The sequence below is a fragment of the Neoarius graeffei genome, chromosome 5 (assembly GCF_027579695.1).
Source record: "Neoarius graeffei isolate fNeoGra1 chromosome 5, fNeoGra1.pri, whole genome shotgun sequence".
NCBI classification, from domain to species: domain Eukaryota; kingdom Metazoa; phylum Chordata; class Actinopteri; order Siluriformes; family Ariidae; genus Neoarius; species Neoarius graeffei.
In genome coordinates this window covers 20,411,520-20,555,698 of record NC_083573.1, presented here as the reverse complement: position 1 = coordinate 20,555,698, position 144,179 = coordinate 20,411,520, and the positions used below count along the sequence as shown (strand labels likewise).

Sequence of the window (144,179 nt, the reverse complement as noted above, 5' to 3'; positions counted from 1 at the left end):
TTCTGATGCATTTGAATTTAATACATTATAGACGTAATAAATCCTCATATGAAGTTGCTCACCACTTGAAATGGTCATTTTATGAGGTTTTTTTTTTTTTTTTTTTTTTAAACCTTGTGCCCAAGTCCTTATTTTGATGAGTACTTTAACTTGAATTGTTGTTGGTGTGTGTGTTGGGGGGGGTTCTTCTCTCTCTCTCTTTGGGTCTTGGAAGACAGTGGAGTATGTGCCAAGGATTAGTCAGCAGTTGGGTTGCAGCACCTGCTGTGGCTGTACAGCCCGATCCTGGAATGGCATCTGTTGCAGTTGCTGCAGATGTAGTCTGTGTCTGGCTCTGTATGTGCTAATGCTGCCGTCTGTGCACTCTCCTCTCTTCCCACTGCTCCTCTCTCTTCTGCTCACTCAACGGCAAGCCTACAGCTGCAGCATCCCAACCTGCTGGGTTGATGTTGCCTGCCTTCAGGTCACGTTTACAAACATCTTTGTAGCGAAGAACAGGCCTTCCTGCAGGTCTGGAGCCCGTGGCAAGCTTGCCATGCAGCATTTCCTTGGAGATTCTGCAGTCCTGCATGCGACTGACATGGCCAAGCCAGCGCAAGTGCCTCTGGGTGAACAAGGCAAACATGCTTTGTATTCCTGCCTGTGCCAGGACACTCTTGTTTGGGATGCGGTCTTGCCAGGTGATGCCCAAAATCCTTCGCAGGAAGTGCAGATGTAAGGCATGGAGTCTGTGCTCTTGATAGGAGTACAAGGTCCATGCTTCACTGTCATAGAGAAGAGTGCTCAGCATGCAGGCTTGGTACACCTTCATCTTTTGTGTTGATAGCATGGAGTTTTCTTCAACCCTCTTTGCAAGGTGAGCCATTGCTATTGCTGCTTTGCTGATGCGTGTGTTCAGTTTGGCATCCAGGGGGAGAGGTTGCTGTAAATGGTAGAGCCAAGGTGTAGCTGCCAATGGAGATGCTTGGAATGCTGCTGACGTCTTGGCCCAAGATGTTGGTCTTCTTGAGGCTAATGGTGAGCAGCTGATGAGACGCTGTAGAGCTTCCTCAGCATGTGCAGTCAGGGCAGTATCATCTGCAAACAGCATCTTCCTGAACTGAACAGTATTCACCTTGGTCTTTGCATGGAGGCAAGTGAGGTTGAAGAGGTTCCCATTGCTTCTGGTGTGGAGGTATGCACAGTCCTCTGACTGGCTGAAGGCAAAGGACAGCAGTAGTGAGAAGAATATGCCAAAGAGTGTCAGGGCAGCATGCACCTGTTTCACATCGCTCCTTATTGGAAATGGGTCTAAGGATGAGCCATCATACTGGACGTTACCTTGTGTGTCTTCATGAAAAGACATGATCATCCTCATGAGCTTTGGGGGGGGGGGAACATCTAATCCTTTGCAACAGGGCGAACAGGCCTTTCCTGCTGAGGAGGTTGCAGGCCTTTGTCAGGTCAATGAAGGCAATGTACAAGGGTCGTCTCTGCACTTCTCTTGCAGCTGTCTCAGTGAAGAAAAGATCATGTCAACTGTTGATCTTCCTGCTCCGAGTCTGCGTTGTGCCTCAGGGTATATGTGTTCTGTCAGTACCTGCAACCTGTTTAGTACTACACAGGCGAAGGCCTGTCCAACGATGCTGAGGAGGGATGGTAGTAGTTATGGTCACTGTGGTTGCCTTTGTTCTTGTACAGCATGATGTTGGTGTCATGCATATCCTGGAGCACTGTACCTTCCTCCTAGCTCTATAGCAGGAGCTCATGCAAATGGTGCAGAAGAACAGACTTCTTGCCAGCCTTGATGACCTCAAGGGGAATTCCATCATTTTTCTGGAGCTTTGCCACAGGCTAGGGAGTCGATGGCATTGCTGAGGTCCTGTACAAAAGGTGGAATATTGAGCTCCTCCATAACAGGCAGGGGATCGGTACACTCAACTGCTGTGTCTGTGACCTATGTTCTCCTCAGAGTACAGCTCCTCATAATGCTCTGCATTACCATCTCTCTATCTGCTTGCTTCGGTCTGTTATGATCTCGCCAGAAGCGGACTTCAGGGGTGTGCGATTTTGGTGGCACTTGGACTGAAGGCTTTCTTCATGCCATCATACAGTGATGCTTGAAAGTTTGTGAACCCTTTAGAATTTTCTATATTTCTGCATAAATATGACCTAAAATATCATCAGATTTTCACAGAAGTCCTAAAAGTAGATAGAGAACCCAGTTAAACAAATGAGACGAAAAATATTATACTTGGTCATTTATTTATTGAGGAAAATGATCCAATATTACATATCTGTGAGTGGCAAAAGTATGTGAACCTTTGCTTTCAGTATATGGTGTGTATTTTAGTAAGGGGTAAGATAGATGGGAATCCAATTACCCTATTGAACGTCTATACACCCCCAGGGAGTGATATCAGTTTCTTCCAAAAAATCACTAATATTATGGTAACGGAAACAGAAGACCTTTTGATCTGTGGAGGGGATTTAAATATACATCTACAGTATATGGTGTGACCCCCTTGTGCAGCAATAACTGCCACTACACATTTCCAGTAACTGTGGTTCAGTCCTGCATACCGGCTTGGAGGAATTTTAGCCCATTCCTCCATACAGAACAGCTTCAACTCTGCAATGTTGGTGGGTTTCCTCACAACTGCTCGCTTCAGGTCTTTCCACAACATTTCAATTGGATTAAGGTCAGGACTCTGACTTGGCCATTCCAAAACATTTATTCTTTTTTAACCATTCTTTGGTAGAACAACTTGTGTGCTTAGGGTCGTTGTCTTGCTGCATAACCCACCTTCTCTTGAGATTCTGTTCATGGACAGATGTTCTGACATTTTCCTTTAGAATTCGGTGGTATAATTCAGAATTCATTGTTCCATCAATGATGGCAAGGCATCCTGGCCCAGATGCAGCAAAACAGGCCCAAACCATGATACTACCACCACGTTTCACAGATGGGATAAGGTTCTTATGCTGGAATGCAGTGTTCATTTCTCCAAACATAACGCTTCTCATTTAAACCAAAAAGTTCTATTTTGGTCTCATCCGTCCACAAAACATTTTTCCAATAGCCTTCTGGCTTGTCCACATGATCTTTAGCAAACTGCAGATGAGCAGCAATGTTCTTTTTGGAGAGCAGTGCCTTTCTCCTTGCAACCCTGCCATGCACACCTTTGTTGTTCAGTATTCTCCTGATGGTGGACTCATGAACATTAACATTAGCCAATTTGAGAGAGGCCTTCAGTTGCTTAAAAGTTACCCTGGGGTCCTTTGTGACCTCACCAACTATTACACGCCTTGCTCTTGGAGTGATCTTTGTTGGTCGACCACTCCTGGGGAGGGTAACAATGGTCTTGAATTTCCTCCATTTGTACACTTTCTGTCTGACTGTGGATTGGTGGAGTCCAAACTCTTTCGAGATGGTTTTGTAACCTTTTCCAGCCTGATGAGCATCAACGACGCTTTTTCTGAGGTTCTCAGAAATCTCCTTTGTTTGTGCCATGATACACTTCCACAAACATGTGTTGTGAAGCTCAGACTTTGATGGATCCCTGTTCTTTCAATAAAACAGGGTGCCCACTCACACCTGATTGTCATCCCATTGATTGAAAACACCTGACTCTAATTTCACTTTCAAATTAACTGCTAATCCTAGAGGTTCACATACTTTTGCCACTCACAGATCTGTAATATTGGATCATTTTCCTCAATAAATAAATGACCAAGTATAATAGTTTTTTCATTTGTTTAACTGGGTTCTCTAACTACTTTTATGACTTGTGTGAAAATCTGATGTTTTAGGTCATATTTATGCAGAAATATAGAAAATTCCTAATGGGTTCACAAACTTTTTCAAGCACCACTGTACATGGCATGGATGTTATTGCAGTCAGCAGAGAGTTGGATGCTCTCGCAGAGGTTCAGCCAGTACTTGTTGGCACACTGTCGAGCAATTCGTTGGACATCATTCCTGGACTTCCTGAGTACAGCGAGTGGCTTCTCTGAAGGCTCTCTTATACAACCCCGATTCCAAAAAAGTTGGGACAAAGTACAAATTGTAAATAAAAACGGAATGCAATAATTTACAAATCTCAAACTGATATTGTATTCACAATAGAACATGGACAACATATCAAATGTCGAAAGTGAGACATTTTGAAATTTCATGCCAAATATTGGCTCATTTGAAATTTCAAGACAGCAACACATCTCAAAAAAGTTGGGACAGGGGCAATAAGAGGCTGGAAAAGTTAAAGGTACAAAAAAGGAACAGCTGGAGGACCAAATTGCAACTCATTAGGTCAATTGGCAATAGGTCATTAACATGACTGGGTATAAAAATAGCATCTTGGAGTGGCAGCGGCTCTCAGAAGTAAAGATGGGAAGAGGATCACCAATCCCCCTAATTCTGCGCAGACAAATAGTGGAGCAGTATCAGAAAGGAGTTCGACAGTGTAAAATTGCAAAGAGTTTGAACATGTCATCATCTACAGTGCACAATATCATCAAAAGATTCAGAGAATCTGAATCTCTGTGCGTAAGGGTCAAGGCCGGAAAACCATACTGGGTGCCCGTGATCTTCAGGCCCTTAGACGGCACTGCATCACATACAGGCATGCTTCTGTATTGGAAATCACAAAATGGGCTCAGGAATATTTCCAGAGAACATTATCTGTGAACACAATTCACCGTGCCATCCACCGTTGCCAGCTAAAACTCTAGTTCAAAGAAGAAGCCGTATCTAAACATGATCCAGAAGCGCAGATGTCTTCTCTGGGCCAAGGCTCATTTAAAATGGACTGTGGCAAAGTGGAAAACTGTTCTGTGGTCAGACGAATCAAAATTCGAAGTTCTTTATGGAAATCAGGGACACCGTGTCATTCGGACTAAAGAGGAGAAGGACGACCCAAGTTGTTATCAGCGCTCAGTTCAGAAGCCTGCATCTCTGATGGTATGGGGTTGCATTAGTGCGTGTGGCGTGGGCAGCTTACACATCTGGAAAGACACCAATGCTGAAAGGTATATCCAGGTTCTACAGCAACATATGCTCCCATCCAGATGACGTCTCTTTCAGGGAAGACCTTACATTTTCCAACATGACAATGCCAAACCACATACTGCATCAATTACAGCATCATGGCTGCATAGAAGAAGGGTCCGGGTACTGAACTGGCCAGCCTGCAGTCCAGATCTTTCACCCATAGAAAACATTTGGCACATCATAAAACGGAAGATACGACAAAAAAGACCTAAGACAGTTGAGCAACTGGAATCCTACATTAGACAAGAATGGGTTAACATTCCTGTCCCTAAACTTGAGCAACTTGTCTCCTCAGTCCCCAGACGTTTACAGACTGTTGTAAAGAGAAAAGGGGATGTCTCACAGTGGTAAACATGACCTTGTCCCAACTTTTTTGAGATGTGTTGTTGTCATGAAATTTAAAATCACCTAATTTTTCTCTTTAAATGATACATTTTCTCAGTTTAAACATTTGATATATCATCTATGTTCTATTCTGAATAAAATATGGAATTTTGAAACTTCCACATCATTGCATTCCGTTTTTATTTACAATTTGTACTTTGTCCCAACTTTTTTGGAATCGGGGTTGTAGTTGAGCAGTGCTGCATGCTTGGCTGCAATTATTGCTTCGAACCAGTCTGGGTTCTGCTGCTATATCTTGCTGAACGTGTCCATGGCAGAGTTGTAGATTGCATCAGGGGTGTGGTTCCATCTCTCTTCGACGTTGCTTGTGGGGCAGTCCTTCAGGGCTTCTTCGATTGAATGCTTCACCGAGTCACATAGGTCCAGGGTTGTTGTTGCGGCTGTGTTGATGTGGGCGTCCTTTCCGCTAGGAGGGGTAGATTCATTTGGACTGAAGATGCACCTTGCTGCTGACCAGGGAGTGGTTGGTGTCACAGTCAGTGCTGTGATAGCTGCGAGTAATAAGGATGCAGTTCAGTGAGGGTCTTCGAGTAATGATGAGATCCAGCTAGTGACAGGATCTGGGGTGCCGCCAGGACACTGTGGTTTGGCTTGTTGGAGAAGAATGTGTTGGTTATACAAAGGTCATGGTAGAAGCATAGCTCTAGAAGCCTCAGTCCATTCTTTTTGAGCTTACCGACACCAAAGTGGCTGATGCTGTGGGGCCAGGAGTCATGGTCAGCTCCCACTCAAGCATTGAAGTCCCCATGCAGGTACAGGTGTTCTGTGGGAGGAATCCCTCTGATGGTGGGATTGAGCTCCTCGTAAAACTCACCCCTGACCTTGGCTAATGAACAAGTGTATAGGAGCGTCAATGCTCAGGATGTTCACTGTGTCTGAGGAGGTTGAGAGACGGAGAAAGAGGATTCGGGCTGTGCCTTTGGATGGTGGTTCCACTAATGACAGGAGAGACTTTCTCACAGTGAATGCAATGCTGTGCAATCATGGTTCCTCTGGTTCTTTTCCCTGCCAAAAGAACATGTAGTCCTATTGTCTGAGGCTGCCATTTGAATGGAGTCTTCTGCAGTGTGGCAATATCAATGATGAGCCTTTTGAGCTCTGTTGATGATAGCAGTTTTCCTGTAGTCATCACCCTGGCGTAAGTCATCGGAGAGACCAGGACACATTGTCCTGACATTCCAGCTTGCTAGTTGCAAGAGTGATGGCTTTGTTTCTTCTTTCTTTGCCTGGTGCGAGGTTTAGTCGTCTTGTTGGTTGTTACCCTTAGTTCCAAGCATCCAATGAAGCAGGCAGATTGTGGCGGGTCAGCACCCTTACTGGCTGGGGTCTACCCAGCTTGAGGTGGGTGATAGCTGACCAGTGAGACTATGATCCTGCCCACCGTCGGAGACAGCCCGTAGTGCCCGAACCTACCCCAGTTGGTTTGGACTTGTAACTGCTGTCTCCCATGTTGTTTCTGACACTGGGAACAGCGGCACTGGCGTGACCTCTCCAGGGCGCATACCTGGGCAAAATGTATGGGGGTCCTGTGGTGCCTAATCAACAGAATCCTCCTCGTGGCCTCACCAATGTGGTCCAAAAGAGAGTGGAGCAATATGTTTGGCATCAGCTTGGCTGCAGGAGCTGCCGGAAGGAGGTTGGTGTTGATGATCCAACCGCTTTGGGGCCCCACTCTGGATTTTTTTCCTCGAGGTTTACTCCTGAAGCCTTTTTCATGACTGGATATGGCCTCAAGGCAGCAGAGCAAGATTTTTTATTGTTGTTGTTAACAATGCTTGATATAATGAGTTACTGTCATTCAGACACACAAGCCACATGAAAATATACAGAACCTTCAACAACAAAAAAAACACACCAGAGTGGAGTCAGTGACCTTTTATTTATGTTGTCAAATCTGATTATGAAATGTGTACACACACTCCATTAACAGTTAACTGATAGATCAATTCCATCATTGGAATATCTTTACTGTTTATTGTCTGGTCAGAGTGTATATAAAATTGATCATAACATTTCAACAACCTGAACAGTATTTGATTTAACATGAAATTTTATTTATTTATTTATTTATATATAAATAAAAAATATGAAAACTTCAAAAAGGAGAATACCCCCTGAGTCAGCGGGGGCGCAAGATGACTCATCGGTGGACCACCTGGTAACAGACCATGGAACGGAAATGACAATGAATCCAATGATCAGTTCAGCAGTTGATGGAACAACACTACAGGAGGGTCACTCACTACAAAGCTGTATTTATGAATGGAAAAAGATAACATCAGATCCATCAGATCCATCCATCCATTAAGATCCATCAAGGCAGGAAAAAGTGCCTGAGAGAGTTTAACAAGGGGCCTCGCATTGACAAGTATTTCCTTAGAGGTAAGAAAAATAAGTCGAGTGAAGCCCAGTGGCAGGACAAGCACCACAGTCAACAGGGTATCAGAACCCCAGAGGAAGCTCAATCTAGCACAAGTCCACCATTTGTCCCAAGCCCAGAGCCCACCCAGCCACAACTAGCTGTAGAATGGAGGATGGATGGGCATAAGCCTCAGATTCTGTGGCCTACATCCTGCCAGAGAAAAAAATGGATAACCATCGACACAGACCTTATCCAGCTCCTAGAAGGTCTGAAAGATGTGGAAAGGAGACTGGAGAAGTTGGGAGAGATCATCTCCAGCTATGGGGCATTGAGATTCGGGGTCAGGAGCAAGAACCCAAGAACAACAAAGGGACCATTAGCTCAGTGCAAGTCCAGGAGGCACCAGGAAATCGAGAGGCTTGTGAAGGAGACAAGGCAACTGAAGAAGCAGTGGAAGAAAGCCACAGACATGGAAAAGAATGGTCTTGAGGCACTCCAGAGTGACATCAAGCAGCGCCTAGCAACGCTACAGAGAGCTAGTCTGGCTAACACGACTTCAAAGCTCTGCGAGCATTTGGTCTGGCAAAGATATTAAGCCCAACCGTTTCCCAAAGTGCGTGGTTGACCCGCCTCCCTGAAATGCCTCAGTTTGCTACTGGTCGAAGCCAGAAAAGGCTGTGACGAAGCTTAAACCAATCACATCACTCTTTCCTCTGACGTATGTGACGCGACGGGGCTAACTGATAGATTAAAGGGGAACAGAGAGCAATATATAGAGTAAATATAACAATAAAACACACATTAACGAACCTTATTCAAGACTTACAAAAGTTTTTTGTTCTAAGGTTGGAAAGTTATAGTGTTTTGAAAGTAGCTCGAGCAAACTATTTCCGCAGTTTGAACAGCCCGCCATGATATTAATTTTATCCAATCAGAATGCACGTTCATTTTCTCTGCGTAACACTCATGACGTATGTATGTGCCCAGTTGTGTTGGCTCATTGAGGTTGGGAATAGCACGTGTGAAGTACCTGTTTCTGCCTCTTGCGACGATTTCGCAAGTCCATGGGTGACGCCTATCTCATTGCAGCAAATAAATTCTGCTGGACTTGTGAGCAACTCCACGTTACATTTTCCGCACGAGCACCACGCCGTGTCACCTGCACGCAGACGCTCTGCCCCACACTTGCCATGCCCATGGTCAGCATCAGTCTCATCCAGGCCCGGCGCCGTGGGGGGGCGAAAGGGGGCGTCGTCCCCTCGTGGCTACAGCCCTGCCCCCTCAACGGAGACTCAGATCACTTAATTGTTTTCTTAATTGTTATTGTGGGTGTATGTGTGAAATGCTGACACAGCCACGCACACACAGACCTGTGATGAGGACAAGGGGAGGGGTCATGCGGGTGGGGGTTTTACATGTAGTCTACACTTACAAGTGCACTGTCTCTGCAATATGCAGTCAGTTTACGGGAGTAGTCTTTCCCCCACCGAATTAAACGAATTCATTCACAATATTGTGAATCCATTTTCTTTCTTTGTAGGCTAAATTTATCTCCGTTTATGTCGGTGTATGTGTTCATATATGGTCCGCTTTGTGCGCAAATAGCGTAAGAATATGTGTCGTTGACGTCACCCCCCATGCAGCGGGGGTGAAAAATTCATCACTTCAGAGTGTTTTGTCCCCTACACGCCTAAACTGGGATCACGGATTAAGTGGTTAGCGTTGACTCGGTGTGAGTCAGGAAGGCTATTACTGGTGCAGCCGCGGGGTCTGTTGATTTTTTTAAATTATGATTTTGGCCGCCGAGCCAAGTACCTTAGACTTGCATTGACGTTTTGTTTTCATGCCGCGGAGCTATTTGTATGCATTTTAAATTTAAAGGACTTGCCTGTAGGTTTGTGTGTGTTGTTTTATGTTTGGCATCTTTCCAGTTGTAACGCGTGTCTGTGAGAAAATCGGAGGGGAGGGTTAACAGGTGGGCACGGGTGCTGATAAAGCACAACTGCCCTGGTAATATGTCACATGATTTTCCCGTACTAAAGCAACCTTCGGGGCCGTGGTTTTGTGGTTGGCGCAGTTAATTGTTTGAAACACGTCGTCAGACCGCCATCACTACTACACACTACATGAAAAATATTTGCCCCCTTGCGGTTTCTAATTGCCCCCTTAGTAAACTGTTCCTGGTGCCGGGCCTGGTCTCATCCTCGCCGTCATCCGAGCTTTCTTCTCTTATTTCATCACCGGAGTCGAGAGTACCTCTCCTAGGTTCAAACTGGTACCCTTCTAAGCCATAGCCTGCTTGCAGTGTGTCTTGCGGGATCTCTTCGTATGATTCGACAGAGCTGTCGCTTTCACTTGATGCGCCCGACGCCATGATTACACGCTTATCTCCTCTATTTTGGAGTTCCGCTAGTGCAGTGGGTAGCGCTGATGTCACGGTCTTTTAAAAATGGCGACTCTTGTGCGGTTTAGCGTATAAAGTATTATATTTACAACTACCAAGATATTTCGTTGTTTTCTAGTATATACAGTTGTGCTCAAAATAATAGCAGTGTCTTTAAAAAGGCGAGTAAATGTCAAAATTCTTCAAATAAATTGTACTTTAATGAACACAAATGCATTGGGCATACTGCACATTCTATTTCAAAGCAAGAAAATTGGAAAAAGTAATTACATTTCATAATATTTCACAGAAAGTCAAGAAATGTAATGTTCAAAAAAATAGCAGTGTTGACATCTTTCTTTGGAAACTCAAAAATGTACCATACAAACTAAGAAATTCTTGAAAATTCAACTTTGCTGAGTATCCTAAACTAATATTTTGTTGCATAACCATGGTTTCTGATAACTGCTTTGCATCTGTGGTGCATAGAATCGACCAACTTCTGGCAATGGTCAACAGGTATTGCAGCCCAGATCAATTGTACTACGTTCCACAATTTCTCTGCATTTCTTGCTTTTGCCTCATGAACAGCATTTTTTTTATGTCAGCCCACAAGTTTTCCATGGGATTGAGGTCCGGGGATTGTGCTGGCCACTCCATTAGTTGGATACTGTTTGTCTGGAACCATGATTTTGCTCGCTTGCTGGTGTGTTTGGGGTCATTGTCTTGTTGAAACACCCACTTCAAAGGGATTTCCTCTTCAGCATATGGCAACATGACTTCTTCCAGTATCCTGATGTACTCAAACTGATCCATGATCCCTGGTATGCGGTAAATAGGACCAACACCATAGTATGAAAAACATCCCCATATCATGATGCTTGCACCACCATGCTTAACAGTCTTCACTGTGTACTGTGGCTTGAATTCTGTGTTTGCAGGACGTCTGACAAACTGTCTGTGACCCTTAGACCCAAAAAGAACAATCTTTCTTTCATCTGTCCACAAAATATTACGCCATTTCTTTTCAGGCCAGTCAATGTGTTCTTTGGCAAATTGTAGCCACTTCAGCACATGTCTTTTCTTTAACAATGGGACTTTGCGGGGGCTTCTTGCTGGTAGATTGGCTTCACATAGACGTCGTCTGATTGTACCAGTACTCACAGGCAAGTTTAGATCTTCTTTGATCCTCCTGGAGCTGATCATTGGCTGAGCCTTTGCCAGTTTGGTTATTCTCCGATCCATTCGAGAAGTTGTTTTTCTTTTTCTTCCTCATCTTTCTGGTTTTGGCTGCCATTTTAAAGCGTTTGGTATCATTTTAGCTGAACAGCCTATAAGTTTCTGCACTTCTTTGTAGGTTTTCCCCTCTTTTATCCATTTCTTGATTAAAAGCCGCTCTTCATCAGAACAGTGTCTTGAACGACCCATTTTACTTGGTTTTTTAGGACCAATGCAGGACAGCCAGCATATGCAATGTCAGTTGCCTTGATCCTTAAATAAGGACCACCTGTTAACACCTTTTTTTTTTTTTTTCACAAAATCAATGCCCTCCCTAATTGAACTCACCAGTGCTATTTTTTTGAACACACCCCTTTCAGCTAATCATTCAATTTCACAGAATCCGTAGCATGCATGGCAGGCCTGTTGGGTCTGTTGGTTTTCTATACCTTTACTATACCCTCCAGAAACTTGCTTGCGGTGTAAAGGTTGAAATTTTAACAAAAACAGTGATTTACCTTGCTACTGTTGAGGGACTGCTATTATTTTGAACATAACTGTAAATTTGATAGAATACTTAAGAATATGTTACTTTGTCACATCAGCAACTGTATATATTATATTTGGTACCCCTTTAAACTCTTACCGAAGCCAGTCGGGAGCAAGGCGAAAACGTCCTTCCTTTCAATAAATACCTCCAGGGCTGCTCTTTGCTCCATTTTCAATGAGAACTTGCTCCATGTTCGTAATATTTCTAGTGAATGAAGCGCTTCCGGCATAGATTCTGTAAATAATCTATGGCTTCCGGTCGCAGTTCTACTACGTCAGTGCCTTGAACACGCCTCTACCCAGGGCCGTTGGAGATGCTCAAAGTTGATTGGCTCCCGATTTTTCAGGAGCTTGGAAGAGCTGTAGATAGCTTGCCTTGCCAGACTAAGCTCGCAACAGGCCCTCGTGTTGCGTCACACTTAGGATGGGCAGGCCCAGGCTAGCGGAGAGCAGAATGCTTAAGGAAGCAATGTAAGAAGAAAGAGCGATTGAGGGCTGCTTTCTACAAAGATCCATACAATTTTGCTAAAGGCCTCTTTTGCCCCTTTTCCACCAAAGCAGTTCCAGGGCTGGTTCGGGGCTAGTGCTTAGTTTGGAACCGGGTTTTCTGTTTCCACTGACAAAGATCTGGCTCTGGGGCCAGAAAAACTGGTTCCAGGCTAGCACCAGCTCTCTGCTGGGCCAGAGGAAGGAACCGCTTACGTCAGCGGGGGGCGGAGTTGTTAAGACCAACAACAATAACAAGACTGTGAAAGATCGCCATTTTTAAGCGACAAGAAGCAGCAGCTGTACAAACGCGAAGTCATCCATTATTGTTGCTGCTGCTGCTTCTTCCATGTTGTTTTTGCTTCGATATTCGTGCCAAGGTTTATGCAAACGTAGCGATGTAACCTGACGTATACAGCGACATAATGACGTGGCTTCCCTTAGCACCGCGAGCTATGGAAAAGCAAACTGGTTCTCAGCTGGCTCGCAAGTTGAACGAGTTGTGAACCAGCACCAGCACTGGCCCCGAACCAGCCCTGGAACTGATTTGGTGGAAAAGGGGTACATGTCAAGGAGAAAACGGGAACCCTAAAAGTACCCATCAGGGAGCTGGAGGAGCACCAGGAAAAGACCTATTCTGACAATCAGAGGCATGTGCCCGCCACTATCCCGGATGACATGCCAGCACATCAGATGGAAACAAGGCCCCCTACTTGGAGCGAAGTAGAGAACACCGTAAAGCGGGCGAGATCGGCATCAGCCCCTGGGCCTAACGGTATTCCCTATAAGGTCTACAAGAACACTCCTGGTATCCTGAAGTACCTCTCGCACCAGATGAAGGTGGCTTGGAGTAAAGGCATCATACCAAAGGCATGGTGAAGGGCAGGAAGGATCTTGATTCCCAAGGAAAAAAACTCCTCAACCATCAGCCAGTTCCGCCAGATCAGTCTCCTGAATGTGGAAAGGAAAACATTCTTCAGTGTGGTGGCCCAAAGGCTTTCAGCCTTCCTGGTGAAAAACAACCTTGTTGACATCTCAGTACAGAAGGCCGGCATCAGTGGCTTTTCAGGATGCCTGGAACATGCAAGCATCATCTGGCACCAGGTACAAATGAAGGAAAAGAAGGAAAAGAAAGATCTGCATGTGGTGTTCTTAGATCTTGCCAATGCCTTTGGGTCAGTGCCACACGAAATACTCTGGATGGCTTTCAAGTTCTTCCATATCCCTGAGAGCATAACAAAGCTGGTCAAGGCTTACTTCCAAGACCTCCAGTTCTGTGTCACAACACAGGACAGCACCACTTCCTGGCAACACTTGGAGATTGGAATAATGGCGGGCTGCTTGATTTCTCCCCTGGCTTTCACTATGGCAATGGAGATGATCATCCGAGCATCACGGTGGGTGGTTGGAGGCGAACGTTTGGAGAATAGGCTGCGTCTTTCTCCAATCAGGGCATATATGGACAACCTGACGACTTTAACAAAGCCATGCACCAAACGTCTGCTGAACAAACTCCAGGAAAATATCAACTGGGCTCGAATGAAGATTAAATCCAGTAAATGCTGCAGCATCTCCATCGTTAAAGGCCAACTCTCCAATGAGAGGTTCTGCATCAGTGGGGAGCCAATACCAACGATCCTGGAGAAACCCATCAAAAGCCTTGGATGTTGGTACAATGTAGCCCTCAAAGATGCTGAACAAGTGGAACAACTTAGGCAGGATACAATGCACAGCCTGAATCAAATCAACAGCACTGGTCTTCCAGGGAAGTTGAAGGTGTGGTGTTTCCAGTTTGGTCTCCTGCCCTGTCTCATGTGTTCCATCACCATCTATGAAGTTGGGTTATCCCATGCCAAGAGACTGGTGAATTCCCAGCTGAGGAAGTGGCTTGGGCTGCTAAGATGCCTGAGCATTGTGGGACTATATGGGAATGGAGCCCTCTCCCTGCCTATTTCAAGCCTGGTGGAGGAGTATAAATGTGCCAAAGCACGGCTGGAGTTGACCCTTATCGAGTCCCGGGATCCTTTGGTATGAGGTGCTGCTCCCACCCTGGCAAGAGGGAAGACGTGGAAGTCACACAATGCAGTGGCAGATGCACAGGCTGCTCTCAGACATCGGGATATTGTGGGATGCATCCAACACTGCAGAGGAGGCTTCGGATTAGGAACAAATGCACCCACATGGCAAAAAGCGACTCCAACTGAACGACGGCACATGGTGGTGGAGGAGGTGTGACACCAGGAGGAAGCAGCTAGGTGTGCCAGAGCAGTCTCCCAAGCACAGCAAGGCCAGTGGATGAGATGGGATGGCATAAAGAAAAGGAAGATCACCTGGAACGAGATGTGGAACATGGAGGCAAACGGGCTAAGTTTCATCATCAGAGCTACTTACGATGTTCTCCCCTCTCCAGCAAACCTACATCTCTCTGGCTTGGAGAGGATCCAGCGTGTCCCCTGTGTGCAGCCCCAGCAACCCTCAAAGGCATCTTAGTGGGTTGTAAGCTCTGCCTGACCCAAGGAAGATACACCTGGCGGCACAATGAAGTACTGAAATTCTTAGCCTCTGCTATTGAGCACGAGAGTTATGATCAATGCCATCCCACCAGCTGCCCAGGGTACTCTCCCACAGAAAACAGCCTTTGTCCAGGAAGGCCAGAAGCAGCTGACCAAGATCGAATCCTCAGACTCCAGCCAACTAAATGCAGCGAGAGACTGGGAAATGCGGGTTGACCTAAGCCAGAGGATTACTTTCTCATCGGAGATTGCTGTGACCAATCTGTGTCCAGATCTGGTGCTCTGGTCCAACTCCTGCCGCCGTGTCTTCATAGTTGAGCTGACGGTCCCCTGGGAAGATGACATTTGATGAGGCATATGAAAGAAAAAGGTTGCGCTATGCCAACCTGGCAGCTGAAGCAGAGGATCAGGGCTGGATTGTGAAGGTGTGCCCAGTGGAGGTGGGCTGCAGGGGCTTTGTAGCCAGCTCCACAGTAAGATTCTTGAAGTAAGTAGGAATCAGAGGGCAGACCCAGAGGAACTCGCTTCAGTCGCTGAGAAGTGCAGTCACTGACTGTGGCTGAGAAGAAAAGTGCCAGTGTGGGGAGCTAAATGAGCACTTAGTTCCATGCGGCACACACAAACTATCGTTTTGTAGATTAATATTGTTGAAGGTGTTAACTTCTGAGTATACATTTTGAAAGAAATTCTGAATGTATTATTAATTTCCTCCAGCGTTTGTAAGGTTTTTCTTGCAAAGTCCTTTATTGGGATTAATGTGGGTGGCGTTTGTTTTTGTTTGTTTGTTTGTAAAGTTTAAATGAGGTTAACTAGAAATTTTGACATGAAACTGAATAAGCACCCGAGTGGCTTCTGTGAATAAAAACTGTCGGATCCTGTTGATCTTGTAAATTAGAAACCTGTGTAACTGAATCAGTTTAGCAGTGTAAGGCAAAAAGGACAGTTGGTTGTCCAGGACTACACCAAAGTTGCATATAATGACAGATGGTGAGATCTTGTCCAAGGAAATCACACGATCTTTACATAGGAATGCTACTCTGGAGAGTAGCTTGGTTGTGCTGGGATTTAGTTTCAGCTAATGAGCTGCCATCCATGATGAGATGTCTGCCAGATATGCTGAGATCTGTGCAGAAACTTGAGTATCTGAGGAAGAAAATGACAGGATGAGTTTTATATGTAGGTGTAATTAATGATTTTGTGTATTCAAGATTGGATAAGTGATCAATCTTTAATAATTACATGAAATCAGTCTCATTAAATTTGAAGGTTAATAGTTAAAATGAATCAATCCTATTGAATTGTTTAATTTGACTCATTTGAATTGAATCATACCATAGAATCACTCATTGAATTGGTTGAAGTGAATCATTCAAATGAATCATCCAGTGAGTCATTCGGTGAATCACTCAGTGACTCATTCAGTGAATCAAGTGAATCATTTAGTGAATCAAGTGAATCATTTAGTGAATCGTTTAAAGAATCAATTGAAGAATCGTTCAAAATTTGATAATTCAAATTTATCAGTGGGTGGTAAAAGAGAGCAACTGGACTTGCTTGAAGATTCTTGAAGACGTTTCACCTCTCATCCGAAAGGCTTCTTCAGTTCTGTCTGACTGGTAGGGAGTATCAGGTATTTATCCTCTCATGGATGAAAAGCTCATCTAAGGTGTCGTTGAGTCATCCTGTTGGTGTGGGTCACTGGGGGCTGAATGTGAATGGCCTCGAGAGTCGTTAGGGTGATCAATGGATTGCCCGTTAAGGTGATCAATGGAATGCTGATTCTCTCTGTCCTCCTGTGAGCCACTGAAAACAGCTGGGTTTTGGTGTGCATTCAGTTGTCTGGGAAGTATGCCAAGGACTGCATTGTAGGTGGCTAATAAATTATGTCTTAGACCCCCACCTCTGTTCAGTGATGGCCGTTCCAGGTTGACAAAAATGGCTTCTTTAACTCCTCGCTCATACCAACAATCCTCTCTGGCTAAAATGCGTACGTTGCAATCCTGAAATGAGTGTCCTTTGTTGTTAAGATGAAGGTAGACAGCAGAGTCCTGGCCTGAGGAACTGGCTCTCCTGTGTTGAGCCATACGCCTGTGAAGCAGTTGTTTGGTTTCACCAATATACGAGTCCGTGCATTGCTCACTGCACTGAATTGCATACACCACGTTGTCCTGTTTGTGTCTGGGTATTCTGTCCTTAGGGTGGACCAGTCCTTGGCACACTTCCCAGACAACTGAATGCACACCAAAACCCAGCTGTTTTCAGTGGCTCACAGGAGGACAGAGAGAATCAGCATTCCATTGATCACCTTAACGGGCAATCCATTGATCACCCTAACGACTCTCGAGGCCATTCACATTCAGCCCCCAGTGACCCACACCAACAGGATGACTCAACGACACCTTAGATGAGCTTTTCATCCATGAGAGGATAAATACCTGATACTCCCTACCAGTCAGACAGAACTGAAGAAGCCTTTCGGATGAGAGGTGAAACGTCTTCAAGAATCTTCAAGCAAGTCCAGTTGCTCTCTTTTACCACCCACAGTTACTATGACCTGGATGACTGAGAATCTTCACAGACAAATTCAAATTTATCACTTACCAAACTGCATCTAATTATTCATACACCTTAAGAGTTCTTTTGCGATGTGGGCGAATTCAAAAGTATTTAGAACAGCAGATAGACACCACACAATTTCAATAATAATGGAGTTTATTATAAAAAGATAAAAAAAGGAAATTAATAAAAAAGGGGAAAATAAGAATTTAATAATTGAATGGCAACAGAATGAAATCTTTATAGCAGAGTAGGTGTATGTGGGTGTAGCCGAGTGATTTACACTAGACACCATGTGGTCGTGGCCTAAGGCCACGTGTTTAGCTTTGTGGCTAACAGACAAAGAGGCTAGGCCTAGTGGTGATTAGCTTTGTATGCTAACTAGACAAATAAAAGCTAGGCCTAGTGAACTATGTGTGTCAAAAACCAGAAATTAATGATTAAAATACATTCAAACAGTCATCTGTAGTTTATATGGCTTTAAATGTAAACAGGAGAATTACTATCAAGGTTGAATTAAACTTAGGACTTAGGATATTATCTAAAGCTGAAATACCGGCCTCCTGATGAGAACAAAGGAGAGGAGGAGGGGTCGACACATGTTTCCTTTTGTAGAACAAAGGAATTTAGCTCTCTTGCTAGCTAAAACGTGTGAAACCCGGATACGTGTGAGTAATGAATTAGAATGTTAAGGAAGAGGGAGAGAGAGAGCATGCAAGAGCTTATTGATTAACCAGTTTAAATCAATAGTACCAAATAATAGAGAATCAAAAATAATAGTGTGCACACTTATTCCTGAATATAACTTCACACTTAGTGAATTAATTACTGACTAGACTAATATTATTTTGCCCAGTGCCAGCCTTAATTCAAAAGTCTCGCCTTTCTGTAGAAAGCGGAGAATCTCTGATGAATCAGATGTTCACAGGAGCCTGGAGAGGTTCTTTGGAGAAGCTTCGCAGTTTGTGAGGAGAAAAACTCTGTGCACGAGTCTAAAGTGGAACCCGCCGTTCTTCTTTAAAACTCTAACTGCTTTCACTTGCAGTGGCGCACGCTTAAAAGAAAATGGAGGAAAAACCGGTTTTTAACTCGTTTGAGTTGAAGCTCGCGTGTTTCCGGTATCTGCCGTGATCAGGAGCAGACACAGAGAGGAAATCGCGTTGGAGCGTGTTTCGGATGGTCCGATGGTGAATCTCTTTATCTGGTCTGTCCCCTACGGAGTTCAGACGCAAAAGAGGAAGATGGCTGATTTCCAACTCTTTTTGGGAAGAAGATGGGTCATGCAGGAGGAGCTGTGAGTGAATGGTCCCGCCCAGCGTGACGTGATCACGCGGAAGTTGGCTGGGAGTTGTAGTTCTTAGACACAAAATGGCACATTATCCCTACATTCCCCCTTTTGGTCTCAGGGGTATGACGGAGTCGTAGCACTGAGAGCACCATACCGTATCATCGCCATGTCCATAGTCCTTGAGGTAGACCTGTTCTGCACAGTTCATGGTGTCCTGTGAAGACTGTATAAACTTGTGAGTTCCAGTGAGACAGTTGGAGGTAGATGCACTTGAGCATATAATCACCATAGGCACTTGGGCATATAATCACTATCTAACTAGACTAGGGTTACCTCAGAGTTCAAACAGTGAACGTTACATATTTTTCCAGTGAAGACTACATATATACTTCATTTCAGTGCAGGCTACATATATACTTCATTTCAATGCAGGCTACATATATATTTCATTTCCTAACCAAAGAAAATAATAAAACAAGAAAAGAGAGGAAGTGGAGTAAAGGAAAGAGGTGTTAGTGTTTAGGGTGTTAACCTAATCTTCTGGCACGGTAACGGCAACAGATGGTTTGGCCAGAAAGCGAGCGCTACTATGGCCGAAGCTGTCAGGAACGCAGACCCCTTTATCCAGCTTGGCGTATAGTGTCGCTATTCGTTTGTGTAGCATGCATGCGATGCCAGCAGAAAAGACCCAGCCACAGAGAAGTCCCAAAACAATCAGACTTATGGTAAATTCTAGGTCAGGTGACTCTCTGACCCGGTTTGGGGAGAGTATGGTCGAAACTCCATTCTGATCTACACTAAATTTCACCGTTTTGGTCCCTTTAACCAGCAATTGCTGTTGGAGGGTGTTACTGATCTCAAGATCATAACCTTCGAAGGTGTCTATCATCTCAATCTCCGAATCGTACCTGTCAGTACTAAGATGGTGTAGGGTGATGTCTCGTCGTCTTCCGCTTATCCGGGACTGGGTCGCGGAGGCAGCAGTCTAAGCATGGAAGCCCAAACTTCCCTTTCCCCAGACACCTCGGCCAGCTCCTCGGGAAGAACACCGAGGCGTTCCCAGGCCAGCCGAGAGACATAGTCCCTCCAGCGTGTCCTGGGTCTTCCCCGGGGCCTCCTCCCGGGGGGACATGCCTGGAACACCTCCCCAGGGAGGCGTCCAGGAGGCATCCGAAAAAGATGCCTGAGCCACCTCAGCTGGTTCCTCTCGATGTGGAGGAGCAGCGGCTCTACTCCGAGCTCCTCCCAAGTGACTGTGCTTCTCACCCTATCTCTAAGGGAGCGCCCAGCCACCCTGCGAAGGAAACTCATTTCAGCCGCTTGTATCCGCGATCTTGTTCTTTCTGTCATTACCCAAAGCTCATGACCATAGGTGAGAGTCGGAACGTAGATCGACCGGTAAATTGAGAGCTTCGCCTTTTGGCTCAGCTCCTTCTTCACCACGACGGACCGGTAAAGCGACCGCATCACTGCGGAGGCTGCACCGATCCGCCTGTCGATCTCATGCTCCATCCTTCCCTCACTCGTGAACAAGATCCCGAGATACTTAAACTCCTCCACTTGAGGCAGGACTTCTCCACCAACCTGGAGAGGGCAAGCCACCCTTTTCCGGTCGAGAACCATGGCCTCGGACTTGGAGGTGCTGATTCTCATCCCAGCCGCTTCACACTCGACTGCAAACCGCCCCAGTGCATGCTGAAGGTCCTGGTTTGAAGAAGCCAACAGGACAACAACATCCGCAAAAAGCAGAGATGAAATCCTGTGGTTCCCAAACAGGATTCCCTCCAGCCCCTGGCTGCGCCTAGAAATTCTGTCCATAAAAATTATGAACAGAACCGGTGACAAAGGGCAGCCCTGCCGGAGTCCAACATGCACTGGGAACAGGTCTGACTTACTGCCGGCAATGCGAACCAGACTCCTGCTCCGTTCGTACAGGGACCGGACAGCCCTTAGCAAAGAGCCCCGAACCCCATACTCCCGAAGCACCCCCCACAGAATACCATGGGGGACACGGTCGAATGCCTTCTCCAGATCCACAAAGCACATGTGGACTGGTTGGGCAAACTCCCATGAACCCTCGAGCACCCTATGAAGGGTATAGAGCTGGTCCAGTGTTCCGCGACCAGGACGAAAACCGCATTGTTCCTCCTGGATCCGAGGTTCGACTATTGGTCGAATTCTCCTCTCCAGTACCCTGGAGTAAACTTTCCCTGGGAGGCTGAGAAGTGTGATTCCCCTATAATTGGAGCACACTCTCCGGTCCCCTTTCTTAAAAAGAGGGACCACCACCCCAGTCTGCCACTCCAGAGGCACTGTCCCCGACCGCCACGCGATGTTGCAGAGGCGTGTCAACCAAGACAGCCCCACAACATCCAGACACTTGAGATACTCAGGGCGGATCTCATCCACCCCCGGTGCCTTGCCACCGAGGAGCTTGCAAACCACCTCAGTGACTTCGGCTTGGGTAATGGACGAGTCCACCTCTGAGTCATCAGCCTCAGTCTCCTCAATGGAAGACATGACGGTGGGATTGAGGAGATCCTCAAAGTATTCCTTCCACCACCCGACAATGTCCCCAGTCGAGGTCAACAGCTCCCCACCCCCACTGTAAACAGTGTTGGCAGAGTACTGCTTCCCCCTCCTGAGGCGCTGGACGGTTTGCCAGAATTTCTTCGAGGCCGACCGATAGTCCTTCTCCATGGCCTCCCCGAACTCCTCCCATTTCCGAGTTTTTGCCTCCGCAACTGCCCGAGCTGCAGCACGCCTGGCCTGCCGATACCCGTCGGCTGCCTCAGGAGTCCCGGAGGTCAACATGGCCCGATAGGACTCCTTCTTCGGCTTGACGGCATCCCTTACTTCCGGTGTCCACCACCGGGTTCGGGGATTGCCGCCACGACAGGCACCGGAGACCTTGCGGCCACAGCTCCGAACAGCTGCGTCCACAATGGAGGTAGAGAACATGGTCCACTCAGACTCAATGTCCCCCGCCTCCCTCGGAAGCTGGGAAAAGCTCTCCCGGAGGTGGGAGTTAAAGACCTCCCCAACAGAGTGCTCGGCCAGACGTTCCCAGCAGACCCTCACCATACGTTTGGGCCTGCCAGGTCTGTCCAGCTTCCTCCTCCGCCAGCAGATCCAACTCACCACCAGGTGGTGATCAGTTGATAGCTCAGCCCCTCTCTTCACCCGAGTGTCCAAGACATGGGGCCGGAGATCAGATGAAACGACTACAAAGTCGATCATCGACCTCCGACCTAAGGTGTCCTGGTGCCACGTGCACTTATGGACACCCCTATGCTCGAACATGGTGTTTGTTATGGACAAACCGTGACTAGCACAGAAGCCCAGTAACAAAACACCACTCGGGTTCAGATCGGGGAGGCCGTTCCTCCCAATCACGCCCCTCCAGGTGTCACTGTCGTCGCCCACGTGAGCATTGAAGTCCCCCAGTAGCACAATGGCGTCCCCAGTCTGATCACCCCTCAGTACCTCTCCCAGGGACTCCAAGAAGGCCGGATACTCTATACTGCTATTTGGCCCGTAGGCACAAACAACAGCAAGAGCCCTCTCCCCAATCCGAAGGTGCAGAGAGGCGACCCTCTCGTTCACTGGGGTAAACTCCAACACATGGCGGCTGAGCTGGGGAGCTATAAGCAAGCCCACACCAGCCCGCCGCCGCTCACCACGGGCGACTCCAGAGAAGTGGAAAGTCCAGCCCCTCTCGAGGAGCTGGGTTCCAGAGCCCAAGCTGTGCGTGGAGGTGTGACATTCCATGTCCCAACAGCGGCTGGTAGGGTGATGTCACCTATGTGAATGGTGGCTCCCTGTGGTACACTAAGGAACACTGTTTGGTTTGGGATTTTCATTCTTGTGGCTGTGTTGTGCTGGTTGTATGACATCAAGATTTCAGTTTTTGGAGTGTTAACAACCCACCGACTACCAGCTCTTTCTACTCTAGTTTCCATATCCTCGTCCTTTGCGGACATTTGACCTACAGTGGTGCTTGAAAGTTTGTGAACCCTTTAGAATTTTCTATATTTCTGCATAAATATGACCTAAAACATCATCAGATTTTCACACAAGTCCTAAAAGTAGATAAAGAGAACCCAGTTAAACAAATGAGACAAAAATATTATACTTGGTCATTTATTTATTGAGGAAAATGATCCAATATTACATATCTGTGAGTGGCAAAAGTATGTGAACCTCTAGGATTAGCAGTTAATTTGAAGGTGAAATTAGAGTCAGGTGTTTTCAATCAATGAGATGACAATCAGGTGTGAGTGGGCACCCTGTTTTATTTAAAGAACAGGGATCTATCAAAGTCTGATCTTCACAACACATGTTTGTGGAAGTGTATCATGGCACGAACAAAGGAGATTTCTGAGGACCTCAGAAAAAGCGTTGTTGATGCTCATCAGGCTGGAAAAGGTTACAAAACCATCTCTAAAGAGTTTGGACTCCACCAATCCACAGTCAGACAGAAAGTGTACAAATGGAGGAAATTCAAGACCATTGTTACCCTCCCCAGGAGTGGTCGACCAACAAAGATCACTCCAAGAGCAAGGCGTGTAATAGTTGGTGAGGTCACAAAGGACCCCAGGGTAACTTTTAAGCAACTGAAGGCCTCTCTCAAATTGGCTAATGTTAATGTTCATGAGTCCACCATCAGGAGAACACTGAACAACAATGGTGTGCGTGGCAGGGTTGCAAGGAGAAAGGCACTGCTCTCCAAAAAGAACATTGCTGCTTGTCTGCAGTTTGTTAAAGATCATGTGGACAAGCCAGAAGGCTATTGGAAAAATGTTTTGTGGATGGATGAGACCAAAATAGAACTTTTTGGTTTAAATGAGAAGCATTACTTTTGGAGAAATGAAAACACTTCATTCCAGCATAAGAACCTGATCCCATCTGTGAAACATGGTGGTAGTAGTATCATGGTTTGGGCTTGTTTTGCTGCATCTGGGCTAGGACGGCTTGCCATCATTGATGGAACAATGAATTCTGAATTATACCAGCGAATTCTAAAGGAAAATGTCAGGACATCTATCCATGAACTGAATCTCAAGAGAAGGTGGGTCATGCAGCAAGACAATGACCCTAAGCACACAAGTCGTTCTACCAAAAAATGGTTAAAAGAATTTGGAATGGCCAAGTCAAAGTCCTGACCTTAATCCAATGGAAATGATGTGGAAGGACCTGAAGCGAGCAGTTCATGTGAGGAAACCCACCAACATCCCAGAGCTGAATCTGTTCTGTATGGAGGAATGGGCTAAAATTCCTCCAAGCCGGGGTGCAGGACTGATCGACAGTTACTGGAAACGTTTAGCTGCAGTTATTGCTGCACAAGGGGGTCACACCAGATACTGAAAGCAAAGGTTCACATACTTTTGCCACTCACAGATATGTAATATTGGATTATTTTCCTCAATAAATAAATGACCAAGTACAATATTTTTGTCTCATTTGTTTAATTGGGTTCTCTTTATCTACTTTTAAGACATGTGTGAAAATCTGATGATGTTTTAGGTCATATTTATGCAGAAATATAGAAAATTCTAAAGGGTTCACAAACTTTCAAGCACCACTGTACACACTTTTGTTCTGGTGCTTTCGCCCTCAGACCGCAGAGGCGATCTGTAGTGTCTCTAATAAATGGGTTGCTTGGGCAGACCCAGTGGATGTCTTTAGTGGAAGTACACATCTCTAGGTTGGGAATAAAGTAGACAGAGGGGTTGTCGTCGTGGTATGCTACCATGGGTGGTGTTTGTATGTGTATATGGACATTGTCCTTCCAGAAACCTACGTTGAGGACAGACTTGAGTCTATACATGTTGTTTCTCTCAATGATGGGTAGATTTAGTATGAAACCTATCTCGAAATCTTGTGGACTCTCAAAAATGGGGATAGCACTACCGAGACTATATGCCAGGTGTATTTGCGAGGAATGCACGTCTCTAGTAGTAGTAGTGGATTGTAGTATATTCTTCACCAAGCTAAGGGGTGTGAGATACGATGGGACCTTGCCACTACTCAGGGAACTGATTGAGTCACCTACTTCTCTAAGCAGGTCTTGCATTAAATCCCTTACTACTCTGACATTTGATCTCGTTCTTGATTATTTCGGCCAATTTGTCTACAGTCTGCATAGTGTTATGGATTAGATCAGTATGCAGGTTAACGGTTAGTATAGTTCCCTGCAGGGATCTGCCTAAGCCCTGCAGCTCGTGTTGTTGGATAAGCAGTTTCTCTCGGATCTCTGGCATTTCCTTTTGCAGAATGCTAACTTCCTTTTTCAGCGTATTCAAACTGACTGTGTTGGCTGCAGAGAGACCAATAGAAAACAAGGATCCAATGGCAGATGCACCGATAATTAAACCCCTGAGGAACCTTTTCTGACGTGTTTTACCACTCAGTTCTTCCTCGGTGACTATGAATTTCTGTAACTGTTCTAGCATGTGGGTAGTGGTGCGTTTAGCGTGTACAACTACATTAGATATCTCGCCATTTGGTCCATTATCGTTGCTCGAAGGTATCAGTGACCTGAAGTGTTTGCGGTATACGGCCCATGGGTCTAGCCGGGCGCATACTCGTTGAGTGTGGATGCAACAGTTTGTAAGAAGGAGCCCAGGAGCCTCCTGCAGGATGATGCCAGCTGGGGGGCCAGGCTCCACCACCTCACTTGACTGACTCAGTTGTAGGGTGAGGAGGATGCACAGGATTCCGAGAGAGTCCATTCTGTAACGTACAGAAGGGTTTTTTTTTTTTTTTATTGGGCTGATAAATGTGATCGGGAGTGTTAGTGTACGCTTAAAGATAAGTGATGCATACAAGCTAAGTAGACAGGATGGGCCTAGCTATCGTCCACCCCCTTTTGGAGTGAGGACTGTTCAAAAAGTTTGCTTCGATTATTATGGACCCATCGATATGAGAGCGTTTGATTAGGTCGGGGTGTCCTAATGTGATACACGACGGGGAACGGTTTTCCCACGATTGAAAGGTCTCGACCAGGATGGTAGGAACTTCTCTGAGATTCGGGCATAGTAGGCTTTGTGTTCTACACTTGAATCGAGATTCTTTTGGGCACCTGTAAAGGTTGACTGTAGGTAGCGTCGTAGGTCGCTGACATATTGATGTGCGGTGTATGCAGTTGCGACGCTCATGTCCTCTGGTTTGTATAGGAGATGCGGGAGAACCATTTCTCGCCCAGTCATCATCTCAAAAGGTGTGACTCCAGTGGTGCGATGAGGGGTGGACCTGATGGCCCTTAGCACCAAGGGAAGTTTCACATCCCAATCTTTACCATGGGGGGTGACATACTTCTGCAGCGTGCTCACAATGGTTTGATTGGCTCGCTCAACCTGACCAGAGGATTGAGGGTGGTACGCGATATGGAATTTCGCCTCGACGCCTAACGTTCCACAGCGCAGCCATTACACCAGCAGTGAAATGGGTGTCTGTGTCTGAATCGATGAATAGAGGGAGGTTTTTCAAAGAATTGTGGCCACTAGGGGGAGTCGCGATGTCGGATGTTTCGACACCGGACTCAGTGTGCAAAGACATGAACTGAAGTTCATCAGAAATTTGATCTCGCGTGGCACTTGGTTGATCAGTGTTCGCACTAATCTCATTGCAACGAGTTTGTGCATGTTTTGTGGGATCCAACGACTGTGGGATTTTGATTTGTGTAAAGCTGACTAAGTTTATATTGCAGGGCTTGGTTGGGATTGGGTCGCCTTGTGAGAGCTGTGTGTCAGAGATGGTGGTGAAGACTGTAGTGCACGTGAGAGGTGAATTTTGTGTGTTTGCCTTCGCCACCAGGGAGGGCCCTACATCCTGACCCTCGCCTGCTGTTTCAGAGGGATCTCCTCCCCCTTTCATGAGATCTACTCGTGGTTCCTGGCCTAGTCATGCCAGTGGGTAGCTTTTGTCATTTTTTTCTTGGGCTCTTTGGTTTTACCGGTTGAGGAATTTGACTGTTCCTGTAACAGTTTCCTAAATTCAGCCAAGCAGGCCTTTAAAGAGTCCAGTTCTGAGTGGGACTCGTCAGGTTGGTCCGAGTCATTGTGTTGTTCATTTCTACCTCTATGTTTAGTGTTATGGTCGGAACGCTCCTGCCATCTCTAGCCAGAGCGGGGATGACGGTCTTGCTGCCAACCGCTTTGTTCCTTATGACCCTTTTTACATGATGGGTGGTTGCCATAGTCACTATGACCTTTCCATCGGTCTCTCCTGGCCGATTCTCCCACTCGCCTTGGTGATGGCTCGGCAAGGATCGGGCTGGACCAGGAGTTTTCCAGGTGGGTCCCCCTTTCGGTGCTTCACCTCCTAAGGTTAGCGGGGGCTTGTCCTCACCTTGGAGGCTAAGGACTCTGGGATTATCCTCATTCCCTTTTGTGGGTTTGATGATGGTCTCCCAGGTCATTTGGGCTAGTTGCCTAGTTTCCTTCATCGAGTAGCATTTTGCCGACACATCAGTGTGACTTGATTCCGCACGCTTGGGTGGAGGTTATGTAAGAAGAGGGATTTGAAACCCCTATCATCTTCTAAACCTGGTGCGTTGCTACCCTGGAAGTAGGTGCTACGTAGCCGTCTATAATACTCACAAGGTGCCTCAGTCCGTTTCTGCCTGATTTGTATTGCACACAACGTTGCAGAGGTTTCATCCGTGTACGGCGCATATTCTTCTCTCATGTAATTGCGATGTTTCGAATAACTATCGCGAACGTCTGGTGGTAGTGTCTCTAAAAAGGCACGGACGCTGCTACTGGAGGTCTTCCAGACCAGTTTCAGCTTCTCTCGCATTGTGGCTCTCGGTAGGTCCATCAGGCACCGGTCAATTTCCCGTAAATAATCATTTACGTGGGTTCTTTTATTATCAGGATCGAATCGCTCGATATCTTTGGCAAGTAGGTCAATTTGCCGTATGCGGAGGGCTTGGTGCGCGTCTTTACGCGACCCCCTTCGCTCTCCCGAGTGCTCACTATCTGAGCTACTCTGGAATTGCTCCCGTTCCACACGAGAGTCGTAGTCTGATTCACCCGAAGGCAGATCAGGGAAGCTGTAGCGCACTGACCCAGGTGTGCTACGGGCCTGGGCTCGGGATGAGCGCAGGGCGACTCCACCCTGGCTAGATGACGACGGAGTCGTGTAGCGAGTTGATGGAGGTTGGCGGGGCGCCTGGTGCTTGACCAGGTAATCCTCGGTGTCCAGTTCGGACGCCTCTTCCCGCTCTAAACTTTGACGCATAGTTGGGGGTCTCTCGCGCCCCTCGCACCCTTCTTTGGGGTTCTGTTCCTTGGCAGCCCTTCTGGCGCCTTTCTCGGCTTTCTCTAGCCTTTCGGCGCACTCATCGAGGGAGTCCTTCAAGAGGCTGCGCTCCCTAGATAAATCATTGACCTCAGCTGTCAGCTCAGCGTTGCTGATGGTCAGCCTGTCAACCTCTCCGTGCAGGGATCTGATCTGTTGATCAGTATTCTGGAAGTGTAACAGGAATAGTTTACCTAGTGCATCTTGGACACTGATTGTTGTTCTCTTTGGATCTCTCATTTGTGCTATTGAGTTGATTATGTTAGCTTGGCAATCATGCCTACTCATGCCCCTAATGGTTGCCCTATCGGAGTCAGAGCAGTGAATGAGGTCTGCGATGACCTCAAAAAGAGACACGTCTTGGCCGTTGTTTTCAGTCTCTGAGGCACGAGGGGATGCCATTTTATTTAGATTGGTTAATTACCCAATCAATGAGTTAATTATTAATCAATTAGGATTAATTAATATTAACTATGTAATTAATTAATTAACAAAGTTTATTTGTTTGGAGATGTTCTCTTATCCTAAATTATCAACAGGTTGTTAGAATTTGTGATATGGTTATCACACTCCTGTTAACCGTTTTAACACACCTGGGGATATACCGTAGCAGTGCTGAATCCACTGGTAGCTGGATCTGCTGTAACAATACTCAAGAAGTCGACAAACCAATCTCCTCACACGGGGCACCAATTATGTAGGTGTAATTAATGATTTTGTGTATTCAAGATTGGATAAGTGATCAATCTTTAATAATTACATGAAATCAGTCTCATTAAATTTGAAGGTTAATAGTTAAAATGAATCAATCCTATTGAATTGTTTAATTTGACTCATTTGAATTGAATCATACCATAGAATCAGTCTCATTGAATTGGTTGAAGTGAATCATTTAAATGAATCATCCAGTGAGTCATTCAGTGAATCAAGTGAATCATTTAGTGAATCAAGTGAATCATTTAGTGAATCGTTTAAAGAATCAATTGAAGAATCGTTCAAAATTTGATAATTCAAATTTATCACTTACCAAACTGCATCTAATTATTCATACACCTTAAGAGTTCTTTTGCGATGTGGGCTCCTTCAAAAGTATTTAGAACAGCAGATAGACACCACACAATTTCAATAATAATGGAGTTTATTATAAAATAAAAAGGAAATTAATAAAAAAAGGGAAAAATAAGAATTTAATAATTGAATGGCAACAGAATGAAATCTTTATAGCAGAGTAGGTCTCTGTGTGTGTGTGTGTGTGTGTGTGTGTGTGTGTGTGTGTGTGTGGGTGGTGTAGCCGAGTGATTAGCTATAGACCCTTTTCACTCACGTGACCTTCATAAACGCGACCGCCATTTTGGACATGAAGAAATAACGGTTTATGGCACAGACCCTTTCGGTTCTTGCTCATCTAGCTGCTACAATGACTGCTTAGACTGCAACAATAATACCTAACACACATTTAAGTATCCATCGTAAAGACGTGAAACTCGTCAAGTGACGAGTGTGTTCATTGATAAGCCAACACAACCTAAAAGTAGACAGACCATCACACTGCCCTGGCGCTGTGTACAGTTTACCTTCTATGTTTTGTGCACTCACTATTTGCCATTACTTTCTCCAACCCAGTGTTCGAACTATGCCAGTATTTTCGGGGGGTCCCTTTTTTTCCCTTGGGGGGTGGGGTGGGGTGCTTGCGCTTGTCTCAGAGCGCGGATCTCCAAACACATGAGAAGCCTATCTTACGCACATATCACGCGGACTCCACACCTCCACACACGCATCGCGTCTGAAGTCATAACTCATCAGGGAAAATCGTGTCCGTATTGGCATGTTCAAAAAACAACCTCGCGTCAACAATGATACCACATGCAAGAAAAAAAAAAAAACATTCAGGCTACTCAACACATCTGATCCACAGCAGCACCAAAGCATCACTGGAAATCATGTCAACAACCAATCTTCCATTTCAACACGCGTCAACAAACAAATGGCACCACAAACATGAACGAATCGGTCAGGCTACCGATTCCAAACCCACAGCAGACGAATAATTAAATGCATCTTACCTTAAAGCAGAATTGACCACAAAGGAAGTCTGTTGGCACACTTCCTTTCTACTAGTTTGTGTCCCCAACCTGGCAGCAGCAGTCATTGTCATATCGGTTTATTTTATCTTTGATGTAAACACAACACCGGATATGCAAATGCTTCCCGTTACACACGCTTGCTATGTCAATAAACATAATTTTGCCAATATTTTAGAGACCATCCATCTTCTCCGTCGGTCAGCATCTGTCGGGATCCGATAAAATGATAAATCTTGCCTTGTGTGTTGATGGCTACTACATCCAGGTGCACAACAATATAATGGCATGATGGAAGTCTTGCTGAAAGTAAAAACTTTCTTTGATGGCTATATTCCTTTCGATGCTTCGCCGTCGTTCCTCGTTGTTGGCTGTGGTAGACTACTGGTAGTTCATGTCCAAAATGGCGGCCGCGTTTGTCGTGACGTCACGTGAAAAGGGTCTATATGGCTACACTAGACACCATGTGGTCGTGGCCTAAGGCCACGTGTTTAGCTTTGTGGCTTACAGACAAAGAGGCTAGGCCTAGTGGTGATTAGCTTTGTATGCTAACTAGACAAAGAAAAGCTAGGCCTAGTGAACTGTGTGTGTCAAAAACCAGAAATTAATGATTAAAATACATTCAAACAGTCATCTGTAGTTTATATGGCTTTAAATGTAAACAGGAGAATTACTATCAAGGTTGAATTAAACTTAGGACTTAGGATATTATCTAAAGCTGAAATACCGGCCTCCTGATGAGAACAAATGAGAGGAGGAGGGGTCGACACGTGTTTCCTTTTGTAGAACAAAGGAATTTAGCTCTCTTGCTAGCTAAAACGTGTGAAACCCGGATACGTGTGAGTAATGAATTAGAATGTTAAGGAAGAGGGAGAGAGAGAGCATGCAAGAGCTTATTGATTAACCAATTTAAATCAATAGTACCAAATAATAGAGAATCAAAAATAATAGTGTGCACACTTATTCCTGAATATAACTTCACACTTAGTGAATTAATTACTGACTAGACTAATATTATTTTGCCCAGTGCCAGCCTTAATTCAAAAGTCTCGCCTTTCTGTAGAAAGCGGAGAATCTCTGACGAATCAGATGTTCACAGGAGCCTGGAGAGGTTCTTTGGAGAAGCTTCGCAGTTCGTGAGGAGAAAAACTCTGTGCACGAGTCTAAAGAAGTGGAACCCGCCATTCTTCTTTAAAACTCAGTAAACTGCTTTCACTTGCAGTGGCGCGCGCTTAAAAGAAAATGGAGGAAAAACCGGTTTTTAACTCGTTTGAGTTGAAGCTCGCGTGTTTCCGGTATCTGCTGTGATCAGGAGCAGACACAGAGAGGAAATCGCGTTGGAGCGTGTTTCGGACGGTCCGATGGTGAATCTCTTTATCTGGTCTGTCCCCTACGGAGTTCAGACGCAAAAGAGGAAGATGGCTGATTTCCAACTCTTTTTGGGAAGAAGATGGGTCGTGCAGGAGGAGCTGTGAGTGAATGGTCCCGCCCAGCGTGACGTGATCACGCGGAAGTTGGCTGGGAGTTGTAGTTCTTGGACACAAAATGGCGCATGATCCCTACATATAGTTATAGTATTTGACAGACACCTTTATCCAGAGCGACTTGTAGAAGTACTTTGAAGTCTGTCAATACAGACATCCTGACAGTGGTTCACTAGGTCAAAGACTAAGAAGACTATCAATCTAAAAACTGTTGGGGAGGTAATATAGTACGAAAAGCAGACAGACAACACGATTTTATGTTTAATTAAAGTAGTAATTTAAGTACTTAAGGAAGAAGTAAGTCTTTTAGATGTTTGAGAACAGCCAGTGACTCGGCTCTTTGAACATCTAGGGGAAGTTCATTCTACCAACTAGATGCCAGAACAGTGTCTATGAATGCCTTCCTTATACCCTGTGACATGGTGGGACCAGTCAAGCAGTGCTAGAGGATTGAGTGGTCCAGGGTGTAATAAGTACTTTCAGGTAGGTGGATGTTGGTCCATTTTTGCCTTTGTAGGCAAATATCAGTGTTTTAAAGCTGATGTGATCACCTACATGAAGTGGAGGGAGTATAGCAATGGGGTGGTGTAGGAAAACTTCGAAAGGTTTAAAACAAGTCATGCAGCTGCATTCTGGATCTGTTGCAGAGGTCGAATGATGCTCAGGGGCAGACCTGCCAAGAGTGAGTTGCAGTCATCTGGTTTCGAAATGGCAAGGGACTGAACAAGCACCCGAGTGGCCTGTGTAGATAGAAATTGATGGATCCTTTTAATGTTGTAAAGGAGAAATTGATATGAGCATGTAAGATGTGCAGTGCTAAAGAAAAAGGACAATTGATTGTCCACAATTACCCCAAAATTGCATGCAAATATTGCATGGACCAAAGGTGAGATCTGAATCACCTGGGATGAACAGCAGTTCAGTTTTGCTGAGAGGTGAGTGTTATCAGCATAGCAGTAGTATGAAAGCCCATGTGAAGATATGACCTCAAGGGAGTGGGTATAGAGGAAGAACAAAAGACAACCCAACACTTGAGTCTTGTAGGACACCAGTGGATAATTTTCATGTAGCAGATGTGGACGGCGGCACGGTGGTGTAGTGGTTAGCGCTGTCGCCTCACAGCAAGAAGGTCCTGGGTTCGAGCCCTGGGGCCGGCGAGGGCCTTTCTGTGTGGAGTTTGCATGTTCTCCCCGTGTCCGCGTGGGTTTCCTCCGGGTGCTCCGGTTTCCCCCACAGTCCAAAGACATGCAGGTTAGGTTAACTGGTGACTCTAAATTGACTGTAGGTGTGAATGTGAGTGTGAATGGTTGTCTGTGTCTATGTGTCAGCCCTGTGATGACCTGGCGACTTGTCCAGGGTGTACCCCGCCTTTCGCCCATAGTCAGCTGGGATAGGCTCCAGCTTGCCTGCGACCCTGTAGAAGGATAAAGCGGCTAGAGATAATGAGATGAGATGAGATGAGCAGATGTGGACACCCTCCATGTCATCTGGTATGATTTGTCCATCCAGGTAAGATGCAAACCATTGCCATGCTGTGTCTCAAATTCCAAGACTCATGAGGATGAACAGGAGAGTCTTGTGATTGACCATGTCAAAGGCTGTTGAAAAGTCAAGGAGGATGACAACTGATGACTGGTTGGGCTGATCTAGTAGCATGAAGCTTCTTGGTTATGGCCACAAGGTCACTTTGAAGCCAGATTGGTTAGGATCTTTGATACATTGTCCAAAAGTCCACGTTTGAACCAGGTGGTGGTAGGTTATCCTGAGATCATACAAAATATTTTTGGTAGTATAGTATTTTTATAATGGGCTTGAACAGATTCTTAATTTCATTGGCATGAAGCTTGACTTGCATGTTATGCCATCTTAATGTAAGCTATCTCAATTATAGATGCAGTAATGAACTTTTGAGAGGTCACATCTACACCCATGTGTAGATGTGCTACACACAATTCAATTTTTCTTTGTATAGTGCTTTTAGCAATAGACATTTTTGCAAAGCAGCTTTACATAAATTTTAAAGTACACTTGTCTGGGATGCTAGTATTTGCAACTGCAGCAGTAAATCTAAGAATGTTGCACTGTAGACCATTTCAGTGTTTGCTGAATGATCAGCACCTCTTAGCCATATCACAGAGCAATGTGTTCGTACAACCCTGATTCCAAAAAAGTTGGGACAAATTGTAAATAAAAACGGAATGCAATGATGTGGAAGTTTCAAAATTCCATATTTTATTCAGAATAGAACATAGATGACATATCAAATGTTTAAACTGAGAAAATGTATTAATTAAAGAGAAATATTAGGTGATTTTTAAATTTCATGACAACAACACATCTCAAAAAAGTTGGGACAAGGCCATGTTTACCACTTTTCTCTTTACAACAGTCTGTAAATGTCTGGCTGTGCTCACTCTAGGACCCAAATTGTTTTAGCGAAAAGTGCTAAAGACTCAAATTTTTCTTTAGCAATTTGCAATTTTGCTTAGCAAGAAATGCTAAAAGAACAATTTTCTTTTTAGCAAAGTAATTTTTTTAGCAAGATATGTTATACTTCTAAATGTTTCTTGCACTGACATAATATTGAAAAATGAATTGTTATTGTAGTTTGTTGGTGTTTCAATAGTGTTTGCAAGCTTGTTTCCTGCCTTTGTCTTTCCATGTTCTTGATTTATGTTCATAGCATGCTTATTTATTCTTGAATTCTGCTTTGTCAGTAGTTATACTGACAAAGCAGAATAATCACATAAACCTGTTGTATAAGAGTACTACAAGATGGCAGCACATTTCTTTGGGCCAGTGTTCAGAAAATCTGAGCTTTGAAAACTTGAACATGTTCACTGTTAATGTGTAATATGGTCCATAACCAGTATATTTAGGAATAATTGTCTTGTGGCCTATTATCATTAATACAGATTTTACCCGCATTTAATTAACCACAGCTCAGTGTTACACGAGATGTGAGCTTTTTTTTAATTTATACCATCTACTGTGATAGGTAGTACCTTTTATAGACAGGGACAGGCTGTTGAACAGGCAGTTCCCATCACCAAGTGTTTGGATCGCTCTCGGATTGCTGTTTTTGACATTTGGACAGGGCGAATCTGGGGGAATGAGGGCTGTGGAGAATTCATCAACTCGCATCTTGCAAGGACTACTCAGACTGGCCTGAAAGATGTGAAATGCATTAGCCAAACTAGAGCATATTTGAGAGCTGATATACGGCTTTATATTAGCTGATCACACAAACTTGAACTCTGTCTGCCATGGTTTAGGGAGTATACAATATTCAAGGTTGAGCAACCTTACAGTCATATAAACTATGTTCAATGGAAAGGTGATTATATCACTTTATATTAGTGGCCTATACAAATTTGAGCTCTATCTGCCATGGTTTGGGAATTATAGGCAATTCAAGTTGAGCGACCTCGAGTCTGACCTTTCAAGGTTCCCCGAGGTCATGTATGCTATGTTCAGGAAAATGCTGATTTCATATTAACTGCTCATACAAACTTAAGCTTCATCTGCCATGGTTTGGGAGTTAGAGGCCATTTAGAGGTCCATGATAACCCAAGGTCATGTATAAATTTGAACTGGCCAAGTTGGCCTGGCCAACATCAGTGTCGGACCTGGCCAACATCAGTGTCTGACTTGACCAAGGCTGGCCTTGCTAATATAATTATTTTATTTTTTATTTTATTTTTTTCAAAATTCTATTTTAACATCTCAACCACTGGTACTGCCGTGTGTGTGTGTGTGTGTTTTCATTATTGAGATGTGTGATTGTGTGTGTGTATAATTGGGATTGTGTGTGTGTGTGTGTGTGTGTGTGTGTGTGTGTGTGTGTGTGTGTGTATAATTGGGATCCGTGTGTGTGTGTTTAGGGGGAGGGGGGTGTCTTTATGGGTAGGATGAAGGGAGCTCAGGGAGTTAAAATCAATGGTTGTTTCTTATAAATTAATCTCATAACCCAAATATAATGATATTCACCATTAATTTCTCAAATGAAACGCAGTCAAAACTTTGAACCATGTGTGTCAAAACGCTCTGAAAACAACACTTGGTCGATATATCCTGGTTCATCTGTGAGTTTTTCCAAAGTTCTGTCAGGGTTGATATTATGTAGAAAATACATCTTTAGAATGGTTATATCGTGTTTTTATCCCTAACTGAGAAAGCTAACAGAATATTCTAATATGTTCTCTCACTTTTTAGATAAGTTTTTGTCATACGTAAAGTCGGATAATTTATTTTAAACAAACCTCGCTATAATCTTGTTCACTAATGAGCGAGAATTGCCAACATTATCAGTGCAACTCGGAAATTGATCATTTTATATGTAAGGTCCGATGCTATTGGAAGACATAATTTGCGACCGCCAATAAGAAGCTTCGAAACTCGGGGGCGTTGGTTATAAATCAAAACATCGAAGATGGACATGAAAGGTACTGTTTATCTTGAGAAATCGCAATTGTTTGATGGATTTTGCTTAAACTTTAAATGACTTTCGCATAAAATGTGAATATAGATGATTTTCTTTTCGCAAATTGGAATAAAACTTCGCAATTTGCAGACGTGCAAGCGGCTAGCGTGAGCTGGGGACTGAGGAGACAAGTTGCTCAAGTTTAGGGATAGGAATGTTAACCCATTCTTGTCTAATGTAGGATTCTAGTTGTTCAATTGTCTTGGGTCTTTTTTGTCGTATCTTCTGTTTTATGATGCGCCAAATGTTTTCTATGAGTGAAAGATCTGGACTGCAGGCTGGCCAGTGTACCCGGACCCTTCTTCTACGCAGCCATGATGCTGTAATTGATGCAGTATGTGGTTTGGCATTGTCATGTTGGAAAATGTAAGGTCTTCCCTGAAAGAGACGTCATCTGGATGGGAGCATATGTTGCTCTAGAACCTGGATATACCTTTCAGCATTGATGGTGTCTTTCCAGATGTGTAAGCTGCCCATGCCACACGCACTAATGCAACCCCATACCATCAGAGATGCAGGCTTCTGAACAGTTCAGAAGCCTGCATCTTCAGAACTGAGCGCTGATAACTTGGGTCGTCCTTCTCCTCTTTAGTCCGAATGACACGGCGTCCAATTCTAAGGTCCCTTCACTGGCTTCCAGTAAGCTACAGAATTGACTTTTTAAAGTATTGCTGCTGGTGTACAAATCTCTAAATGGTACAGGGCCCAATTACCTCTCTGATATGTTGCAGCGGCCTAACCCAATCAGATCTACCAGATCGCAACAGAAAAATTTACTATTAAAACCAGTTGTTAAAACAAAGTGTGGTGAAGCAGCTTTTAGCTACTATGCAGTACAGCTATGGAACCAACTGCCAGAGGACATTAAAAATGCTCCTGCTGTTGGCAGCTTCAAATCTAGGTTAAAGACCAAGCTGTTTTCAGATGCTTTCTGTTAAATAATTAATATTTTAACATTTTTTATAATCTTTACTTTCTCTGCATGTTTTAAATTTACTTTAACTTTATTCTATTTTATTCTGCTAGTTTCTTTTTTTCTCCTTTTTCTTTTTCTTTTTGGCATTTTAATATTTTATTTCTACTATTGTTTAATTCTTATTATTTTCTTTTAATTCTTTTAATTCTTTTAATTAATTATTTTAGAATAAAGATGTAATTTTATTTCTCTATTGTTTACTGTTTTTGTTTTTACTTCTGTAAAGCACATTGAACTGCCATTGTGTATGAAATGTGCTATATAAATAAACTTGCCTTGCCTTCCCTTGCCTTGCCTGATTTCCATAAAGAACTTCAAATTTTGATTCGTCTGACCACAGAACAGTTTTCCACTTTGCCACAGTCCATTTTAAATGAGCCTTGGCTCAGAGAAGACGTCTACGCTTCTGAATCATGTTTAGATACGGCTTCTTCTTTGAACTATAGAGTTTTAACTGGCAACGGCGGATGGCACGGTGAATTGTGTTCACAGATAATGTTTTCTAAAAATATTCCTGAGCCCATTTTGTGATTTTCCAATACAGAAGCATGCCTGTATGTGATGCAGTGCCATCTAAGGGCCCGAAGATCACGGGCACCCAGTATGGTTTTCCGGCCTTGACCCTTACACACAGAGATTCTTTCCAGATTCTCTGAATCTTTTGATGATATTATGCACTGTAGATGATATGTTCAAACTCTTTGCAATTTTACACTGTCGAACTCCTTTTTGATATTGCTCCACTATTTGTCGGCGCAGAATTAGGGGGATTGGTGATCCTCTTCCCATCTTTACTTCTGAGAGCCGCTGCCACTCCAAGATGCTCTTTTTATACCCAGTCATGTTAATGACCTATTGCCAATTGACCTAATGAGTTGCAATTTGGTCCTCCAGCTGTTCCTTTTTTGTACCTTTAACTTTTCCAGCCTCTTATTGCCCCGTCCCAACTTTTTTGAGATGTGTTGCTGTCATGGAATTTCAAACGAGCCAATATTTGGCATGAAATTTCAAAATGTCTCACTTTTGACATTTGATATGTTGTCTATGTTCTACTGTGAATACAATATCAGTTTTTGAGATTTGTAAATTATTGCATTCCGTTTTTATTTACAATTTGTACTTTGTCCCAACTTTTTTGGAATCGGGGTTGTAGTAGTGAAAAGGGGATGTGCGGGCACCTTACAGTATTCTCCCAGCACACACTTTCTTCTGGGGAAATTGCAACAACAGAAGTCTCTCATCAACTTCTGTGGTGTTCTCTGTCTCAATAGAGAACAGAATCAGCATTTAGAGTTCCCTTAGACTCCATAGAGAACGGTATGAGAGCTTCGAGTGATTCTCATTCTCAGTAAAGAATAATATTAGCACTTTCTAAGTGCTGTCCATTTATTCTCTTGGGAGTGAACTATCACGCATTATCCTCATGATGTGCAGTCTTTACAAGTTTTGAAAGAAACACCGTTGACAGTCTGGATCATAAGGAAATAGAATAGGTTACATGTGTAAAGGTCATTCCATACCTTAATCACCCAAGTAAAATGGCTAGATGTTAAGCGTGACATAACAGGGACCTTTTTAATATGCTACCCACATGTAATCATGGGAAAAGGTGATGGTTTACTCTTGATACTCAGCAAGGGAATGAACACACAGGAAATCTTGTTTGTTCCAAATGAAATTAATCACATAACAATGGTTACATATGTCGTCCTTCATTGTTCTAGGTCATTTTTGCATCTTCAACTATAGGACCAAACACACCTGGCTCTTTTTTTCCTTAATTAAAAATATTCCAGACTTCTTGAAGTTATGCTGTCCATAAGATTTAAATTAAGGTCATTGGTTCCATTCCTTTGCTTATGTGGACCAAAAATAAAAGGTGGCCTTTTATTCAAAGTATGGGTGGTGATATTCCAAGATGAAGCATTTGTTCAGAATACTTGTAAATAAAATACCCAGGAAAAATATTCATAGAGCACTGTAGTTGACTTCTGTTTCTCCATAGATGATGCAGCAGCTGTTTCAACAGTGTAACCTTGTTCATGCTGACCTGAGTGAATATAATATGCTCTGGCATAATGGACAGGTGGGGAAATTTCCAAAGTAATTTTACGTTCAAATTCTGTCAATTTAAAATGCTTTATTTAATTGTTGTAAATGATTAGTATTAGTATAATTCTTCTATAGGTGTGGTTAATTGATGTGAGCCAGTCCGTTGAGCCAGCTCACCCTCATGGTCTGGAGTTTCTATCCCAGGACTGCAGGAATGTAACCTCAGTAAGTGTCTCCCTACATTGTTATAGTGGCCAGTTAGTTTTTATATTTACAAGTAGAAGGTCAACAGAACTTTTACAGCATTCTTAATGGACTTAGCTTGGGCTTTCACAATGGTAAATTGCAGTAATTTTATCCACATGCATTTTTCCTCATAAGTTTTTCCAGAAAGCTGGCGTAACCGAAGCTATGAATGTGTATGATCTCTTTAACACCGTGTCTGGACTGAAAATCAGCAGTGACAGTGAGGCAGATTTCTTGGCCCAGGTAAGTGTGCAATGATTAAAATGGTTAAAACATGAGCTTTTAATATCTTTTTTTTTTTTTTTTAAGTCTACTTTAAAACAGTACTGAACTACTGTTTTTGGTGTAGACTAACATTTCTTAGATCAATCCATATGGAATTGAGAGATTTAGGGGAAAAAAGCTTCCATTTTATTCTAATGCTGAATTTTAGTCACTATCTGCATTGCCTTATGAACTGTGCAGTACCCATGCTAAATTTGGTCATTGTTCTTGCCCAGATATCATGCAAGTCAGAGTGGGACTCTGGCAAAAATCTTCTAGCAGATTTCAAACCCACCATCAGTGTTAAATAGTAGTTTCACAGCATAAAAATTTAGTTTGCATCCTAAATTTATGGAAGGAGTCTCACTTTGATTGCACATTACATAGGATTTAACATAATGGAGCTGTATGCACTGCCTACTCAGACGTTTGTGTGTTCACTAGAAATTACAGCATCATAATTCTTGATTGTTCAATGTTTGCTCCTGTCCATACAGATTCAGGAACTGGAGAAGATGAAGGAGGACCATGTCCAAAAGCGGAGCAAGAAAGCCTGTACCGATGAGGATACTTATGAGGATGGCCCACCCTTGTTAAATGAGGATGATTAACAATAAGATAACATCCAGAAAAGTCAGGTCAAATCACAAGTTGAGAGGGGTAAAATGGGAGGATGTTTGAGTGCATTACGCAGCAATTTTTGCTGACTAGGATCTAAGACACCAATCTTTACCCACCACCTTTTGGTGGATTGCTTAAAATAGCAAATAAATGATGTATTAATAGGCTATATCAGCAGTATTTAGTACAAGGCATCATCAAATCTGCCATTTGAGCACAACCTGTTCTTGATCAGTGTTGCAATATGAGCTAATACTGGCACAGAATAACATACATACAAATTAGTAAATATGGCATGGTGTCATTTCTCTCTCTACATAAAATACCAGTTAGCATGGATTGAATGCTTATTTAAAGCATTTGGTCTGTGCTGAAGAGGCTTGATGTGTTGATGGATCTGATTTTTGTGGCTTTATTTTAAATGCTGGGTTCAATGTGTGAGCTCTATGCTGGGTTCATGTGATCTTTTAAAACTCATGGAGAAAAATAAAAGCTGAAATTGGTTGATAAAATGTGATTTACTCAAATATTTAAATGTGCTACTATAAGGTTACTATCTTATCTATGCTGTATGCAGCTATAATTAGTGATGGCACGATGAAGATTCATGAAGCATTTCATCCAACTGTTAAAAATTGGTAATTTCTTGAATCTTTAAGTATCTGCTTGGAAGTTTATTTTTAAATAAATAAATAACTTCCTGACCGTTCAACACAAAGAGCCTTTTAGTGTAATAAGGGCATCATGTATCAATTATTGAGACACTTAATTTGATTTCAATTCTTCAAACACACCTCAGACCATGATTAGTAATATTAAGAGGTGTGATCAAAAAGCTCCAGGACTATTCCTGTTGTGAACATTAAACTTATTTCCAGGTGAAAAACTCCAGTAGTGCTGCATTGGTCCAACAGAATTCTCAGTTGTTTACTCAATATATTAGAAAAATAACTTTCAGTGAGACACTTAATTTGATTTCAATTCTTCAAACACACCTCAGACCATGATTAGTAATATTAAGAGGTGTGATCAAAAAGCTCCAGGACTATTCCTGTTGTGAACATTAAACTTATTTCCAGGTGAAAAACTCCAGTAGTGCTGCATTGGTCCAACAGAATTCTCAGTTGTTTACTCAATATATTAGAAAAATAACTTTCAGTGATGAATAAAAGTAGTCAAATATTGTATACCTTTTTAAATACTGATGTACAAGTATTGTGAAACTTGACTCTTAATGTTAATATTAGCAAACCTGATCTTCCATGTCAATCATTCTCCATAATAGGACCATATCACTGACTTTTTGACTACTTGTTTTAAGCTACTAAAATATTATTAACTATATCTTTTTGTATGGTTAAGTGACGAGTTTAACTTAAGTTTACTTAGACTAATACATACAAGCAAGTGGTAGCTGGCAGTGGATAAAGGTCAACTTTTGAATAAAGGGAAAATATGCTGTCGTATTAGATTAGCAACACTGATGGGTGGTTTTAAACGCAATAATTTTTTTTTCTGTACTGTGGAACTAAGAGTGGGGGTATTCCACAAAGGAGTCAAATATAATCCAGGCTTTGTTCATGTACTTACACATTCACCAAATGTTTTTATTATGAAACAAAATAAATTGCTGTTTTTAGGAGGGATTTTAAGACTTATCCTTAAAAGTGAATCAAAGAAGACCACTCCAGAAGAATTCCAAGTAATAATAAGGGCAAACTACAACAACCCCAAATCCAAAAAAGTTGTGATGCTGTGTAAAACACAAATAAAAACAGAATGTGATGACTTGAAAATCATGGAAAACATTTGAAAATGGTACAAAGACAACATGTCTCATCTCATCATCTCTAGCCGCTTTATCCTGTTCTACAGGGTCGCAGGCAAGCTGGGCGAAAGGCGGGGTACACCCTGGACAAGTCACCAGGTCATCACAGGGCTGACACAGACACAGACAACCATTCACGGTCAATTTAGAGTCACCAGTTAACCTAACCTGCATGTCTTTGGACTGTGGGGGAAACCGGAGCACCCGGAGGAAACCCACGTGGACACGGGGAGAACATGCAAACTCCGCACAGAAAGGCCCTCGCCGGCCACGGGGCTCGAACCTGGATCTTCTTGCGGTGAGGCGATAGCACTAACCACTACACCACTGTGCCACCAAAGACAACATATCAGATGTTGAAACTGAGACATTTTATTTTTTGAAAAACATATGCTCATTTTGAATTTGATGCCAGTAGCAAGTTAAAAAAAAAAAAACGTTGGGACAGGGGCATGTATACCACTGTGTTGCATCACCTCTTCTCAAGTCAAGTTTATTTGTATAGCACTTTTAACAATAAACATTGTTGCAAAGCAGCTTTACAGAATTTGAACGATTTAAAACATGAGCTAATTTTATCCCTAATCTGTCCCCAATGAGCACGCCTGTGGCAATGTTGGCAAGGAAAAACTCCCTCAGACGACATGAGGAAGAAACCTCGAGAGGAACTAGACTCAAAAGGGAACCCATCCCCATCCGGGCAACAACAGACAACATGACATTAACAGTCCTAACATAAAGTTAGTTCGTTGATGCTATAAACCCCCCACCGACAGAAATCCGAGCACAAAACCATTCACGACAACCATAGTCCCAAAGTCAGCAAGTCAACTGCAGTCCCCAGCCATAAAAGCACCACTGCAAGAGTCCAAAGTGTCCTCCAGGCGCGACCCCCAACTGTCCACATGGGGCCGCCCTCCACAGGAGCAATGCGATGAGACTCCAACCAGACACAGGGCACCAGGATGGATCAAGCAGGTCCGAGGAGCAGAAGAGGTCAGCATCTCAATCCCAGGACCGACATGCAACTCAGAGGGACAGATTTGGGGGGGGAAGAGAGAGAAAACATAGGTTGTTAGGTGTGCCCAATGTCACCTGAATAAGTAGGAACAGTATACATATTGCACTGAGTACAAGCAGGGACTCTGGCAACTACAGTGGTGCTTGAAAGTTTGTGAACCATTTAGAATTTTCTATATTTCTGCATAAATATGACCTAAAACATCATCAGATTTTCACACAAGTCCTAAAAGTAGATAAAGAGAACCCAGTTAAACAAATGAGACAAAAATATTATACTTGGTCATTTATTTATTGAGGAAAATGATCCAATATTGCATATCTGTGAGTGCCAAAAGTATGTGAACCTTTGATTTCAGTATCTGGTGTGACCCCATTGTGCAGCAATAACTGCAACTAAACGTTTCCGGTAACTGTTGATCAGTCCTGCACACCGGCCTGGAGGAATTTTAGCCCATTCCTCTGTACAGAACAGCTTCAACTCTGGGATGTTGGTGGGTTTCCTCACATGAACTTCTCGCTTCAGGTCCTTCCACAACATTTCGATTGGATTAAGGTCAGGATTTTGACTTGGCCATTCCAAAACATTAACTTTATCCTTCTTTAACCATTCTTTGTTAGAACGACTTGTGTGGTTAGGGTCGTTGTCTTGCTGCATGACCCATCTTCTCTTGAGATTCAGTTCATGAACAGATGGCCTGACATTTTCCTTTAGAATTCGCTGGTATAATTCAGAATTCATTGTTCCATCAATGATGGCAAGCTGTCCTGGTCCAGATGCAGCAAAACAGGCCCAAACCATGATACTACCACCACCATGTTTCACAGAGGGGATAAGGTTCTTATGCTGGAATGCACTGTTTTCCTTTCTCCAAACATAACGCTTCTCATTTAAACCAAAAAGGTCTATTTTGGTCTCATCCATCCCAAAACATTTTTCCAATAGCCTTCTGGCTTGTCCACATGATCTTTAGCAAACTGCAGACGAGCAGCAATGTTCTTTTTGGAGAGCAGTGGCTTACTCCTTGCAACCCTGCCATGCACACCATTGTTGTTCAGTGTTCTCCTGATGGTGGACTCAGGAACATTAACATAGCCAATGTGAGAGAGGCCTTCAGTTGCTTAGAAGTTACCCTGGGGTCCTTTGTGACCTCGCCAACTATTACACGCCTTGCTCTTGGGATGATCTTTGTTGGTCAACCAATCCTGAGGACGGTAACAATGGTCTTGAATTTCCTCCATTTGTATACAATCTGTCTGACTGTGGATTGGTGGAGTCCAAACTCTCTAGAAATGGTTTTGTAACCTTTTCCAGCCTGATGAGCATCAACAACACTTTTTCTGAGGTCCTCAGAAATCTCCTTTGTTCGTGCCATGATACACTTCTACAAACATGTGTTGTGAAGATCAGACTTTGATAGATCCCTGTTCTTTCAATAAAACAGGGTGCCCACTCACACCTGATTGTCATCCCACTGATTGAAAACACCTGACTCTAATTTCACCTTCAAATTAACTGCTAATCCTAGAGGTTCACATACTTTTGCCACTCACAGATATGTAATATTGGATCATTTTCCTCAATGAATAAATGACCAAGTATAATATTTTTGTCTCATTTGTTTAACTGGGTTCTCTTTATCTACTTTTAGGATTTGTGTGAAAATCTGATGATGTTTTAGGTCATATTTATGCGGAAATATAGAAAATTCTAAAGGGTTCACAAACTTTCAAGCACCACTGTAACTATGACAGCATAACTAAAAGGGGAGAGCCAGAAGGTAACACAGGCATGAGGGAGCCCCGGGACATAAAGCAGCCAGCCACTACACCATCAACAAACTCGAGTGAGCAAGCGAGTGGGGACTGACAGCATCCATACATCCCAGTGTACCAAAACACTCTCTGTCTGAGGACCCTCCAGATCTACACCTTTACCTCATAAACACCGTTAACAAAAGGCTTGACTAAACAGGTATGCTTTCAGCCTAGACTTAAACACTGAGCCTGTGTCTGATTCCTGAACACTACTTGGAAGGCTGTTCCATAACTGTGGGCCTTTGTAAGAAAAGGCTCTGCCCCCTGAATGTAGCCTTCACTATACGAGGTACCAGCAGATAGCCTGCACCTTTTGATCTAAGTAGGCGTGGTGTGTCATAGAGGACCAGAAGTTCACTCCGGTACTGTGGTGCGAGACCATTCAGTGATCAAGGTCAATCGTATTTTATAATCAATACAAAATTTGATTGAGAGCCAATGCAGTGTGGATAAGACAGGGGTCATATTTTCTAGTTCTAGTAAGGACTCTTGCTACTGCATTTTGAACTAACTGGAGCTTGTTTGTGCACTTATTGGAACATCCAGACAGTAAGGCATTACAATAATCCTATGTTATCAGTGTGAGTTTCGAATGAAAGACTGGGATCAATAATCACTCCAAGGTCTTTTACTGCTGCACGTGAAGAAACAGAAAGGCCATCCAGAGTTACTATGTAATCAGAAAACTTACTTCTAGCTGCATGTGGTCCTTCAGTCTTGTCAGAGTTAAGCAGAAGGAAATTAATAAGGATCCAGTGTCTAATGTGTACTGTAGGTATCATGCCGCCATCTTGTGTCAGAACTACAATTCCCAGGCAACTTCTGTGTGACCTACGTCACACGTGGGTGGGATCATCTACGTCAGTCCACCATGCGCGTATAAGTCCAGGCGGAAGCTCCGCCATTTTGTCTCTCGCGTTCGGTTTTCAAGGAAGCTAGACGCACAAAAGAGATGCTCTCAAACCCGAACACTTCTTTCTTGCAAGATTCACCATCCAGCGCGTTCTTTGCCTAACCACTGGCCAAGGTAAAAGTCCAGAATAGCGCGATCTTTAAACTCAACCTGAGTTACAACCAGTTTACTTGTATTAGAAGTGACGTCACGACTGCAGCCCAGGCAGTTAAAAGTTAAGAAGCGATTGAATCCTTTTTAACTCAAAAGCGCTGTGCATCTTATTCTGATCAGAGACTTTTCCTCATGAACGCTGAGGTTTGGACCAAGAATCTTCTGCTTTCCACAGGAACCACCCAAGTGCTCCGTTGGACCCGAAAGTTTTCTACGCCTCCATCACGAGCGGCTCACGTGCTCCCACGGCGAGGCCCGAAACTACACCGGCGAATAGTTCTTCATATCTTGCTAAAGGCAGGATTAAGTAAGATTTGGGCATAATTAAGATAGTCTTAGGAATTTGCTTTTATTGAAATAGTGTGAATTTAAACCCAGGTTTATCTGTTACACTGTTAGACACGCAGCGTGTTGATTTATTTTGGTTCTATGTTCTCTCAATTGTTTAATAGATAGGCTGTGCATGCTCCTTCTCTCTCTCTTATTCTGACTAACACTAATTTCCTTATCATACATTTTGACCTTATCAAGGTTTCAGTGAGTTTGGTAATGTTATGAGTGTGGAATCTTTTTGTTACTGAGAAAACACATGCTCAACAGGCCTGACCAGGCCTGATACACTTTAGATAGCTTCCCTTTGTCTTTAGCTACCTTGTGCTCAGTAGGCCTCACCAGGCCTAACAAACACACTTTAGCTAGGCCATAGGGCCTTTCACAAACACACTAGCAACACAAGGCTAATCTAGGCCTCCACCACGTGTAGTTAGCTACACGAGGCTAAACACATGGTCAAGTCCTTCACACACACACAAGCACACGTTAGCAACAGAGCTAATCCTTTGTTCTATTTAGATAACATTCCTTTGTTTTAGCTAGCAACAAGCTAGGCCATACACACACACACACACACACACACACACCTCACTGCTTGTATATATTATTTTTATCTTTGTATAATAAATTCATTTATTAAACAAACTGTGTTTATTTGTGTGAACAATATCTGAAGTCCCCAATCTTCTCAAAGAATTCAAAAAGGTGCATATAAGTTATGTAATATGGTAAGTGATCGTAATAATTTGGAAATATACCATAATCTAGCTGTTTGGTAATTCATCCAGGATTAATGGTATGATTCACTAAATGATTCATTGAACGATTCACTAAATGATTCATTGAACGATTCACTAAACGATTCATTGAACGATTCACTAAACGATTCATTGAACGATTCACTAAATGATTCACTGAATGATTCACTTCAAATGAGACTGATTCTATGGTATGATTCAATTCAAATGAGTCAAAGTAAACGATTCAATGGGATTGATTCATTTTAATTATTGACCTTCAAAATTTAATGAGACTGATTTAATGAGATTGATCACTTAATTTCAATAATTAACTGATTGCACCCACAAATGTCCTTTACACATTCCTCAATTCTATTAAGCTGGTGTCTTTCATCAGGTTTTGCAGAAACATACAACTGTGTGTCATCAGCATAACAGTGGAAACTAATACAATGTTTACAAATAATATCACCCAGAGGTAACATATATAAATAAAAAAGCAGTGGACCCAAGACAGAACCTTGTGGAACACCAAACTTTACCTCAGTACGTCTAGAAATGTCACCATTTATATCAACATACTGATAGCGATCAGTTAAATAAGAGCTGAGCCAGGAGAGGGCCGTTCCCTTAACTCCCACAACATTTTCTAGTCTATCCAGAAGAATGGAATGATCAATGGTATCAAATGCTGCACTAAGGTCAAGCAACACAAGCAGCGAGACACAGGCCTGATCAGACGCCAACAGTAGGTCATTTACTACTTTAACCAGTGCTATCTCTGTGCTATGATGAGGTCTAAATCCTGACTGATACATTTCATGGATGTTATTCCTTTGTAAATATAAGCATAACTGCTGTGCCACAGCTTTTTCAAGGATCTTGGAGATAAAGGGGAGGTTTGATATTGGCCAGTAATTGGACAGCTGACAGGGATCAAGGTCAGGTTTTTTAATCAGGGGTTTGATAACTGCTAGTTTAAAGGATTTGGGTACATAGCCAATGCTAAGAGAATAATTTATTATTTTTAGAAGCGGTTCAATTACTTCAGGTATTATCTGTTTGAATACCTGTAAATGTTTGGGAACTGAGGAGACCAATGGCTGTAGTTTTGAAAGTGAAATATTGTCCTGTATACAATGTCTGATCTGTTTCAGTTGCTCAACAGGTCAGGGTTGTCTTTGTCATATTTTGTGTTTCATAATGCACCAAATATTTTCATTGTGAGACAGGTCTGGACTGCAGGCAGGCCAGTTTAGCACCTGGACTCTTACTACAGAGTCATGCATTTGTAAAAAGTGCAGAATGTGGTTTGGCATTGTCTTGCTGAAATAATCAAGGCCTTCCCTGACAAAGACATTGTCTGGATGGCAGCATGTTGCTCCAAATCCTGTATACATCATTCAGCATTAATGGTGCCATCGTCAATGTGTAAGCTACTCATATTATGTGCACTAATCCCCCCCCCGTTTATGGACAGCTTTCAACTTCTTCAGGGTCCCAGAGGGTATCACAAAACTGGTTAAAGCTTAAAGTACCAGTTAAAAGTTTGAACATACCTAATTCAATGTTTGTTTTTATTTAATTTTTATTCAGACACTTTATCAAAGTAATGATGGACTGTCCTTTCTCTTTACTTAGTTGAGTGGTTCTTGGCAAAATATGGATTACTACAGTTGTATTTTATTTACTATTTACTGTATGATCTCAAATGCATTAAGAAGGCAAGAAATTCCACTAATTATCTTTTGATGAGGCACATCTGCTAATTGAAAAGCATTCCAGGTGACTACCTCATGAAGCTGGTTAAGATAATGCCAATGGTGTGCAAAGTGTGAAGGTAAACAGTGGCTTTGGGGGGGGGATTCATATTTTAGATTCTTCACTTTTTTGATTACCACAAAATTCCATACACGTTCCATACATAATTTCATAGTTTTGACGTCTTCAGTATCCCTCTACAATGTAGAAAATGGTCAAAATATAGAAAGACTTATGACTGACTAGGTGTTTCCAAACATTTGCCAGTACTGTACTTCCATGACCTCCAGTTCTGCATCACAACACAGGACAGCACTGTCACCTGGGAGGGAGCACCTTGAAATAGACATAATGGCAGGCTGTACCATTTCTCCCTTTGCATTCACCATGGCAATGGAGTTAAACTCATTACAGTGGGTGGTTGAAGGGAAAAGCTTAAAGAATGGGCTACGTCTTCCTCCAATCAGGGCATACAATGATGACATGACCATGATGACATGACCACAATTCCCCCCCCCCCCCTTTTTATTTTTTATAAAAATTAAAAAAAAAAGCATGCACCAAATACCTGCTGGAAAATCTCCAGGGAAACATCAAATGGGCATGAATGGAGATGAAACCCAGTAAATCCTACAGTATTTCAATTGTCAAAGACTGGTTCACTGATGAAAGGTTCTGTATCAATGATGAGCCAATACCAACCATCCTAGAGAAGTCCATCAAAAGCCTCAGAAAATGGTCCAAAGCAGATCTCAAAGACACTGAGCAGGTGGAACAACTCAGGATTCATACAATCAGAGGTCTCAAGGAAATCACTGCTTTTCCAGTGAAGCTAAAGCTCTGGTGCTTTTCAGTTCAGACTGCTGCCCCAACTCATGTGGCAAATTACCATCTCCAAGGTCATTCTATCTCATGCAAAATAGCTGGAAAGACTGGTGAACTCACAAGTGAGAAAGTGGATTAGGCTTCTGAGGTGCCCTTAGCAGTGTAGAGCTTTATGGGAATGGACCTTCTCACTGCCAATCTCTAGCCTTGTGGATAAATATAAATGTGCCAAAGCAAGGCTGGAGATGATACTTAGAAAATCTCGGGATTCAATTATAAGAGATGCTGCTCCAACCATGGAGCAGGACCCCAGCCACAGCAGTACTGAACATAAACTCTGCCCTCTGATACTGGGACGTAGTAGGCCATGTCCAACAAGGCAGAGGGAACTTTGGATTGGGAGCAATGAAACCTACCTGGCAAAAGGCTACTCCAACTAAATTCTGGTACCTGGTCATTGACCCACCAAGAAACCATGGACTAGGGATAAAATTAGCTCATGTTTAAAATCACTAAAATTCTGTAAAGCTGCTTTGTGACAATGTCTATTGTTAAAAGTGCTATACAAATAAACTTGACTTGACCATGTGTGTCTAAGCAATATCTCAAGCCAAGCAAAGTTTCTGGATGAGGTGGGTTGGTGTAGAGTCTCCACTCTACACCAACCCACCTCATCCAGAAACTTTGCTTGGAAAATCTCATGGAGTAAGCTGTGAGCATAGAGTCAACAGGTTGTTTCATTATCAGAGCCACATATGTTCTGCCCTCTCCCACAAATCTGAATGTTTAGCTAGGAGAGGATCCAGCCTGTCTCTTATGTGTGGTTCCAGTAATCCTCAAGTGTCTCTTGGTCAGTTGCAAGACCAGCCAAATATAAAGCAGATTCACCTGTTGACACAATCGGGTACTGAGGTGTTTGGCAGTTGAACTTGAACACAAAGTACCCACCAAGGTACCCACCAAAGCCATGCCTCTCAATGCCCAGACAGCGGTCCTGAAACCAAGCTTGTAATACTTGAGGCCAGGACTCGGACTCGAGTCCGACTCATGCCCTAATTTTAAGGACTCATGCATTAACTGCATGTGGACTCATAAATTGGAGATGATGACTGATTTTTTCTTTATTTTTTTAAAATGGCATAATAATTTGGCATAAGATATTTATATCTATATTAATTTTTATACTAATTTCGTGCAAGAGAATGCACATTCACCTGTTCATATGTCATCTTTAGGAGCAGACTAACATTAATGACACCAAAAGGCCTGGAGAGAATGCCCCTAGGATTGTCTGCTTTGCACAGACTTCTTGTGCAGTGGGGAAAAAATGCACTGCTATGTGTTCCATATGTAGAAGAACTATCAGAGATGCTGGAGATAACCTCAAACTTCAGTCATCACTTGGCAAGACTACACCCAGAAAAGTAAGCATAGTATGTGTTCATTGCTCTGTTGATAGTGGGGCTTGCTTGCTGACCAATGAACTAGCTAGTGTTAACCCTCTCTCATGTTATTTGCCCTGTTGATAGCAGGGCTTGCTGACTGATGAACAAGGTTTTTATCTGCAGCCTATTAACTAAAATGGGGCAGTCAAGCAGTAACATTAGTCCAACATACAGTTAGGTCCATATATATTTGGACACTGACACAAATTTTATTTTTTTTACCTGTTTACTGAAACATATTCAGGTTATAGTTATATAAAATTACATGAAGTCCAGACTTTCAGCTTTCATTTGAGGGTATCCACATTAAAATTGGATGAAGGGTTTAGGAGTTTCAGCTCCTTAACATGTGCCACCCTGTTTTTAAAGGGACCAAAAGTAATTGGACAATTGACTCAAAGGCTATTTCATGGGCAGGTGTGGGAAATTCCTTCGTTATGTCATTCTCAATTAAGCAGATAAAAGGCCTGGAGTTGATTTGAGGTGCGGTGCTTGCATTTGGAAGATTTTGCTGTGAAGAAAACATGCGGTCAAAGGAGCTCTCCATGCAGGTGAAACAAGTCATCCTTAAGCTGCGAAAACAGAAAAAAAAACATCCAAGAAATTGCTACAATATTAGGAGTGGCAAAATCTACAGTTTGGTAAATCCTGAGAAAGAAAGAAAGAAAGAAAGAAAGAAAGAAAGAAAGAAAGAAAGAAAGTACTGGTGAACTCATCAATGCAAAAAGACCTGGACGCCCACAGACGACAACAGTGGTGGATGATTGCAGAATAATTTCCACTGTGAAGAGAAACCCCTTCACAACAGCCAACCAAGTCAACAACACTCTCCAGGAGGTAGGCGTATCAATATCCAAATCTACCATAAAGAGAAGACTGTATGAAAGTAAATACAGAGGGTTCACTGCACGGTGCAAGCCACTTATAAGCCTCAAGAATAAAAAGGCTAGATTGGACTTTGCTAAAAAACATCTAAAAAAGCCAGCACAGTTCTGGAAGAACATTCTTTGGACAGATGAAACCAAGATCAACCTCTACCAGAATGATGGAAAGAAAAAAGTATGGCAAAGGCATGGTACAGCTCATGGTCCAAAGCATACCACATCATCTGTAAAACATGGCGGAGGCAGTGTGATTGCTTGGGCATGCATGGCTGCCAGTGGCACTGGGTCACTAGTGTTTATTGATGATGTGACACAGGACAGAAGCAGCTGGATGACGTATTCAGAGACATACTGTGTGCTCAAATGCAGCCAGACTGATTGGTTGGCGTTTCATAATACAGATAGACAATGACCCAAAACATAAAGCCAAAGCAACCCAGGAGTTTATTAAAGCAAAGAAGTGGAATATTCTTGAATGGCCAAGTCAGTCACCTGATCTCAACCCAATTGAGCATTCATTTCACTTATTAAAGACTAAACTTCAGACAGAAAGGCCCACAAACAAACAGCAACAGTTACCGCTGCAGTAAAGGCCTAGCAGAGCATTAAAAAGGAGGAAACGCAGCGTCTGGTGATGTCCATGAGTTCAAGACTTCAGGTAGTCATTGCCAACAATGGGTTTTCAACCAAGTATTAGAATTGAACATTTTATTTACAATTTAATTTGTCCAATTACTTTTGAGCCCCTGAAATGAAGGGATTGTGTTTAAAAAATGCTTTAGTTCCTCACATTTTTATGCAATCATTTTGTTCAACCCACTGAATTAAAGCTGAAAGTCTGAACTTCAACTGCATCTGAATTGTTTTGTTCAAAATTCATTGTGGTAATGTACAGAACCAAAATTAGAAAAATTTTGTCTCTGTCCAAATATTTATGGACCTAACTGTAGTAGCAGAGATGGTTTCACATAAAGGCAGCAACAGCCACCATCAAATGGTGCGATTGGAGTCTTGTTTTTGGACTTGACTCGGATCAATAGTGGATGTGGACGTGACTCAATTTTCTTGAACACTGGGGACTCAAGATTGGACTTGGACTCGAGGTTTAGTGACTCAACTACAACACTGTCCAAAACCACAACTTCAAATCAGAAAAAGTTGGGATAGTATGTTGAAATTGAAATTAAAACTGAAAACTATGATTTGTAAATAATCTTTGACCTGTATTGCACTCAAGACAATACAACAGCACATTATTTGATGCTTTACCTCATGAATTTTATTGGTTTTTCAAAATAAACATTTAAATTTTGATTCTTGCAATGCATTTCAAAAAAAAGTTGGGAAAGTAAAACATTTACCATGTTATTATGTTGCCATTCCTTCTCACAACACTTAAAAGATGTTTAGATGTCTTCAGTCCCGAGTGATGAAGTGTTTTTAGGTGTTATTTTGTCCTATTCTTCCTGCAAACAGGTCTTAAGGTGTGCAACAGTACAGTGTTGTTGATGTCATATTTTTCATTTCAAAATTCTCCACACATTCTCTATTGGGGACAGAGGGGACAGGCACCCTCTTCTTCCATAGCTATGTCTTTGTAATAGGTGCAGAATGTGGTTTTGCATTGTCTTGATAAAATATCCTTGGAAACGATGTCAAGCAGCATATGTTGCACCAAAATCTCAATGTACTTTTCTGCGTTAATGCTGTCATCATAAAAGTGTAAGTTGTCTTTGCCAAGGGCATTGAGACAACCCCATCCCATAACAGACCCTGGCTTTTGGACTTGTTGCTGGTAACAGTCTGGATGGAACCTTTCGTTTTTGGTCTAGTATACACAGTGTCCATTTCTTCAAAGTCCTGGAATACTGATTCATCTGACCACGATACACATGTCCACTGTGTGAAGGTTCATCCCCTATGCCTCCAAGCCCAGAGAAGTCAACAGAGCTTCTGGATACAGTTAATATCAGGCTTTCTTTTTGCACAGTAAATCAAATCAAATCAAGTTTATTTGTACAGCGCTTTTAACAATAAACATTGTCGCAAAGCAGCTTTACAGAATTTGAACGACACAGTAAAGTTTCAACGGGCATTTCTGGATGTAATTCCATATTGTAGCTTGACAAAGGTTTGCCAAAGTCATCCTGAGCCCATGTGGTTATATCAGCTATAGATGAATGATAGTTCTTGATGCAATGTCGTCTGAGGAATCGGAGATCACAGGTGTTCAGCTTGGGCTTGCACTCTTGCTCTTTCTGCACTGAAATTCCTCCAGATTCCTTGAATCGTTTTATTATGTACCATGTAGGGAAAAATATCCAAATGCCTTCCTGTGTTTCTTTAAATAACATTGTTTTTAAATATTTCAATAATTTTCTCATGTATTTGTTGGCAAACTGGAGACACTTGGCCCATCTTTGCTCCTCAGTGACTAGGCCTTTCCTGGATACTGATTTTGTCATGATCACAACCACCTGTTGACATCATCCATTTTAAAAGAATCACTATTTAATTGTTTTACCTCATTACTAGCCCTGTCCCAACTTTAAAAAAAAGTGTTACAGGTCTGAAAGGCAGGACTGGATGCATGTTAACAAATGAAACGAAGCTGATTAGACAAAACAGGAAATATCTTGGGTTCATACAGTCTGCAATGAAATACAAGTCAAAGTAAATTTAGAAATCACTGCTTTATTTTTATAAATTTGCGTTTTCCATACTGTTGCAATATTTTCTGATTTGGGGTTGTACTATCCATCTGGGAAGGAGAAGAAATCAGGGTTAACAGCTCGCCTCCCAACTCACGCCCCAGTGCCAGGGACTGGGAAATGTGTGTTGACCTAGGCTAGAGAATCACTTTCCCATCTGAAATTGCAACGACCAAGGGGGAATGCTGCAGAAGAGGCATTCGAATGGAAAATAATGCTATTGCCATCCTTGCAGCTGAAGCAGAAAAATGAGGCTGAAATGTAAAAGTGCATCCAGTTGAGGTGGGTGCAGGGGCTTTGTAGCCAGTTCCACAATAAAGCTCCTGAGGGAAGGAAAGTGGTGCTTGAAAGTTAGTAAACCCTATAAAATTTTCTGTATTTCTGCATAAATGACCTCAAGCATCAGCAGATTTTCACACAAGTCCTAAAAGTAGATAAAGAGAACCCAATTAAACAAATGATAGAAAAATATTACACTTGGTTATTTATTTCTTGAGGAAAATGATCCAATAATATTTATTGGTGAGTTACAAAACTAACCTTTGCTTTCTGGTGTGACCTCCTTGTGCAGCCATAACTGCAACTAAATGTTTGCAGTTACTGTTTATCAGTCCTGCACATGGGCTTGGAGGAATTTTACCCCATTCCTCCATATAGAACTGTTTAAAATCTGGGATGTTGCTGGGTTTCCTCACATGAACTTCTCGCACAACATTTCTTTTGGATTAAGGTCAGGACTTTGACTCAGCCATTCCAAAACAATACAGTGCCTTGAAAAAGTATTCATACCCCTTGAACTTTTTCACATTTTTCCACCTTACAACCACGAACTTAAAAGTTTTTTACTGAGATTTTATGTGATAGACCAACACAGAGTAGCACATAATTGTGAAGTGAAACGAAAATGATGAATGGTCTTCAAAATTTTAAACAAATAAAAATCTGAAAAATGTGGTGTGCATTAGTATTCAGCCCCCGTACTCTGATACCTCTAAATACAATCCAGTGCAATCAATTGCCTTCAGAAGTCATCTAATTAGTTAATAGAGTCCTACTGTATGTAATTTACTCTCAGCATAAATACACTTGTTCTGTGAAGGCCTCAGTGATTTGTTAGAGAACACTGAAGAACAAACAGCATCATGAAGACCAAAGAACTCACCAGACAGGTCAGGGATAAAGTTCTGGAGAAGTTTAAAGCAGGGTTAGGTTATAAAAAAATATCCCAAGCTCTGAACATCTCAAGAAGCACTGTTCAATCCATCATTCAAAAATGGAAAAAGTATGGCACAACTGCAAACCTACCAAGACATGGCCGTCCACCTAAACTGACAGAGCGAGCAAGGAGAGCACTGGTCAGAGAAGCAGCCAAGAGGCCCATGATCACTCTGGAGGAGCTGCAGAAATCCACAGCTCAGGTGGGAGAATCTGTGCACAGGACAACTATAAGTCATACACTCCACAAATCTGGCCTTTTTGGAAGAGTGGCAAGAAGAAAGCCATTGTTGAAAGACAGGCATAAGAAGTCCCATTTGCAGTTTGCCAGAAGCCATGTAGGGGACACAGCAAACGTGGAAGAAGGTGATTTGGTCAGATGAGACCAAAGTCGAACTTTTTGGCCTAAATGCAAAGTGCTATGTGTGGCGGAAAACTAACACTGCTCATCATCCTGCACACACCATCCCCACTGTGAAACATGGTGGTGGCAGCATCATGCTATGGGGATGCTTTTCTTCAGCAGGGACAGGGAAGCTGGTCAGAGTTGATGGGAAGATGGATGGAGCTAAATACAGGGCAATCCTGGAAGAAAACCTGTTGGAGGCTGCAAAAGACGTGAGACTGGGAAGGAGATTCACCTTCCAGCAAGACAATGACCCTAAACATACAGCCAATGGAATGGTTTAGATCAAAGAATATTCATGTGTTAGAATGGCCCAGCCAAAGTCCAGACCTAAATCCCATTGAGCATCTGTGGCAAGACTTGAAAATTGCTGTTCACAGACGCTCTCCATCCAATCTGGCTGAGCTTGAGCTATTTTGCAAAGAAGAATGCGCAAAAATTTCAGTGTCTAGATGTGCAAAGCTGGTAGAGACATACCACAAAAGACTTGCAGCTGTAATTGCAGCAAAAGGTGGCTCTACAAAGTATTGACACAGGGGGGCTGAATACTAATGCACACCACATTTTTCAGATTTTTATTCGTTTAAAATTTTGAAGACCATTTATCATTTTCATTTCACTTCACAATTATGTGTTACTCTGTGTTGGTCTATCACATAAAATCTCAATAAAAAACTTTTAAGTTCGTGGTTGTAAGGTGGAAAAATGTGAAAAAGTTCAAGGGGTATGAATACTTTTTCAAGGCACTGTAACTTTATTTTTCTTTAACCATTCTTTAGTAGTACTTGTATGTTTAGAGTCATTGTCTTGCTGCATGGCCCACTTTCTTTTGAACTTCAGTTCATGGACATTTTCCTTTAGGATTTACTGGTATAATTCAAAATTCATTGTTCCAGCAATGATGGCAAGCCATCCTGGTCCAGATACAGCAAAACAGGCCCAAACTATGATACTACCATCTCCATGTTTCACAGATTGGATAAGGTTCTTATACTGGAATGGAGTGTTTTCCTTTCTTCAAACATATTTCTATTTTGGTCTCACCTGTCCAGAAAATTTTCCACTAGCCTTCTGGTTTGTCCATGTGATCTTTAGCAAACTGTACATGGGTAGTAGTGTTCTTTTTGAAGAGTAGTGGCTTTCCCCTTGGATAAAGTGACCATACGTCCCTGTTTGACCAGGACAGTCTCGATTTTGAGTCGCGTGTCCCCAGTCCCAACAAAGGTCCGTCGGGACGCTGAAATGTCCCGGTTTACACCAAACACTAACAAACTGTCCCGGTTACAGCGATTATATATAGCCAATGAGATGTCAATAAAGCTTCTAGGAATTCAGCATCAATGTGCGTGTGTGCACAGTCAACTTTACAATGTATCTATTTGTACCATCTTGCAATATAGAGACCGTGTTATAACGGTTTTTTTCGCTAGCGGCAATGCCGAACGGATGAGCGCTGGGCGGAGATGTTCGCGCACTTCAAAAGTAGGGAGATTCCTTACAGCAATGTCAGCCAGCTTTGCCAGTTTGCCATGTGCCTACCTGGCACCAATGCTCCAGTTGAGCGAGTAACACCTGACTGACGAGAGGAATCGCATGATCGTGCCTCCTCTCAAAGCCTTGCTCATTACTCAGGCCAGTTTCGCCGATACTTACTCGCAGTTTCACAGCAGGCTCTCGGGCAATAAAGTGCTACTGGAGCAAATTCACTCATCATGTAAATATATGCAATAAAATGGCATCTTCTTTAGGGTGGGTGGCTGTGTTTCTGAAACATTTTTTGTTGTCTTTCATCTGTTTCATCTGTCTTTAATCTGTATCACAGATTGTCTTGACTTGTTTGATGCTGTTGTCAACTCAGGGTTCACATTTTCAAAATAGTTAATAGCCTACACTGGTTAAGATTAAACAGAGGCAATTTGGGTAAAGGTTCGGAGGTGACAACGATTAGGCTCATGCGCTCGTTCCTGTTACAATGCATAGCCTATTGTTTTAAAAAAAAAAGTTCGTCGCATAAAATGTTGATGTTAATATGCAAGCAATGCATTTTCTTGGCGTTTTCACAAAGGTGAAATAAATCAGTTGAAATTTAGGCTATTGGCCTATTCCCTATCATCACATCTGTTGTCTGATTTTCTTGCTTTAACTGAATTGTGATAGAAGTACATGTAGATAACAAGAAAATACTTGATTATTCTCTGAAATGTTGATAAAAGTGAGCTTCTACAAAATGATAAAAGCACCTGTCTGAGCCATGGTTTGAGCCGGCGCATGTTTACATCAAAACGCGTGTGCGTGCACGAGTATCATGGTCACGCGCAATGTGTCCCGGTTTTAGACTCGAGAAATCTGGTCACCCTACCCTTGGAACCCTGCCATACACACCATTGTTGTTCAGTGTTCTCCTTATGGTGGGCTCATGAACATGTAGGTATCATGCCGCCATCTTGTGTCAGAACTACAATTCCCAGGCAACTTCTGTGTGACCTACGTCACACATGGGCGGGATCATCTACGTCAGTCCGCCATGCGTGCATAAGTCCAAGCGGAAGCTCCGCCATTTTGTCTCTCGCGTCTGGCTTCCGATGAATCTAGACGCATAAAGGGATGCTCTCCACCCAAAAAGACGTCTTCTTTTTTGCAAGATCCATCACTCAGCGCGATTTTCTTTCTTACCCTTGGCAAAGGTAAACTCTAGAGTCGCGCGATCTTTAAACTCAACCTGAGTTACAACTGGTTTACTTGTATTAGAAGTGACGTCACGACTGCAGCCCAGGCAGTTAAAAGTTAAGAAGCGATTGAATCCTTTTTAACTCAAAAGCGCTGTGCATCTTATTCTGATCAGAGACTTTTCCTCACGAACGCTGAGGTTCGGACCAAGAATCCTCTGCTTTCCACGGGAACCACCCAAGTGCTCCGCTGGACCCGAAAGTTTTCTACGCCTCCATCACGAGCGGCTCACGTGCTCCCACGGCGAGGCCCGAAACTACACCGGCGAATAGTTCTTCATATCTTGCTAAAGGCAGGATTAAGTAAGATTTTGGCATTTGGGCATAATTAAGATAGTCTTAGGAATTTGCTTTAATTGAATAGTGTGAATTTAAACCCAGGTTTATCTGTTACACTGCTAGACACGCAGCATGTTGATTTATTTTGGTTCTATGTTCTCTCAATTGTTTAATAGATAGGCTGCGCATGCTTTTCCTCTCTGACTAACACTTTAATTTCCTTATCATACATTTTGACCTTATCAAGGTTTCAGTGAGTTTGGTAATGTTATGAGTGTGGAATCTTTTTGTTACTGAGAAAACACGTGCTCAACAGGCCTGACTAGGCCTGATACACTTTAGACAGCTTCCCTTTGTCTTTAGCAACACGTGCTCAGTAGGCCTCACCAGGCCTAACAAACACACTTTAGCTAGGCCATAGGGCCTTTCACAAAAACACACTAGCAACACAAGGCTAATCTAGGCCTCCACCACGTGTAGTTAGCTACACGAGGCTAAACACATGGTCAAGTCCTTCACACACACACACACACACACACACACACACACACACACACACACACACACACACACAAGCACACATTAGCAACAGAGCTAATCCTTTGTTCCATTTAGATAACATTCCTTTGTTTAGCTAGCAACAAGCTAGGCCTAACACACACACCACACATAAACACACACATGTATACACACCTCATATTTGTATATATTGATTATCCATTTTTGTCTTTATAATAAATCCATTTATTATCAAAGCTGTGTGTATTCATCTTGTTGGTGAGCAATATATGAAGTACCCAATCTCCTCAAAGAATTCAAAAAGGGTGCATATGTTATGGTAAGTGATCTTAATAATTTGGAAATATACCATAATTTAGCTGTTTGGTAATTTATTATTAAGCACCAGGATTAATGGTATGATTCACTAAATGATTCATTGAACGATTCACTAAATGATTCACTAAACGATTCATTGAACAATTCACTAAATGATTCACTTCGAATGAGACTGATTCTATGGTATGATTCAATTCAAACGAGTCAAAGTAAACAATTCAATGGGATTGGTTCATTTTAATTATCTCATCTCATCTCATTATCTCTAGCCGCTTTATCCTTCTACAGGGTCGCAGGCAAGCTGGAGCCTATCCCAGCTGACTACGGGCGAAAGGCGGGGTACACCCTGGACAAGTCGCCAGGTCATCACAGGGCTGACACATAGACACAGACAACCATTCACACTCACATTCACACCTACGGTCAATTTAGAGTCACCAGTTAACCTAACCTGCATGTCTTTGGACTGTGGGGGAAACCGGAGCACCCGGAGGAAACCCACGCGGACACGGGGAGAACATGCAAACTCCACACAGAAAGGCCCTCGCCGGCCCCGGGGCTCGAACCCAGGACCTTCTTGCTGTGAGGCGACAGCGCTAACCACTACACCACCGTGCCGCCCATTTTAATTATTGACCTTCAAAATTTAATGAGGCTGATTTAACGAGATTGATCACTTAATTTCAATAATTAACTGATTGCACCCACAGTTAAATTGGTGCCCCGTGTGAGGAAGATTGGTTTGTTGACTTCTGGAATATTGTTCACCAACAAATAAACTATCAGTTTGATTCAGCAACTGCTAAAGTATATCCCCAGGTGTGTTAAAACGGTTAACAGTAGTGTGATAACCATATCACAAATACTCATAACCTATTTAACTTAGGATAAGAGAGCATTTCCAAATAAACCTGATTAATTAATTACATAGTTAATTAATAATGATTAAATTAATAATTAACTTGATTAATTATCTAGTATCCAGCCTAAGTAAAATGGCATCCCCTCATGTCTCAAAAATGGAAGACAACGCTCAAGACGTGTCTTTCCTTGAGGTCATCACAGACCTCATTCACTGCTCTGCCTCCGAAAAGGCAAACATTAAGTACACGAGTGAGAGTGAATGCCAAAACAACTTAGATAACTTAAACAAACATATGAGAGATCCAAAAAGAACAACTTTTAGTGTCCAAGCGGCACTAGGTAAGCTATTCCTATCATACTTCCAAGATGCTGATTCAGAAATCAGACACCTTCGTGGAGAGGTTGAAAGGCTGACCACCAGCAACGCTGAGCTGACAGCCGATAATAATGATTTACATAGGGAGTGTGAGCTCTTGAAGACCTCCCTTGATGATTGCACCGAACGGCTAGAGAAAGCCGAAATGGTTGCTAAGAGGGCTGCCCAGGAGCAGACCCCCCAAGAGCAGCGCGAGGGGCGTGAAAGACCCCCAACAATGCGCCAAAGCTCAGAGCGGGAAGAGGCGTCCGAACCGGACACCGTAAATGATCTGGTCGAGGACCAGACACCCTGCCAAACTCCATCAACTCGCTACCCGACTCCGTCGTCCTCCTACCGTTTTTGTTTGATTTGTAATGCACACAATGTCGCGGATGAGGCGCCTCGTGAATATTACAGACGGCTACGTACTGCCTATTTCCAAGGTAGTAGCGTACCAGGGTTGGAAGAAGATAGATGTTTCATATCTCTCTTCTTACATAACCTCCACCCAAGCATGCGGACCCATGTCACACTGACGTGTCAACGAGGTCGCTATTCGATGAGGGAAATTAGGCAACTAGCCCAAATGACCTGGGAGACCATCGTCAAAACCGCAAACGGAAATGATGAGGACCCCAGAGTCCTTAGGCTCCAGGATGCAAATGGGCCCCCGCTAACCTTAGAATGAGGCGAAGCTCCAAAAGGGAGACCCACCTGGAAAAATTCCGGTCCAGCCCGATCCTTGCCGAGCCATCACAAGGGTGAGTGGAAAAATCGACAAGGTAAGGCCAGGAGGGACCGAGGGCGAGTCCACAGTGACTATGGCAATCGCCCATCACATGAAAAGGGTCGTAGGGAACAAAACGGTTGGCAGCAAAACCGTCATCCCCGCTCTGACCAGAAACGGCAGAAGCGTTCCGACCGTAGCTCTAAACGCAAGGGTAGAGACGACCAACACAGTGACTCAGACCAACCTGGTGAGTTCCACTCAGAGCTGGACTCTTTAAAAGCCCAGTTGGTTGAGATTAAAGAACTGTTGCAGGAGACGTCAGACCCCTCAACAGATAAAACAAAAGAGCCCAAGAAAAATGACAAAAAAGCTATTTGCTGGCATGACTAGGCCAGGAACCATGGGTATATCTTGTGAAAGGGGGAGGAGATCCCTCTGAAACAGCAGGCGAGGGTCAGGATGTAGGGCCCCCCTGGTGGCGAAGGCAAACACACAAAACGCACTTCTCATGTGCGCTAAAGTCTTCACCACCATCTCTCAGACACACGGCTCTCACAAGGCGACCCAATCCCAACCAAGCCCTGCGACATAAACTTGGTCAACTTCACACAAAACAAAACCCCACAGTCGTTGGATCCCACAAAATATGCACAAAACTGTTGCGACGCCACGTGAGATCAAATTTCTGATGAACTTCAGTTCATGTCTTTGAACACCAAGTCCGATGTCGAGACACCTGACATCGCGACTCCCCCTAGTGGCAAAATCTCCCTCTATCCATCGACACAGACACCCATTTCACCGCTGGTGTAATGGCTGCGCTGTGGAACATGGTAGGCGTCGAGGCGAAATTCCATATCGCATACCACCCTCAATTCTCTGGTCAGGCTGAATGAGCCATTCAAACCATTGTGAGCATGCTGCGAAAGTATATCACAAACCATGGTAAAATTTGGGACGTGAAACTTCCCTTGGTGCTAAGGGCCATTTGGTCCACCCCTCATTGCGCCACTGAAGTCACACCCCTTGGGATGATGACTGGGCGAGAGTCGGTTCTTCCCCCGCATCTCCTATACAAACCAGAGGCCATGAGCGTCGCGATTGCATACACCACACATCAACATGTCGCCGACCTACGACGCCACCTACAGTCAACCTTTACAGGTGCCCAAAAGAATCTCGATTCGAGAGTAGAAGGACACAAAGCCTACTATGCCCGAATCTCGGAGAAGTTCCTACCACCCTGGTCGAGACCTTTCGATCGTGGGAAAACCGTTCCCCGTCGCATATCACATTAGGACATCTAGGCCTAATCAAACGCTTTCATATCGATTTCCATGATAATCGAATCAAACCTTTTGAACAGTCCTCACTCCAAAAGGGGGTGGATGACAGCTAGGCCCATCATGTCCACCTAGCTTGTACGCATCACTCAACCATAAGCGTACACTAACATTCCCGGTAGACTTCACCAACCCAATGAAGTAATAACCCTTCGGTATAACATGGTAGTTAAATACTCATTCTCATCTCATTATCTCTAGCCGCTTTATCCTTCTACAGGGTCGCAGGCAAGCTGGAGCCTATCCCAGCTGACTACGGGCGAAAGGCGGGGTACACCCTGGACAAGTCGCCAGGTCATCACAGGGCTGACACATAGACACAGACAACCATTCACACTCACATTCACACCTACGGTCAATTTAGAGTCACCGGTTAACCTAACCTGCATGTCTTTGGACTGTGGGGGAAACCGGAGCACCCGGAGGAAACCCACGCGGACACGGGGAGAACATGCAAACTCCGCACAGAAAGGCCCTCGCCGGCCCTGGGGCTCGAACCCAGGACCTTCTTGCTGTGAGGCGACAGCGCTAACCACTACACCACCGTGCCGCCCTAGTTAAATACTAAAATCCGCTATTATTACTAGTGCGTATTCATCGCAAATACACCGGGCATATAGTCTTGGCAGTGCTATCCTCATTTTTGTGAATCCACAAGACTTAGAGATACGCACCCCCACTAAAGACATCCACTGGGTCTGCCCAGGCAACCCATACATAACACTACATGTCAAGCTAGATAAGATGATCTGTGTCCCTGACAGCTTTAGCCACAGTAGCGCACGCTCTCTGGCCAGACCACCCACTGCGATTACCAAACACAGAAGATTTCGAGAAGATTAGGTTTGCCAACCCAAACACTAATACTTCTTTCCTTCCTTCATTTCTTCTCTCTTTTCTTGGTTTTTTTATGCATAAGAAATTGAACACTACATGTTTCATGTTCAATGTTTAATTTTTTTTTTTGATGTGGTTTTGATCTAGTTAGTTAGATAGTGATTATATGCCCTAAATGCCCATAGTGATTATATGCCCAAAATGCCTCTGTCTCCAACTGTCTTACTGGAACTCACAAGTTTACACAGTCTTCACAGGATACCATGGACTGTGCAGAGCAAGGCTACCTCAAGGACTATGGACACGGCGATGATACGATACGGTGCTCTCAGTGCTACGACTCCGTCATACCCCTGAGACCAAAAGGGGGACTGTAGGTATCATGCCGCCATCTTGTGTCAGAACTACAATTCCCAGGCAACTTCTGTGTGACCTACGTCACACGTGGGCGGGATCATCTACGTCAGTCCGCCATGCGCGCATAAGTCCAAGCGGAAGCTCCGCCATTTTGTCTCTCGCGTCTGGCTTCCGATGAATCTAGACGCATAAAGGGATGCTCTCCACCCAAAAAGACGTCTTCTTTTTTGCAAGATCCATCACTCAGCGCGATTTTCTTTCTTACCCTTGGCAAAGGTAAACTCTAGAGTCGCGCGATCTTTAAACTCAACCTGAGTTACAACCGGTTTACTTGTATTAGAAGTGACGTCACGACTGCAGCCCAGGCAGTTAAAAGTTAAGAAGCGATTGAATCCTTTTTAACTCAAAAGCGCTGTGCATCTTATTCTGATCAGAGACTTTTCCTCACGAATGCTGAGGTTCGGACCAAGAATCCTCTGCTTTCCACGGGAACCACCCAAGTGCTCCGCTGGACCCGAAAGTTTTCTACGCCTCCATCACGAGCGGCTCACGTGCTCCCACGGCGAGGCCCGAAACTACACCGGCGAATAGTTCTTCATATCTTGCTAAAGGCAGGATTAAGTAAGATTTTGGCATTTGGGCATAATTAAGATAGTCTTAGGAATTTGCTTTAATTGAATAGTGTGAATTTAAACCCAGGTTTATCTGTTACACTGTTAGACACGCAGCGTGTTGATTTATTTTGGTTCTATGTTCTCTCAATTGTTCAATAGATAGGCTGCGCATGCTTTTCCTCTCTGACTAACACTTTAATTTCCTTATCATACATTTTGACCTTATCAAGGTTTCAGTGAGTTTGGTAATATTATGAGTGTGGAATCTTTTTGTTACTGAGAAAACACGTGCTCAACAGGCCTGATACACTTTAGACAGCTTCCCTTTGTCTTTAGCAACACGTGCTCAGTAGGCCTCACCAGGCCTAACAAACACACTTTAGCTAGGCCATAGGGCCTTTCACAAAAACACACTAGCAACACAAGGCTAATCTAGGCCTCCACCACGTGTAGTTAGCTACACGAGGCTAAACACATGGTCAAGTCCTTCACACACACACACACACACACACACACAAGCACACATTAGCAACAGAGCTAATCCTTTGTTCCATTTAGATAACATTCCTTTGTTTAGCTAGCAACAAGCTAGGCCTAACACACACACACACACACCACACATAAACACACACATGTATACACACCTCATGTTTGTATATATTGATTATCCATTTTTGTCTTTATAATAAATCCATTTATTATCAAAGCTGTGTGTATTCATCTTGTTGGTGAGCAATATATGAAGTACCCAATCTCCTCAAAGAATTCAAAAAGGGTGCATATGTTATGGTAAGTGATCTTAATAATTTGGAAATATACCATAATTTAGCTGTTTGGTAATTTATTATTAAGCACCAGGATTAATGGTATGATTCACTAAATGATTCACTGAACGATTCACTAAATGATTCACTAAACGATTCATTGAACGATTCACTAAATGATTCACTTCGAATGAGACTGATTCTATGGTATGATTCAATTCAAACGAGTCAAAGTAAACGATTCAATGGGATTGGTTCATTTTAATTATTGACCTTCAAAATTTAATGAGACTGATTTAACGAGATTGATCACTTAATTTCAATAATTAACTGATTGCACCCACAAACACTAACAATAATCAATATGACAGGGGCTTTAAAGTTGTTTAGAGGAACCCTGGGTTCCTTTGTGACCTTGCAGACTATAGAGATCTTGCAGTCACGTGACCGGAAAGTACACAGCCGCCATCTTGTCGGTAAAAAACACAGCTGAATACTGCTGCACTTGTGTACAGAATGGATCAATTTCAACCGATGAACTACACGGCTCATTTTTCTAATGAACAGATAACTAGATATATGTTTAAAATAAACGATCTACAGATTAGTGACCCTTATGGCTTAGGGTCAGTGGATGTTGAACTGCCAGCAGAATACCCGGACGTGTATAATTACCTCATTAACTTTCCCTCGCTGTTCAGTGGTGAAGCACTGCGTGCTTATAAATCTCTGGACAGTTATCTTTACAGAAATTCAGGATTTGTCAGCGACTCAGATGTGGCATGTTGTAAACAAGAAAATAACAATCCTCATTGGATGGGTAAGTCACTTAAGTATTGAATACTAATACTATTTATATCAGTATCTAGTATAGCACTGACCAGCCGATTATAGAATAGAATAAGGTAATTCCAAATCGTCCATCTTGTTTACCATGGATCTGGTGTTGGAGAGGTAGAGGCTTAGCAGTGGAGATTTGAGTGGCTGTTTTCTGAGCTTAGTCAACAGGCCGGCTCTGCAGCCTCGCTTTTGCTTCCGCTCCCGACGCCGCCTCCTTCGCTTTGCTTCCGATAACAATCCACGGAGACCCCGCTGGTCTCGCTATCTCGTCCGGAATGTTGTGCATGCGATTGAAATCGCTACAAACCGTCATTTTCTGCTGGAAACCAATGTCCAGTAAGTCCATACGGTTGTAGTGGATATTGAAGTCCGGTACAGACGAACAACACGCAAAAATAAACACAAAAAACATAAAAAACGTGCACAGGTAGGGAGAGCTTGTAGCCGCAGCCGTTGTAGTAGAATTGTATATAGTAGGGTTTTCCAGAAGAAAAGGTAGAAGTAAAAGCAGAAGTAGAACTAGAAGTAGAAGGCGGAAATATGGCGTTTGACCGACAAGATGGCGTCTGTCACAATCTGGATCGGCTGTGACGTCACATGCAAGTGCTCCATTACATGCCTTGCTGTTGGAGTGATCTTTGTTGATCGACCATTCCTGGAGAGGGTAACAATGGTCTTGGATTTCCTCCATCTGTATGACTCTGGATTAGTGCAGTCCAATCTCTTTTCCAGCCAAATGAGCATCACAAGTCAGGTCCTCAGGAATCTCCTTTGTTTGTACTATAATACACTTCCACATAAATGTTTTGTGAAGATCAGACTGATAGATCCCTGTTCTTTAAACAAAATAGGGCACCCACTCACAGTTGATTGCCATCCCTTTGATTGAAAACACCCAGCTCTAATTTCACCTTCAATTTAACTGCTAATGTTAGAGTTGTACATACTTATATACTCAAAAAAATGTACTATTGGATCATTTTCCTCAATACATAAAAAAAACCCAAGTATAATATTTTTGTCTTGTTTGTTTAATTGGGTTGTCTTTATCTACCTTTAGGTCAGCATGTCTATCTGTGAAATATACAATGGTTGCAGAGATTTAATTCCCCATTAAATCCCCTAAGTTTCCATTTTATAATTTATAATGCACAGACAAAAAGTAAAATTCATACTGGTGTTGTAGTCAAGACCACCTAAACCGAGACCAAGTCATGACCAAGACCCAGATAAGACCAAGACTTTGAGGGGTTGAGACCAAGTCAAGACCAGGGCCAGTCTAGTATGTGTGAAAGGGTGGGGGAAGGGTGACAGCTGTTAATAGGAAGAAAATTTTCAAATTGGCAATGAGTCATGTTATTGGTTGCATTTGAAGCAGGAAATTTTACATCCAATTACAGTGTTACATCCAATTACAATTACAATGTTAACAAATAAAACAATGCACAGGCAATTTAGTGAAATTCCAACAGTTGTGGTCTTGACTGGTCTTGAAATAAAATCCTGAGTCTCTATGTCCAAGATCAAGACAAGACCAAGTAAAAATGCGGTTGATTCTGAGATGAAACCGAGGCCTTCAAAAAGTGGTCTTCAGGCTGCTCTCAAGTACTACAACACAAATATTTGGTATTGATATAAATTTAATTATACAAAACTAACCACAGGTTCTAAAAAAAAATGTAGATGTTGAAGACCAGTGACCAGTCTGTGCCATATTCCCTGACTTGAGTCACCTGAAGACATCAGTTAACCTCTGAATACATGTGAAGTAGAGAAAAAAAGGAAAATTTAGCTTAAGTACTCCTTTAAGTGTTAAAGTCAAATTAACAGTTTTAAAATAAATTAGCATTACCAGATTAAAGTTACATGTGAAGCCACAATGTTTAAATACATACCGGTACTTCAGCCCAGAAGAATGTATAATGATAAAATTGCCAAGATGAGCAGAAGTGTAAGCCTGTCATAAAATTAATATTATTACTATTAACACTATTAACAGCAACAGTGATAGTAGTAGTATAAATAACAGCAAAATAAACAAAAGTGTAACACAGTTACAGTGGTATGCAAAAGTTTGGGCACCCCTGGTCAAAATTACTGTTACTGTGAACAGTTAAGCAAGTTGAAGATGAAATGAGCTCCAAATGCCATAAATTCAAAGATGAAACACACTTTTCAACATTTTAAGCAATATCGGTGTATTATTTTGGTTTTGTACAATTTTAGAGTGAAAAAAAGGAAAGAAGTAACTTGCAAAAGTATGGGAACCCTAGGAGATTTGAGCACTCAGATCACTTTGACCAAGGTCTCAGACCTTAATTAGTTTGTTAGGGTTATGGCTTGTTCACACTCATCGTTAGGAAAGGCCAGGTGATGCAAATTTCAAAGCTTTATAAATACCCAGGCTCCTCTAAACTAGTCCCAAAAATCAGCAGCCATGGGTTCTTATAAGCAGCTTCCTACCACTCTAAAAATGAAAATGGTTGAGGCCTACAAAGCAGGCTATCAGAAGATAGAAAAACATTTTCAGGTTGCCATTTCCTCAGTTCAAAATGTAATTAAGAAATGGCAGTTATCAGGAACAGTGGAGGTCAGGATACGGTAAGGTCTGGAAGACCAGGAAAAATTTCAGAGAGAACTGCTTGTAGGATTGCTAGAAAGGCAAATCAGAACCCCTGCTTGACTGCAAAAGACCTTCAGGAAGATTTAGCAGACTCTGGAGTTGTGGTACATTGTTCTACTGTTCAGCAACACCTGCACAAATATGGCCTTCATGGAAGAGTCATTAGAAGAAAACCTCACCTGCATCCTCACCACAAAATTCAGTGTCAGAAGTTTGCAAAAGAACATCTAAACAAGCCTGATGCATTTTGGAAACAAGTCCTGTAGCCCAATGAGGTTAAAATGGAACTCTTTGGCAGCAACAAGCAAAAGTATGTTTGGAGAAAAAAGGGCACAAAATTTCATGAAAAGAACACCTCTCCAACCGCTAAGCATGGGGGTGGATCAATCATGCTTTGGGGCTGTGTTGCAGCCAATGGCACGGGGAACATTTCACAGGTAGAGGGAAGAATGGATTCAATGAAATTCTAGCAAATTCTGGAAGCAAACATAACCCCATCTGTAAAAAAGCTGAAGTTGAAAAGAGGATGGCTTCTACAAATGGATAATGATCCTAAACACACCTCAAAATCCACAACAGACTACCTCAAGAGGCGCAAGCTGAAGGTTTTACCGTGGCCCTCACAGTCCCCTGATCTGAACATCATTGAAAATCTGTGGATAGACCTCAAAAGAGCAGTGCATGCAAGATGGCCCAGGAATCTCTCAGAACTGGAAGACTTTTGCAAGAAAGAATGGATGAAAATTCCTCAAACAAGAATTGAAAGACTCTTGGCTGGCTACAAAAAGCATTTACAAGCTGTTATACTTGCCAAAGGGTACTACTAGGTACTAACCATGCAGGATGCCCAAACTTTTGCTTCAGGCCCTTTTCCTTTTTGTCATTTTGAAAATGTAAAACATGAAAATTAAAAATTGTTTTTGCTTAAAATATAAAAGGAATGAGTCATCTTTAACTTTATGCCTTTTGGAGATCATTTCATCTTCAACTTGCTTAGCTGTTCACAGTAACAGTAATTTTGACCTGGGGTGCCCAAACTTTTGCATACCACTGGAGGAACTAACATTGGTGGTATGACTCATTACTCAAAATCACACAAAAAGCAGATTATCATGCTTTTGAAAAAGTACTCCATTTTTAAAAAAAAAAAATGGAAACAATATATAGCTAAAACTGCTGGATTTTTTCCCTCTATACGAGTCTTTCAAGCTCTTATCTTGGATGGTAGCCTTATTAGCTATAGGGCTAGAGTCAAAATTGAGGCTTGATAAAGTAAAAACAAACAAAGCAAGCCTCTCTATCTTCATATATTTTTGGATTATTTACAGTAGTGAAGCATGTTACTTTAGATAATATTAGCTAGCTAGCCAGTAACCCCCAAAATTTTTTGCAATTCTACTTCAAATATAACAATATAAAATTACTCTAACATCACCCATATAACCCAAGTTATACCTACATCATCTTAAACATTGGTCTACACTGCCTGGACCAAAAAAAAAAAAGTCACACTCAAATATTTCATTAGTCCACCTTTAAGCTTTGATTCGCTGTGGCATTGTTTTTGGGGAAACCTTATGCAACATCTATTTCCATCAAAAGTTGCATTAATTTTTCTTGAAATTTCCTGAAATCTCGTATTGACAACAGGAGAGTCAAACCACTCTGTAAAGTCTTCTCCAGTATCCTAAAGACTTTCAGTGGACTGTGGTGGCCAATTCATGTGTGAATATGATTCCTCATGCTCCCTGAGCCACTCTCACAATTTGAGCCCAATTGTCATCCTGTAATATGCCCGTACCGTCAGGGAAGAAAAAAAAATCCATTGATATAACCTGGTCATTCAGGTCATCAGCTGACATTATTTTATTGCCCCATAATGTTGCGGAGCCTCGACCTGACCAACTGAATCCACCCCAGATCATAACACTGCCTCCAGAGGCTGTAGAGTAGCCACTATGCATGAAAGGTGCATAGCTTCATATGCTTCCCTTCTTACCCCAACACGCCTGTCACTCAGGAATAGGGTAAATCTGGACTTAAAACCACATGACCTTTTTTTCTATTGTTCCAGAGTCCAATTTTTATGCTACCTAGCAAACTGAAGCCTTTCCTTCAAGTTAGTGGTTTTCTTATAGCAACGCAGCTGTTTAGTCCCAATCCTGTGAGTTCTCGTCACACTCTCGCTCTCGGTGTGTGTAAATGCTCTTACTTTCACGGAGTCTAAAATCAAGTCCAAGTTGAGTCTCAAATAAAGGCTCAAGTCACAAATTCGAGTCCACATTTCTGCTTGATATAAGCCAATAATTTGACCCTTCTGAAACACTAACATCTTTTCCACAAGCACAGGATATATCTTCCGACATGTTTAAGAAATGAGAAGCTACTCACTACATCAGTTAGGATTAAAATAATTGTTGCCAGCTGAAACAGTCACTGCAGTAATTATCCAATCAAAGACTATCTGCTTATTTAAATCCAACAATGACATTTTTGGCCAGGCAGTGTCATCTCATCATCTCCAGCTGCTTTATCCTGTTCTACAGGGTCGTAGGCAAGCTGGAGCCTATCCCAGCTGACTACGGGTGAAAGGAGGGGTACACCCTGGACAAGTCGCCAGATCATCATAGGGCTGACACATAGACACAGACAACCATTCACACTCACATTCACACCTACGGTCAATTTAGAGTCACCAGGTAACCTAACCTGCATGTCTTTGGACTGTGGGGGAAACCGGAGCACCCGGAGGAAACCCACGTGGACACAGGGAGAACATGCAAACTCCGCACAGAAAGGCCCTCGCCGGCCACGGGGCTCGAACCCGCCAGGCAGTGTATTAGAACAAATTTTATTTCAGTGCTTCTAGATTTGCTACACACATCAATGCATTAACTAACAATATAACAAGGGAAACTTAAACGCTTCTATCCAAAAGACAATTTTCACTTTTTTTCTGTTTTACATAAGCCAAGTATATTTCAGCAAAACTGAAATGTATTCGGCTCAAAATGTTCAATCAGGGCAGACCAAAGTAACCTGACAAAACTGTTCCAGAGAAACAGAGCACGCGACAGATTTAATACAATTCTTACTGGCCCCTTTTACAGTACATGTATTTACGATGTACGTACTAAACAACCTGGCAAAAAATAATTAGGCTTAAAGAAATAGTGATTACAAATATTTATTTAGCAAAGAGACAAAATATCACATACATATCTGCTGCTGACTATCAATACACAATTTTTTTCTTTGGTGAAATGCAGCTAATCATGTGTGTTTTTTTTTACACGTCTCGTCATGTTCTTTTATAAATTTCAAGAGGAAGCCAAGCCCACAGGGGAAAAAAAAACCCTTATTGAATGTTTCTTTTTTAATAAAACATTTGGCATTTTTGCAGTTGAAAAGCTTCATGCACACGACCATACAAAAGTATCTCAAATAAAATGTTTCTGCATGTTCAAATACACATTTAAAAAGTTTTCACTGTAAACATGGCTTCAACAGAAAACTCAGAACAAGTTAATTCATGCTTTGACAATGAAATTTATCAGAAGGCATGCATCTGAATGTTATCATGACATTTACAATGCAGTTTATAATGCAAAGTTCTTTAATATGAAAAATCTTTTTACTATGTTTAACAAAAAGAAAGATGAAGACAGACAGACAGGCAAAAAAAAAAAAAATACATCAATCTGAAGCCCAAATCTCCAGTCCCTTAAAACTTCAGTGAGGTGGTGTATGGTGCCACTGGTGGAAGACCAGTAGAAAGAGAGCAATTTGATGCTTGGCACTAGTGTTTCTGGTTGTGTTCTGCTATACAATGTTGAAGACCATCGAGAGATACTGCTCATAGGAAACCTGGATCCAGCCATCCTGGTCTGTGTCATATCGTCTGAAGACATCAGTTAACCTCTGAATATAACAGGGAAAAGGGATAAATTATAATTTTTTTTTAAACATACATGCTGTGTCCTTCTAGCGATAATGCTAAATGGGCAATTTCTTTTGGCTGTTGTGTGAATTTTACCTGTAGTACAATGCAGCACTGTATGAAGTCATCGAAAGCTACTTGTCCTTTCCTCTGCCGGTCAAACTTCTCTATCAGCGTGTTATAGAACTGATCTGACAGACGATACCCTGGACAAGGAGAGGGATATGAAACTCAAACAGTAGCAGCAGCTATTGAGTCAGTCAATCACAAACCCTTTGAGGACTGTATATTAATAAACTTTGAGAAAATAAAATACAAGATATTGTATTTCATAAGAAATTTGTGACAAACTTTAAAAAAAAATTAGGAATAAACAGAATTCATTGTAGACTTTCTGCACAAGACTGTGTTTAAATTTAGTCCTAGAGCAGGTTTCTAACATGTTTCAAGTTGTGTGTAGGATTTAACATTCAGCTAGCATAGTTCAAAATGCATAATGGAAGCTGGAATGCTTTTAATAAATATCCATAATTAACTGGAACACTACAATCAAATCTACAACCATGCTATGCTTTACATTGATTTCTAAATTTATTGTTCTTTCAGCAGCACTTTCAAGGTGTGCTAAATAAACTAAGCGACATCCCACAGCAGGGTAATTCATCTATTCCTCTGGCTCGCTACCCTTTGTGGGAAATAAATCAGCATTATTTTGCTTACCAAAGCCAGTGAGAGCCTGTTTCAACTCATTCTTGTCAATGAACCCTGAGTTGTCACGGTCGTAAGTGCGGAAGATGTTCTGCCAGTCTGTGATGTATTTCCATACACCAGCAAACTCATTAAAGTTCACTCCACCTTTGTTCTCTCTGTCAAACATTGCTGAGAAAACAGAAAAGAAAGAGAGGAGAGAGGACTTATGAAATGTGCAGATTCATTTTTCTCCACGACCATAAGTGATATGGGTGAGTGAATGAGCGCGCGTGCGTGCGTGCGTGCGAGAGAGAGAGAGAGAGAGAGAGAGAGAGTGTGTGTGTGTGTAAAATGGGCAGGCAGATGTATGAGTAGGTGTGAGAGTATAACAGCATAATAACAGTAGAAAAATGTACAAGTAGAAACTGTGAATGTGTATGAGTCAGTAAGGTAAGTGAATGATTGGGAAAAATAAATAAGTGGGTGGGTTTGATTGTGGATGAGTGAGTGAGGAAGTGGGTAAGAACTGTGTGTGTGTGTGTGTGTGAGAGAGAGAGAGAATGGAAGAGTGAGCAGGTGGGTGAATAAGTGATTAGGTTGTGAGTAAGGAAGTGATTGGGTGGTTGAGTGATTGTATGTAGGTCTGTGAATGAATGGGTGAACGAGTGATGGAGTGGGTTACAATGTGTCCCATCCGAAATAGTGATAAGAAAAGAACAGATCACACCAGCAACCTTTTTAGGGCATCTGGGATGGTCATTATTGCACAGATTTGAAACCAGAACGGGCCTGAGTTTCCCAAAAGCATCGCAGCACAAAGATAATCATTAAATGATAGAGCGAGCAGCACAAAACTCTCTCCTAATTAAGATGCTCTTAGCCTTAAGAGGCTTTTGGGAAACCCACCCTGATTGACACACAAATATACTTTACCACTGATATGATTGTTGCAAAGGGACAGTTTAGTCCAATAACAGTAGTAATAATAATAATAATAATAATAATAATAATAATTCACAGACCCAAACACAATCACTCAACCACCCAATCACTTCCTTACTCATAACCTAATCACTTATTAACCCACCTGCTCACTCTTCCATATATATATATATGCTGTGTGTGTGTATATATATATATATATATATATATATATATATATATATATATATATATACACACATACACACACACACACATATATATATACACATACACACACGTGTGTGTGTGTATATGTGTATATATATATATATATACATACACATACATACATACACACAGCGTCTATATATACACACACATATACGTGTGTGTGTGTGTGTGTGTGTGTGTGTGTATATATATATATATATATATATGTATAAAATATACACACACGTATATATATGTATAAAATACACACACACGTATATTATATATATATATATATATATATATATATATATATATATATATATATATACACACAACAAACAACAGGGATGTGTGTATTTTATCAAGTCCAAAGTCAACACTTCATGCACTTCATGCTTCCATCTGTTGACGAGCTTTTTGGAGATGTTGATTTCCTTTTTCAGCAGGACTTAGCACCTACCCACAGTGCCAAAACTACTACCAAATGGTTTGCTGACCATGATATTACTGTGTTTGATTGGCCAGCCAACTTGCCTGACCTGAACCCCATAAAGAATTTATGGGGTATTGTCAAGAGGAAGATGAGAAACACCCGACCCAAAAATACAGATACGCTGAAGGCCACTATCAAAGCAACCTGGGCTTCAATAACACCTCAGCAGTGCCACAGACTGATCACCTCCATGCCACACCGCATTGATGCAGTAATTCATGGTAAAGGAGCCCCAACCAAGTATTGAGTGTATAAATGAATATACTTTTCAGAAGTTGGACATTTCTGTATTGTAAATCCTTTTTTTTGATTGATCTTAGGGAATATTCTGATAATTTGAGATACTGGATTTCTGATTTTCATGAGCTATAAGCCATAATCATCAAAATTAAAACAAAAAAGGCTTTAAATATTTCACTTTACATGTAATAAATATAGAATATATGAAAGTTTACCTTTTTGAATTAAATTATGAAAAAAAGGAACTTTTTCATAGTATTCTAATTTTTTGAGATGCACTATATATATATATATATATATATATATATATATATATATATATATATATATATATATTAGTGCGTGCGTGTGTGTACATACATGGGGTCAACTGTGCAGGAAAATGGGGGCTGTGATAATGAGGTGAGAAAGAGATTGCAAGCAGGGTGGAGCAGTTGGAGAATGATTTCAGGAGTCATTTGTGATAGGAAAGTCCCAGCAAAAGCGAAAGGTAAGATGTATAAGACAGTTGTGAGACCAGCTGTGATGTATGGATTGGAGACCTTACCCTTAATGAAGAGACAGGAGGAAAAGCTGGAGGTGGCAGAGTTGAGGATGTTAAGGTTTGCGATGGGAGTGACAAGGTTGGACAGGAATGAGCACATCAGAGGGACAGCACATGTGGAGAGCTTGGGAATTAAGCTAAGAGAGATGAGACTGAGATGGTATGGGCACATCCTGAGAAGAGATGCAGAGCATGTGGGAAGGAGAATGTTGAGGATGGAGCTGCCAGGCAAACGAAAATGAGGACAGCCAAAGAGGAGATACATGGATGTGGTAAGATAGGACATGAAAGTGGCAGGTGTGGTAGAGAAGGATGCATAAGACAGGGAGCAATGGAGATGAAAGATTTGCTGTGGCGACCCCTAATCGGGAGCAGCCAAAAGAAGGGAAAACAAACAAACAAACAAACAAATAATATTTTATATATATATATATATATATATACACACACACACCAAATAAAAGAGGTCATTGTTGAAGAATGGAAAAAGACTGATGTTGCAAAATGTCACCAACTTGTTCATTCCTTGCCTAGAAGACTTGATGCGGTCACTAAAAATCATGGAGGCCATACAAAGTACTAGATGTCATAGTTTTTGTTGTGGGGTGTACTCATTTTTGCACCACTCTAATTTGAGTAAAACTGAAAAAATGCATAATTAAGAAATATATATATATATATATATATATATATATATATATATATATATATATATATATACAGTGGGGCAAAAAAGTATTTAGTCAGCCACCAATTGTGCAAGTTCTCCCACTTAAAAAGATGAGAGAGGCCTGTAATTTTCATCATAGGTACACTTCAACTATGAGAGACAGAATGGGGGGAAAGAATCCAGGAAATCACATTGTAGGATTTTTAATGAATTAATTGGTAAATTCCTCGGTAAAATAAGTATTTGGTCACCTACAAACAAGCAAGATTTCTGGCTCTCACAGACCTGTAACTTCTTTAAGAGGCTCCTCTGTCCTCCACTCGTTACCTGTATTAATGGGACCTGTTTGAACTCGTTATCAGTATAAAAGACACCTGTCCACAACCTTAAACAGTCACACTCCAAACTCCACTATGGCCAAGACCAAAGAGCTGTCAAAGGACAACAGAAACAAAATTGTAGACCTGCACCAGGCTGGGAAGACTGAATCTGCAATAGGTAAGCAGCTTGGTGTGGAGAAATCAACTGTGGGAGCAATTATTAGAAAATGGAAGACACACAAGACCACTGATAATCTCCCTCGATCTGGGGCTCCACACAAGATCTCACCCCGTGGGGTCAAAATGATCACAAGAACGGTGAGCAGAAATCCCAGAACCACACAGGGGGACCTAGTGAATGACCTGCAGAGAGCTGGGACCAAAGTAACAAAGGCTACCATCAGTAACACACTACGCCGCCAGGGACCCAAATCCTGCAGTGCCAGACGTGTCCCCCTGCTTAAGCCAGTACATGTCCAGGCCCATCTGAAGTTTGCTAGAGAGCATTTGGATGATCCAGAAGAGGATTGGGAGAATGTCATATGGTCAGATGAAACCAAAATAGAACTTTTTGGTAAAAACTCAACTTGTCGTGTTTGGAGGAGAAAGAATGCTGAGTTGCATCCAAAGAACACCATACCTACTGTGAAGGATGGGGGTGGAAACATCATACTTTGGGGCTGTTTTTCTGCAAAGGGACCAGGACGACTGATCCGTGTAAAGGAAAGAATGAATGGGGCCATGTATCGTAAGATTTTGAGTGAAAACCTCCTTCCATCAGCAAGGGCATTGAAGATGAAACATGGCTGGGTCTTTCAGCATGACAATGATCCCAAACACACCGCCCGGGCAACGAAGGAGTGGCTTCGTAAGAAGCATTTCAAGGTCCTGGAGTGGCCTAGCCAGTCTCCAGATCTCAACCCCATAGAAAATCTTTGGAGGGAGTTGAAAGTCCGTGTTGCCCAGCGACAGCCCCAAAACATCACTGCTCTAGAGGAGATCTGCATGGAGGAATGGGCCAAAATACCAGCAACAGTGTGTGAAAACCTTGTGAAGACTTACAGAAAACGTTTGAGCTCTGTCACTGCCAACAAAGGGTATATAACAAAGTATTGAGATGAACTTTTGTTATTGACCAAATACTTATTTTCCACCATAATTTGCAAATAAATTCTTTAAAAATCAGACAATGTGATTTTCTGGATTTTTTTTCCTCATTCTGTCTCTCATAGTTGAAGTGTACCTATGATGAAAATTACAGGCCTCTCTCATCTTTTTAAGTGGGAGAACTTGCACAATTGGTGACTGACTAAATACTTTTTTGCCCCACTGTGTGTGTGTGTATATATATATATATATATATATATATATATATATATATATATATATATACCGTAAAATACCAAATAATAGCCCGGGCGATTATTTGTCTCAATCACGTAAGAGACCCGGCGCGTATTAGAGACTAGGCGGCTATTTGGAACAGGCGATTAATTCCTTCTTCACAAACACCTTCCCCAAAATCTACCTCAAAACGGGGGAAAAAATCATTCTCAGATAGGCCTACTTTTAACCAGTATAACTTACAGTTTGTTTAGAGTTAGATTACAGATAGCACGGTGCCGACTTCAGGGAATTTTGAAGACGCAGAATGCATCTTCGCATGGCACAGTCGGGGTGGATAAAGGATAAATCACACACCTTTTCCTGTTAATGACTAGTTAAGCGCATGCTTTACAAAATAATCAAGAAACCACACCATTGTCTGTGCGCAGCACTGTGATTTAATTACTCTGCAAAGTTATGGTCACTTGCTATCACCCTCACCCATGCAGCCTCCACCCTTTGCGCTTCGCGATGTCTGTCAATCTGAAATTGCATGGAGGGCGCGACGTTGAAGCAACATAATTAGGGTGCGAAGTGTCAAACCAAAGGGTTTTTTCTTATGCTGAAAAATAAGTGACCTGCAGTGGCTACATACTGTCATCTTGCATCACGTTTCTCTCCAAGACGTCTCCCTATTTGGCCGATATGAGCCTATTCCCCGAGTGAGTTGGTACGGTGGCTCGACCCGGTAGAAAACTTAAAGTTCGGATGAAAGTTAGTTGAATAGGTTACTGACTTGTAGGCCTACATGTTGCCTGCCTGACGCGTGCTTCTGCCCAACTTGCACGACAGATTACTTGTTGAAAAGGCCCCTTGGATTAGATTGGCCGCGAGCAGACTGAAATGCATGTTAGAACGCTCTCACCTTTTTTGTAAAGCGTCTTCCAGATCCGAATGGGTAAGGGCAAGTGAAATGGTATAAGGTCTTTAATAAAACTCAGTGTGTGCTTTGACGCATGCATTCGGCAATTTAGGTCGTTTAACAGAAGCAGCAGTCCAACCTTGGAAACCCGCAGTCCTCAATGTCACCACACACGCTGGCTTTCGTTGGGTATACCCAAAGGGGTGGCTAAGACATCTGTCAAAAGTTACGGAGTTGCATTCCTCAAGAAATATTACGGTAGACCAAGATTATAACATTGAAATGGCATGTTTATTATCACGTAACAAAATGTTGTAAACAGTATTATAGAAATAATTTCATTCATTCATTCATTCATTCATTCATTCATATTGTTTCGGTAGAAAACTATGCAATGCAAAATCGTTTAAACACCAGAAAACCAGAAAAGTGCTGGGCCTCAAGATTCTAAATAGAACGTTCGGACGCTTTTTTTTTTAGACCCCGGCGAGTATTCGGAACCGGCCTTTATTTGTCACAACACACGCGTACACCCGGCCGTTAAAGGGAACTCGGCGGTTAATTGGAACTCGGCTATTATTTGGTATTTTACGGTACACATACACACACACATACATACACACACACACATTATATATATGTCAAGTTTATTTGTATAGCGCTTTTAACAAACATTGTCGCAAAGCAGCTTTACAGAATTTGAACAACTTAAAACATGAGCTAATTTTATCCCGAATCTATCCCCAATGAGCAAGCCTGTGGCGACAGTGGCAAGAGAAAAACTCCCTCAGATGACATGAGGAAGAAACCTCAAGAGGAACCAGACTCAAAAGGGAACCAATCCTCATTTGGGCAACAACAGACAACATGACTATAACATTAATAGTTTTAACATGAAGTCAGTTTCGTTGAAGTTATAAACTCTTCATTAATGGAAACTTGAGTGCAAAACTGTTCATGACAACTGCAGTCCTAAAGTTAGCAAGTCAACTGTAGTCCTCAGCCATAAAAGCATTAGTGTCAGTGTCCAGAGCATCCTCCAGGTGTGACTTTCAACTGTCCACATGGGGCCGTCCTCCACAGGAGCGATGCGATGAGACGAGACTCCAACCAGAGATGGCACCAGGATAGATCAGGCAGGTTCGAGGAGCAGAAGAGGTCAGCATCTCGAGCTCAGGATTGACATGCAACTCAGAGGGACAGGACAGATTTTTTTTTTGGGGGGGGGGGGGGGGGGGGGACACAGGTATGCCCAATGTCACCTGAATAAGTAGGAACAGTATACATATTGCACCGAGTACAAGCAGTGACTCCGGCAACTAACTATGACAGCACAACTAAAAGGGGAGAGCCAGAAGGCAACACAGGCATGAGGGAGCCCCGGGACATAAAGCAGCCAGCCACTACACCATCAACAAACCCGAGTGAGCAAGCGAGTGGGGACTGAGCATCCATACATCCCAGTTTACCAAAAACACTATGTCTGAGGACCCTCCAGATCTACACCTTTACCTCAAACACCATTAACACAAGGCTTGACTAAACAGATGTTTTCAGCCTAGACTTAAATGCTGAGACTGTGTCTGATTCCCGAACATTACTTGGAAGGCTGTTCCATAACTGTGGGCCTTTGTAAGAAAAGGCTCTGCCCCCTGATGTAGCCTTCACTATACGAGGTACCAGCAGATAGCCTGCACCTTTTGATCTAAGTAGGCATGGCGGGTCATAGAGGACCAGGAGTTCACTCCGGGACTGTGGTGCGAGACCATTCAGTGCTTTGAAGGTCAATCGTAGTATTTTATAATCAATACAAAATTTGATTGGGAGCCTATGCAGTGTGGATAAGACAGGGGTGATGTGGTCATATCTTCTAGTTCTAGTAAGGACTCTTGCATTTTGAACTAACTGGAGCTTGTTTATGCACTTATTGGAACATCCAGACAGTAAGGCATTACAATAATCCAACCTGGAGGTAACGAAAGCATGAACTAGTCGTTCCGCGTTGTGTAGCGACATTAAATTTCTTATCTTAGCAATATTTCTGAGATGGAAAAAAAAAAGCTATCTGGGTAACGTTATCAATGTGAGTTTCGAATGAAAGACTGGGGTCAATAATCACTCCGAGATCTTTTACTGCTGCACATGAAGAAACAAAGGCCATCCAGAGTTAATGTGTAATCAGAAAACTTACTTCTAACTGCATGTGGTCCTAGTACGAGTACTTCAGGCTTGTCAGAGTTAAGCAGAAGGAAGTTAATAAGCATCCAGTGTCTAATGTCCTTCACACATTCCTCAATTCTATTAAGCTGGTGTGTCTCATCAGGTTTTGCAGAAACATACAACTGTGCATCATGAGCATAACAGTGGAAACTAATACAATGTTTACAAATAACATCACCCAGAGGTAACATATGTAAAGAAAAAAAAAAGCAATGGACCCAAGATAGAACCTTGTGGAACACCAAACTTTACTTCAGTATGTCTAGAAAAATCACCATTTCCATCAACATACTGATAGCAATCACTTAAATAAGACCTGAGCCAGGAGAGGGCCATTCCCTTAACTCCCACAACATTTTCTAGTCTATCCAGAAGAATGGAATGATCAATGGTCTCAAATGCTGCACTTAGGGCAAGCAACACAAGCCCTGATCAGACGCCAACAGTAGGTCATTTACTACTTTAACCAATGCTGTCTCTGTGCTATGATGAGGTCTAAATCCTGACTGATACATTTCATGGATGTTATTCCTATGTAAAGTTGTGCCACAGCTTTTTCAAGGATCTTGGAGATAAAGGGGAAGTTTGATATTGGCCGATAATTGGACAGCTGATAGGGATCAAGGTCAGGTTTTTTTTAATCAGGGGTTTGATAACTGCAAGTTCAAAGGATTTGGGTACATAGCCAATCCTAAGAGAAGAATTTATTATTTTTAGAAGCGGTTCAATTACTTCAGGTATTATCTGTTTGAATAGATGTGTAGGTAAGGGATCTATATACAAGTTGAGGCTTTTGATGCGAAGTTTAATGAAAGTAATTCAGTTTCTCTAAGGGGAGTAAAACATTCTCATTGATCTGATACATGAAAAAATTCATCAAGTTGTTGCTACTACATACTGCAGGTGTGCATGTGTCTATAGTGGAATTATTCCTGGTTAATTTTGCTACAGTATTAAATAGGAATCTAGGATTATTTTTGTCATCTTCTATTATGGAGGAGAGATGTGTTGATTTAGCAGCACTAAGAGCTTTTCTATACTGCAAATTCAGAAAGAAACTCAGAATATGGCCCCGGGGGCCTGTAAATAATAAGTCTACCCAGTTAATTCTGTTACTTATTTTTCGAGGCTACATACATTATATTAGTATGAAGAACTTCAAATATATTAAATTTATAATCTAGGTGTGTTTTACACTTAGATAATCATTATAAATCACCGCGACGTCTCCTCCTCTGCCAGTTAGATGAGGGTGGTGCATATAACTGTATCCAGGAAGATTAGCTTCATTTAATGCTATATATTCATTTGGCTTGATCCATGTTTCAATTAAACAAAGTATGTTAAATTCCTGATCAGTAACAAGTTCATTCATCATTAAGAAGAAGAAACCTTTGTCACACGCACACTTCAAGCACAGTGAAATTCATCCTCTGCATTTAACCCATCTGAAGCAGTGAACACAAGCACGCACACACCCAGAGCAGTGGGCAGCCACACTAGAGTGCCCGGGGAGCAGTCAGCGGTTAGGTACCTTGCTCAAGGGCACTTCAGCCCAAGGCTGCCCCATGTTAACCTAACTGCATGTTTTTGGACTGTAGGGGAAACTGGAGCAAATCCACACAGACACGGGGAGAACATGCAAACTCCACAGAATTTTTCCTATATAGAGCACACTTTAATTGGGGCCCAGGTGTATTGTGTGACACCCACACCATAATTTTGTGATCTCCACCATAATTTGATTTATTAATTTTTTTTATTATTGTATTTAGTTTTTGGTGAAAGTTTAAATCAACAAACAAGTAGCAGTTTATATAAATTATTATACTGAGCATGCTTGATTTCTGTGCATATTTTGACCACTGAATAACCTGCATTTACAGCCTTACATTCAGCCTTCAATAAATGCTTTCCCCCACAAACAGCAAATGAATCAAATGTTTCTCTCCGATTCAGACTCTGGAATCGGACCAACATGTGTGAAAGCACTCAAACACGCTTCAATATCTCCAAATAAACTCTCACTCGATTTCCATATCATCTCATACACAACAGCTACATCCCAATTGTCCATCATAACATATAGACAATCCTGGTCAGTGCCTGTGATGTTTTTGGAGTGGGAACAGGGGCGATTTCTCAGAGACAACAAGGGAAGTCGAACTTCCCCTAAAATTCTCTCCCCAAACTGCGGCGTCTATGACGTTGAATTCTCATTAAAACAATAACTTGCATAACATAATATATGCCCAAGATTGTATTTACGTTCATAACTATCCCCATGTCATCCTGTAACTTATTTGAGTGATGTCTGACGAACTTGCAGTTCGCTACGAGAATCACCTTTGCTGCCAGGCTGTAACCTTTCTTATTTCAATGGGCTCTATGGACTGGCAGCCGGGTATCCATTGCAGTCTACGAGACGGCTCTGAACAGCCAATTTCGGCTAGTTGTTATTGGTTAAAATCGACAAAATAGTCACTTCCGGGGAAGCTGGGTATCTCTGGGGGTAAACGGGACATGGGTGGGCCAAGAAGCCGGGCTGATAAAGGATTATTGGAGGTGGTGTTTGAAAGACATGAGGAGGGCGGTCGCTGTACTTCGGCGTCGGCGAGGAACATGGTAAGCATGATCAGTCAGTCCCTAGCGGATGTCGAGAAAGTGTAGTCGTGTGCCAAAGTGCTGTCCGAATTTCTTTTCATATAAACGTTTCTTCTCATTACTCTGTAAATAAGTGTAAATATTACTCGTTGTGCTCCGTTAACTTCCATCCATTCTATCAGTATGATCATTCGTGAATTCACTTGTTTATTTCATTTGTAGTTCAATCAACGTGGTTGTAGGCTAGCTTGAGCCTTATTGGGATCTGCAGTGCTAGCTGCTAACAGCTGGTATCTATCTGCTATAATGGCAAAGTACGGCCAGTCATTTTGCCCCGCCCCTGCCTCGCGCTCCGTCTGGTGCGGTAGTGATGTCCCGTTGCTCGCGCGCCATAGCAGAGACCCGCGCGACCTTCAGCCGGTACAGTCGCTGTTCTTTTACCACCGCCGTTATTCTCATCTTTCCGGTGCGTTCTTGATTTTTCCATTGTGTCCTATTTTGCCATATCAAATACCCAAAATGGTGTTGTATTATTCATATTTAAGTGAATAATCAATTCAGTCATTATAACTTGGCATTTTTAACCCAAGCAGTCAAAAAGAGGAAATTTATTCAATATTTTCAAAAAAATTTTTACAAAAACATTTGAATTGTAATAAAAAAAAAAATCCACAGCAGAAGCCAGATAAAGCAAGACGCTATCTTTATTCTTATTAAACATGATAAAAGAAACATTGGAGTGTTAGGTAAATGCAAAAAAAAAAGCAAAATTAGAAAATTTATTTTTTGACCATAATGTCCCAAATGAGAGACCAGTTTCTGAGACAGACCCACATAACAAATTGACTCATGACAAATAACAAATTGAAAAATTGTATTACGTAGACCTAAAACTGAGCTTCCCCTATTTCAAAGCCCACCAGCTGCCACTGAGTGGGAATGAGTACAGACAAACTCCAAATCATCATATAAAAGTTGCTTTGGAATGGGGGGGGAGGGGGGGGGGGGGAGTGTGGGAAGCTGCACGACCAAAACTGTATGAATGACCCAACCATCTGCTAGTGTAGGTTGATGAACACAGCTTTTTTTGGAATGGGTGGGAGATGTGTGTTATAGAGAGCATTTGGTTGCATAGCAATTGGAGGAGTACAGAATGAGTCATCAAATTTATTTCCCGCTTTCCAAAAAACTGTAGAATTTAGACAACACCCTGTACAAAACATGTTTTTGTCATATCTTTCATTAGCCTGGTTGTACAAGTGTGCACACCCCTTTATAATTGGGCATGTGTCTGTGCTCAGAATTAACCAGCCACATTCAAACTTGTGTTCAAAAGTAATTATCATCAGTAATCAGTGAAAAGTTCTGGAGGATCTTCTTGACATCTTTTTCATTTCATCCAACCACTGAAGCCATGAGAGCTTAGAAAGCATATACCGGATCTCACTGTTGAAAAGTATCAATCAGGAGAGGTGCATAAGATTTTCCAAAACATCAGAGGTACCATGAAACACTATGAAGGCAATCATCAGTCAACAAGTGGAGAAAAGGAGAAAATGGGGCACCACAGTCACCAGCGCTTTAAGGGGGGGGCTTCGGGGGGCTCAAGCCCCTGGGCCACAGCCAATCAGGGGCCTCGTAAAGGGGCCTTGTAATATTAATAAAATAACAAACTGTCGGAATCGTGGGCCTACATTAATGTACGGATAGAAATAAGGTTAGAAACAAATGAGCGCGAACAGGATAAAGCGAGTAGAGATAATGAGATGAGATAAATGAGCGCACAGTAGCCTGCTGTAAGAGACATGGTGGATGTGGTTCGCGAAACGAACACCCACAACTGTACCAGAATAAAATGTAACAAAATGTAATGTCACGCACGAAAGCACGCCAAAGACTGCAGACTACTGAGACACAAATTTAGAGGCTTTGAAAGATGAAGCGTTCACATGTTAGCGGGGTGCATAAAAGGAAAAAAAAAAAAAGAAGAGATGCAGGTAATGATAGAATCATTGCCTAAAGTCACAGACTTTTTTAAGGTAAGGATCACCAATCTGTTCAGAATATCAGCTACTTATCAGTTATCAGCCTACCAGCAGCTAGGCTATGTGTAGCTAGGCTAGATATGCTATGAGGTAATGGATAGCATATTATTACATTAAGGTACTGTTTTTTACGTTTGTGAAGGTGGAGGAGAACCAAGTCAGCGAGGCAGATGAGACAAACTGGAACTGTGCTGAGGAAGAGGAGGGTGTCAACTGCTCAAATGAAACCGTGAGGAGGAGGGATGACAGGCAGGACGAGGGGCATATTTCCATGGGGATAATAAAATGTCTAAAACGGCATCTACTGAAGAAATTGATGAAAAGATTGTAGCCTATAATTTTCACAGTTCGGGCAGCAGACAGAGTAAGCATACTGTAGGTATCATGCCGCCATTTTGTCTCTAAGAACTACAACTCCCAGTCCTCTTCCGCGTGACCTACGTCACACGTGGGCGGGATCATCTACGTCAGTCCGCCATGCGCACATAAGTCCAGGCGGAAGCTCCGCTCTTTGTCTCTCGCGTCCGGATTCCAAGGAATATAGACGCATAAAGAGATGCTCTCAAACCCGAAAACACTTCCTTCTTGCAAGATTCACCATCCAGCGCGTTCTGTGTTTAACCACTGGCCAAAGTAAAAGTCCAGAATAGCGCGATCTTTAAACTCAACCTGAGTTACAACCGGTTTATTCGTATTAGAAGTGACGTCACGACTGCAGCTCAAACGCAGTTTTAATTTGTAATTAGGAGTGACCAGAATTCCTCCTGATTGAAGTTCTGTGCACATTAATCAGAGACTTTCCTTTCATCACGAACGACGCGTCGGATCAAGAGAAGTTCACTGTCCACGGAATCGACTCACATGCTTCATGAACAGCGAAGCTCTGCAACAGCGAACATCTTCTCAGAACTTTGCTAGAGGCAAGATATTGAGTAAAATATATTTGGGCATAATAATTAAGCTAGTTTTAGGAAGTTGCTTTATTGAAAGTGTGAATTTAAACCCAGGTTTATTCATTACACTATTAGACACACAGCGTGTTGAATTGAATGGTTCTGTTTGTTTAATCTCATTTGTTTTCAGTTGATAGGCTGTGCATGTTTCTTTTATCTCTTACTAACAATTCTCTTAACACACATTTTGATCTTATTAAGAGTTCAGTGAGTTTGGTAATGTTATGAGTGTGGAATCCTTTTGTTACTTAGAAACACGTGCTCAACAGGCCTGACCAGGCCTGATACACTTTAGATAGCTTCCCTTTTGTCTTAGCTTAGCAACACGAAGCTAATCTGGGCCTACCTCGTGCTCAAACACATTTTGGTTAGCTATACAGAACTAGCCTTTTGTCTAAACACATGGTCAAGCCCCTCCTCCACACTCAACATACCAAAACATCAGATAAGAACATTCCAAATTTTATAGCTCCCTCATACACACACACCTTGGCTCAGGCCTAGGGGCCTAACACACACACATACATACACACATACACATATATATATATATATATATATATATATATATATATATATATATATATATATATATATATATACACATATATATACATATATATATATATATATATATATATATCTCACACACACACACACACACACACACCTATATTGATTATTTTTATCTTTGTATAATAAATTCATTTATTATCAAAGCTGTGTATTCATCTTGATGGTGTGAACAATATCTGAAGTCCCCAATCGCAAAGAATTCAAAAAGGTGCAGATTTATGTAATATAGTAAGTGATCAATAATAATTTGGAAATATACCATAATCTAGCTGTTTGGTAATTTATCCAGGATTAATGGTATGATTCACTAAATGATTCACTGAACGATTCACTAAATGATTCACTTCAAATGAGACTGATTCTATGGTATGATTCAATTCAAATGAGTCAAAGTAAACGATTCAATGGGATTGATTCATTTTAATTATTAACCTTCAAATTTAATGAGACTGATTTAATGAGATTGATCACTTAATTTCAATAATTAACTGATTGCACCTACAATACTGAGGGGAATAGCAATACAAAGCTAGCGCATATCCACATTTCTCGCTAGCTGTGTTGGGTGTATTGTTAACCTGTGTGGATTTAAGTGAAATACTTCAGAAGTTCTGTGGTCAAGACAGCATTTTAAGGTAAGGACACTTGATTATTAATGTTTGCCCGCCGTGGCTTGTTGTTGACGAAAGGCCCACATGATTTTGTCTTATGCAGCTATTGCTAGCGTCATGCTTTGAACTAGGTTAAGCTCATTTACGCTAAAGGATGGGTTTTTTGAAGGACTTTGATGTAGCTAGTTTCTTTTTAAAAAATCGTATGCTCAAAACAGTATGCCCGTGTTCATCATGTTTAACTTTTTTCTTGATGGAGTGCGTGAAATATTGTTGCAAGTGGTATTTCAATGCAGTCATGTCAAAAAGGCAGTTGAATGCACGGTCTTATTCAAGGAGAAGGAAGACTTGCATGATGCTTGAACATAGATCGGTAAAATAGACCCTAGTAGGACTTGGTTTCGTGTATTTCGGTCTGTAGAATTATGAGTTTGGCCGCTGTCCATGGTGTTTACGTTTCATGTGGCCGCCGAGCCAAGTACCTTGACTTGCAGTGAATGTTTGTTTTCATGCCGCCGAACTATTTTTATGTATTTTATTTTTTAAAAGGACTTGTCTGTAAGTGTGTGTTTTTTATGTTTACAACACATAGGTCTACATTATAGCTCACGCGCGCTTGTGTGGTTATCTCTGGCCATGCCCCTGCGTGAAAGTTACGCAGTATCACTCTCCTGTCCGTGGTAATAATCAGAACCGGCTCTGTAATGATAATGCGCGCATTCTTCTCTCCCTCTGTGGTCGGATGTGTTGAGCGATGTGAGCGTGGGCCTTGCGCAGCTACGCTGAGCCAAACGTAACCTATCGTAGGCTTCTAGGCTAATTACACGCTTACACTGTAAATGCTTGACATGTATTGCAAATAAAATAAGAGTGTTTTCCTGGCCAACGGTAAGGGTAGGGTTGACAGGTAGCCTATGAGGGGCCTCAAAAAACCCAGTAGCCCCTGGGCCACGGGTGTTGATAAAGCGCCCCTGACCACAGTGACATTCCCAAGAATTGGATGCTCCTCCAAATTTAACAAAATGACAGGATGAAAACTTAGGGAGGTTACCAAGAGATATATTACAAATTTTTTCCTGTCTGAACTTTTTAAAAACTTGTTACTGGAATCAAATTCAAAATGAGCATGTAATTTTTCAAAAACAAAATTTCTGCTTCAATATTTGATATGTTGTCTTTGTACCTAGTGTTGTAAGACTCGAGAATAGTCTCAAGACCACTTTTGTAAGGTCTCATCTCAGATTCGACCACATTTTATTTGGTCTTGTCTTGGTCTCCGACATGGAGGACTCCGGATTTTATTTCAAGACTTTTCAAGACCACCACTGTGGGATTTCATTAACTTGCCTATGCACTGTCTGATTTATTTCTTAACATCGTTACTGTGATGGGCTGTAATATTTCCCGCTTCAAATACAATCAGTAACGTGACTCACTGCTACCGTATTTTCCGGACTATACGTCGCTCCGGAGTTTAAGTCGCATCAGCCAAAAAATGCATTATGAAGACGAAAAAAACATATATACGTCGCACCGGACTATAAGTCGCACTTTTTTGAAGGGTTATTCTATCCATAGAACCTGTGATTGTATCTGATAAGCGGCGCGTGGTTACTGCGCAACTGCATTGTTTATTTAATAAACGAACAGCTGAGCAGTGATAACGCGCCCTTTGCCCTGTAAGTAGCCTAGTCTGATTATTTTAAATATCTACTACTATCTTTAATACTATCACTATCGTTATTACTAATAGCCTATATTATTATTATAACTAATATTAGTAGCCTATTACTGATGCATTAATCAGTTTGCTTTTAGAATATTTTCACCGGTAGGGCTTATTATCGCCCCATGACTCTTTCATCTGTGTTATTAAAGCTGTAGTCATCATCGAGGAGTGTCATTCTTCATTTTTGTCTTATTTTATTTCATCAAATCAGAGGTCAAGTAGGCTATATCATCTCCAAAGACAGGTACGGTAGGAAAAACAACCGTCTAGTGAAAAAAAAAAACAACAACCGCTTTTAAATCCCCTACTTAAATCCTTGAAATGAGTCATTTAACTCATGTCTTGTGTGATCTGATCTCCAATGGTGAAATAAACCGGTTGTGATGAGTACAGTCTGTTATTTTAGAAGATAAATGTAATATATAATTTAATATATAGACTAATAAAAATTAATATTTTATAATATAATATCACGACATATTACTGTCTGTAACTGTTTGTCACTAAAGCGTTTTCTAAGATCATAATGTCTGATATTATTATTATTATTATTTTACACACACAATAAGCGCATGTGCGTAAAGTTATAGTAAACCATCCCCCGCCTTTTTTTTTTTTTTGAGTCGCCGGACCCACCCACCTCCTGCGTTCTGGGACCTCCCACTTCACAAATTAAGCACTGCCTAAAATCATTACATAACTTATTTAAATAACTATAGGCCTATCATTAATAATAAAACACAGGTCAATCAAGTTTATCAAGCTGACGATTTCACTCCAAATCAGCAAATCCATTGAATTCCTCATCCTCGGTGTCGCTTCTGAACAACTCTGCCTCCAGCGGCAGATGAAGCGCCGTTTCCTCCTCTTCTGCGTGGCTGTCGTCAGACTCAGCATCAGCTCCAGTTATTCCGCGGTGAAAAAACAAACAAACATATATACGTCGCACCGGAGTATAAGTCGCATGGACAGCCGAACCATGAAAAAAAGTGCGACTTATAGTCCGAAAAATACGGTAATTCTAAATTTTTCTTTCTGTTAATGGCAGTCACCCCTCCCTGCCTCCCTTCTCTCTCTCTCACACACACACACACACACACACACACGGTCCTGCCCTGCTTTGGTCTTGACTTGATCTCATCCCCTCAAAGTCTTGGTCTCGATACACTTTGGTCTTGGTGATGACTTGATCTCTGTTTAGGTGATCTTGACAACACTACTTTGTATCATTTTCAATACAGTGTTTCCATCATTTGCAACTCATCATGTTCTGTTTTTATTTACATTTTACACTCAGTCACAGCTTTTTTGGAAACACTGTTGTATTACAAGCAAAAGGTTCCTTAATCAAAATCAATTAGTGAAGGTATGTGCACATTTATACAACAAAAAAAAAAAAGTTATTGCATGTTTTTTTTTTTAAATTATCCTAAAACTTTCATTTGCTTCTTTTTTCCTTGCTATATCACAGAGGTGGACAAAATATGACGTGATTTATCTTGGTTTTAACATTACAAAATCTGCAATTTTAATGGGGTGTGCAGACTTCATATCCACTCTGCATACTGACTGACATACCCACAATGCCAAGAAACTTGTACAAAAAGGTCTAAAAAGGCCCATTTTAATTTCACAGGATCTATAATTAAAATACCTTAGGGAGACAAATTAAGGGACTTACACCAAGGGAAAACACTGAAACACAAATCTGGGGATAAGACAGCCTTGTTTAAAAAAAAAAAAAGGGACAAGATTCTCACCTATAATTGATCTGACAGTCACAGGATTGAATGGTGTCCATGTGCCTGTGAAAGAACAGGAAAGCATTTTAATATTATAATAAAAAGGAAAAGGGCATTACAGCTGCACAATAATATCAGTGTTTGTATTATAAGAAGCAGCCTTTATTTATCAAATATAAATACCATGAAATTCTTTTCTTCATATATCCCAGCTCGTTAGGAAGCTCGGGTCAGAGCCCAGTTTTTAAATATACAGTATGCCATACAATTCCTGGCCATATGATTAATCCAGATTACGTCAAGGACTTGATTACTCAAGAAGTCACTCAATTAGACAGACACTCTGCATTTTTATCAAGGATTATATTTAGCAAGGCAAATCAAGGTCAAAGACAGCAACTCAGAGTCTGAGCTACCTTCCTATGTAAGCTAAACTCAAACTACACAAGCCAACAATGATGCCATCAAAGTTAAATTCTAAGCATACCCTTTACTAGATATTATGTATTAAAACATTGCTCTTATTCAAGAGAAAAAAAAATGGCAAAATGTATCATCAGTAAAAATTTTCTAATTCAATGTTTTTAGTTCCTGGGCTGCATATCATCCACTTGCTTTTCAACGGTCTCGCTTACCATCCTTGGCCAAAGGGTAGAGAAACAGCCATTAGAAGGTTGCCAGTTCGATTCCCTGGACTCGCATGAAAAGTGTCAGGGATTCTTGAGACAAGGGATAAAATGGGTTTTTAATTTCTAAAAATAAAATGTTGATTTTTCCAAAATATATTTATATATTATAGTTGCCCCAGATGTTGGCCTTTTAATGCTGTCAAAATACAATCTCCCAGGTTTAACATTTTTAACATTTTTGTCATGATTGCTGGACAAGCATGGAATTTTGTCAACACCATAAGACACACAGAAACCTAGAAAATATGTATTTTGAATAAAATTATTGCAGTTCTTTTGAATATTGGAGATAATTTTAATCTGTGCTGATCTATCCACATTTTCAAACTACTACGATTACTTAAAATAAATAAATTATGGAGCTATCGCTTATTATTAGTGGGGAAATATACATTTTCACATTTAGTTTTTAATCTAAAAAACAGACAATGGTATTCAGCTATATAAAAATTACAAATTCATTTAGGAAATGCAGTGTTTTTATTGAGATAATCTGAGACAATATAATAAAATCTTTTAAAAACAAAAATGAAAAGAAAACTCATCTTATGGAGTTGACGAGCTGTTGACGGAGTTGACACACATCTTACGGTGTTGACGGATTAGAAGAGAACAGGGTATAACTTCATTTACCATGACCATTGAACTTCAAAAACTCATTTTTTTTTTGCACTCACACCCACTTTAAAAACAGTAACTGGGCAGTAGACTTTTCTAATCTCTTGAACAGTCCATCTCATCAAATATGTGGCTCATGGACAAAGAACATTCAGAACATTCAGTAATTCAGCCTTTGAATGTAAACATCTCTGAAAATCTTGAACTCATCCAATGTCATTCTAGCCTGAAGTGGACAAATGTACAATGTTGTATTTAGTGAAGAACACACACACACATATATGGAAAGTAAGTCAAGTACACACATGTATACATGTTTTGAGACTCTCTCTCTCTATACTATATATATATATATATATATATATATATATATATATATATATAGAGAGAGAGAGAGAGAGAGAGAGACTCAAAACATGTACATGTATACATGTGTGTACTTGACTTACTTTCCTTATAATAAGCAGATTGAAATCAGCATAATAATAATTATACCATATTCAACAAATCTGATTGTTCAAATAATACAAAAGCTCTTCGTTATTTAAGCACCTTAAATGGAAAACAATGTGTATTGTATTGTAACTTACTTATTTCTCACATAATGAACACACACGCACGCACGCGCGCGCACACAGTACATACAGACTGAATTCAGTATTACAAAAGAAATAATTATCTTCTGTGTATTTCATATTGAATGAATGTATGTTATTAAAATATAAAATAATAAAACTACAATGTCAATGTATAAAATTTAATTAAATGGGTAAATAATACATTCAAGTCCCATTTGTCAACACCATAAGTTAAGTGGTCAACTCCATAAGACAAATTTTCTTATGGAGTTGATGTCTGATGGAGTCTTACGGAGTTGACGAAATCTTCAACTTTTCATCATAACGTGTTTTCTTTGCAGGAGCCATCTTGTTTTTCACCAGCTGCTTATGGCCTCCAAAATAAAGTTAGATTAAACTTTTATTTCTGAATAAAATCACATAAACCTTGAATTTTATCGACCATGGTGTTGACACTCTATGGTTGTGACATAGGTGGTTTTGTAAAAGAAGATAATTTAAGACAAATATGTGAAATATTAACTTACCAGAGCAAAGCCCTCATAGCATGTCCACCACACAGGGAGCAGAAAAGGGGTCCTTAGAATGTGAGTTGGCCACTATAATGCCTGATTTTTTGCGTTTTTAGAAAAATCTTATGGTGTTGACAGAAAGTCCGGACACGATTTCAATCCCGTAAAAAGTACATAAATATATTTTTTAAATGGTTGGTTCCTACGCAGGTTGAATATTCATTTAAAATACATGATCACAGTAGCAATTTTGTTTGTTTTAATGTACTTTACACAATTATTTAAGTATTGTGAAGTCATGAAACGTGCTTTCGGACATGGGTATTTTTAGGTTCAGGCAGCACACTAGGCTATTTAAAATACAATATATGTGTAAAAAAACATTAATTAACATTTTGTAGTATATATATATGTTGTTGTTTTATTGTTTAATCAAGTTATTTGACATTTTCTAAACACATTTTAATCATTACAATGAGTTTTATCTCCCGGACAGGTTTTGTCCCTCATCTCAAGAATCCCTGGTGTGCATGTGGGGGGCAGATGAATGAACAGCACTCCCCCCCCGTATAATGGCTGAAGTGCCCTTTAGCAAGTCACCTCACCCCAACTGTTCCCTGGGTGCTGTAGCATAGCTGCCCACTGCTCTGGGTATGCGTGCACTTTTGCTCACTTGTGTGCACATACACGTGTTAATTTGCAACACTTTGTTCACTGCTTCGGTTGGGCTAAAAGGCAGAATTTCGCTGTGCTCAGGGGACACCTGGTGTGTTTTATATATATATATATATATATATATATATATGGGGCGGCACGGTGGTGTAGTGGTTAGCGCTGTCGCCTCACAGCAAGAAGGTCCTGGGTTCGAGCCCCGGGGCCGGCGAGGGCCCTTCTGTGTGGAGTTTGCATGTTCTCCCCGTGTTCGCGTGGGTTTCCTCCGGGTGCTCCGGTTTCCCCCACAGTCCAAAGACATGCAGGTTAGCTTAACTGGTGACTCTAAATTGACCGTAGGTGTGAATGTGAGTGTGAATGGTTGTCTGTGTGTCAGCCCTGTGATGACCTGGCGACTTGTCTAGGGTGTACCCCGCCTTTCGCCCGTAGTCAGCTGGGATAGGCTCCAGCTTGCCTGCGACCCTGTAGAAGGATAAAGCGGCTAGAGATAATGAGATGATTGATATATATATATATATATATATATATATATATATATATAAATAAAAACACACACACAAAAGTGGTAGATCAGGTTGCATGATGTGCTATAGTTGAAGAAAATTGATCAGAAAATCAGATCAACGTACTTCACAAAATGCATGCTTTAGGTTTAGATTACATTAAATTTAAATTAATTTCGTTCCACTGGCTCTCAGCTTCACTTAAATCTGAAATCAGTTGTCAGACTCTCACGACATGCATAAGAAAAGCATCTGAGTGGCCTCCATTAAATGAAAGGGAGGAACCTTTTGAAGAAACTTCATGACCAAATTAAGTTATGAATATAAGAAGAGACAGATAATTGGTAGTCCAGAATTTTCCTAAACATTGTGTACATTGCCAGATGGCATGATCTTCAGGGTGATCACAAGATGTTGACATGGGATTTAGTTTCAGATGATGAGCTGCTGGGCAGCACTGTGGTGTAGTAGTTATGTGGTAAACAAAAACAAAATACATTTCATATTTTAGATTCTTCAGCGTAGCCATGATGCTTTGCACACTATTCCGATTATCTTAACCAGCTTCATGAGGTGTTGGAATGCTTTTCATTAACAGGTGTGTCTCATCAAAAATTAATTCGTGAAATTTCTTGCCTTCTTTATGCATTCAAACAGTAAATAAAAATACAGTAAATAGCCCTATTCCACAACTGTAGCAATCCATATCATGTCAAGAACCGCTCAACTAAGTAAAGAGAAACATCTATCATTACTTGAAGACATGAAGTGTCTTTTAATTAATAAAAATAAAGAAAAACCATCGAATTAGAAGGTGTGTCCAAACTTTTGACTGGTAGTGTGCAATGTTTTTTTTTTTAAATATTTGTGCAGGGCGGCATGGTGGTGTAGTGGTTAGCGCTGTCGCCTCACAGCAAAAAGGTCCGGGTTCGAGCCCCGAGGGCCTTTCTGTGCGGAGTTTGCATGTTCTCCCCGTGTCCGTGTGGGTTTCCTCCGGGTGCTCCGGTTTCCCCCACAGTCCAAAGACATGCAGGTTAGGTTAACTGGTGACTCTAAATTGACCATAGGTGTGAATGTGAGTGTGAATGGTTGTCTGTGTCTATGTGTCAGCCCTGTGATGACCTGGCGACTTGTCCAGGGTGTACCCCGCCTTTCGCCCGTGGTCAGCTGGGATGGGCTCCAGCTTGCCTGCGACCCTGTAGAAGGATAAAGCGGCTAGAGATAATGAGATGAGATGAGAAATATTTGTGCAGAAAGGATCTTGTCATTGGTTGGGAAGATTTCAAACGAAAGTGGCAAACATAATGAAAGAGCTTCCTAAAGTTATCAGGGACAATATCATCTGAAAAACACTTGAACAGAAAAACCTACAGCGCAATAACAAATACCTTAAACATCCCCGTCAGTACAATGGGTTTGATAACATGCAGGTGGAGAGTTTATACAAATCACAACTCCTCACAGATGAGCCATACAATATTTTACAAGCTCTCACTCAGACAAATGCTAAGGAAGGTTTAAAAAAAGAAGCCACAAGCCACTCAAAATGAGTTGCAGGAGTAAGCATGGTTACAGAGAACAATAAGCAATGAACTGCATCAGTTATCGCCACTCCTACACACCATGCAAAACTACTCTCCAAAAAAGAAGTCAATCCAATTTCCTGAGTGAATTTATGGAGAACTTTGAAAGGATTTTGAGTCCATCAGTGTGACTCTCATAACCTTTGGGAACTGAAGATAATTTGGCAACAGGAACAAGCCAAAATTTTGCCAGAACTATGAAGGGGAAAAAACAACAAAAAAGCCACCCACCCAAGTACTTCTTACTCAAAGCTGTAACAGCTTTGCCACAAAAGTATTAATGTTGGTCATTTGTGGTCTACAAATACCCCCCCCCCCCCAAAAAAAAAAAAAAAACCAACAAAAAAAAAACAAAACAGTTTTTTTATATAAATAAAAAAGTTCCTTTTTTCATAATTTAATTCAAAAAGGTAAACTTTCATATATTCTATATTCATTACATGTAAAGTGAAATATTTAAAGCCTTTTTTGCTTTAATTTTGATGATTATGGCTTATAGCTCATGAAAATCAGAAATCCAGTATCTCAAATTATTAGAATATTCCCTAAGATCAATCAAAAAAAGGATTTACAATACAGAAATGTCCAACTTCTAAAAAGTATATTCATTTATATACTCAATACTTGGTTGGGGCTCCTTTACCATAAATTACTGTATCAATGTGGTGTGGCATGGAGGTGATCAGTCTGTGGCACTGCTGAGGTGTTATTGAAGCCCAGGTTGCTTTGATAGTGGTCTTCAGTGTAACTGTATTTTTGGGTCGGGTGTTTCTCATCTTCCTCTTGACAATACCCCATAGATTCTCTATGGGGTTTAGGTCAGGCAAGTTGGCTGGCCAATCAAACACAGTAATATCATGGTCAGCAAACCATTTGGTAGTACAACCCCAATTCCAAAAAAGTTGGGACAAAGTACAAATTGTAAATAAAAACAGAATGCAATAATTTACAAATCTCAAAAACTGATATTGTATTCACAATAGAACATAGACAACATATCAAATGTTGAAAGTGAGACATTTTGAAATTTCATGACAGCAACACATCTCAAAAAAGTTGGGACAGGGGCAATAAGAGGCTGGAAAAGTTAAACGTACAAAAAAGGAACAGCTGGAGGACCAAATTGCAACTCATTAGGTCAATTGGCAATAGGTTATTAACATGACTGGGTATAAAAAGAGCATCTTGGAGTGGCAGCGGCTCTCAGAAGTAAAGATGGGAAGAGGATCACCAATCCCCCCAATTCTGTGGCGACAAATAGTGGAGCAATATCAGAAAGGAGTTCGACAGTGTAAAATTGCAAAGAGTTTGAACATATCATCTACAGTGCATATCATCATCAAAAGATTCAGAAAATCTGGAAGAATCTCTGTGCGTAAGGGTCAAGGCCAGAAAACCATACTGGGTGCCTGTGATCTTCGGGCCCTTAGACAGCACTGCATCACATACAGGCATGCTTCTGTATTGGAAATCACAAAATGGGCTCAGGAATATTTCCAGAGAACATTATCTGTGAACACAATTCATCATGCCATCCGCGGTTGCCAGCTAAAACGCTATAGTTCAAAGAAGAAGCCGTATCTAAACATGATCCAGAAGCACAGACGTCTTCTCTGGGCCAAGGCTCATTTAAAATGGACTATGGCAAAGTGGAAAACTGTTCTGTGGTCAGATGAATCAAAATTTGAAGTTCTTTATGGAAATCAGGGACGCCGTGTCATTCGGACTAAAGAGGAGAAGGACAACCCAAGTTGTTATCAGCGCTCAGTTCAGAAGCCTGCATCTCTGATGGTATGGGGTTGCATTAGTGCGTGTGGCATGGGCAGCTTACACATCTGGAAAGACACCATCAATGCTGAAAGGTATATCCAGGTTCAAGAGCAACATATGCTCCCATCCAGACGACGTCTCTTTCAGGGAAGACCTTGCATTTTCCAAAATGACAATGCCAAACCACATACTGCATCAATTACAGCATCATGACTGCGTAGAAGAAGGGTCCGGGTACTGAACTGGCCAGCCTGCAGTCCAGATCTTTCACCCATAGAAAACATGTGGGGCATCATAAAACGGAAGATACAACAAAAAAGACCTAAGACAGTTGAGCAACTAGAATCCTACATTAGACAAGAATGGGTTAACATTCCTATCCCTAAACTTGAGCAACTGGTCTCCTCAGTCCCCAGACGTTGGCAGACTGTTGTAAAGAGAAAAGGGGATGTCTCACAGTGGTAAACATGGCCTTGTCCCAACTTTTTGGAGGAGATGTGTTGTCATGAAATTTAAAATCAACTAATTTTTCTCTTTAAATGATACATTTTCTCAGTTTAAACATTTGATAGATCTATGTTCTATTCTGAATAAAATATGGAATTTTGAAACTTCCACATCATTGCATTCCGTTTTTATTTACAATTTCTACTTTGTCCCAACTTTTTTGGAATCGGAGTTGTAGTTTTGGCACTGTGGGTAGGTGCCAAGTCCTTCTGGAAAAGGAATTCAGCATCTCCAAAAAGCTTGTCAGCAGATGGAAGCATGAAGTGCTCTAAAATCTCCTGGTAGATGGCTGTGTTGACTTTGGACTTGATAAAATACAGTGGACCAACACCAGCAGATGACATGGCACCCCAAATCATCACAGACTGTGGAAACTTCACACTGGGCTTCAAACACCTTGGATTCTGTGCCTCTCCACGCTTCCTCTAGAACCATGATTTCCAAATTAAATGCAAAATGTACTTTCATCTGAAAAGAGGACTTTGGACCACTGAGCAACAATCCATTTCTTTCTCTCCTTAGCCCAGATAAGACACTTCTGACATTGTCTCTGGCTCAGGAGTAGCTTGATATTAGGAATGCGAGAGTTGTATCCCCTTTCTTGAAGATGTCTGTTCGTGATGGGTCTTGATACACTGACACCAGCCTCAGTCCACTCCTTGCGAAGCTCTCCCAAGTTCTTGAATCAACTTTTCTTGACAATCCTCTCAAGACTGCAGCTATCCCTGTTGCTTGTGCACCTTTTCCAGCCACCCTTTTCAGCAATGACCTTTTGTGGCTTACCCTCCTTGTGGAGGGCATCAGTGATCATCTTCTGGACAACAGTCAAGTCAGCAGTCTTCCCCATGATTGTGGTTGTGTGTACTGAACTAGACCGAGAGATACACTGTGTTCATACTATTTTACTCAAACACGTAATGAAATATTCTAATATTTTGAGATGGTTTATGTTTTTGTACTGTATGCCATACTGATTAAAATTAAAATAGAAAAATGCTTGAAATATTTTAGTTTATGTGTAATGAGTCTAATAATATATAACATTTTCACTTTCTTAAATAACTGATGGAAAATATTAAACTTTTTCACAATATTCTAATTTTTTGACATGCACTAGTGCATGTATCTATGTTCACCACCCACAGGGGTAGCCGTAGGGGATGGGTGCAGTGTGGATTGGGCGGCAGTCGAAGGCAGGGGCCTCGACGACCTGATCCCCGAACACAGCGGCTAGCTGTTGGGACATGGAATGTCACTTCGCTGGGGGGGAAAGAGCCTGAGCTTGTGCGGGAGGTTGAGAGGCACCGGCTAGAGATAGTCGGGCTCGCCATGCACAGCTTGGGCTCCAGAACCCAGCTCCTCGAGAGGTGCTGGACTCTCCACTTCTCTGGAGTCGCCCATGGTGAACGGCGGCGGGCTGGTGTGGGCTTGCTTATAGCTCCCCAGCTCAGCTGCCATGTGTTGGAGTTTACCCCAGTGAACGAGAGGGTCACCTCTCTGCGCCTTCGGATCGGGGAGAGGGCTCTTGCTGTTGTTTGTGCCTACAAGCCGAATAGCAGTATAGTGTACCTGGCCTTCTTGGAGTCCCTGGGAGGGGTACTGAGGAGGTGCTCAGACTGGGGACTCCATTGTTCTACTGGAAGACTTCAACACTCACGTGGGCGACGACAGTGATACCTGGAGGGGCGTGATTGGGAGGAACGGCCTCCCTGATCTGAACCCGAGTGTTGTTATTGGACTTCTGCGCTAGTCACGGTTTGTCCATAATGAACACCATGTTCGAGCATAGGGGTGTCCATAAGTGCACGTGGCACCAGGACACCTTAGGTCGGAGGTCGATGATCGACTGTCATTTCATCGCATCTCCGGCCCTATGTCTTGGACACTCGGGTGAAGAGAGGGGCTGAGCTGTCAACTGATCACCACCTGGTGGTGAGTTGGATCCACTGGCGGAGGAGGAAGCCAGACAGACCTGGCAGGCCCAAATGTATGGTGAGGGTCTTCTGGGAATGTCTGGCCGAGCACTCTGTTGGGGAGGTCTTTAACTCCCACCTCCGGGAGAGCTTCTCCCAGCTTCCGAGGGAGGCGGGGGACATTGAGTCTGAGCGAACCATGTTCTCTGCCTCCATTGTCGACGCGGCTGTTCGGAGCTGTGGCCGCAAGGTCTCTGGTGCCTGTCATGGCGGCAATCCCCGAACCCGGTGGTGGACACCGGAAGTAAGGGATGCCGTCAAGCTGAAGGAGTCCTATCGGGCCATGTTGGCCTCCGGGACTCCTGAAGCAGCTGACGGGTATCGGCAGGCCAGGCGTGCCGCAACTCGGGCAGTTGCGGAGGCAAAAACTCGGAACTGGGAGGAGTTCGGTGAGGCCATGGAGGAGGACTATCGGTCGGTCTCGAGGAAATTCTGGCAAACCGTCCGGCGCCTCAGGAGGGGGAAGCAGTACTCTGCCAACACTGTTTACAGTGCAGGTGGGGAGCTGTGGACCTCGACTGGGGACATTGTTGGGTGGTGGAAGGAATACTTCGAGGATCTCCTCAATCCCACAGTCATGTCTTCCATTGAGGAAGCAGAGGCTGATGACTCAGAGGTGGACTCGTCCATTACCCAAGCCGAAGTCACTGAGGTGGTTAGCAAGCTCCTCGGTGGCAAGGCACCAGGGGTGGATGAGATCCGCCCTGAGTATCTCAAGTCTCTGGATGTTGTGGGGCTGTCTTGGCTGACACACCTCTGCAACATTGCGTGGCGGTCGGGGACTGTGCCTCTGGAGTGTCAGACTGGGGTGGTGGTCCCTCTTTTTAAGAAAGGGGACTGGAGAGTGTGCTCCAATTATAGGGGAATCACTTCTCAGCCTCCCAGGGAAGGTTTACTCCAGGGTACTGGAGAGGAGAATTCAGCCAATAGTTGAACCTCGGATCCAGGAGGAACAATGCGGTTTTCGTCCTGGTCGCGGAATACTGGACCAGCTCTATACCCTTCATAGGGTGCTCGAGGGTTCATGAGAGTTTGCCCAACCAGTCCACATGTGCTTTGTGGATCTGGAGAAGGCATTCGACCGTGTCCCTCGTGGTATTCTGTGGGGGGTGCTTTGGGAGTATGGGGTTCGGGGCTCTTTGCTTAGGGCTGTCCAGTCCCTGTACGAATGGAGCAGGAGTCTGGTTTGCATTGCCGGCAGTAAGTCAGACCTGTTCCCAGTGCATGTTGGACTCTGGCAACCCTGCCCTTTGTCACCGGTTCGGTTCGTAATCTTTATGGACAGAATTTCTAGGCACAGCCAGAGGCCGGAAGGAATCCGGTTTGGGAACCACAGGATTTCATCTCTGCTTTTTGCAGATGATGTTGTCCTGTTGGCTTCTTCAAACCAGGACCTTCAGCATGCACTGGGGCGGTTTGCAGTAGAGTGTGAAGTGGCTGGGATGAGAATCAGCACCTCCAAGTCCGAGGCCATGGTTCTCGACCAGAAAAGGGTGGCTTGCCCTCTCCAGGTTGGTGGAGAAGTCCTGCCTCAAGTGGAGGAGTTTAAGTATCTCGGGATCTTGTTCACGAGTGAGGGAAGGATAGAGCATGAGATCGACAGGCAGATCGGTGTGGCCTCCACAGTGATGCGGTCACTTTACCAGTCCATCGTGGTGAAGGAGCTGAGCCAAACGGCGAAGCTCTCGATTTACCGGTTGATCTATGTTCCGACTCTCACCTATGGTCATGTGCTTTGGGTAATGGCCGAAAGAACAAGATCGCTGTCTGTCTCTATCTGTCAGCCCTTCGATGACCTGGAGACTCGTCCAGGGTATACCCCGCCTCACACCCACAGTCAGCTGGGATAGGCTCCAGCTTGCCTGTGACCCTGTACAGGGTAAGTAAGTGTGTGTGTGTGTGTGTGTGTGTGTGTGTGTGTAGCAGAGCTCCTGATGAGTGTAAAATGTGTTTTGTAAGTGGTGGCCAGAGCTCTCACTCATTACTCATGTTCTAGGTGAGTGGTCAGCCCAGGAAGTTGCATTTGTTTTGCTACAGACTCTCCTTGCTGTATTTATATTCACCATGTGCCTCTATCAGAGGTTTAGTGCAGTATGTTATAAAACTTTGCTGTCTGTTATCCTGATTATATCATTCATGCACAGTGTAAAGTTTGTGTGTGGTTTAAGTGCACTTTGGCTGTGTTCAGTGCATTGGTTGAACCGTGGTTTCGCACAAAGACTTTAAGAGCAGAGGATAATGGTGCACATTTGGCTAACTTACAGGAGGTTTGCACCTTTGGTTGAGCAGAGCAAGGTGTGTAATGTTCAGAGCACAGTTTGTAAACATTACTCCGTAAAACTGTGTATTTGTTTACAACCATGTTACGTTATTTATTTTTGTTTTCTTTAGTTTACGGTGTATGGCATTTGATGTCTGGTGTTTGATGCTATACTTGTTCAAGAAGACTAAAACACATCTGCACCCATCAAAGACACTCTGCTGTTGTTCTTAACACCAAGGGCTGCTACAGTGTTCGTAAATAATCCCACGTTATTTTTTAAAAAGCAAATTATTAAAAATAAGGGCTGGATAAATACCCATCAATCTTACATAAATAAAGATACAAATTTCGTTTTATGGTGGTCAAGCGAGATATGTTGCCTTGCACTTATGATCAGGTTCCCTATGGGCATCGTTCATACGGTCGCAAGAAGTGAACAAAAATCAGGTCGAAGCATTACCATAACCTCAAGTATGGAGCTCCACTCCATACTTAAGCTCCTTATCACAAGCTCTGTTAATAATAATAATAATAATAATAAAAAAACAGTACCAGTCAAACGTCTGGACACACCTACTCATTACTATGAAATGAGAAAACGTGTCTAAGCTTTAGACTGGTACTTGACCGCATGGGTGTGGTCAAGTGTTGGCTGTAGATGGAGAGGAGGCAGGTAGAAAATAAATGTTCTTTTAATAATAAAAACCTCGAATCTGACAAAATCTCCAACTATCTGACAAATGTTGTCATCTGTACTTTAAAAGCTGGCAGTAATTATTAGTATCCACGGTCAGATCTTGACAATTATTCTCCAGGAAAACTCTAAACTTTATTTTTGTTGATGCATTCATGTTATGTGCAAAGTATGATGGTAGACACTGCTCTGACTGCTTACACAACACACTCCTGTATTTGCAATTACGTAGACACAGAAGTACAGTATATACACTGTACCTAATGTGGCAGTAAGGCCTTTTATATTCCAGAGAGGAAAGGGAAAAGACTACCAATGTATAATTATGCAATGAAAGCATTTCACTGGACATCAATTCGATGAATACAGTAAGGGTCATTAAAATTTTTGTGCCATTTTCCAAAAAAATTGAGTCAAATTAATACAATTTTATCTATATTTCTCATATATTCATATACAGTGGCTTGATGCAAGATCACAACACCACATAGTAGACCCATACAAAATGCTCCAAAACACCAAATGGAATTTTAGGGACACTTGAAGGAGAAACAGTAGGTCATATATAGCAGGGCTTTAGCCACTGGCTGTGTCGGATATAATTACTAACATGGACAAAGTACACAATAAATCGGTCCATTTTCTGCCGAGTCAAGCACTCTGCAATTCAAGCAATTCCTCCTGTGACTAGAAATGTTAGTCAAAAACAGCTCTTTCAGTGGCAACTGACCAAATGAGAAGAAACGTGAAGGAGAAAAAGTAGTAGTCAGGGAGTGTACACAGAAGACAGGGAAGAATAAAAAGAGTGAATAAAGAATTAAATGAGAGGAAGGAGAAGAGAAGGAACATGCACTTGAAGGTTATTATACCAGAATAGAGAATTTATTCAATACATCACTTTATTCTGGCTACATTTGGTTTCCAGTATGAGTCATGTGGGGTCTACGGACACAGTGAGGTCAAAAAATGTAGTGTGCATGTTGGGAACATGTAGACAAGTGTGAATCTGTCTGCTAATAAGCTGGTTAACAGGGATGGAATCTGGCAGCACACTGCACTGGCCTCAGAAACAAAGACACTTTTATGCAGTGCACACTGACCCTTCTCACTGCTTTGCACATGCAGGAAAAGACAGCACCACCAGCAACACATACCAAGGAAGAGAAAAGGCTTAGTAAAAGTCATGAGACAGTTAGCTTAAGTCTGGCATATTAAATATGGATAGACATAAATAGAAAAAAAAACTGTAAAAGTTGTTGATAATATGACCCAGTAATGAATTTGAGTGTGAAAGGTTGGTTGTTTCTGTGTTAAGCCTTCACATAGCTGGAATCACTTCAAAGTAGACGATTTTGAGCCTTCTCGGGATCAACTGGCATGTTTCTGACCTTTCCGTTGGAATACGTGACAGCCATGGAGCTACCTTGACAACCAGAAGGGTTTCCATCCCCAGAAAGTTTCATCGTGTTGAAAATTGCCATGGGTCAAGTGCCAGATGAATCCATCTGGTGCAATCATGAAGGCATCCGTGAGTATCCTTGAGGCATCTGTGAGGCTTATGTGGGCTACCATAGCATTCTGTCACAACCATAAAGCTCAAAACGTTCACAGAACAACATTCTGCAAAAAGTGGAAGGTTTGCCTAGGGGGTGTAGCTTATTTCGTCCTGCCATGGCTATGCTGTACTGCAACCATGAAAATCGTAAACACTGCATAAGGCGTCATTGCTTGATGACATCACTGTCATTGCTGCCATCAAGTTTACCAGTGTCTTCTGTTGTTACCATCGCAGCTACTGTGGCTTCATTTGCATATGTACTCCACCCAAATTTATGCGACGGATCACATCCAAAATCTGACAGAATGGCCACAGTAGCCCGAGCTATGGTTCTCACAGATCAACCGATTATGTGTGACCTTAGCTTTAGCACCGCAGTAGATTGGTGACCTGCCCAGGGTGTACCCCCACCCAAAGCCAGCTGGGATTGGCTCCCACTTCCTCTGTGGGACGAACTGATCGCTCTGCAAATGCTCCATCATGTCTGCCCCAAAGCCCTTTTTTTTTTTCCCCCTCTCCCTGTTTTGGAGTGAACTTCCTGACCAACTAAATCATAGGGGTTTCTTGCTAAATGGTTGTAAGGTTAAAGGTTAAGCAGACTTAACATTTACATTATGAGATGCTTTGAAGTTTGTAAACAGGGCCCAGATAGGAAGGATTTTTATTTTGTATGTATGATCATGGCGGCACGGTGGTGTAGTGGTTAGCGCTGTCGCCTCACAGCAAGAAGGTCCTGGGTTCGAGCCCCGGGGCCAGCGAGGGCCTTTCTGTGTGGAGTTTGCATGTTCTCCCCGTGTCTGCGTGGGTTTCCTCCGGGTGCTCCGGTTTCCCCCACAGTCCAAAGACATGCAGGTTAGGTTAACTGGTGACTCTAAATTGACCGTAGGTGTGAATGTGAGTGTGAATGGTTGTCTGTGTCTATGTGTCAGCCCTGTGATGACCTGGCGACTTGTCCAGGGTGTACCCCGCCTTTCGCCCGTAGTCAGCTGGGATGGGCTCCAGCTTGCCTGCGACCCTGTAGAAGGATAAAGCGGCTAGAGATAATGAGATGAGATATATGATCATTGTATCATCTTAGTCCAGTGCAAAAGTCTTATGCAAATGTAAAGAAATGTGACAAAAGCAAAGATGCCTTCAGAAATAATAAAACAAACAAAACCCTACATAATTTTTTAAAAAACTATAAATAGCAACAAACAGTAAAAGCAAACAAACAAACCGATGTGTGGTCTGGCAACCCTTTGCCTTCTCTCTCTTTTTTTTTCCTTGTTACAAGTAGTCTCAGGTACAATTTGTGCAGTTATATAAGGAGATTATAACTCATGACTGAAGTCTTAAATGAACGTTCTTGGTCGTGCATATGAACTTTTTTTTGTGAATGTAATTTCTTACCCTGCATTCACACAGGCAGCAATGCAATGAAGTCAGCCAGAAATAATTAGTTTCAAATGGGAGCTGTCAATCTTAAGAAGCAGCAGCCGCCGCCTTTGTCACATGCACACTCAAGCACAGTGAAATTCATCCTCTGCATTTAACCCATCAGAAGTGTTGTCTTTACTACAACATGGTATAAAAAAATGACGCAGACTCAGAGGTAGATGAATTCGTGAATCCTCACTTACTTTAACTCAGAATATCAGTGCGCATGCAGATCACCTATAGGGAAAAAAACCCAATAACTAGGGGAGTGATTCCACTTAAAGAAATAGATCCACTTAGATACTACACTCCTCCCCTTTTAGATTTATGTTACACATCAAGTAACATACAGTAACACATTCAGTTTTAACATGCTTCAATACATTTAACACAATATGTTGCTCTGTTGACATCATTTTGACACTTTTTTTTTTTTAACAATTAGGAACAGTCCAGAACACTTTTGTTGTAGCTGCTATTTCTACAAAACAGGAGAACTCATAAGTCCAGTCTTTTTGGTGATGCCCTGATTCTGTCAGGGTAATGCCTAGGGCCTTGTGGAGTGCACTCTTTAGGGGGCACTTCCTCAGTTGTAAGTGTTACACTGTTGTCAGTGTCATGATTAGAGTTGGGTGAAGGGTCTGGTGGACATGCTGGTTTGTTGGATGCAGGTTGCTCAGGGGTCTTTGGTTGAGCATTCAATATCTGGTCCACACGACGCCTCCAAGTATGCTTGCCAACGTCCATCTCATACATCAGCGGTCCACTCCTGGTGACCATCCTTCCAGGTGTCCACTCAATCACGTGCTAACACTTGTTGTCCCACATCAAAACTCCTTGCTGTACCACTTGACAAAGTGTTGAACTGTTTATTCTGCACTTCCCTCTGCAGATTTGGTTTCAGGAGGTCACTGCGAGATCTCAGGTGTCTGTTCATAAACAGCATTGCTGGTGTTTGAGTCGTCACATGAACAGAGTTTCGGTATACAAGAAGGAAGTTGTCCACTTTATGTTGAAGGGATAACATCCCTTTTGCTATTGCTTTAATTGACTTTTTAAAGGTTTGCACAAACCGTTCTGCTAAACCATTCGTTGCTGGATGGTACGGTGCTGACTTAGTGTTTAATGCCATTCTTCTTCATGAAAAGGTCTAACTCATCAGAAGTATACTGTGGGCCATTATCACTCAATTTGCTCAGGCAGACCATTCCTGGAGAAGATCTCATCTCATCATCTCTAGCCGCTTTATCCTGTTCTACAGGGTTGCAGACAAGCTGGAGCCTATCCCAGCTGACTACAGGCGAAAAGCAGGGCACACCCTGGACAAGTCGCCAGGTCATCACAGGGCTGACACAGACACAGACAACCATTCACACTCACATTCACACCTACGGTCAATTTAGAGTCACCAGGTAACCTAACCTGCATGTCTTTGGACTGTGGGGGAAACCGGAGCACCCGGAGGAAACCCACGCGGACATGGGGAGAACATGCAAACTCCGCACAGAAAGGCCCTTGCTGGCCACAGGGCTCGAACCCGGACCTTCTTGCTGTGAGGTGACAGCACTAACCACTACACCACCGTGCCGCCCCCCTGGAGAAGATACTCCTCAAAACAGAAATAGTCTTTTCTGATGTTGTAGATTTCATTGGTACGACCTCTGGCCATTTTGAGTGAGTGTCCACAGCTATTAGGAACATGGAGTTCATGAATGGGCCAGTGAAATCAATATGCACTCTCGTGTAGGGGTGCATTTCGAATACTATGGCATCCTGTACAGGTTTTGGTGATGTCCTCAATTTGTTTATCTATCCCCGGCCACCATACGTAGCTACGGGCTAGGCTTTTCATTTTAACAGTGCCCAGGTGACCCTCATGCAGACTCTCCAACACTTTGGTGCGAAGCTTAGAGGGCACTACCACATGTGATCCACACATCAGTGTTCCCTGGCAAACTGACAGCTGGTCACGTCTTGCCGAAAACTCAGGAAAACTGGGATTCCAATGGGCAGGCCACCCTTGTATCGTGATGTCATAGACTTTTGAAAGTGTCGGATCATTTTGCGTTTCCCTTTGTATCATGGCATTCGTTACTGGCAGCTGGTCCATGAGTGCTGCATGGAACACTTCTGCTGGAAGACTGAAGAATTTTCTTCCTCAGTTGTCCATATTGGGAGGCGTGACAAACTGTCAGTGTTACAGTGTTGCTTAGTCCCCTTAAACTCAAATGCCATAAGAGTGAGCTCCTAAGAACAGTGCCCATCATTGTAGTCGGGTGGCTGACATCACAGGAATTCCTTTCCTAGGATTAAAAATTGATACAAGGGGCTGATGGCCAGTCACTAAAGTGAACCTTTGGCCATAAAGATAATGGTGAAACTTCTTTATGCCCCACACAAGGCTAAGGGCCTCCCTGTCAACCTGTGCACAATTGCGTTCTGCACTTGACAGACCTCAAAGCGAATGCAATTAGGCACTCAGATCCATTGTCCATAGTGTGCGATAAGACAACGCCAATGCCATACAAGGACGCATCACATGCTAGTCGGATGGGCCGTGATGGATCATAGTGGGCAAGTAGCTCATCAGATGTTATTAGTCTTTTTGTTTCTGCAAATGCCTTCTCACATTTTTCTGACCAATGCCATTTGGCTCCTGTCTGTAACAGCGCATTCAGTGGGAACAGCACTGAGGCAAGGTTTGGGAGAAACTTGTGGTAATAGTTTACCAGACCTAGATATGACCTCAGCTGTGACACATTTTCTGGTTTAGGTGCTTTCAGCACTGCCTCAATTTTCTCTTGTGATTTCTGTAAGCGGGCGGCACGGTGGTGTAGTGGTTAGCGCTGTCGCCTCACAGCAAGAAGGTCCTGGGTTCGAGCCCCGGGGCCGGCGAGGGCCTTTCTGTGTGGAGTTTGCATGTTCTCCCCGTGTCCGCGTGGGTTTCCTCCGGGTGCTCCGGTTTCCCCCACAGTCCAAAGACATGCAGGTTAGGTTAACTGGTGATTCTAAATTGACCGTAGGTGTGAATGTGAGTGTGAATGGTTGTCTGTGTCTATGTGTCAGCCCTGTGATGACCTGGCGACTTGTCCAGGGTGTACCCCGCCTTTCGCCCGTAGTCAGCTGGGATGGGCTCCAGCTTGCCTGCGACCCTGTAGAAGGATAAAGCGGCTAGAGATAATGAGATGAGATTTCTGTAAGCCATGTTTGTCAATGACATGCCCACAATGAGATTTAATTTTTGAAAAACTCACATTTCTCTCTCTTTGCCCATAGGCCATACTCATTAAGCCTGGTGAGCACCTTGCTTAGGTTTTGAAAGTGATCATTGTCATCTTTTCCTATCACGATTATATCATCAAGGTAGCATTGAGTTCTAGGTATATCCTGAAGTACCTGATCCATCGCTCTTTGCCAAATGGCTGGAGCCAAGGCAACACCAAACACAAGACGATTGTATTGATCCAGTCCTTTATGTGTGTTGATGATTAGGAACTTCCTACTTGACTCTTCCACTTCCATTTGGAGATAGGCCTGTGACAAATCAATCTTTGAAAACTTTTCCCCTCCAGCTAAAGATGAGATGTCGTCTTCAATTCGTGGCAGGGGGTACTGCACAGTGTGCAGCACCGGGTTAATTCTCACTTTGAAATCTCCACATATACACACACTTCCACTTTTCCCTTTCTTGATCATTGGAACAATGGGTGTAGCCCAGTCACTCCAGTCAACTTTTGAGAGAATGCCGGATGTCTCCAAGCTCTGCAGTTCGGCATCTATTTTTGGATGTAGTGCATATGGCACTGGGCATGCTTTGTGAAATCTTGGTGTTGCATCTTTATCCAGTTCAATTTTTGCCTTTATGTGTTTAAGTTTACCAATGGCTTTCTCGAACACTTGTGCATTAGCCCTTAAGAGCTGCGACAGTCTTTGGTTAGAGCTGCAGTTGGAGCTCTTGAGACCTGTTGATATGTTGAGAGCTTTAATTGCATGCCAATCAAGCTGAATTTTTCTTAACCACTCACGTCCAAGAAGAGCTGTTCCCGCAGTTTTCAGCACATAGAGCTCATGAGTTGTGTCACCATAAGCCACATCCACTTTAAGTTTGCCTTTAGGTGACACTTTCTCGCCTGTGTATGTTTTTAACATCACTGAGATCTTTTCTAAAGGTATCTTGGAAAACAGTCTGTTGTAGTCAGTCTCAGAAATTACTGACAAAGCTGAACCTGTATCCAGCTCCATTTTAAGTTTTACACCAGACACTGTTGTAGTTATCCATATTATTTTCCGGTCCTTTTCTGTTACGCTATGCAGTTCTAAGCATGACAGGTCATCCTCATCACTAATCGTGCTGTCTGAATTTTCATGTTCATATGTGCATATGTTTTGTGTTGGGTTTGAAACTTTTGTTCCTGTCAGGTTTCTCTTTTTGGATGTTCTTTTGATCTGTTTTGCAAGCTTGTTCTATGTGTCCTTGTTTGTGGCACTTTCTACAGGTCTTGTCTTTAAACTAGTGCTGTCAAAAATGTCGCGTTATTAACGCGTTAACTTGACTAAATTTTAACGGCGATAATTTTTTTATCGCGAGATTAACGCTCTGTGACATGATGTAGGTTTTTCATAAGCTTTTGAAACTGCCAGGAACTTGCAACAGAGACAAACGACAGCAGCTAGACTGTAATGCCCCGCACAGCCAGAGTCCTCTGTCCTCCTCCCAAAGAACCAGTGCGGGCAGGGCGCGCTAGTAGAGATGGGATTTATGGCTCTTTGATGGGATCCGCATCTTTGTGATCTGTTCTTTGAAAAGAGCCGTTCAAAAGACTGGCTCATTTGGCTCTTTTTAAATATTTATTCAGTTTTAAGAAGACAGCGTCTAAAGAAGCCAGATCCCTCTGAACTGTAAACTCAATGTTATCCCAGAAATCCTTCCCGTAATATGCAAATTTGGCCACCTCTGATTGGACAGCGCGACGCATCAACAGGCAGAAAGTGTAAAAGTACAAAATGTGTTAAGTGAGCTGAAACAGTAAAGATCAGATTCAATGCAATATTTATCAACGAACAACTTAATAATAGTGTACTTTATATTATAATCAAGCATGTCAAGCCTACCGTCACTGTGTAACCTGTCTCTCTGAGTTGTAGACTAACTCAAGCAGGAGATCACTTCACTCATGGTTCTTTTGCTAGCCCCGGTGTTTGGCTTAGGTTTCACTTTGCAGTGGCTGTGTCAAGACGTGTTATGCTTTGCAATACAAAGCAAGCCCATTCACGTTTTTATGCTGATAAGAGAATTACAACGGTTTTTCATGTGACAAAAAAATGTGCGATTAAATTGCGATTAATCGCGAGTTAACTATGACAGTCGCGACATTAATCGCGATTAAATATTTTAATCGCTTGACAGCACTACTTTAAACCAACAGTCATTTGCATAATGAGAGGATTTACCACATCTGTAGCATTTCTGCTTTTTCACATTATTTAAGGACATTTTATGCATCTCGTTTTCCACAGTCTTCTTTTGTAGCTCTGAAGCATCCTTAGCTGCAGTTTCCATTGAGATAGCTATAGCTAATGCTTTGTCTAAATCCAATTCCTTTTCTGACAGTAGCCTTTTTTGTGTGCTTGAACAGTGCATGCCACATACCAATCTCTCTTAATGCATCAGAGAGTCCATCTTTGAAATCACAATACTGTGAGAGTTTGCGCAGTTCAGCCATATATTCAGATATGCTTTCTTCCTTTGACTGATCCCTTTTATGAAATCTGAATCTTTCCACTATCACTAGAGGTTTGGGGTTCAAGTGACTTTGCAAAATCGTAACGATTTCATCGAATTTCTTGCTGGACGGTTTGCCTGGGCTCACTAGATTGCGTAGTAGATAAGTTTTCGCTCCCATCAGACTGAGGAGGACGGAAACTTTTTTCTCTTCCTCCACATCATTAGCGTGGCAGTATAACTCCACTTTTTCAATATAAGCTTCCCAGTCTTCACTTGCGCTATCAAACTCATCTACTTTCCTGACAAAAGCCATTTCGGACTTGAAATCCAGCCTTTTATATGCATAGATTCACTGTGTGCTATGCACGGTTACTCACGCATCCTTTGCTAGCTTTTCATTTTGCCTCTAGTGATGCCTCTGCTTCAGTTTCTCTCCTTCCCTCCAGTTAACTTCTCATTCCGTGTTGTTGTTTAGAGTCCATATTACTCGTCGCCAATTTGTTGTGTCTTTACTACAACATAGTATAAAAAATAATGATGTGAACTCGGAGGTAGATTAATTCATGAATCCTCACTTACTTTACTTTAACTCAGAATATCAGTGCGCATGCATATCACCTATAGGAAAAAAAACCCCAATAACTTGCGGAGTGATTCCACTTAAAGAAATAGATCCACTTAGATACTACAAGAAGCAGTGAGAAAACAAACACACACACACACACACACACACACACACACACACACACAGAGAGCAGTGGGCAGCCATACTACAGCACCCGGGGAGCAGTTAGGGGATAAGCATCTTGCTCAAGGGCACTTCAGCTCAAGGCTGCCCCATGTTAACCTAACTAGTAATACAGTAGAAAGTAGGAGGTAACAAAGCTGGAGAGAAGATAGAATTTATAAAAAAAAATAAAAAGGCAGATTTTAACTTATGAGAAAATGAGAAGTGAAACAATGTGGCAACTAGCAAATGTAAAACATGTAGTTCCAGACATTTTCCCCTAGTCACAGCTCATGATCCAGCTGGTGACACGTGCTGTGCAAATATAGGCCTGATGTGTTTATTCTACCCAAAACCGAACAACAGTAGTGTTTTAACATTGTTTGAATGGACTCAAACATTTTAAGGCAGGAATGGCAGGAATAAATTACTGACAGCAATGTATTGTCTTACGCTTATTCTGATGATGCACTGCAAGGATGCATCTTATAGGCTACACAAAATTGGCATGTCTCATTTATAGTGGCAAAACATATGATTTGTGGTAATTTGTATAAGCAGCATTACAGTTTGTGTTGACATACAACACCATCATGGGGCTGAGTCAATAGCTTGTTCAACTCATACAATATTTGTTAAAGATATTTTTTGGGGCTTTTTTCACCTTTTTATTGGATAGGACAGTGTAGAGACAGGAAATAAGTGGGAGAGAGAGATGGGGAGGGATCGGGAAATTACCTCGGGTCAGAATCGAACCCAGGTCCCTGGATTTATGGTCTGGCGCCTTATCCACCTGAGCCACGACGCCCCCAACTCATACAATATTTAACGATGATCTGTGATTAATCAATATGGCCTAGATGAGGTATTTCATACATATGGTCCCTTTGTAAACTTCTCATACTTGTGTCATTTAGGAAATGACAAGTCTACATTATTAAAATTTATTTTATCCATACCATAAATGGGATGTTTAATCTTTCTTGGATTTTTACTAAAGCTGCTCTTGGATATCAGAAAGATAGTTAAGGACTTGAAAGAGATGTAGAGATACTTGATATAAAAGAATGGTCCCATCTAATTAAACCTTATAGAGTACTCAGTAGAGTGGTACAGTGGCGTAGTGGTTAGCACTGTTGCCTCCCAGCAAGAAGGTCCTGGGTTCGAGCCCAGCAGCCAATGAGGGCCTGTGTGTGTGTTTGCATGTTCTCCCTATGTCAGTGTGGGTTTTCCTCCTGATGCTCCAGTTTCCCCCACAATCCAAAGACATGCTGGTTAGGCTAAATGGTGGCTCTAAATTGATCGTAGGTATGAATGGTTGTGTCTATGCGTTAGCCCTGTGATGACCTGGTGACTTGTCCAGGGTGTACCTCGCCTCTCACCCATAGTAGACAAGAGGCGAGGTACAACCCTTGCTTGCAACCCTGTACAGGATAAGTGGCTAGAGATGGTGGATGGATGGAGTACTCGGTACTGATTAATTCTTATTAATTCAATAAGATTAGAATACATTGCCAAAATGTTAGACAGCATTACCCCTAGTTTATCCATAGTACGTTGGCTCACAGATAAAATGTTGCATTGATAAGTGATTGTTGGAGACAGAATGTATTATTATTATTATTACAACCCCGATTCCAAAAAAGTTGGGACAAAGTACAAATTGTAAATAAAAACGGAAAGCAATAATTTACAAATCTCAAAAACTGATATTTGTATTCACAATAGAACATAGACAACATATCAAAATGTCGAAAGTGAGACATTTTGAAATTTCATGCCAAATATTGGCTCATTTGAAATTTCATGACAGCAACACATTTCAAAAAAGTTGGGACAGGGGAAAATAAGAGGCTGGAAAAGTTAAAGGTACAAAAAAAGGAACAGCTGGAGGACCAAACTGCAACTCATTAGGTCAATTGGCAATAGGTCATTAACATGACTGGGTATAAAAAGAGCATCTTGGAGTGGCAGCGGCTCTCAGAAGTAAAGATGGGAAGAGGATCACCAATCCCCCTAATTCTGTGCCGACAAATAGTGGAGCAATATCAGAAAGGAGTTCGACAGTGTAAAATTGCAAAGAGTTTGAACATATCATCTACAGTGCATAATATCATCAAAAGATTCAGAGAATCTGGAAGAATCTCTGTGCATAAGGGTCAAGGCCGGAAAACCATACTGGGTGCCCGTGATCTTCGGGCCCTTAGACGGCACTGCATCACATACAGGTATGCTTCTGTATTGGAAATCTCAAAATGGGCTCAGGAATATTTCCAGAGAACATTATCTGTGCCAGCCGCCGTTACCAGCTAAAACTCTATAGTTCAAAGAAGAAGCCATATCTAAACATGATCCAGAAGTGCAGACGTCTTCTCTGGGCCCAGGCTCATTTAAAATGGACTGTGGCAAAAATGGAAAACTATTCTGTGGTCAGATGAATCAAAATTTGAAGTTCTTTATGGAAATCAGGGGCGCCGTGTCATTCGGACTAAAGAGGAGAAGGACGATCCAAGTTGTTACCAGCGCTCAGCATCTCTGATGGTATGGGGTTGCATCAGTGCGTGTGGCATGGGCAGCTTACACATCTGGAAAGACACCATCAATGCTGAAAGGTATATCCAGGTTCTAGAGCAACATATGCTCCCATCCAGACGACGTCTCTTTCAGGGAAGACCTTGCATTTTCCAACATGACAATGCCAAACCATATACTGCATCAATTACAGCATCAAAGCTGCGTAGAAGAAGGGTCTGGGTACTGAACTGGCCAGCCTGCAGTCCAGATCTTTCACCCATAGAAAAAACATTTGGCGCATCATAAAACGGAAGATACGACAAAAAAGACCTAAAAGACATTTGAGCAACTAGAATCCTACATTAGACAAGAATGGGTTAACATTCCTATTCCTAAACTTGAGCAACTTGTCTCTTCAGTCCCCAGACGTTTACAGACTGTTGTAAAAAGAAAAGGGGATGTCTCACAGTGGTAAACATGGCCTTGTCCCAACTTGTAGATGTGTTGTTGTCATGAAATTTAAAGTCACCTAATTTTTCCTCTTTAAATGATACATTTTCTCAGTTTAAACATTTTATACATCTATGTTCTATTCTGAATAAAATATGGAATTTTGAGACTTCCACATCATTGCATTCTGTTTTTATTTACAATTTGTACTTTGTCCCAACTTTTTTGGAACCGAGGTTGTATTATTATTAATAATAATACAAATATGAAATATTTCAATTATTTTTGCATTTCTGTTTGCATAAATCTAGGAATATGTAATGATTTTGTAATGCATTTATGTTGTCTGACCAGTATGGAGATGCATAGGACACATCCACTTCAGACAGGTGACTGCAGCACCTGTTCTGCTAGGCCTTAATTAAGTGTGGGATTTGTGTTCTCCAGTCATTTACTCAGCCATACAGTTTTTGAGCACAGCAAGCACAACTTTAGTTTGGAACGTTCTCTGGAAAAGACATCTAATGGAATAACATCACGTCATGCACCTCCATATTGCACAGTAGGAACAAGTCATGCTTGAATTAATCTTCATCTTACAAGTCTCAATAAACACCAACAAACAAACCACGAACTCAACTCAGCTATTTAATTAAGGAAAGGCGCTTGAGCACGTCAAACTAAGGCTGGATGTGAGAGCGCTCGAACAAATATCAAAAAGCTTGCTTGTGTTGCTTGATTATGTGTTTAAAAAAAAGTTTACTGGAATTGATCTCTGAAAATCTCGTTACAATTGTCTTGAGAACTGATTATCAAACACTTGACATTACAACCGGCTATACAGGCCTACCTTTCAGTATGAAAGGAATGAGTTTGCGCCACTCATTGGATGCGCTTTTGTAAAGCACTCACTGATAAAGTTTGAGTTCTCCGGTGTCAGACATCGAATGAATTTTGTTCCAATTCTGATGGTATAAAACCAATACAAAGGCTAAGTTTAAGGTAAAACAACTGAAATGAGTGCATCGAGTTCTTTGTTGGAAACGAATCAAAACGATAAAAATGCAGGAACTGCAAAATTTGGAGGGTGATACTGACCTAACTGACAGGCTGAAACAGCTGAAAAGATCAAGAAGTGCTAAAATGGGCATATTGATCAGAAAGAAAAAGGAGATTGCAGAATGAATGAAGGATAGATGTACAGTGGTGCTTGAAAGTTTGTGATCCCTTTAGAATTTTCTATATTTCTGCATAAATGAGCCAAAATATCAGATTTTCACACGTCCTAAAAGTAGATAAAAGAGAACCCACTTATCAAACGAGACAAAAATATTATACTTGGTCATTTATTTATTGAGGAAAATGATCCAATATTACACATCTGTGAGTGGCTAAAGTATGTGAACCTTTGCTTTCAGTATCTGGTTTGACCCCCTTGTGTGGCAATAACTGCAACTAAACGTTTCCGGTAACTGTTGATCAGTCCTGCATACCGGCTTGAGGAATGGGCTAAAATTCCTGCATACAGAACAGCTTCAACTCTGCGATGTTGGTGGGTTTTCTCACACGAACTGCTCGCTTCAGGTCCTTCCACAACATTTTGATTGGATTAAGGTCAGGACTTTGACTTGGCCATTCCAAAACATTAACTTTATTCTTCTTTAACCATTCTTTTGTAGAACGACTTGCATGCTTAGGGTCGTTGTCTTGCTGCATGGCCTACCTTCTCTTCAGATTCAGTTTATGGACAGATGTCCTGACATTTTCCTTTAGAATTTGCTGGTATAATTCAGAATTCATTGTTCCATCAATGATGGCAAGCTGCCCTGGCCCAGATGCAGCAAAACAGGTCCAAACCATGATATTACCCCCACCATGTTTCACAGATGGGATAAGTTTCTTATGTTGGAATGCAGTGTTTTCCTTTCTCCAAACATAACGCTTCTCATTTAAACTAAAAAAAGTTCTAGTTTGGTCTCATCCATTCACAAAACATTTTTCTAATAGCCTTCTGGCTTGTCCACGTGATCTTTAGCAAACTGCAGATGAGCAGCAATGTTCTTTTTGGAGAGCAGTGGCTTTCTCCTTGCAACCCTGCCATGCACACCACTGCTGTTCAGTGTTCTCCTGATGGTGGACTCATGAACATTAGCCAATGTGAGAGAAGCCTTCAGTTGCTTAGAAGTTACCCTGAGGTCCTTTGTGACCTCACCAACCATTGCATGCCTTGCTCTTGGAGTGATCTTTGTTGGCTGACCACTCCTGGGGAGGGTAACAATTGTCTTGAATTTCCTCCATTTGTACAATCTGTCTGACTGTGGATTGGTGGAGTCCAAACTCTTTAGAGATGGTTTTGTAACCTTTTCCAGCCTGATGAGCATCAACAACGCTTTTTCTGAGGTCCTCAGAAATCTCCTTTGTTCGTGCCATGATACACTTCCACAAATGTGTTAAGATCAGACTTTGATAGATCCCTATTCTTTAAATAAAACAGGGTGCCCACTCACACCTGATTGCCATGCCATTGATTGAAAACACCTGACTCTAATTTCACCTTCAAATTAACTGCTAATCCTAGAGGTTCACATACTTTTGCCACTCACAGATATGTAATATTGGATCATTTTCTTCAATAAATAAATGACCAAGTATAATATTGTCTCATTTGTTTAACTGGGTTCTCTTTATCTACTTTTAGGACTTGTGTGAAAATCTGATGTTTTAGGTCATATTTATGCAGAAATATAGAAAATTCTAAAGGGTTCAAACTTTCAAGCACCACTGTAATGTCAAAATCAGGGGTGTCAAACTCATTTTGGTTCAGGGGCCACATACAGCCCATCTGATCTCAAGTGGGCCGGACCAGTAAAATAATTGCAAAATAACCTTTGTCAATTCCAAATTTTTAGCATTTGTTTTTTCAGTAGGCTATGCTTTATGCTTCAGCCTACATAATTACTGATCACAAGGGATCTAGATTATTACACATTTATTCACAGAGAGGCCAATGGATTTGAAATAAAATGCATTTCACTCAAACAACTGGTTTATTTTTATACAGTTGAGTGAATACATTTTTACATCTGACAACCTGGGCGGCACGGTGGTGTAGTGGTTAGCGCTGTCGCCTCACAGCAAGAAGGTCCTGGGTTCGAGCCCCGGGGCCGGCGAGGGCCTTTCTGTGTGGAGTTTGCATGTTCTCCCCGTGTCCGCGTGGGTTTCCTCCGGGTGCTCCGGTTTCCCCCACAGTCCAAAGACATGCAGGTTAGGTTAACTGGTGACTCTAAATTGACCGTAGGTGTGAGTGTGAATGGTTGTCTGTGTCTATGTGTCAGCCCTGTGATGACCTGGCGACTTGTCCAGGGTGTACCCCGCCTTTCGCCCATAGTCAGCTGGGATAGGCTCCAGCTTGCCTGCGACCCTGTAGAAGGATAAAGCGGCTAGAGATAATGAGATGAGATGAGATGAGATCTGACAACCTGAACCAACTCCCCACACTAAATTCAAGTGGGAGCTATGAAGAAAGTAGCCTGCCTAAAAATGTAAATGTGCAAATTTATGAAAAATAAAATTATATTAACAAACAAAAGTTATAGCAGTGCATCAGCAATACGATTAGGCTACATCAGATCAAACTATTTTGTAGGCTAGGCCTACTGAAGCTGAGAGTGATATACTGCACAATATTCATTGTCTTTTAAAGTGAAACCAGAGTAATCTTATTTTCAAAGAACTACATTCTTCAGACTGCAAACATTTGTGAACATTACAAGAATTAGGCCCAGGCCTTAATGCTGATTAACCTCCCTCCCCGCTTTCTCTCACCAAGTCTATCGGCTGCTGCTGGCTCCTGACACTTGGCATCTTTTAGCCTTCACGAGGGCATCAATATCAGGTTTCAAATCCTGAGTAGCAGCACATTTCATAAATGTCATTCAAGTGTGCGTTTGATAACCTTGAGCGGTGTTTTGTTTTGTTAAGGTTCATAACAGAGAACGCCTGTTCACAAAGATAGGTAGTCCCAAACATGGATAAAACCTTTGCAGCCAGGGATGTTAATTTGGGGTACCCTAGCAAGAGATATTGATAAAACGTGTCTAAGCCCACCGACGCAAATTTCTGCTTCATATCGGAACCACATTGAAAGTCAATTATCTCGAGTTGGATGTCAGCGGGCATATCAGAAGCATTGACTGTAAATGGCGAGCGAAAAAAGGCAAATTCGACCTCAAGTTCACTGAAAACCTGAACTCCTGCAGCAATTCTGTTATCTTGTCTTTGTATTAATCCAAGTCAGCATTATGTTCGGTTGCACGCATAGCTGTGAGCAATGGGAAATGAGAGGCGTCACCGTTAGATAGCTGTGTCTCCCAGAGTGACAGGTTCAACTTGAATGCGCGTACGCTATCGTAAAACTGAGTGACAACTTTTCTGCGGCCTTGCAACATTTTGTTAAGATTATTCAGGTGCTGTGTAATATCCACCATAAAAGCCAGATCCCGCACCCATTCCGGGCATTTAAATTCCACTACTGGTCTGCCCTTTTTCTCCATGAACTGTCCAATTTCCTCTCGTAGTTCAAAGAAATGCTTGAGTACGGCACCTCGGCTTAACCACCGTACTTCAGCGTGGTATGGTAAGCCAGCCAGAATGTAATTATCACTGAGAAAACAGTGAAACTGACGGTGATTCAAACCTCGCGCTCTGATGAAATTTACAGTTTGCACAATCACACTCATAACATGATCCATTTTTAGTGTTTTACAACACAACGCTTCCTGGTGCAAAATGCAATGAAATGCCCAAACATCTTGTCCCCCGTTTGCAGCCTGCACTTTCTCTCTGAATTTTGTCGCAATGCCTGCCTTTCTCTAGACCATTGATCTGTAGACACTGATCTGTAGCCAAACTGACAGCACGGGACCAGTCCACTCCGACCTTGTCCAGCGCTCTAATGAGAGAGCTGAATATGTCATTCGCTGTTGTAGTGCCCTTCATAGGCACCAACTCAAGGAACTCCTCAGTGACGGTCCAAGTCTCATCAACACCATGAATAAACATGCACAGATGTACAACATCTGTGACATCGGTGCCCTCATCAATTGCAACCAAAAATGCAATAAATGACTATTTTGTCATTCATTTGGCTGCCCAAGTCTCGTGAGAGATCTTCAACCCTATCTGCAATAGTGTTCCTCGATAGACTAATGTTGGCAAAGGCAGATTGCTTTTCAGGGCACACGACTTCTGCAGCCTTCAGCATGCATTTTTTCATGAGTTCACCATCAGAAAATGGCTTGGATGCTTGCACCAACTCGTTTGCAATAAGGTAGCTAGCTTTCACTGCTCCATCACTGACCTCACGGCTGCGAGTAAATGCAGACTGCCGTCTCTTCAGACCAGCTAACAACTCGTTTATCTTCTCTTTTCTTAATTGTCCATACAAATTGTGAAATTTTTCTTTATGATGAGTCTCATAGTGGTGCCGAATATTCTTTGAGCACTGCAACCTGTTAATTACATACCAAGCAAACTTCTTTTTGACAAAGACATTTTGGTAATGGGGGTATCACTCTTGATAATTTTGATAGCAACTTAATAGTGGTAAGGCAAGACTGCCATTCATGGAATCAGACAGCATATCTGGGCACATTGCTAAAATGTGCTGTTTATTTTCTGAGCTCTTCTTATGTCAGTGCTGCTTTTTTGGCTGCCCCTAGCGGCTGAATTGAGCATTTCAGTTATTTCTTTAAAAATTCATAAGTCGTCACAGGAATGGACTAGAGATTTACTTTTTTTTTGACATCCTTAGAAATTTCTCTCTACAAGTCTGGGGCCAGATTAAACCATCTAGTGTGTTTGGGATCATTGTCATGCTGAAAGACCCAGCCACGTTTCATCTTCAATGCCCTTGCTGATGGAAGGAGGTTTTCACTCAAAATCTCACGATACATGGCCCCATTCATTCTTTCCTTTACACGGATCAGTCGTCCTGGTCCCTTTGCAGAAAAACAGCCCCAAAGCATGATGTTTCCACCCCCATGCTTCACAGTAGGTATGGTGTTCTTTGGATGCAACTCAGCATTCTTTCTCCTCCAAACACGACAAGTTGAGTTTTTACCAAAAAGTTCTATTTTGGTTTCATTTGACCATATGACATTCTCCCAATCCTCTTCTGGATCATCCAAATGCTCTCTAGCAAACTTCAGACGGGCCTGGACATGTACTGGCTTAAGCAGGGGGACACGTCTGGCACTGCAGGATTTGAGTCCCTGGCGGCGTAGTGTGTTACTGATGGTAGCCTTTGTTACTTTGGTCCCAGCTCTCTGCAGGTCATTCACTAGGTCCCCCCATGTGGTTCTGGGATTTTTGCTCACCGTTCTTGTGATCATTTTGACCCCACTGGGTGAGATCTTGCGTGGAGCCCCAGATCGAGGGAGATTATCAGTGGTCTTGTATGTCTTCCATTTTCTAATAATTGCTCCCACAGTTGATTTCTTCACACCAAGCTGCTTACCTATTGCCTATTACCTATTCTTCCCAGCCTGGTGCAGGTCTATAATTTTGTTTCTGGTGTCCTTTGACAGCTCTTTGGTCTTGGCCATAGTGGAGTTTGGAGTGTGACTGTTTGAGGTTGTGGACAGGTGTCTTTTATACTGATAACGAGTTCAAACAGGTACCATTAATACAGGTAACGAGTGGAGGACAGAGGAGCCTCTTAAAGAAGAAGTTGCAGGTCTGTGAGAGCCAGAAATCTTGCTTGTTAATACCCGTAGGTGACCAAATACTTACACTACCGTTCAAAAGTTTGGGGTCACTTTGAAATTTCCTTATTTTTGAAAGAAAAGCACTGTTCTTTTCAATGAAGATGACTTTAAACTAATCAGAAATACACACTATACATTGCTAATGTGGTAAATGACTATTCTAAATTCTACTAAATGTCTGGTTTTTGGTTCAATATCTACATAGGTGTATAGAGGCCCATTTCCAGCAACGATCACTCCAGTGTTCTAATGTGTTTGCTCATTGCCTCAGAAGGCTAATGGATGATTAGAAAACCCTTGTACAATCATGTTAGCACAGCTGAAAACAGTTTAGCTCTTTAGAAGCTATAAAACTGACCTTCCTTTGAGCAGATTGAGTTTCTGGAGCATCACATTTGTGGGGTCGATTAAATGCTCAAAATGGCCAGAAAAATGTCTTGACTATATTTTCTATTCATTTTACAACTTATGGTGGTAAATAAAAGTGCAACTTTTCATGGAAAACACAAAATTGTCTGGGTGACCCCAAACTTTTGAACAGTAGTGTATTTTACCGAGGAATTTACCAATTAATTCATTAAAAATCCTACAATGTGATTTCCTGGATTCTTTCCCCCATTCTGTCTCTCATAGTTGAAGTGTACCCCTGATAAAAATTACAGGCCTCTCTCATCTTTTTAAGTGGGAGAACTTGCACAATTGGTGGCTGACTAAATACTTTTTTGCCCCACTGTACATCACAACGGGTTGATCAAAATGTAAAAGTGACTGACAGCGATGCTCCAATGAGTACAATAGTTGATGATAGTATTTCCAGTGTGCAATCACAACACTCAAAGTTATCCAGATCATCTATAATGTCTCTTAAAATGCAACTGGAAACTGAACAGGCTGAAAAGGAAGCAACAGCTTGAAAGAAAAGAAGCTGAACTCAGAGCTGAGAAAGAGGAGCTTGAGCTGGAAACTCAGATGGCTGCAAATACAGCAAAACTAATCATCTTAACCCTCTGGGGTCTGAGGGTATATTCTGGCACTCAAAAGGACTCTGTTCCTCAGGCAATGCCCACTCAAAAGGAAACGGAAGAAACTAACACATGGAACAGACAGCTGCAGCTACATCTGTATACAAAAAGACAATACTGTAGGTGCAACTGTGTTATTAAAATCAATCAATCAGTCTCATAAAACATCAGTTCATTAATTTTACTAATCAATATTTCTATTTTTAAAATTAATGAATGAATTACTCAGGTTATCCACTAGATCAGTGAAGGCAATGTGAATTCTTTGATGGCAGTGGATGGTTTCAAGTAATACTGCAGCAAAACAGAAGACAGGTTTCTTGTAAATAATTTATAAAAATGACAAAATTAAGTGAGGATAATACTGGTCAGGTACATTCAATAATACTAGTATTTCTTTCTTTTCTTTCTTTTGAGCAAAAATATGTCCGTGACAATTATTCTGGTCCAGGACGGGATGTGACCATGAGCGATAATACATCCATGACAATTATTCCAGTCCGTGACAGGACAGGGAGGTGACCATGAGCGATAATATGTCCCGTGCCACAGGTTTTAGTAATCGTCCAACAGTGGCAGCTTGATGGTGCTGGGGCTCGAACCACTGATCCTCCAATATAATATATAACTTTATTTATCCACAGTAAGGATGACTTTCATGTAACTTCTCAGACTGTGCAATGGGAAACTACCTTCTTAAATAAATTCACATGGAATTTTTGAGCTTGACCAACACTGTGTTAGCTCAATGGACGTAATGAGTACTGAAACCTACATACCATTTGATAAAGCTTGCTGAAGCTCTGTATCTGAGATTGCGCCACTCCTGTCTTTGTCCACCCTATGGAAGAAAACAGCAATTAAAAAAACCCCAAAAAAACAAAACAATTTACTTGTAAAAACATTCATTTGGCCAAAATGTGCCATTGCTACAATTTAGAGCTTACAGGACAGTTAACAGTTTACTAGTACAATTATTCACACAAACTACGTGCACAAATTATGAATACAAAAATGTCTTTACAAAATGTACTCCTACTCTAAATTATTAATTCATCACCATCTGTATTGAGAGATGATTCAGTTGGATTCTACTGACTCAAACAGATGTTAATTTCCTCCACTGACTTTGTTGGAGGAGGTTGTTTTCGCCCTGTTTGTTTGCCTCTTTCCAACGTTGCTCAAAATGTAATGAACGGATTTTGATGAAATTTGGAAGGTGGTCCATGGGCCAAGGAACGAATGATTTTTGATGCAAATCCAGATATGCATGTCAATCCAGGATTTTTTTTGTCGGTCCTCAACACAACTCAAAAAGTAGTGAACAGATTTTAAAGAAATTTTGAGGAAAGGTCCATGGACTAAGGTACAACTGATTAGATTTTGACAAAAATCTGGATATGTATGTACAGGGTTTCCCATACATAGACCATTGTCTGGCGCAGCGCCACACAATGGATTCCTATCGCCACACAATTAGACTCGCGATTTTGAAAAAAAAAATTCTGTTGTGTATCGTTCCGTTCATTCATTTCTTCTCATTTGCGCACACGCACACACACCCACACAGAGAGAGAGAGAGAGAGAGAGAGAGAGAGAGAGAGAAAGAGAGGCGTGTACACAGGCCTGCCGTTGCGCATATACCCGGACTGCAAGTAGGCCTGTTAGGCTAATTAAAAATAACGCAGCCTTCCCCATTCGCCTTCCGACCCCTTATTTTAAAAGGTAGTCCACGTCATGCTCGTGATGAGCTTTATCATAGCCTTCTTGGCTTACAGGAAACAGACATCCCTGAGTCAGGCTATAAACCAATTTTGATGCATACAGTAGCAGCTTGATGCGAGGAACCGGCCTTATTGCATTATCCCATTTATCCCGCTTCAGCATTCATGCAAGTTATTAATTTATAATTATTATTGTGGCTTGACATTCACAATAAATAAGGATTTCCCACTAGCCCAAATAAAATGTTATACTCGCGGGGATGCCTAGTTGATGCTATCTGAAACATAAAATCTGAATATTTTAAGAAACATCTTTATTAGCTTTATTGGCGAAGTAGATAAACCATCACTGATACGCACACACACTGGCAGCTGATTCGCCCACTCCTCCTCTCCATGCATACTGCTCAAGGGCTATCAAGAGGAAAACCCAATGCTGTGTGATATTTAGCACAGAGAAGATGGTCAACGATATCTGGAGTCTACCAAAGGTTAGTATGATGTACTGTGCTCAAACACACCTGCCCAGTATGCAACTCAGAAAAAGGTAGCCTTATGCTAGCTTTATGAACTGCTAGCCTTATAACGTTATCAATATTGAACATCCAGCTGTCAGCCTATAACGGAAACGCAGCAAACAATGTGATAAAGATAAAATGCGGTAGTTGAGATAGGCTACTGTAAGATGCCCATAGGCTAATAATAACTTCTAATTTATTTGACTATTATAATTTCATTGACTTCCCACGTTTGCTCCTTTAACCCAGATGATATTGAACCTCCAGCTTGTTTTTTGCAATTTATTCCTTGAATGTCAACTAAAGAATGATTGAAAGATTGCCACCAAAAAGGCAAAAAACTAAGGTAAAAACTAAACTTTAACTTCAATTTTGGTGAGTAATTTTCATAAATTTAAAAGACAGGTTTTCCACCAACATCAAGCCCAGCAAACTAATGGCCTGCCCTGTAATGTAAAGTTGGGTCGAGGAATGAAACCAGGCAGGGTTCTGGTAAAAATTGTTTTAGCTGTCTAAAGAACTTAAAAGAATTTAGATTGAATTGAATAATCTCAAATGCTTCTTGTAGCTTTAAAATAGTCCCAGCAGGTGACTCTGAAGAAAAATACTGTGTGTTTGAACACCGCCCGCTGTAAACACTTTGCATACACCCCAATGACCGACTCCACAGACCGTCACGACACCACCGCGCACGATTCCCTCATCAGCACAGTGGAGCACCACAAATTGCTACCTGGTCTGTGGGAAACACTGATGTAAACATCTGGATATTCTAATATGTAACTTGGTGAAGGTATGCACTCTTCAGAGTACTTTTGTAGTTTGTGGTACAACCCCAATTCCAAAAAAGTTGGGACAAAGTACAAATTGTAAATAAAAACAGAATGCAATAATTTACAAATCTCAAAACTGATATTGTATTCACAATAGAACATAAACAACATATCAAATGTTGAAAGTGAGACATTTTGAAATTTCATGCCAAATATTGGCTCATTTGAAATTTCATGACAGCAATACATCTCAAAAAAGTTGGGACAAGGGCAATAAGAGGCTGGAAAAGTTAAAGGTACAAAAAAGGAACAGCTGGAGGACCAAATTGCAACTCATTAGGTCAATTGGTAATAGGTCATTAACATGACTGGGTATAAAAAGAGCATCTTGAAGTGGAAGCGGCTCTCAGAAGTAAAGATGGGAAGAGGATCACCAATCCCCCTAATTCTGCGCCGACAAATAGTGGACCAATATCAGAAAGGAGTTTGACAGTGTAAAATTGCAAAGAGTTTGAACATATCATCTACAGTGCATAATATCATCAAAAGATTCATAGAATCCGGAAGAATCTCTGTACATAAGGTTCAAGGCCGGAAAACCATACTGGGTGTCTGCGATCTTCGGGCCCTTAGACGGCACTGCATCACATACAGGCATGCTTCTGTATTGGAAATCACAAAATGGGCTCAGGAATATTTCCAGAGAACATTATCTGTGAACACAATTCACCGTGCCATCCGCCGTTGCCAGCTAAAACTCTATAGTTCAAAGAAGAAGCCGTATCTAAACATGATCCAGAAGCACAGATGTCTTCTCTGGGCAAAGGCTCATTTAAAATGGACTGTGGCAAAGTGGAAAACCATTCTGTGGTCAGACGAATCAAAATTTGAAGTTCTTTATGGAAATCAGCAACGCCGTGTCATTCGGACTAAAGAGGAGAAGGACGATCCAAGTTCTTATCAGCGCTCAGTTCAGAAGCCTGCATCTCTGATGGTATGGGGTTGCACTAGTGCGTGTGGCATGGGCAGCTTACACATCTGGAAAGACACCATCAATGCTGAAAGGTATATCCAGGTTCTAGAGCAACATATGCTCCCATCCAGACGACGTCTCTTTCAGGGAAGGCCTTGCATTTTCCAACATGACAATGCCAAACCACATACTGCATCAATTACAGCATCATGGCTGCGTAGAAGAAGGGTCCGGGTACTGAACTGGCCAGCCTGCAGTCCAGATCTTTCACCCATAGAAAACATTTGGCGCATCATAAAACGGAAGATACGACAAAAAAGACCTAAGACAGTTGAGCAACTAGAATCCTACATTAGACAAGAATGGGTTAACATTCCTATCCCTGAACTCGAGCAACTTGTCTCCTCAGTCCCCAGATGTTTATAGACTGTTGTAAAGAGAAAAGGGGATGTCTCACAGTGGCGAACATGGCCTTTTCCCAACTTTGAGATGTGTTGTCATGAAATTTAAAAATCACCTAATTTTTCTCTTTAAATGATACATTTTCTCAGTTTAAACATTTGATGTGTCATCCATATTCTATTCTGAATAAAATATGGAATTTTGAAACTTCCACATCATTGCATTCCGTTTTTATTTACAATTTCTACTTTGTCCCAACTTTTTTGGAATCGGGGTTGTATTTTCAGCATTGAATTGTTTTTTCCGACACAAAGCGAGTCAATACCTTTTACATGCTTTATGTTGAACTTTTTTCCTACATCTTTTATACCACATTTCCAAGTCCTTGAACAAAATGTACACAATGTTAAGCTGAAACAAGTTGGCTTTTTGAATACAGGAGTAGTTGCAAAATATGTTGCAAAATGCTGGACATTTTCTTTTATGTTGTGAGAGGAGACATGAGACATGCAGCCTGTGATTAGTGGACATAATCCATCAGTGATGAAGAGAAAATTACTAGCAGTCGTCACGGTGATGAATGTATGTCATCATTTCCATATTTCATATTTTCTAGAAATCCCTCCACTTGCTGAAATCCAACCTCAGCGAAGAGACCGTGGGAAGCCAGAGTGTAAACAATGAGCACGTGCTTGTGACCAATAAAAATCGACTCCACATAATGATCAAATGGGCACCAGGCTTTTGACCAATTGCAATATGTCTTAATTGGCCTGGCATGGTGGTGAAATTATATCTGTATGAACCAAACAATGGCACAGTCGAAGCTGGTGAAGTGTTTTTGGGCAGTCTTCTTCAAGCACTGAAAAGAAAGAAAAACCTTTATTTGTCACGTGCACACTTCAAGCACAGTGAAATTCATCCTCTGCATTTAACCCATCTGAAGCAGTGAACACACGCACACACTCAGAGCAGTGGGCAGCCACACCAGAGTGCCCGGGGAGCAGTCAGGGGTCAGGTACCTTGCTCAAGGGCACCTCAGACCAAGGCCACCCCACTTCAGCCTAGCTGCATGTCTTTGGATTGTGGGGGAAATCGGAGCACCTGGAGGAAACCCATGCAGACACAGGGAGAACATACAAACTCCACACAGAAAGGCCCTTGCCGGCCGCTGGGCTCAAACCCGGAACCTTCTTGCTGTGAGGCGGCCATGCTAACCACTACACCACCATGCCGCCCTCCTTTGTTTTTCATCTGTGAAGTGCTGAGCTCCACGCCATGGCAAGAACCAAGCAGACGGCCTGTAAATCCACTGGTGGCAAGGCCCCCAGGAAGCAGCTCGCCACTTCAAGCACTGAAGATGATTTAAGGGCTGAAACAGCCACAGGAGAGGCACACTCAGAGCCCCTACTGTCCCCTAGAACATCAGACAGTATCGGTAATACAGAGACCTCTGTAAAAAAACAAAAATTGCCAAAGTGAAAGTGCTGTCAGTCAGCAAGCAACTGAAGGGCTCAATGTTTCGGGTGGCATGGCGTGTTGAGTCCCCATGGCTAATGCTGTGGCATCGTTAGGCCCCATCACTCCAGGCTATAGCCCCTGGGTATTTTCACCCCCCACCCAAAAAAAAAAAGAAGAGTGAAACTGCATGTTACAACCACTTCAAAATTACGACCACCTCAAAATTATGAACAGTTTTTCACAGTCCCGATTGCTTGCTTATATATTTCATTGGTCGCAGCCTTCAATGATGTGACCACCTCAATATTGCATATTATGACCATTAATTTCGATCCCACCCATCGAAAATCAATGTAATTAAACCTCAAAAATACGGACGCCACCTGTCGTGTCAAAACACGGGGCACAAGAGCTTTCACGACATCTGGTTTACGTCATGCCGCAAAACTTTTTATTTTGCAGCATGACGGCATGACATAAACTGGATGTTGTGAAAGCTCTTGTGTCCCGTGAACTTATTAGAGTTGCAGCCAGTAAAATCAGATTCGAGAATGCAATGAGTGCTGAGGAGTATGCGACTGTGGATTGTGGCATCCCTGTGAGAGAAGAACTTCAGGAAGACTGGGAAAAGACACTTGTAAGAGACACCAGCAGTAGTACTAGTAGTGTGGACAATATTGCTGGTAGTGATGATGAAGATGATGTTGAAGAAAATGACCCACAGACAGTAAAGTCACATCAGGAAGCAGTGAAAATGTCTCAGCTGAAGGTGTTTTATATGAGCAAGGGCATGTGTAAAATCACAGAGGATTTAAACAAAATTCAAGAAAATGTGGAAAAACGGTCTGTGAAAATAATGGGAAATGCCAGGCCACTTTGGACAGGTTTTTTAAGTAAAATGTGAATGTGCCTACTATAGCTCAATTGTGTGGCTAAACTATTGTTACCTGCAAGTTGTTTTAGCAAGTAAAAGTAGCGTTCCATATGACCATATGAGCAAACATGTGTAAAGTTAACTGTTTTTATGCTAGGTCATTTTTGTTCTGTTTTGTGCTTGAGCATGTTTTTATGTTATAAAACTGCTATCCATGGTATTCCAGAAACATTGATTAAACAAAACTTTGTTTATGACATGAAACACCCTTGTTTGCTTGTCTTTCCTTTTTAATTATCTGGTTAAAATCACATTCAGCAAAAAGACTCAATGCGACCCATGGCAACAACTCATGATCAGAACCAAGTTAACCACAAAAGCTTATGAAATATTAGAAGTTTTAAAAGAAAGCACACACATGTTTGGGGTACATTCAGGCTTAGGTGTCAACATGAAATGTGACAAACAACATTTACATGTACATTTGTACTTGCTAGACACACAAACCACGCACATGCTATACTTTTGTTTAAATTTAGCTTGTTGATTTAATCATTTATCAATGAAATGCAATAAACTAGTTCATAAATTTATTACATGTAATACAACAGTATTAAGAACATGCATGCACGTTGCTATGCAACAGCTCAGCAACTGTCAGTATATCTTGCCAACTCAATATTAAGACCACTTCGACCTGATCCCAATGGTGGTCTTAATATCGAGGTTTCACTGTAGATTACTAGAAAACAACTGACTTGGATGTCATCTGGGATTTTGAATGTTGTAATACAATAGAATTGGTATCTTTGTGGTCCTAAAGGAGATGTGTGAGTGAGAAAGGATATATTTTTTATAAAACTGATTAATTTTACTAGTCAGCTTTAATCGTCAATTGGCACATGCCTCAGTTTCCTGAGACATTATGGTTGTTGGTAACTTAATCATAAGGAGACAGAAACTGAAGTGAACCATATACATTTAAAAAGAGCAGTGCAAAAAAACACTAATAAAGATGTCATAACCTTTGTGTGTGGGTGATATTATTTCTTGTGAAGTTAAATATAACCTCCCCAACCTATTGATGCCAATCTCCCTTTAAAAAAAATAAAAAATAAAAAAATACAAGCCCCAAGAAAACTGGACTGAGCCCCTGCTCTTTTCAATAACTAGAATAGAAACACCCCTACGCTAAGTAACGTATGATCAAGAACGCAGTGTCATCCTGTGCTCGGTTTGTAAATTGACAGGAAATTCAGATTCCTTCACTGTTGGTTGGTCTAAGATTCATCTTGACTCTGTTCAATTGTAAATCAAGTTTTGTGTTGAAGTAAAGGCTTAAAGGGAGTCCTAATACCTCTTTTGAATAATTCCATGGTAAAACAACATTCAGTAAGAGCATCGTAGCTCAGTTGGATAAGGTGCCATACCATAAATCCAGGGATCCGGGTTCGATTCCGACCCGAGGTCATTTCCCGATCCCTCCCTGTCTCTACACTGTCCTATCCAATAAAGGTGAAAAGAAGCCCAAAAAAAATCTTTAAAAAAACAACAACAGCAACAACATTCAGTAAGCTCAAACTAAAGAGGTTTATTTTAGCATGATGGTGCACAGGGCACCAAAATCAAGTTCTTCTTATTAGAGGCTGGAGTGGAGCTCAAATTTTATATGTAATGGAGAGGCCTAGTTGTATCTGTACAAATATTAGAATTGTGCCAGTTTGGTTGGTATAAACCTGTATTAAGTCCACTTTGATAAGTCTGTCACTAAAAAAACCCAAAAAAAACACAGACTAAGAAAAAGTGAATACTTATTTGACTTTATTTTTTCAAGGAAAAAAAAGTGGAGAATATTTTTCAGAACCCAGGGGGAACCCTGGTAATAATTTGACTGCTATGAACAAAAACTAACTGTTGTGAGAAACTCTCCAGTGAGTCACACGTTCCCTAGCAACAAGCCTTGCACACCACCACCAACAACAACAGGAACTACTACTGTATTTAAGAAAGGGCGAATGAATGGAACATATACTGTAAACATTTTCAACATGACCCAAACACACAAACACGGCAAATCCATGGAAATTAGATTTACAGGGATATTTGAATCACCAATTATACTCAAGAGGATAACTGAGGACTTGACTGGTCTAATAGGAATTGGTTCAGACTTGTTATTTTCTCTTATGATCCTCTTCCTCTTGGGTAAAATCATCTGGTCTGCTGCTGCTGTAAGCGCCACCCTGTTCCTGCTTCCTGGAAATTCGGTGAACGCAGAATAGCTTGTAAATAAACGTGAGTCAATAAAATAGCTCAAAACAGTGCAGTTTAAACGGGTAACTGTCTGACGCCTGTCTGATTGTGACATTAGTCCAAACTCTGACTGCTGTGCATTGAGTGAATGCGGTTCATGCAGATGTTTCACCCAAACAGGAAGCGACCACAATGTTACCAAATGACGGGCAGAAATCTTTCTCTCTCTAACTTCTCATCTTATACACAACATTTCAGATTGTTACGGAGCTCTTGAGAAGTTTAGTAACCCGTTCAGTCATTTATTCCGCCATAAACCGAACTAACTAGTTCCCAACAACTTAGCACGCAGTTAGTTATCTCCCAAGCGCCGCAGTAGTTCAGGACACGTTTCCCACTGCGGATGAATCTCACTTACCTCTGAAATATACTCCACAGAAACGTCTGATCAGGCGGCGCGCTGTTATAGTGAGGAGGTCTGTACTGGTTGTGGTACGCCATTTACGCATGTATGTAAAACAGACTAAAGACCGTGATGTGTGCGTACCGTTCAAACTTCTCAATCTGACTGTGACATTCTTCACGCAGAGGTGTGGCCTGAACCCAATCTTACTTCTCATTACATATTCAGAGACGTCACGGGTCCGCCCATATCACGAGTCAGTGTTTTGATTGGCTCGCAGTCTGCCAGCGTGTCAGAACTGTGCTAAAGGGGTGGAGCCATAATCTTTGATTGACGGAATGGAAAAATATGCCTAGTGTCTGGCTCTATTACAAACATTTCTCCATTAGTCCGGGACGTAGCTTTCAGAACAGTTACACATAATAATAATAATAATAATAATAATAATAATAATAATCCAAAGCAGTATGATAAGCTAATGTGTGATAGTGTCAATTTCAGGATTAACTTGTAATTTTAAAGGTGCATTGATTATTTTAGAAATAACAAGAAATAACAGTGCTTTTATGTGAACTCTGAAGCGGTCTCATAAAGCAAGCTTTTCTGAGCTTTGTGTGATCAAACCTTCAGTCTCACAACGCTGTTTGTTTGCCATGTACGTCAGTTAGCCTCCTGTACAGATTAGATTAGATTAGATTAGATTAGATTAGATTAGATTAGATTAGATTCACTTTATTCATCCCAAATCGGGGAAATTCACGTGTTCCAGTAGCAAGAAAATGTCAAACAGATAACAAATAAAACTGAAATAAAAATTAGACAAACGAAGGATTAAATACAGAGGGCTATTTGCATTATCTACCGTGAAAAAGTATAGAAAAATTGCACATTACAGGTAGACTCTGTATATATATACACATACATAAATTATATATATAAGTATGCATAAAAATAGTTTAGGCCTATATTAATTGCACATAATAATTGCATCGATAAGAGATGGCAGAGGTAGTAGTGGTGAAGTAGTGCAAATATAACGACAAACAGGTTATTGGTGCTACGTTACAAGTTGTGGGTGTTATACAGTCTGACAGCACTAGGTACAGTGGGGCAAAAAAGTATTTAGTCAGTCACCAATTGTGCAAGTTCTCCCACTTAAAAAGATGAGAGAGGCCTGTAATTTTCATCATAGGTATACCTCAATTATGAGAGACAAAATGAGAAAAAAAAATCCAGAAAATCATATTGTCTGATTTTTAAAGAATTTATTTGCAAATTATGGTGGAAAATAAGCATTTGGTCAATAAACCCCTTCGCATGTTTGTAAACAAACCGACCGTTGCCAGGATGCGCGCGCAGCCTGGACTCAGAAACAATGGCGCTGCCCATAGACCGGCATTATGAGCTGTCAGATTATGCAAAACAATTGTCGTTACAAGATTGAGAATGCTACATAAATAAGTTAACTCTAACAAGTGGACATCGCCTACCGGATCCGCATTTAATTAAAGAGTGGACGGACTATGTTAGTAAGTTCCCTGGTATACAATGGCCAGATATATACTCGTACCTTATTGACAAGACTTCAGTGTACACCCACGAAAAACTTCATGCCTACAAGTCTTTAGACGCATATGATTATGTTATGTGCGGGCATGTACAACTTGATTAACAATGGGACATTCATATTCATTTTGTTTTAATCAAATTATGCCAGTGATGTGATGGCAATGTGGCTTTAGCTACAATAGCAAATACCAACACTAAACAGCAATTTGCAGGAGGTAATGGCATGAATGGAATGATAGTGTAAAAAGAGTGCAGCTAAGAGAAATCAGAGCTGCATAAAAAGCGAGAGGCAGAGACCAGAAATGAAACTGAACGGGGCAGGAGCTAGGTTAGAGCAGTCAACGTAAGTTGGCATTTAGAGTGAGGGCACACAATTTTACCTTTCCATCCTTGCTTTAAAATTGTGATTTTCGGCATACACAAATAATGATGGCACAAAATCTGGACTGCTTGAGTCAAACGGGACCTCTCCTACAAACAAAATTGCATGCAAAGCTAAGTTAACATGCTAACAATATTCATTACATTGTGTAACTATGACCCAGCTAATCAGACAAATGTTACCAAAGTATTTTGCTACATCAGTAAATGAAGACTAGAAAGAATAAAAAAGAAAGATTTAATAAATAGCCTGATCTTACCTGTGATGAAGTGGGTGCTGCAAACCCGTGCATTTTTGATGGTGCTTTCATCCCAGTCTACACGTTTGATGGCTTGTAGCCATAGAAGTTGGCGATTTTTTTGGAATGGGTGAGATCCTGCTGGAATTCTGTACATTTTAACCCCATCATTGCTACGATTCTGACACCCGACAACACAACAACTAGGCATCGCTGAGTCTTTTTTGAGTCCAGGCTGCGCGCACAATTTCCTCTTACGTATGAATGACGTTTACTGCGAAGGGGTCTATAACAAAAGTTCATCTCAATACTTTGTTATATACCCTTTGTTGGCAATAACAGAGGTCAAACGTTTTCTGTAAGTCTTCACAAGGTTTTCACACACTGTTGCTGGTATTTTGGCCCATTCCTCCATGCAGATCTCCTCTAGAGCAGTGATGTTTTGGGGCTGTTGCTGGGCAATACGGACTTTCAACTCCCTCCAAAGATTTTCTATGGGGTTGAGATCTGGAGACTGGCTAGGCCACTCCAGGACCTTGAAATGCTTCTTACGAAGCCACTCCTTCGTTGCCCGGGCGGTGTGTTTGGGATCATTGTCATGCTGAAAGACCCAGCCACGTTTCATCTTCAATGACCTTGCTGATGGAAGGAGGTTTTCACCCAAAATCTCACGATACATGGCCCCATTCATTCTTTCCTTTACACTGATCAGTCGTCCTGGTCCCTTTGCAGAAAAACAGCCCCAAAGCATGATGTTTCCACCCCCATGCTTCACAGTAGGTAGGGTGTTCTTTGGATGCAACTTAGCATTCTTTCTCCTCCGAACACGACAAGTTGAGTTTTTACCAAAAAGTTCTATTTTGGTTTCATCTGACCATATGACATTCTCCCAATCCTCTTCTGGATCATCCAAATGCTCTCTAGCAAACTTCAGATGGGCCTGGACATGTACTGGCTTAAGCAGGGGGACACGTCTGGCACTGCAGGATTTGGGTCCCTGGCGGCATAGCATGTTACTGATGGTAGCCTTTGTTACTTTGGTCCCAGCTCTCTGCAGGTCATTCACTAGGTCCCCCCGTGTGGTTCTGGGATTTTTGCTCACTGTTCTTGTGATCATTTTGATCCCACTGGGTGAGATCTTGCGTGGAGCCCCAGATCGAGGGAGATTATCAGTGGTCTTGTATGTCTTCCATTTTCTAATAATTGCTCCCACAGTTGATTTCTTCACACCAAGCTGCTTACCTATTGCAGATTCAGTCTTCCCAGCCTGTTGCAGGTCTACAATTTTGTTTTTGGTGTCCTTTGACAGCTCTTTGGTCTTGGCGATAGTGGAGTTTGGAGTGTGACTGTTTGAGGTTGTGGACAGGTGTCTTTTATACTGATAACGAGTTCAAACAGGTGCCATTAATACAGGTAATGAGTGGAGGACAAAGGAGCCTCTTAAAGAAGAAGTTACAGATCTGTGAGAGCCAGAAATCTTGCTTGTTTGTAGGTGACCAAATACTTATTTTACCGAGGAATTTACCAATTAATTCATTAAAAATCCTACAATGTGATTTCCTGGATTCTGTCCCCCCATTCTGTCTCTCATAGTTGAAGTGTATCTACGATGAAAATTACAGGCCTCTCTCATCTTTTTAAGTGGGAGAACTTGCACAATTGGTGGCTGGCTAAATACTTTTTTGCCCCACTGTATGAATGACCTGCGGTACCTCTCCTTCTTACACCATGGGTGTAGCAGTCTACTACTAAACGAGCTGCTTAAAGCCCCCACAGCCTCATGTAGGGGGTGAGAGGGGTTATCCATGATTGAGGTCAGCTTGGCTAACATCCTCCTCTCACCCACCACCTCAAAGGAGTCCAGAGGACAGTCCAAGACTGAGCCAGCCCTTCTGACCAGTTTATTAAGTTTCTTCCTGTCCCTCTCTGAACTTCCACAGCCCCAGCAGACCACAGTGTAGAAAATCGCTGATGCTACCACAGAATCATAAAAAGTCCTAAGCAGTGTCCTGCACACACCAAAAGACCTCAGTCTTCTCAAGAGGTGGAGACAACTTTGGCCCTTTTTGTACAGGACATCTGTGTTGTTAGTCCAGTCCAGTTTGTTGTTGAGGTGAACAGCCAGGTATTTGTACTCCTCCATGATCTCAGTGTCCAAACCCTGGATGCTCACTGGTGCAATTTGAGGAACCGTCCTTCTGAAATTGATCACCACCTCCTTTGTCTTGCTGGCGTTGATGCGCAGCTGGTTCAGTTCGCACCAGGCGACAAAGTTGGTGATGACCTCTCTGTACTTCAGATCGTCCCCCTCTGACACATGTCCAACGATGGCTGTATCATCTGAGAACTTCTGGAGGTGGCAGCTGTCCGTGTTGTAGCTGAAGTCAGATGTGTAAAGTATAAAGAGGAAAGGAGAGAGCACTGTACCCTGTGGAGCCCCTGTGCTGCAGACTACCACATCAGACACACAGTCACGGAGCCTCACATACTGCGGTCTGTTAATGAGGTAGTCAATGATCCATGCAGCCAGGTGGCAGTTGACACCAGCTCCCTCCAGCTTCCCCCTAAGCAGTGATGGCTGGATTGTGTTGAAAGCACTGGAGAAGTCAAAGAACATGATTCTCACAGTGCTCCCAGTGCCCTCCAGGTGCAAAAGTGACCGGTGTAGCAGGTAAATGACAGTGTCATCCACACCAATGCCCGGTCGATATGCAAACTGCAGGGGGTCCATCTCGCTGTTCACCAGGTGTCGGAGGTGGGAGAGAACAATCCTCTCCATGATCTTCATTAGGTGAGACGTTAAAGCTACTGGCCGAAAGTGGTTGAGCTCCCTGGGGTGCACAGTCTTGGGAACTGGAACCACACATGATGTTTTCCACAGAAGTGGAACTTTCTCCAGACTGAGGCTCAGGTCGAAAATGTACAGAAGAATCCCAATGACAATGTCGACATACATGAAATATCCTCCTATACAGATGTCAGTGTACGTTATATCCTCCTGTACAGATGTCAACGTACATTGGATATCCTCCTATACAGGTGTTGGTGTCCGTCAGGTATCCTCCTGTACAGATGTTGATGTACGTCAGATATCCTCCTATACAGACGTTAATGTATGCCAGATATCCTCCAGGACATAAATTATGCATCACAGCTTTTGGGCCAGTCATCTGTTAGAAAAATGATATTTAGTCCCTGACGTAGGCTACCAAGCTTCTGTTGTGGAAACAATAATTGCTGTAAAATTTAGCAGCATGAATTTAATAGCTTTATTAAGTAAAGGAGTAGATCTGGAGGGTCCTCAGGCATAGAGTGTTTTGGTAAACTGGGATGTATGGATGCTGTCAGCTTCCCTCCCTCCCTCCCTCACTCACTCACTCACTCACTCGAATTTGTTAATGGTGTAGTGGCTGGCTGCTTTATGTCCCAGGGAGCTCTCATGCCTGTGTTGCCTTCTGGCTCTCCCCTTTTAGTTATGCTGTCATAGTTAATTTTGCTGGAGTCCCTGCTTGCACTCAGCGCAAAATGTATACTGTTCTTACTCATTAGGTGACACTGGGCATACCTAACAACCTGTGTTTTCGTGTCTCCCCCTCACTCTGTCTGTCCCTCTGAGTTACATGTCAATCCTGAGATTGAGATGCTGACCTCTTCTACTTATCGGACCTGCCTGATCCATCCGGATGCCCTACGTCTGGCTGGAGTCTCATCACATTGCTGTCTCTCTGTGTTAGCCCTGTGATAGGGTGAACCCTCCCTCTTGCCCAGTGTCATCTGGGATTGGCTCCAGCTCACTTGCCCAGGACCCACAATGTATAAGATGCAGAGAAAATGAATGAAAACTTCCTTTGACCATAATGATTATATCTCTCATCTCTCATTTTCTTCCGCTTATCTGGGGCTGGGTCACGGAGGCAGCAGTCTGAGCATGGAAGCCCAAACTTCCCTCTCCCCAGACACCTCGGCCAGCTCCTCGGGAAGAACACCAAGGCGTTCCCAGGCCAGCCAAGAGACATAGTCCCTCCAGCGTGTCCTGGGTCTTCCCCGGGGCCTCCTCCCGGGGGGACATGCCTGGAACACCTCCCCAGGGAGGCGTCCAGGAGGCATCCGAAAGAGATGCCCAAGCCACCTCAGCTGATTCCTCTCGATGTGGAGGAGCAGTGGCTCGACTCCGAGCTCCTCCCAAGTGACTGTGCTTCTCACCCTATCTCTAAGGGAGCACCCAGCCACCCTGCGAAGGAAACTCATTTCAGCCGCTTGTATCCGCAATCTTGTTCTTTCGGTCATTACCCAAAGCTCATGACCATAGGTGAGAGTCAGAAAGTAGATCTGTAAATCGAGAGCTTCGCCTTTTGGCTCAGCTCCTTCTACCACAACGGACCGGTAAAGTGACCGCATCACTGCAGAGGCTGCACCGAGCCGCCTGTCGATCTCACACTCCATCCGTCCCTCACTTGTGAACAAGATCCTGAGATACTTAAACTCCTCCACTTGAGGCAGGACTTCTCCACCAACCTGAAGAGGGCAAGCCACCCTTTTCCGGTCAAGAACCATAGCCTCAGACTTGGAGGTGTTGATTCTCATCCCAGCCGCTTCACACTCAACTGCAAACTGCCCCAGTGCATGCTGAAGGTCCTGGTTTGAAGAAGCCAACAGGACAACATCATCTGCAAAAAGCAGAGATGAAATCATGTGGTTCCCAAACAGGATTCCCTCCGGCCCCTGGCTGCACCTAGAAATTCTGTCCATAAAAATTATGAACAGAACCAGTGACAAAGGGCAGCCCTGCCAGAGTCCAACATGCACTGGGAACAGGTCTGACTTACTGCCAGCAATGTGAACCAGACTCCTGCTCTGTTCGTACAGGGACCGGACAGCCCTTAGCATAGATCCCCGAACCCCATACTCCCAAAGCACCCCCCACAGGATACCATGAGGGACATGGTCAAATGCCTTCTCCAGATCCACAAAGCACATGTGGACTGGTTGCACAAACTCCCATGAACCCTCGAGCACCCTATGAAGGGTATAGAGTTGGTCCAGTGTTCCACGACCAGGATGAAAACTGCATTGTTCTTCCTGGATCCAAGGTTCGATTATTGGCCGAATTCTCCTCTCCAGTACCCTGGAGTAAACCTTCCCGGGGAGGCTGAGAAGTGTGATTCCCCTATAATTGGAGCACACTCTCCGGTCACCTTTCTTAAAAAGAGGGCCCACCACCCCAGTCTGCCACTCCAGAGGCACTGTCCCTAACCGCCACACAATGTTGCAGAGGCATGTCAGCCAAGACAGCCCCACAACATCCAGAGACTTGAGATACTCAGGGTGGATTTCATCCACCCCCGGTGCCTTGCCACCGAGGAGCTTGCAAACCACCTTGTGTAATGTGTGTAATGGACGAGTCCACCTCTGAGTCATCAGCCTCTGCTTCCTCAATGGAAGACGTGATGGTGGGATTGAGGAGATCCTCAAAATATTCCTTCCACCACCCGACAATATCCCCAGTCGAGGTCAGCAGCTCCCCACCTGCACTGTAAACAGTGTTGGCAGAGTACTGCTTCCCCCTCCTGAGGCGCCGGACAGTTTGCCAGAATTTCCTCGAGGCCGACCAATAGTCCTCCTCCATGGCCTCACCGAACTCCTCCCAGTTCCGAGTTTTTGCCTCCGCAACTGCCCGAGCTGCGGCACGCCTGGCCTGCCAATACCCGTCAGCTGCCTCAGGAGTCCCGGAGGCCAACATAGCCTGATAGGACTCCTTCTTCAGCTTGACAGCATCCCTTACTTCCGGTGTCCACCACTGGGTTTGGGGATTGCCACCACGACAGGCACCAGAGACCTTGAGTCCACAGCTCCGAACAGCTGCGTCGACAATGGAGGCAGAGAACATGGTCCACTCAGACTCAATGTCCCCCGCCTCTCTCGGAAGCTGGGATAAGCTCTCCCGGAGGTGGGAGTTAAAGACCTCCCCGACAGAGTGCTCAGCCAGATGTTCCCAGCAGACCCTCACCATACGTTTGGGCCTGCCAGGTCTGTCCGGCTTCCTCCTCTGCCAGCGGATCCAACACACCACCAGGTGGTGATCAGTTGATAGCTCAGCCCCTCTCTTCACCCGAGTGTCCAAGACATAGGGCCGGAGATCAGATAAAACGACAACAAAGTCGATCATCGACCTCCGACTTAAGGTGTCCTGGTGCCAAGTGCACTTATAGACACCCCTATGCTCGAACATGGTGTTGGTTATGGACAAACCATGACTAGCACAGAAGTCTAATAACAAAGCACCACTCGGGTTCAGATCGGGGAGGCCATTCCTCTCAATCATGCCCCTCCAGGTGTCACTGTCATCGCCCACATGAGCGTTAAAGTCCCCCAGTAGAACAGTGGAGTCCCCATTCTGAGCACCTCTCAGTACCTCTCCCAGGGACTCCAAGAAGGCTGGATACTCTATACTGCTATTCGGCCCATAGGCACAAACAACAGCAAGAGCCCTCTCCCCGACCTGAAGGCGCAGAGAGCAAACCCTCTTGTTCACTGGGGTAAACTCCAACACATGGCGGCTGAGCTGGGGAGCTATAAGCAAGCCCACACCAGCCCGCCGCCGCTCACCATGGGTGACTCTAGAGAAGTGGAGAGTCCAGCCCCTCTCGAGGAGCTGGGTTCCGGAGCCCAAGCTGTGCGTGGAGGTGAGCCCGACTATCTCTAGCCAGTACCTCTCAACCTCCCACACAAGCTCAGGCTCTTTCCCCCCAGTGAAGTGACATTCCATGTCCCAACAGCTAGCCGCTGTGTTCGGGGATCAGGTCGTTGAGGCCCCTGCCTTCCACTGCCGCCCAATCCACACTGCACCGGCCCCCTACGGCTACCTCTGTGGGTGGTGAACCCACAGGAGGTCAGGCCCACATCACTGCTTCGGGCTGAGCCCGGCCGGGCCCTGTGGGCAAAGGCCCAGCCACCAGGCACTCGCATACGAGCCCCAACCCCGGGCAGTGATTATATGAATGTGTAAAAATGAAGATGACCAATCTGATGTTTTTAATAAAGTCTCAACACCATTTGGGTACAACAATACTGTTCAGGGTCCCATTTGACCCTGTAGTTCAGAAGGGCAATTGGAAATACAGCAGAGCATGGAATTAAAGCGCAGATAAAGATTATTACAGTTTGTAAGGTTTTACACACTCACACACTTGCATGTAATTCAAATGGGTGGAGCCCTTGCCATATTTTTCACAATCCTGGGCCTGACATCACTGGTTCTGTTCAAAGGTCATTATTTATTCAGGCAATACATGCCAAACAAGCCAGGGAAATATGCACTGATATATGGATGGCATGTGATGTATCATCTAGTTATGCCTGGAATGTGCAGGCAGTGGTGATCCTAGAGTGATTTACTCCCCGGGCGAAACCCCCTGCTGGCGCCCCCCGCCCGTCTTTTTTTTTTTTCGGGGTTTTTTTTGGGGGACCTTTTTTTTTTGGGACCGTATTTTTTTTTTCGCGCCCGCGCTCGTGCCCCCCCCCCCCCCCCCCCACGTTGGGCTCTGTATTAACCAACAGAATGTTAACAGCTTTACATGGTTGTTTAAACATTTCTCGTCGTGTGTTGTACGTCGCGGACATGGCCCGTTATAAATTTGCTGTTACCAGAATGGCAATGATCAAGTCGTAATGTATTACTTAAGACTCTGTGTAATGTCATAGTAGTGTAGTACTATGGTAGTAAAGTCTTTTTGATGACTAGTACAACGTTCCACTGGCGGGATTGTGCATATTA

At 42.3% G+C, this 144,179-nt stretch overlaps 2 protein-coding genes across 3 annotated transcripts in view; one reads left to right on the top strand and one right to left on the bottom strand.

Annotated features, from left to right (window-relative positions):
- riok3 (RIO kinase 3 (yeast)) overlaps nucleotides 1–40,817 on the top strand; it is a 149,491-nt gene extending 108,674 nt beyond the window's left edge. Inside the window, exons 10-13 of the mRNA XM_060921405.1 lie at nucleotides 39,128–39,208; nucleotides 39,310–39,399; nucleotides 39,556–39,663; nucleotides 40,182–40,817. Of these exons, the coding sequence (XP_060777388.1) occupies nucleotides 39,128–39,208; nucleotides 39,310–39,399; nucleotides 39,556–39,663; nucleotides 40,182–40,295 (393 nt within the window). The 3' untranslated portion in view covers nucleotides 40,296–40,817. The remainder of the gene's footprint in view (nucleotides 1–39,127; nucleotides 39,209–39,309; nucleotides 39,400–39,555; nucleotides 39,664–40,181) is intronic.
- A 31,883-nt stretch (nucleotides 40,818–72,700) lies between these two features.
- pdcd6 (programmed cell death 6) lies at nucleotides 72,701–134,421 on the bottom strand. 2 transcript variants are annotated; one of them, XM_060920451.1, is made up of 6 exons: nucleotides 134,232–134,421; nucleotides 125,615–125,676; nucleotides 92,310–92,354; nucleotides 74,190–74,348; nucleotides 73,566–73,675; nucleotides 72,701–73,450 (listed from the first exon to the last, which is right to left on the bottom strand). In XM_060920451.1, exons 1-6 carry the CDS (start codon nucleotides 134,312–134,314, stop codon nucleotides 73,352–73,354), a joined length of 558 nt encoding a protein of 185 aa, XP_060776434.1. In that variant the 5' UTR covers nucleotides 134,315–134,421; the 3' UTR covers nucleotides 72,701–73,351. The 2 variants fall into 2 exon arrangements, with proteins under 2 accessions (XP_060776434.1, XP_060776435.1); XM_060920452.1 differs by lacking the exons at nucleotides 125,615–125,676; nucleotides 134,232–134,421 and adding an exon at nucleotides 92,927–93,025.
- Nucleotides 134,422–144,179: the final 9,758 nt, after the last annotated feature.

Coding starts and splice junctions, on each gene's coding strand:
- pdcd6 (XM_060920451.1), bottom strand. CDS start 134,314: ATGGCGTACCACAACCAGTACAGACCTCCTCACTATAACAGCGCGCCG. Junction 125,677..134,231: donor CTGTGGAGTATATTTCAGAG/GTAAGTGAGATT, acceptor TTTCTTCCATAG/GGTGGACAAAGACAGGAGTG. Junction 73,451..73,565: donor AGTGCTGCATTGTACTACAG/GTAAAATTCACA, acceptor TGTTATATTCAG/AGGTTAACTGATGTCTTCAG.